The following is a 144,179-nucleotide window of genomic DNA, read 5'->3' as shown; positions in this document are numbered from 1 at the left end:
CCTTCAGTCCCATTCTTGTGTTTAATACACAGCTGCCTTTTATACACCTCATGTGACATAATTGTATACATAATAGTATATAATTATAACTGTTGACTTTACAAGATGGTTCACAGTATATAGTATTCTTAGATTTTCCAACATCGTTCATTTGCAGATGGCATTAAAATTGTATGGTGATCTCGACACTGTCAAATATGTCGTTGCAACGTCGATATAATGTAAATCCTCTGGTGCTTCTGGGAAACATCCCCAGCAAAGACGATGATATGTATATACAGTATTGTTTAAGAAAACTGTCGGGTCTTTTTAAATGACTGTGTGGATGTCCCTGTTGCACGTTTTTCCTATATCAGCAGCAAGGCCAAAGTTTGAACTCTCAACCTCGACATCAGTGGGCGATAGAAATCATCAGTCACGGACTTAAACTGATGAAATACTCCAAAAGGTCAGTAGTGGTAAAGAAAATTCACCAACAATCTTAGTTCAGGGAATTGGTGTCTAGGCTTTGGAGTTGGAGAACAGACCCATGGTGGTTTGCAGTAATGTATGTGCAAAACCCCAAACAGACTATTTGTTCCGCTTTATTGTTTATTCCATGAGGGGGATCTTCGCCGCAGGATTGGCCGACACGCCCGCGTGCGTTGTAGCCTTGTTTAAAACGTGGGGCCGACCCGCGTTTTGGCCCGAGGCTACGGTGGGCGCGTGGCCGTTGGTGTTGGTGCGTTTGAAAATCAAAGCGTGTAAATTCAGGGCTTTCTCAAGGCAGGAGCTGAGAGTCGCCAGGAATGCGGCCTGCAGAGTCAAACTTGACACTGGAATTTTCCATGCATACCAGAACCATTTGCTCGCCAGTATGCCATCTGGTGGATAGTGGGTCAGTTGCTTTTTACAAAACATTACAAAACAGAACATGGTTTTCGGTGCTACCGACCACCGGTCTTACACTATGGTCCTAAAACTGTGTTCTTTCTTTCTCCCTGTCCCTCTCCCTCTCCCTCTCCCTCTCCCTCTCTCTCTCTCTCTCTCTCTCTCTCTCCCTCTCTCTCTCTCTCTCTATCCACACTTGGCGGGAAAGCTGGAGACTTTTCACATTTTGCCAAAAACTTCCGCTGGCACCTGATAGTTTTGGGGGTGGGACCCTCTCCTCAGTCTTTCTATATTTCTGAAATATTTGAGTGTGGAATATGACATTCGAAGCTCAGGATGGGACCGTGGGGATGCATGACGGATAATGAGACAGCGTTCTGGTGGTATTTCATTACACACAGATATAAGTTCATAATAAGTGAAGTAATATGTAACTTAGATCATAGATGTTGATGTACGGGGGGCTGCCCATTGTTCCGATGGTCCATTATTCCGAAACCCCAGTAGTCCGGAAAAGGTCGGGAAAGATTAAAGATTTAAGTTTAGGTATAAGCTTGGAGATGGTTAAGTTTAGGTATAAGGTTAGAGATGGTTTAGTTTAGGTATAAGGTAATAGATTGTTAAGTTTAGGTATAAGGTTAGAGATGGTTAAGTTCAGGTGTAAGGTTAGAGATGGTAAAGTTAGGTATAAGGTTAGAGATGGTTATGTTAGGTATAAGGTCAGAAATTGTTAAGTTTAGGTACAAGGTAAGAGACGGTTAAGTTTAGGTATAAGGTTAAAGATGGCTAGGTTTAGGTATAAGGTTAGAGATGATTCAGTTTAGGTATTAGGTTAGAGAGAAACACATTAAAAGGACACACATTAAAGGACATGCATAAAGTAAAAAAATAGAACACATAGAATGCGTAGTGCAAAAGAAATACATTGTAAACACATTCTAAAGTTAAGAAATGAAATGCATAACATCAGGTAAAAGTGGTTGTGCAGTGCAAGAAATGAATTTTTGGTTCAGTAAAAGACAGCAGCCAACATAAAAGTCTTCAGCCTTGATTTAAAAGAGGTGAGAGTTGCAGCAGACTTGCAGTTTTCTGGGAGTTTGTTCCAGATATGTGGTGCATAAAAACTCGACACTGCTTCCCCATGTTTAGTTTTGACTCTGGGGACGGAAAGAAGACCTGTCTCAGACAACCTGAGAGCTCTGGATGGTTCATAACGTCGCAGAAGATCAGAAAAAATGTATTTTGGCCCTAAACCAATCAGTGCTTTATAGACCAACAGTAGTGTTTTTAAATCAGTTCTTTGATGGACAGGAAGCCAGTGTTAAGATCTGAGAACTGGAGTGATATGATTCATTTTCTTGTTCTTAGTAAGGACTCGAGCGGCAGATTTCTGAATCAACTGCAGCCGTCTGATCCATCTTTTAGCGAGACCTGTAAAGACACTTACAGTAGTCTGGCCTACTAAAGATAAATGCATGGGCAAGTTTTTCCGAATTCTGCTGAGACACAAGTCCTTGATATATTCTCACGGTCATAGTAGGCTGACTTTGTAATTGTTTTGATGTGGCTGTTGAAAATTAGGTCTGAGTCCATGACTACACCAAGATTTCTGGCTTGGTTTGTTTTTTAACATTTTAACATAACATTTCTTCCTGGGCTCCAAAAACAATTATTTCAGTTTTGTTTTTGTTTAATTGGAGAAAATTCTGGCACATCCAATTGTTGTTTGTTCAATGCACTTGCTCAGTGATTGTATTGGACCATAGTCCCCTGGTGATATGGTTATGTAAATTTGTGTGTTGTCTGCGTAATTATGGTAATAAATTTTGTTGTTTTCTATAATCTGAGCCAGTGGGTGCATGTAGATGTTTAACAGAAGAGGCCCCAGAATGGAGCCTTGGGGAGCTCCGCATGTCATTTTTGTCCACTCAGATGTGTAATTACCTATAGACACAAAGTAGTCCCTGTCCTTTCAGTAGGATTCAAACCAGTTTAGTACTGTGCCAGAAAGTCCCAAAGTTTTCCAATCAGTCTAACAATATGTTGTGGTCAATGTGTCAAATGCAGCACTGAGATCCAGTTATACAAATACAGAAATTCTGCCACCATCTGCGTTTAGATGGATGTCATTAAAGACCTTAACAAAAGCAGTCTCAGTGCTGTGGTGTGGTCGAAATCCCGACTGGAATACATCAAAACAGTTGTTTAGTGCTTAGAAATTATTTAGCTGTTGAAAAACAGCTTTTCAATGATTTTACTTAAAAACAGGAGGTTTGATATAGGCCTATAATTGTTCATTAGTGAGGTGTCTAGATTGTTCTTTCTAAGAGTGGCTTGATGACGCCTGTTTTCAGGGCCTGTGTAAAGAAACCTGAGAGAAGAGACATGTCCACCATTTGTAGAAGATAGATTTGTAGATCTGAGACCATGCAATTTGAAACATTTTTGAAAAAGCCTGTTGGGAGAATATCAAGGCAGCAGGAGGACATTTTCAGATGTTGTATAATGTCCTCCACGCTTTGATGATTGATCGGATCAAATCGTGTCATGGTATTTGAATTGATTTTTAGTGGACACAGAGACGGCACATCTCCTGTACCTGGTATGGCGGTACTGACTGCATGTCTAATTTTCTGAATTCTGTCTGTGAAGAAGAAGGCACATTCATTCAATCCAGGCCCTGGTGGATAGAAGCTCAGAGGCTTCTGACATAGGAGGGTTTGTAAGCCTGTCAACAGTAGCGAACAAAGCACGTACATAATTATTGTTTTTGTCGATGATGTCTGAGAAGGAGCACCTTGCATTTCTCAATTTCAAATCATAAATACCTCTCTTTAGAGATGTCATAATGAACGTGAAGATTTGTTTTTCCCCACTTGGTTCAGCTTTTTGACACTCTCTTTTCTCTATTCTTACCAGCCTGCCACTTCTCCATGGAGATCTGTTCTTACCAGAGACCACCTTCACCTTAATGGGTGCAATGGCATCAATAACATTTGTGATTTTTGGAATTGAAATTATTTACAAGCTCATTGACAGAGACCCAAGAGAGGGCAGGTGTGGAAGAGAAAGCCTGAATAAATATTTCACTGGTGTTTTCAGTGACATACCGTTTTGTGATGACCCCTCTTTGAACATTTGTGTGCATGGAGATAGTATTCTCAAAGAAAACACAGGAATGAGCAGAGAGAGCAACATCAGTCACCACCACCGTAGAAATTTTCAGATCCTTGGAGATGATTAAGTGGAGAGTGTGGCCCTTGTTGTGTGTGGACTACGTCACGTGCTGGGTTAGTCCATAGTTATCAAGAACACAACACAGCTCTTTGGTCCCTTTGTCCTGGGGGTCAACATGGATGTTAAAAATCCCCAACAATAACTACACAATCAAAGTCAAAACAGATTAAAGACAGCAGTTCAGCAAGGAAATCAAAAGGTTGCACAGTATTAAGGTGGCCTGTAAATATTTAGGAACATACCTCGAGAGGAGGAATTCAACTGAAGAGCCACATATTCAAAGGAAGCAAAATTTCCGGAAGATATCTGCTTTCCTTTGAGGGAATCATTAAACAGAATGGCAACTCCACCTCCTTTCTTATGCACTCTAGCTTCACTCACAAAACTGAAGTTGGGCTGGGTCGACTCAATAAGAACAGCTGCACTGTTATCTTGGCCTAACCAAGTTTCAGTTAAAAACATAAAATCAAGGTTGTGCTTGATAATAAAATCATTAATTAAAAATGTTTTTCCCACCAAAGACCTAACGTTTAATAAAGATAGATTAAGTGTGTTAAAAGCATTAACTGCCAATTTTTTGGGACAGGCTGTGGCTGACGAGGAATGGATGCTAAATTTGTTAAATTTACTGAATTAGTTGGGTGCTTCCTGTGTCTAAGCAGATTCAAAAAATTTTTTCTATTACTTATCAAGACAGGAATAGAGGAAGCTACCTTCACACAGGGCCCCGGCTTGTTCTGGGAAGGGTCATGAGTGCCATTAGTCTTGCTTCCTAGACCAGCAGATATTTGTTAGAGCGTCCCGTATTTTGTACACAAATAACTGGACGTGCTGTGCTTTTATCAGGATGGGGAGACAGAGGATGATTCTGATGGTGTGGTGGAGGCGCACGCGCGCGCGCGGGGGGGGGGGGTTGTAATTGTGACGATTGTGCCAAAGGTAGAGGTGGACACTGAGGAGGGCTTAGAGGAAAGAAAGAAGTAGGACTAAGGCAGGGGAAGTGCTGAGGGGTTAGTTTGGTCCCAGCAGTGACCTACTCCTTCAACTGGTCAGTGAACTCCAAGAGAGAGGTGGGGGGGGGGGGGGGGGGGCAGTGACTAGAGAGGAGGGTGACCTGGACGGGGTTTGTGGGGGTGAAGAAGGTGTACAGGTGGTTGTTAGTGAGTGGGGTGGAGACTCCTCTTCCTCTTGGCTCTGATGACGCTCATGCTTCAAGCTCTCTTCAGGCGGGGCGGGGTGGGGGGGCTCAGGTGGCTCTCTTTCAAAGCTTCCACTTTGTGTTATGTCTTCGTGTTTTGGATTCGCCTTGTCTGTTGTCCTTGGTAGACGAAGATAGATGATGCAGGACGTAAAATAGGTTAGAGATAAAAAGCAAAGTCCATCTGCCTTAAAAAGATGTCTGCGCTCCCAGACAAGTTGAAATTGGCAATAAATTGCACTGAATGGGCAAGACATGCAGTTGAAAGCCATGTGTTCAGTGGCAACAATCTGCTGAATCTCTCAACTCCTGTTCTGATTGGTGGTAGAGGGCCACTGATAAACACCTCAGCATTCAAGGAGCTGACTGTGTTCAACAGATCAATAAAGTCTCGTTTCAGTACTTCAGAATGTTGTTTCAGATGATGGTTTCCACAGTTGGATATGCAGCCACGATATGCAGGATTCTTTCTTTCATGTCAGAGACCCTATCCTTGGGAAAGCAGAGTATTTTGGTGTTCTTACTGAACATGCTTCTTTTATCTTTTACAGCAAAGTCATCCCACAATCAGATGTTTGGGGCCCAGTCGTCAGCTTTCCCTGTAGCCTTTTACTTTCTGAGTTACACATAGTCATACCTCGCTGTGTGAAATATGAGACGTTGTCCAGGTCGTCAGACGGAGATCCAGGGTCCTGCAACAGTGGATCAAATCTGTTCTAAAGTTGCACACTTTGTTGTTTGGGAGGTTTGTTGCTAGTTCTCCCTTTCGCAACTGTCACGGTTGTGCCCTACCAAGGACAGGGGTTGAATAGGTGCTATGCCTAGATAATGCAGACCAGCCGGTTGTATCACAGATCTCAAGGCGCTGGGCTCTGCCTGTTAGTTGTCCTCTCATCTCCCAGGGTAATGATTTACTCTTAGGCTTAGCACCAATAGAGTCCCAGGGAGGATATTTATTACCTGGTACGCAGCCCTCCTGTTTCTTGGTAATCTTGTCGGTGCTAATCAGCTGCTTGTTAGCATTATCTTGTCCACTGATTTCAGTCCATGGTAAAGTGGTGTCGTTCCCACATTATCCATTCACTTCCATGTTGACTTCTAACTGGTGAATTTTGGTTTCCAGCACTACAATCTTCTGTAGAAGTTTGTGGAAGTCGTCTGTGGAGAAGGGGAGCATCTTGCTGCTAATTATCTTAGCTTAGCTTAGCTTAGCTTATGAAGCAAGGGGAGCCGTGTCCACTGTAGCTGGTGCTGGTAGTAATCCTTTATAAACAGTTGTAAAATAAGTGTCCAGTTGTTAGCTGGAGCCGCTGTTTCTTCTTTGCAGCAGGAAAATGTTGCTGAGATGGTAAAAATAGAAGCAGAGCAGAGAGCGGAGAGCAAAGCAAAACATGTCTGCTCTGCACGAAGGACAGATAAGAAAAAAAATTCTACGTTTAGGTATAAGCTTGGAGATGGTTGAGTTTAGGTATAAGGTTAGACATGTTATAGTTTAGGTATAAGGTTAGAGATGGTTATGTTTAGGTATAAAGTTAGAGATGGTTATGTCTAGGTATAAGATGAGAGATGTTAAGGTTAGGTATAATATTAGAGATGGTTAAGTTTAGGTATAAGGTTATAGATGATTAAGTTTGGGTTTAAGGTTAGAGATGGTTAATTTTAGGGATAAGGCTGGAGGTTAGGTTTAGGTATGAGCTTAGAGATGATTAATGTGATGTGCGGATGGTGTGGTTTGAGCAGCCACACCTGACCTGGATCTAGGCAATTGGTGGATCCAGCATCAGAGTGGCTGCATACCTGTTGCTCGTTGGTTGGTCTGAGGAGCAGCAGGTAAAACCCCCATCCTCACACTCACTCAGGCGAGGAGCCCCTGTCATGACACACCTCCATCTGCTCCTGGGCTAATTCTAACTAGCCTTCTCTCTACAATAAAGTGGTGTGTCTATAACTCCCTGGTCTGTGTCCGTGTGCCGGAGGTCCCTGAAAATGTCACTGGGGTGGCGCGAAGTAGGCGAAACTGCCACAGTTAAGTTTAGGTATAAGGATAGAGATGGCTAAGTTCAGGTATAAGGTTAGAGATGGTTATGTTTAGGTATAAGGTTAGAGATGGTTAAGTTTAGGTATAAGGTTAGAGATGGTTATGTTTAGGTATAAGGTTAGAGATGGTTAAGTTTAGGTATAAGGTTAGAGATGATTCAGTTTAGGTATAAGGTTAGAGATGGTTGAATTTAGGTTTGAGGTTAGAGACGGTTAAATTTATGTATAAGGTTAGAGATGGTTAAGTTTAGGCAAGGCAAGGCAAATTTGTTTGTATAGCACATTTCAACAAAAAGGCAATTCAAAGTGCTTTCCATAAAGCATAAAAAGCGACAAAGTTTAGGTATAAGGTTAGAGATGGATAAGTTTAGGTATAAGGTTAGAGATGGTTAAGTTTAGGTACAAGGTTAGAGATTGTTAAGTTTAGGTATAAAATAAGAGATAGTTAAGCTTATGTATAAGGTTAGAGATGGTTTAGTTTAAGTATGAGGTTAGAGATGGTTAAGTTTTGGTATAAGGTTAGAGATTCTTAAGTTTAGGTATAAGGTGAGAGATGGTTAAGTTAGGGTATAAGGTTAGAGATTGTTAAGTTTAGGTATAAGGTAAGAGATAGTTAAGCTTATGTATAAGGTTAGAGATGGTTAAGTTTAAGTATGAGGTTAGAGATGGTTAAGTTTTGGTATAAGGTTAGAGATTGTTAAGTTTAGGTATAAGGTGAGAGATGGTTAAGTTTGGGTATATGGTTGGAGGTGGTTAAGATTAGGTATAAGCTTGGAGATGGTTAAGTTTTGGTATAAGGTTAGAGATTGTTAAGTTTAGGTATAAGGTGAGAGATGGTTAAGTTTGGGTATAAGGTTGGAGGTGGTTAAGATTAGGTATAAGCTTGGAGATGGTTAAGTTTAGGAATAAGGTTAGAGACGTTTAGGTCTAGGTATAAGCTAAGGGTTAGGTTGTCGTTTAGGTATAAGCTTAGGGTAAGGTTGTTGTCCATATCCAATGGGACTTTTCTCGGACTCTTGGGGTTTTGGAATAATGGCATGGTACAAATATAAGTGATATTTTTTAAAACAGGGCTCTCTGAAAGGTTCAAACCCCAGTGATTAATCTTCCGCCATGGACTTCTGTATTGTTTGCCGATAGTGCTAACCTTTCTGTTTGGATTCTATCGTCCTGGTGGGAAGTATTCTCTGTGAAAAACATATTAATGTTTACCTTAAGGTGACATATCCAGAACTCTGGAGCTGCAAACCAGTTCTTGTTATGTTTGAATATCGAATGGATATCTACACGGTCTTCTTTCCTCATCCCTCAAATACTGTGCTGTTTGGGTTCTCTTTTAATTTGCATCCCATACAGTGTTTATCAAAGCGGACACCTGACTTCCCTGAAACCTCAACCTCTTCATCACACTTCACCAAAAACCTTGCGGAACACTATTGCTCCCTCTATTGAGTCAAAGGAGCATCCCTCCCATGAAACGACTGATAGGATACATATTATGGAGAAGTTGGGATAATGTTTTAAGTTGACTTTTGTTAGTTGAGTTTATTAAAGCTGAGATACAGTAGTAGTTCTATGTCTTGGCTAGTGTATTTCATTTATATGTTTCATGAAAGATGTCCCGATTTGATATATATTTTATATATATATATATATATATATATATATATATATAAACCTGAAAAGAGAAAATGTCATCTGCAATTAAAATTTGAGCAGCATTCATTGGTAAATGGTAAATTTGGGCTTTTTCGGGTTTCCTCCAAGCCAAGCCAGTAAATGGATTGAAATCCAATATAAAAACATGGGATTTGTTAAGGATGACAGTAATCCCACCAAGGCCCAAATATTTAGTTTACCTAAAATACAAATTTTTAAAGTACTCACCAATTTATCATAGGACTTTGATTATCTTATAGATCACAAGAATAGTATTGTTTTTGTCAATGTAAAATATGAAATTTGTTCTTTCCAGACCAGTACAACAGTATTTTCTATAAATCAAACCTTTGCAGACTTTCTATGTCATCAAAGTTGCCCTTTCTTATCATCCATCTCTTGATCCCTCAAGAAAGTAAAATTGTATAATTTTTTCTCATTATTATTATTCACAGTATGAAGTGCATCGATGAACACATAAGTCCTTTCACTGTGTCATGAGTTGGCATCAAATAAAATCAACTGTTTGCATCCATATTTTATTCAGATTGCAAACTAATATATTTAAGACATATATTTAAACATTTGAAAAAGTATTATTATTATTATTATTATTATTATTATAAATAACTGTAAGTATCATCATCCTCATCCTCATCCTCATCATCATCATCATCATCACCATCAATCATAGCAATACCAAAGAATAACATTAACTAGGTTCCACTTTTACTTTTTTACATTCTTTGAACTGAAATATCTTTATATTGTATTTTTGGCGGTCAGATTAGAGAGGCAAACATATTTGTTGGCAGCATATATTTTGCATCTGTAAGTGACCTATTTTTGTCTTATCTTTGGTAATATCTCCAATTAGAAAAAAAAAAGAAAAAAAAAAGATGTCAAGGGCAGAGGCGTACAGGTTCATGGGTCCAAATAGAATATTAATCATAACATTGGTGTGATTATTGTTTCTTTGTAACCCCAAAAATGTACTATCCAACATTGGGAACATCATTTAATTGTTAATTCTTAAATGGTGTTGCATTTGCAATTTCCATTCTGATTTGTCAGAGAGTTTGCATGGTTAATGTGTTATTGTGTTAAATTTCACGATGAGTAGAAATCAATGAAAATTAATTTCTTTACGTTTCTATTTATTAGGCCGACACGATTCTATCTCTCCCTTCAGTTTGCATCTCATGGAAGATAAAATTATGTAAATTGTTGTAATGATTGTGCAGATTGTACTTAGGGGTACAAGACACTAGCAAGTACTTGGGGTAAAAGTCACCAACTACCGTCAACTAAAATGAAATAACTCACTTTAAGGACCTTTGTTGAACTTGAGAAAATAAAATCAATCAACTTTTTTTTATATAAGAAAGTAAAGCAAACAAATTGAGAGAGAGGCTCACCTTTCTTCTGGTGGAAGGAGTGAGGCATTATGAGATGTGACGTCTTCAAGAAGTTCAGAACCCGGAGCCAAGCAAGGTGGCCTGTGCTCTGGTTTGGAATGAATAGGCTACTTTACTTGAAGAATTTGACATCCAGAGGTCTTTACCAGTTGTTAACCAGTAGTGCTTCCGGTAAGTCAATGGATGTTCTGGAATGGAGTCTAAAACCCTTCTCGAGAGGCACGTGAAGCCGGCGAGTCCGAGCTTATCTTCTGTGAAAAGGTCACAACGTGGATCTCTGTCTCTTGGTGGAACGGTGGCTCTGGAGATGCTCTACGACGCGACGGCTGTGGCATCTAGAAGTGAATCTGGGCACGTTCGGTGTGAGCAAAACGGTTCACAGGGCATCGCTGATTCTCTAAGCTGATAGGCTGCCTCCGCTCCAGCGGTCATTGATTGTAGCATTCTGCCGTCCCACTTTCCACGAATGTTAAAACCAAACCGTGGCGGGGCTGGCTGGTTTTGGTTTTGGGAAATGAGAGATTAAACGGCCTTTAAAATAATCCCAGTTTTTACATATAATACACTTGAATGAAAGAGACTCTGAAATCCCATTGAGTCTTGAACTGCAACCATGGACGGTTATTGCCTATAATATGGAGGAGCTCAGGGACTTCGGGCCATCTGCCGGATGAAAGTCTTTTATATACAGAAATGACACATTGTTTTATAAACAGAGCTTTTATACAACAAACATTTCAGTGTCCAAGAGCATTAATCTACCTTAAGCTGATCTCAATCCATGGAACTAGATATTGCTCTTTATAACTTCCCAGCGGAGTGGGTGTTATTACATCACACCAGCTGTCACTTGAACCCCTCACGACCATGGAGCCCAGTAATATTCCCGCTTTGGATCAAATTTGGGAATAAAATTAAAAAATATATATTTTTTCCCAGGTTATTTATCTAGGCTTTCTGCCCCATTTACCATAATAATGGTGAATGTTGACCTTGGGTATTATAGCATAATGGATAATCTCATGTAATCAACTTTTTATATCTTTGCTCTGATATAAAAAGAAGAGGGCTTTAAACGGAACATTCTTAAAATAGTTTTGCTTGCTGTTTTCATTGGACTCTAGAAATTCATGCTGTCAAAGGAAAAAGCAACGTCCCGAATTCTGCGTATTAGCGCGTGATCCTGACACCTGATGGTGAAATCAAACTATGAAGAATGTGCATGATGTCTGTACAGAGCAGATTATCTCAGGGGGGGAGAACTCCCAAAGCTCCTGCTTGTAGCCATGCGTGAGGGTTGACACTGCTTCTTTTTTAGGCAATGAGAGGAATGAGTATCACTGGTCACACAGGCCGTCAACTTTACTAAAAGTGCTTTAGACATTGAGATGTTAACTACATAAAAAAAAAAAAAAAAAAAAGATATGCTGTACACCAGACTATTCGGTATGATGGAAATTCACTCAGTGTGTCCAAATCCACAGTATGCACAACATAACCACAGGATTATCTGATGGATGAGTGGACTAATATGCAGCCAATCCCGCTAAAACCCAAATTAGTCCGTCACTTTATAGAATAAATCAGCCTTGACAATCTGGGATTTTTGGAGAGAGTGATGGCAACCGGCGAGTGAGCCTTCACATCCCCCATGAGCCACAGTTTAAATCTATCTTTGTGCAGATTAAAACCTCTGAATTGACACAGTAATGAAAGTCAACAACAGGTCAGTCCCTCAGAATAAAGTATCGATTATCATGCCGCCAGCACAATGAGGCGTGGACACCAGTGGATACCGATAGAAACATAGATACTGGAAGCAAGTGGAGGGCATGTACTATTTATTTTTGATTTTTTTTTGACAGTGGCTTTTGCAGAGAAGTGCGTGGCTGACCTTAATCATCAGATGGATATTTGGGTTTTTACTCTGCACTGCGTGTAGCCGTCACTCTGTTTAGCGCTATTGCTGGCAAGCACAACAAAGTGAGTGGGGGCAGAGTGTAATCCATATTGTGGCGTTAGATTCTCCACTGCTGCTGGCCACACGCCAAACAGCCCCACACATGGTTGACGTTGATGGAGGAGGATGTTGAATTATGCTGTCATCTAATGTTATTTCGGCTCGCCTCCGATTCACAAAAAAACAAGGTATCAATCACATCGTTTTGAGGGAATAACATTTTGGTTGGAAACTTTATTTGGAATTTTCAATAGTTCATAGACATATGTCTCATTGCCCTAATAATACATCTAATATCTATTTTCTATCTATCTATAATTCTAGGAATCTCTGCCTATCCGTCTGTATGTCCCTCGATTATCTCGACAATCGTTCATCCGATCTACTCACACTTGGCGAGTGTATCACTGGGGACCTAAGCAAACAAGTGAACAGCGAGCCGCTCTGTGCAGCTGGGGCGCTTTGTGACATCATCCAATTCCACTAAGCGGGGCGATTTGTGACATCATCATCCAGTACAGTATGTGAAGCACCAGATGCACGTCTTGGCAAGCAACGCTGCGCATATTGCTGATGTGAAGACAGAGGAAGCGCTGGAGATACGGGCCGAGCGCCGGAAGCGTGACCTCCAACGTCACACAGGCACGTGAGAGGAGGACCCCCCCTGCTCGGCAAGCGGAGCGCCTGGCAGTCCACACAAACACACTTAATCATTGACTGAAGAACCCTTAACCGGACGGACCCTCCTGAAGTTCTAATACACCTATTGTGGCGGACCAAGGGGCGTGGTTAAGCTGCGGCTGCAGACGGCAGCATGGCTTCCGTCCCCACGACCGCCCAGCTGCCCCATGTCGGCTGAATCAGCGGCCAGCGATCAGCGGTGCTGATTGGTCCGATCCGAGGCAGGGAGCTTTCTTAATGTTTGTCTGTCGTGCAGAGAGGGATCGGCGCACATGCTCGTCCGCTGACCAGGAGCCAGATCGGAAATGTCATTCCTCCTGCGCACAACCCATTATTGTTTATCATTTATCCTTTTGGCCAGCGAGCCTTTTGTTAACCAATTTGTAATCAAAACTCTCTCCATGTCGGCAACCTACGGCCACAAAGACTACGTCTCCCTCCCTAAAACCCTACCAGTGGGAGACTCCCACACCTATCGTTTCAAGTTTGGTGCTTATTTTTTATTGCAAAGTTTTCTTGACATTTTGTGTGTCTGTCTGTCTGTCCGTCTGTCTGTGTGTGTGTCTGTCTGTCTGTCTGTCTGTCTGTATGTATGTATGTCCTTTGATTATCTTGTCAACTGTTCATCCTATGTCACACTTGGTGGGTATATCGCTGTGGATCCAAGGGAGTGTAGTGTTGAATTTGGTGCAATTTGGACACGCGACACGTGTCATATTAATAAACTTTGAATAAACAGCGAACAGAGAGCCAGCGGGGGACTGGGCTTCAGGGCTCTGCGATTGAGTCACAGAGAACATCTTTCCCCGGTGTATGACTTTAACCAGAAGTCTCACCTCTGTTTTGGAACACAGGACTGAATCATTGACATTTTGTTAAACTGTGTCATGAAAATGTCTTAGGACCTCTTACATTTAGAACAGGCATGTACTAGCATGAGAAAAAAAGGGAATTTCTGAACTTCCCTCTGGGATAAATAAAGGGTTATCTTATCTTATCTTATATGATAGGAAGGGATTTGGTTTGATGTGTATGGTCCCAAGGTTCTCAATGAAATATTTTAACGCCTGCACCTTTTTGTCCTTGGATCACTGCACTTTTAATTTGGTTCCATGATGTGTGAAAATGCTGCCGAATTCCAGCAATTGTTAGGCTGATTTATCTGAGAGTCCCATATAATTTGTTCAGATATTTTAGACAAACTGTGTCGTATAGATCTTAAAACTTTACATAGAAGTCACCTAATGCAGAGATGTGGGGCCTCTGGTGCAATATCAGTTTGCTTGTGCACACGATAACCTTTTTGAGGCTGCAGGTAATTATCGCGTCAGTAAAGGATAATGCTTCTTTGTCAGTTTTTCTTACCTGTGACGATTGGACTCTGTAATCTAGCTCACAACTGTGACCTCACCCGGCGTCACGTCAGCTGGAAGCTTCCCCTTATCAATAGCGGCTCCTATCAGCTTTAATAAAGGTCAGAAGTGCCTAATCTCACGCTTTGCATTAGCTGGCATTTATAGAATTAAATGAAAACATACTTTTGAGAAACACAAGGAACCTGTGAGAGATAATTGTAATCGAAAGCTCTGCCTGAAGACATTCTAGGATTTTCTTGTTTAATGCATTTGCCCCATAGACTGCTTAATGTATAAATAGATATATAGAATGTGTAAAGTGTGCTTCAAGTAACAAAAACAAAATATATATATAGAACATGTATAATACATCAAGCCAGAACAATTTAAATAAGAACATGTTTCTTAAAAAAGAACAAATACATCCTGCCCCTGCCGGCTGAGGAAGGATGTTTAGCACCAATGCAGTTCCTTAGCAGTGTGCTTTGATATATTTTTAAATATACTCGTGGCAATGCCACAATAAAAATCTTTTGACACTAGATGCCATGTTTGTTGAATGGCATATTCAGCAAGTATAAACATTTTATTTATTTAACTTACATATCCGCCTATGAGCTGAATAAGGAACTGCTTTGGACCACGTCTGGTCAACGGGCCTCACGCAGCCTGGGTTGGGGTTGCACATTGGGGTTGAGCAAAAACACCCTTCAGGGGAGGGATAAGGATGCAGAAAAACGCTCTGCATGACATCGTAGGCATGACTCAGGTATGTGTATGAGCCATTGCAGTGGCATTTCAAATAATTGTGCATTTAAGTCACTAAGTACTTGAAAAACAAGAAAAAGTGGCCTCCAGCAGTACAGAACCAACCCTGTTCACTAAAAATATTATTGTGATGTAGGAAACAGTGTGAGCGAGTGCTTTTGAATGAAATCAGTGATGGTGACAGCGGTTGTTCGAAACATGTCACAAAAAACACAGAAGCTTAAGAATCTCATTGTGAACATCTACATCAGCTTATTCTTTAATTAATCTGTCAATATAAAGCAAAACCAAATATTTATCTTGTTTCCATGCAATTCGGTTAAACTATAGCTCTAACGTAGTTTCAGGACCATGGGCAAGGCCGAGACTGAAACCTTTGGAGACTGTCGAGCTTATTGAGTTCAGTGACTAGTCCAATGAAAGACCGTGCAAATACAAATGGAATTGAATACCGTGACTGAAATTGTGTAACTTTGTCCATTTCTTTTTTTATCTTATATCAGAGAAATTTCACCCATTCATGCTCTTTTATGCTCACTATTCATATAATGCAGATTATACTGAGACACTTATTCTAAAATAAGTAAAATAAAAAACAAAACATTGGGACAAAGTGTTATTCTGTCACTTATCCTGTTTTTTTTCTCCAGCCATTTCAGATTTGGTCTCTCCTCGAGTTCTGCCCCTCCCAATCGGCCTCCCTCCATTCAGCACTGTGACATCAGAGCATTGTGACATGTCTCTCTATGCCTCTATAGTATATACTGGTCCTGTTCATTCACGCTCATATTATCTTCCACCCAGCTTTCCAGTGTCTTATTCTGTATCCTTCTGGATTTACCCCTTGTCTGCCCCTCTCGAATTGTTAGCCTCACGGACTTGGTTTGTGGTGGTTTGACCTCCTCGTCCATCTTTTTCCCTGTTTTCTGGCTGAGCCCTGTTAAAGAGCTGTTTACATCTACTTGATTGTGTCTGTAGTTGTGCTGTTGGGTTCATGTCTGTCTCACCGTTACAGTCGACACTTGAAAGTCCACACGCGATGACTACATCCCTGGGATTGTTTTTCTGACCAGGTTGGATGGATGGATGGATGGATGATGGGTGGATGATGGATGGGTGGATGGATGGATTGATTAATGGATTGTGGATGGATGGATGGATGAAGGATCGGTGAATGGATGGATGGATTAATGGATTATGGATGGATGATTGACAGATCAATGGATGGATGGATGGATAGATTAATGGATGGATGGATGGATTAATGAATTTATAGATAGATAGATAGATAGATAGATAGATAGATAGATAGATAGATGGATGGATAGATAGATAGATAGATAGATAGATAGATAGATAGATAGATAGATAGATAGATAGATAGATAGATAGATAGATAGATAGATAGATAGATAGATAGATAGATAGATAGATAGATAGATAGATAGATAGATAGATGGATAGATAGATAGATAGATAGACAGATAGATAGATAGATAGACAGACAGATAGATAGATAGATAGATAGATAGATAGATAGATAGATAGATAGATAGATAGATGGATAATGGATGGATGGATAGATTCATGGATTATGGATGGATAGATTAATTGATGGATGGTGGATGGATATATTAATGGATTATGGAAGGATGGATAGATTAATTGATGGATGGTGGATGGATATATTAATGGATTATGGATGGATGGATAGAGGAATAGATGGATGATGGTTGGGTTGATGGATGATGGATGCATAGATTAATAGAGTTTGGGTGGATGGATGGATGGATAGATCAATGGGTGGATGGATGGATAGATTAATGGATGGATGGATAGATTCATGGATGAATGGATGGATGGATGGATCGATTAATGGATGATGGATGGATTAATGGACAGATGGGCAGATGAAATGGATGATGGATCAATGGATTATGGATGGATGACGGAAAGATTAATGGATGGATGATGGATGGATGGATAGATTAATGGATGGATGGATGGATTAATGAATTGATAGATGCGTAGATTAATAGATTATGGATGGATGGATAGATAGATAGATTAATGGATGGATGGATGGATGGATGGATAGATTAATGGATGGATGGATGGATTAATGAATTGATAGATGCGTAGATTAATAGATTATGGATGGATGGATAGATAGATAGTTTAATGGATGGATGGATGAATGGATATGTATGTATGGATGGATGGATAGATAGAATAATGGATGGATAGATGGATGGATGGGGAACCAACAGTGGAAAGAGGAGCCATCGTACAGAGATTGTTGTGAAATCAGCTGTGGGTGCTGGGGCTTCCTCTTTGAATGTAATTTGCATTCAGCATGACAGTGAATTTTGGACTGTCCCAACATTAGAATGGGAAATTCAGGGGGTTTAACCGTCCGCCACCGTATTGTAAACGGCTATATAATGGATCTGCTTCTTTTTTTATTTATTTTTTTAATCATCTGACAATCAAAACAAACAAAATGTGACCTTTTTTCTGGAAAATCTTTCAGATGATCAATATTATTACTTTGTTTTTATTCCTCACTGCTTGCTCCGCATGTTTTTGTAATAATATATTACTGGTAGATCTTAGCTGCTTTGTTGGTAATTGCCCAAACTTTGGATTTTGGACTTTTTTTGGAGTTGTTTACAGCCCATGTCACTGAATACAGCGATCATTTCCCAAACAACATAGGTGACTTATACTTTAGCTACTACTTTAGCTCGGTTGATGACGACATAATTCAGCATGTTTTATGCTGAGCTTTCTGTTATATATAAATAGAGAAGGACTATTTTTAAACCATACAATTTCTGAATTTGTACAATACTGTACTATAGTGGTACTAAATATAAACAGCAAACTATTGATACATATTTTATTGTTTTATCACACATAGCAGTCTATATCTCTAACTTCGTTAAATGATAAACTCTAAAATGGATTTCATTAGTTATGTCCACGGATCATTTCTGTCTAAATGCAAAAGGCGTCAAAAGGCGTTGTCTGTCGACCATTTTAACACACGTTAAAGGGCGGCAACAAAAGAATTGGAAATCGCCTCGCCGTTATCACGACTCCACATCGAGATGGAGTTGTTTTATTAGTCGCTTTGGGACATTGTTTTTGTAGTCGGTCCGCCTGTCTCACACTTTTGTTTTTCCTTATCAAGCGTAACGGCTGAGCTTCAAAATTAATCTCTGCCATCTCACTTCTAATTACCACAGCATAAATGTTTCCCAAACTAACATTTTGTTATTTTGTTGTATTTGTGCACTCCACTCGACGCTGTTTATGCACTGCTTTTCCCCATTTTACTGCAGGCGACAGACAACTTATTATATCATTCTACTAATTTGGTTCGGGTGTTAGGGGGAGAAAACAGGAAGATCATTGTGTATACTTATTGCAATGACCAGTGCTCATAGTATTTATTCTCCAGTTTACTGAATCCTCTGCTCTTTAATGCATTGGAAATGTATGTATTTATAGTGCACTTTCTTTGAGGGAATTTGCTTATCTCCTGCTTCGTCTTCCGTTTCAACACACTCTGCCAAAACCCATACTGTCATGTACATGCAGCTGCTCTCTTTCCTGAATGAGGTTTACTGCCTCAGAGGAAGTGGTATGATGAAGAAGGAGAAGAAGATGAAGAAGGCGGCAGCGAGTACAACAGGATATCCGATGCTGGAAAATGTTGAACCAATTTTTATTTTATTTTTTTCTGAAGCTTATGTGTTATGACCATCTTTGTCAGTTGTTTAGTTTGAGTAAAGGCACATCGATCACATCCCCATTTTATTTATGCACATTGTCGGCTGTGCAGGTCGCGTACGGTATATTTCTTCCATATGAATTTGCACATTAAGGACAAAATGGAACTTGTCGTGTTAATGACATGCATGACTACCGTTCCATGGCTACTCCACATCATAGAGCCTGTTCCCTGGGAGAGCATGTTAATTGGCACTTGATTGATAACTTGGGTTTTGAGGCAACAGAAACTGTCTCCTTAACTGTTCCAGGGAGTGTTTCTAAAACGCTCCGAAGAGAAAGAGAGAGGAATCACTGGCGGGCCCATTAAATATTTGCCAGTACAAACACTTGCAAATAAGCTGTCACACGTTACAAATGAGATTACCTTTCCAGTGTGCCCTGGAACTTGTATACATGGGGATCCGTCGGTGAAACATCAAAATAGCTGCAATCGTTTGGCTTATCAGCGTGCTTGATCTCCAAGCCCTGTTTTTATACTTTCTTCATGCATGGAGGGGAGAAAAGAAGTTTATACACTGCTCGCAGCACAATGTAATCAGCTCTAGTAAAATACAAATTATCACAGAATAAACATGGCACATGGCGAGCATAGCTGTTTTTCATCTTTTTCAGCCCCCTAAATAGAATCAAAGCGCTCTAGTATCATATTTTGGGTTTCAAGGCACGGTTTGGGAGACAGGCAATCATATCGTTCTCTAGAGTGACCTCTATACAAAAGGGCAATCCTATTTGCAAGTATCGCAGCAGATATGCATAAAGATAAAGGTGCCGGAGTTGTTTTTGGACTGATGCATCATGCATTACGACTTGGAGCACACAATCACAGCTGAGAGAGCAGTTATCATATTTGCATAACCACGAGCATGCAAACCAGCCGTCTGGTTTGCATGAGAGAGATCAGAGAAACAAGGCCACGCCGACGCAGTGCCGAAGTCGTGTCGGACATCAGATATAGCCGCCGAATATTAGGCGTCAACTCCTGAACTCTGAGGAACATGTAGCAATGTGAAAATTCCAAATCAAAATGTGAGCATAAGCTGCATATGGAAATAACGCTCTTTGATTCTGAGGCACAGTAAGACTTGGGCTACAGTTCTTAATTACACTCTATTCTACTAACTATAAATAACCTTTAGAAAGCATCACCACCAACTAAGGGCAAAGACTAAAGCTGCGTTGCACAAAACCCAGTATTTTAATAGAAAAGTGTATAACAATGTCTTTCAAGTTCAAAATAAATAAGAAACCTCGATTGCACTACCTTGAATTGTGAATCAAACGGTGCAGTTCCAGTGGGGAGCAGCTATGTAAGGAACTAAGGCATTAAAAATAAAAACCTTGGAGTAATTGGGGAGAGAGGCCTACACACAAAATGTATGACCTCATAGATGTCTGAGAAGAGTGTCTGGCAGTGCCTTTGCATAGCGCAGCAGTTTTTAATGTTATGTTATGTCAAAAATATTTTTTTTAATGTAGCTCTGTACTGTCATAGTATATTGTAAGCGTCAAAGTGATGTCCCCCTTTCACATTCAAAAAAATGTTTATTCATTTGCAACACTCTTGACACTATTGGTGCCAATTTATGTGGCCTAGAAACAGATAAACCTTGTAACAGTTTTCCTACTGATGACTGAATGCTATACTTTAGAGCTTTGAATTATTACTCAGTAAATAAAATCTCTTGTGTTGCAATAGTTGCATCTCAGTTTCTCTTGCACAGGTTTGAAGCGTTTATGTATTGATTCAGTTGAGATCCCTCTTTACTTAGACAATACAGCCTTTCATACAGGGAACTAAAGTTTATATTTTTCAATCCAATATGGTTAAAAAATATTTACCAAACACTGATATTCAATAACTTGTCTGTGTTGGGGCTGATTATGCATAATATGCATAATCATACATATATTATATGTATGACTGTATGTCTATGTATCTGACAAATAATCTCTTGAACTTGAACTTGAACTTATACTGTTTTTTTTCCAACATCTGGATCTACCATCTTTGCTATAAAATTGGTGCCATGCCACTCAGAAAAATATTCCAATCCACATGTCCCATTGGACATGGACTACACCCTAACCATGTCTAAGCTTATACCTAAACTTAACCATCTCTAACCTTAAACCTAAACTTAAACATCGCTAACCTTAAGCCTGAACTTAACAATCTTTAAGCTCACACTTAAACGTAAACATCTATAACCTTATACCTCAATTTAACCATCTCCAACCTTATACCTAAACCTAACCATCTTTAAACTTATACCAAAATTTAACTATCTTTAATCTCATACCTAATCTTCACCATCTCTAACCTTATACCTCAACTTAACCATCTCTAACCTTATACTTGAACTTAACCATCTCTAATCTGACATTTTCCGGACTATTGGGGCTGTCAGAATCATGGCATGTCATTTTTTTTCTCTTGGTCACCTGAGGTGGTAGGGATATTTTTTCATTCGAGGGTGCAGTTTTATTTCGTGAATGGTCATCCATATCGACAATTTGCTGATCGCAGCTAGCTATGCTGCTTTATCAAATTAACATGCCTGCCCTTCAGTTCTTGCACATGCCTGTCGTTGCATTCTTGCTGGGAAAGGCGGATCCCGCCACAAGCAATGTGTGCAGCATAATAGAGGAGCACATTTCCAACGTAAAAAAAAAAAAAAAAAAGCATGGTTACTTCCCATAAAGTGCCAGCTAAAAAAAAAAAAAAAAAAAAAGATCAAATATGGGATTTTTTTTTTAACAAAATAATCGTACAGATTAAAAACCAGACTAATAATAGCTGGTTCGCACCGTTGCAAACACACCCAGTTCAGGGTTATTTTAACCAAACCACCAGACAGCACCGATCATTGTTGAGTTGTATATGATGAAGGCAGACGAAGAGAGAGAAGAACATGCACAACACAAATACATCAAATGGCTGTTTCTTATTTGAAAAAAAACAACAACAACAAAAAAAAAAAAAACATCTACGATTAAAGATCAAATACGGTTGTTGTTGTTTTTTTTTTTTTAAACAAAATAATCTTATGGATTACCACTTTAAATGTGTTTGCCTGACACCATAAACAGCCCATGATTCAGCGTGATGCAGCTGGCCTGCTGCCTTACATGGGCAAACACTGCTGGAATTTCAGCCCGTGACGTCACTGCCTACAACTCTCCCACAATTTGGATAAAGAAGTTTTTACTTTTTTTGGTGGGGGATTTGAGTCTCTCTCTCTCTCCCTCTCTCTCTACGTATTCCTAGAAAGCAAAGGTAAGGTCCACCACTCGCACCGCTTTTGCGGATATTTATGAATGGGGGGGAAGAAGCGTGTTTAAGTGAGTTGGTCTTGCAGTGCGAGTCGTTCAAGGCGCTATTCCTTGTCGGGAAATAATACTTTTTACTGCAGTTAAACACCGAGGGCGTAGGCTCGCACCGTAGCACCTTGGCTGCCACTTGAAAACACTGATAAATACACGAGTATGTTCCAATTGCGACCAAGCGACTTCGGTTGTGCGCCGAAACGAATGGAAAAAAATAAAAAATAAAGTTAAAGAGCGAAGTCATGGGCTTTGCGGTAGATGCAGATTTGGCACTCTGAAGCTCCTGTTTTTAGCTCAGGGGTCCGCCGCTCAGCAATGCGGAAGGAACGTCACCAGTGGAGATACAGCGGCGAGTTGGGCTGAATTCTTGATTCACCCAGTCTCGAAATGAAAGTGTCTTTCTCCTGCAATACGGATACGTGTACGTGTACATAGTTGTGTGTGTACATCACATTCAGTCACATTCAGGCACATACAGCTCGCCGCTGCTCCGAGCGCTCTTGTGGTTCGACGTAATGATCTTAAACTGGGTGACGGGCGTGTTTACGACAGTGCGCATCTACGTTAGTCTTTTTTTTTTTTTTTTTTTTTTTTTTTTTTTTTAAAGTGGTAATCCGTGATATTTTTTTTTTTGTTCCAAAAATATCCCATGTTGGATAGTTTCTTTAGTTGGCACATTACAAGAAACAGCCATTCAATGTATTTGTGTTGTGGGTGCTCCTCTATATGCTGTATCCATTGTGGTGGGGTGGCGGGGGCCGCCTTTCCCGGCAAGAAAGCGCTCGTTCGGCATGCGTGAGAACTGAATGGCAGCGGTAGTGAAATGGTGAAGCAGTGTGAGCTGGTTGTGGTCAGTAAACCGACGAGACGGGTGAACGTTCACGCAATATGACAGCACCCTCGAATGGGACGAAAAAACATCCCCGTCCCACCAGGGGACCTAGAGAAAAGTCGAATGGAAGAAGAAAATAATTTGACCATCTCAGAGTGAAGAGTACGGTAACCTGGATGCTGAGTGATTTATTTTTAATTTTTATAGAATTATGAATGGAATACTGGTGCTTGTAGTCAAATCCACCCAACACAGATGCTTTTATGCGTTTGCGCTAAAGTGAATAAGGATGTTTCAGATTCAATTAATCGCTGCGGCCCCTGTATCCTTGTTGTTGCAATGGTGATGGTTGATTGACAACTCCGACCAGATACTTTCTAAAAACCTCAATACCACGCTTCAAATATGCGCAGGCTGATTGTGAGCCCCTAGTGTCCCGGAGGCATTTCAACCACACCTTTAGAAGACGTCTTATGGGTTCCCACCAACCACACCTCAATTCTTACACATGGCATCTCTTCTCTCGGTGAATCCAGACTTAATTAGCATGTTGTAAATTTAATCGATCCAGATATGAATTTATTTTATCTCAAGCTATTGGTTGCCAGAATATGAATTATAATGGTAAATTCCTTATATAAATGCCTCGATAATATAAAGGGTCTCTTCAGTGATGGAATATCCTGTTCATTTACCGTGTATCATTTTTCCTTGTACTGTTAATCAATCACTATACAACAATTACCTTCTCTTAACTCATCTATGCCTTTATGATATGGGTGATTCCTTTAAGAATATATAATATATACAGTATATAAGACATATAACACGTAATAAAGACAGCAAAGCCCTTGCTACCCTGGTTGGGCACAGTATTACAGGCCCAGTTCTTAACCTGGATGGTGTAGACATTTTTTAATATGCTTTGGGCCTAATAAAATTGAATGAGTCATTGAGTTATTATTTGGATCCCTTGCTGTGAAAGGGGGGAAAAGGACCCCTGGTCTACTCGATAGTCATTGTTCTGCCAAAAAGTAGTGAACATGCTCAAATGTTAATCTCTTCTTTCTGTTGAAAAGACTGAATATGAATGCAAACTTTTACTTTGATATGAATTTCAGATCAATAACATCACAAGGTCCCAAGAGCTTCATCATCAAACCGAATATATCTGTCGCTCCCACACACTTTTTACTCAGGCAACATTAAACAGAGCTGTCTTTAAAAGGATACATTTGACAGCCTTGATGATGTTCAAGTTAAAAGCTCGGTCCCTCTTCTGCCTTTGAGCGCAGCCCCCTAGTAGGTTTAAGTCAAGCTGTTCTACTGTACGTGTTTAATGTCATATTTTAATGAGAAAGGGCATGAAGCCTGATTTTCAACTACTCTGACTCTAAACAGACTGATCTTGAACATACCCCCATTGGTGGTTTCAGGACCTTTCAAGGGGGAAACATTTTTAGGTGCTCGTTACAGAATGCATTGTTTATTTTTGTGTTTTTCTCCATTCAGTGAAGTAAAAGTGAGCAATTGGTAGGTTCTCATTGAAAGAAAATTAAAATTTTCTCAAAACTATGCTGTACCTCAGCTATCTCCTTGTATACTGTAAATATGTACTTCACATACAGTCCTGATGAACATAGTATTTTATTAATTCTAATACACTAAAGCACACAAAAATGTTATTGCGGGTGATGTGTGTAGATGCATGTATTTTATTGTGTGCATTTTGATGTCTGCCGTCCTTACAAGGATAAATTCAGCACCAGTTGCACACCGGCTACTTCATTCCGATTATACCCCTTTCCCGCTGCACCAAAAACCCGCTCACATCCGGCATTTGTCATCAGCGGGAAAGGTAAAACCCGAGTTTCAGTTCCGGGTCAAATGACCCTGCAACAGGCACGGGTTTTAATACTCCGCCTCCGATCGCCTCTGATGTGAACAGGACACCTGGGTCGAACCGCAAATTTTGGCCCTTCTACTGGTGCGATGAGCGTTGGAGTTTCCGAACGCTGACGCTTAAATAGACAGAAATATCCGTATATCATACCATCACCATCAGCTCCCCACCTGGCTCCAGCACCGCCCCAAGCCCGTCCCCGCTCACGGGCGCCATGGAGACCCCAGCTGCTTCTACTGTAGTGTTGGGCCGTTCATGAAAGATCTGATCCCCCCCCCCCCCTCCCCCAAGTTTTACAATTTTATGTCATTGTGTGTTTGAGTATCTGTTTCCTCTACTGTTGGGTTCACAATCACACTGGATCCATGACACGCCCCTTTTCCAACGTGTTTGTGGCGTTGAATGTGACACACCGGAACAAAAAACGGAATTTCTCCTGCAAATGGGAAAGGTGTCAATCGCCCAAAAACAAGCGGCAAAAATTTAAATTTTGGTGTGAAAAGGGTTTTACAGGAGCAGGTCTGATGGTCAAGTAGCCTGTAGTACATCATGAAAAGGTGCTTGTGAAGGAGAAGCGTGTATCACACTTAGTGTATCACACCTGTTTAGTGAGACTTTATCAAAGGGCACCAGTACTTTGGATTTAAAAGTTTTATGTACTCAAATGCCCAGGAGCAAATGCTAAGTGGCTTTTATTTTGGAATGATACGACTGCTGACAGGCTGCTTTCGGTTTTCTCATTTGTGGGTGTGTGACTGTACTTTATGTCTGTTGTGTGTTAACGTCATAGAATTCGATTTTTTTTTTTTTGTCTCTGCTAAATTCTACACAAACATAATTCTTCTATCACCTCATAGCCAAATGAGCATATGAACATTTTTCAAAAGTTTATCATACCATTGTAGGAAACCTCATACAATGGGTAGATTAATGGAAAAACAGGGTGGACACAGCAGCTCTATATTTGTCAGTCTGGGTTCCATAAGCAGAAATCCCATTCAGTGTTATGCAAAAGGACATTTTGGAACTATAGTAGAAAAGCACCCAGTTGAACCATTGCTACAAACCCTTCACATTAGCACTAAGAAAATTGTAGATGCATTTAACTACGAGTCGTTAAGAGCATTACTTTAGAGAATCTTCTAATCAATAAGCTTGAAATGTTGTCGTCCACAAGGCTTAAGCTTAGTGTGACTTTGTGGATAAATAACTGATTTCAGTTCAGCATCTCTGTTTCTGTAACCGCCGATCTGTGTGCGTGGATTTACATCGGCTTTGCTGCTTTGCTGTGTCAAATGCATTTAGAATTCCAATTAAGTCTCAAGTTTACAATAAATAACACCACCGAGGCCTCACATTATTGGCTGTTATCTGATGGCTACTCATCACAGCAACTGAGCATACTAGCAAAAATGTTTTTGTGTTGTGTCAATGTCTAGCACCTTATCCATAGTAAGGGCTGATGATGGGCATTCAATACTGAACTGAACACATGATTACTTTTAATATTTCAGATATCAAAGACAGCCAGAAGGCCTACATACACCTAGAGAGAAGAAAAGGTACGTTATGTTCTACTTTTCAATAATAGTTTTATTTTGTTGCTTTTGAGAGCCATGTTTTCCCCTGACATTGTTTAATGCTTAATACAAATATTTATTGTGAATTTGTGTGCGGTTGCCCATTACATCAGGGAATCCAGATTTGGGACTAGGTTACAAATCCAAAAAAGGGACGAGACGTTTGACTCCGTGAAAAAAGATTTGTTCAATTTTCAGACTCTTCGTTCGTTTTGTTCCAGTTGTTGTAACTTGCGCATGCGTGACTCACGATTCATGGACCCTCTTTAGCAGTCCGGTTCAGCCGTCGCTGCCTCCACTAGAGGCCATTGTGTGACTCCCTACTTTCCGATCTTTAGGTGCACGTGTGACTCAATTGAATGACTCAATGTCCATCCTTTCTAATAGGTGTTACTATTTACCACTCTGAGTGTACAAAATGTTACACCCCTCGGTGCCATGTGATCTTGTGTGATTGCGGTCAAAATTGTCATAGTCTCCATTGACCTACCTTGGATTGAATTCGACGTTCTTAATCAATAGAAGACATTCTGTGGGCCAGATGGTCCCCTCACTGTAAATGTGTTATCACCTGTTAATCCCAGTCCAGTGGCTCGATGAACAGAAAAATAATATTCCAGAGCACACTGAATTTTGTGCACTTGTACAAATATATACAAATATTAAAAATTGCTTAAATTCAAACCTACTCTTTGAAAAACATTTTCCTATCATCTGTGCCTTTTGCCTGGAGAGAAGTTTAGTTTGGGGTTTTTTTTGTTGTTGTTTTTTAAGGGCTTAAATTGTATTCGGCCTTAATGAGGCTCTACAGTTGCCTCTCAGGTTCCTGTGTCAACAGATTTGCCCTTTTTTTTTTTTTTCTCAAACTTTCAGAAAGTAGAATGTAGCACATGAGGAAGGCAGATGCTGCTACCCAGTTTAAGTCAGGCCATACCAAAAGTATTTGTGCAGAGTTCTCTGCAATCATCATCATTATTATTATTATTTCTAGTCAAAGGTATGTGCCACAGATTTGACTCTGGAGACTGACTGTGGCTCGCAAAACATGGCATTCCAGGTTAAAGGCAAACCAAATTGATAGTACCCTCAGTCCTTTCTTCATAGTTTCTCCATATTTGGGAATGTTTACCTCCTCATGATGGCTGACAGAGGAGTAAGCGATGTGAGTCATTTCGGTAGCATAAGGGGTTGAGATGTTCTTTTCAAGCAGACTGCTGTTGAATGAAGGTAGCGGTTTGTGCGCCTGTAGCCCGATCTGTAAGTAACGTTTTTGTTGTTAATTTGTCTTTTGAATGTATTCTGACACGATGTCGGTTTCTTCTCACCATGAAAACCTCACTAAATCGCAAAGTTGGAACATATCTGACAGGAATTGTTGTGAAAAATGGAGGCAGCTTCCCAAATTGCTTTGTTCTTTAATTTATTCTTGGCGAAAGATGATTGCTTGTAGTTTATTTTGCCTTATGTGGTGGGACACTAAACAAGAAATCTACAAGACAGTGACCCTTACATGGTTAGGCTTTGTGAAAGACCGGTGTTATAGAAATATGGATCAAGTATAGGGTCTTATCTAACAAATTATACCAAAAAGTATAGAAATAAAAAAAACCCACTTATTTCATGTGCATTCATGGATTGTTTTTTTTTATCCTAACATGCATACATATCAGAAATCATGGAGATAAAAATACCTTATTCCTTGCAGGGGACTTTATTTAGCACGAATAATTTGGAATTAAATGAATTCAAAGTCACATGTAAAAAGAAAAAAAAATGATGCTTGAAGTCTAATAACTTTATTTTTGTATCGAATAACTCAAATTTCTGATGGGAAAATGTGGGCGACCAACTGCACTTTTGATTTAGTTTAATTAAGTGTGTGTGTGTGTGTGTGTGTGTGTGTGTGTGTGTGTGTGTGTGTGTGTGTGTGTGTGTATGTGTATGTGTGTGTGTGTGTGTGTGTGTGTGTGTGTGTGTGTGTGTGAAAGAAATCCATCTTTTTAGAGGAGGTTGATTGATTGGTTGATTGAGGGGCAGTATTTTGGTTTAAAATATTCAGCCTAATAGCCGTAGCTCAATTGCTCTGAACTCCCTTGTAGCTCTCGCCCTCACGCCTCAGTGATAGTTTTATTTTTGGTTTGCTTCACAAATAATAAAATATAACAGTACTTTAACAAGTTGTAAGGGCTGATCTTCCTGACACCAGTCAATCAAATAATATCCTCATCCTCGCCCAAAAATGTATTGGTTATTGAAATATTATCTGTACTGCATCTGAATTATTACAAATATCCAGGAGGGTGAAGGCCCGAAAGGCAAAAGAGAATAAAACAAGTGGCCTTGTATGGGAATGGAGGTTAAAACAAATCGGGAGCAGTTGTGTCTCATGACCGAAGGGAACGCCAACATCCCGAGTTATTCTGTGCAGCTTTAATAAGATGTTTCTGATTTAAAAAGAGAGAGGGGGGGTGGAGCTGTGTCCATACAGACTTATTAACTAGTGCTTTCTCAATTACAGGGTGAGGAAGTGGTGATGATGACACGTTTAGATCATGTTCAAACTATCCATAATCCCCATATTTCTACTAGTTTGGTTTTAGTATTAAAACAATTACTGGTTTAAATAGCGTCGACAAGCACTGATGATGGTATTGCTACTTGTCCTTCTCGATGGCCCCGAAAACTCTTAGAATGGTTTCACCTGTCCTCGCGCTCTCCTCTTCTGTCCTAGATATTTGAGATGTTGGCATCTATGGACGCGAAGAGATTTAATGATTTAAAGTCTGGTAAATAAATCTTGTCAACAAATTAAGGCATGATGAACAGGGGCTATTAGACTGCAGAGCTGACTGAGCTGAGGAGACTTACGTTTAAGAGAAGGCGATTATCTGTCATTAGGGAGAGTTATTTTAAGGATTTGATTACTTTCTGTTTTTGTGTTTTTTTGAGTCTTGATTGCTGTATAACTAATGACACTTTCTTAACAGATTTTATTGAGTACCTATGTTGAGTTACAGGTGGAAAAATAGATGAGATATGGTAGAAATCATGAGTGATTTATTATCTTTCCTGTAAAAAAAAAAAAAAAGATTCTGACACTACACTCATATAGAGGTAAACAAACATGCCAAAGAGCATGACGTGGAGAGCACCAATCCCTGCAGCTTTGCAGAGACATCCAGTCTGCGTGCATTGCTTTTGTTTGTGCGTGTGTGTATGTATATGTGCACATGTGGCAACGCTTCAAGACAATCAGGATTTCTTTACATGTTTCATTATTTTTCCTATTTCATTGCTTTTATAATAATCATTCTATTTCACCATTAAATTAAGGGTTATATTAAAACCTGTTATCCCAGGCATTTGTCTCCCACACTTTTCTTTATTATATAACAATATTTATTTAGTACATTGTAATAATACGCCCTTTTTCCCACTTGCACTGATCGGTGTAAATCGAATGGCAATGTTCTATATTGGCGTCATGCGCGAAAGTCGAAGTCGTGTGATATCGTTCATTTTCCCCACTCTCCACCAAGTATAATTTCCTGCAAATTGCAGGTACGGCTGTGAATGGAAGTATGTTGGAATGATGCAGTAACATTGCTGTAAAGAAGGGTTGAAGCCGAATCTAAATAAAGCACAAATGGTGGGTTTTAACAAATATTGATTTTTGTACAAACATTTTACAGATATATTTGATTTTGGGAAGGGAGAAAAAAACCTTTTGAAAATGGCGAGTCTGATCCGAACCGTGGAGCTCAGCTGCAAAGACGAGAAACTGAAACACGTCCAGTCGCTACAGAGACAGGTCTTTTATATTCTTAAATTTTATTATTTTTCTTCTTAAAAATTCCACTCAGACCTAGAGTTTCCGTTGGAACAAACTGGTGCCATTCCATGAGTCCTGGAAGATTTCAGTTTTCCAGACAAATCGGAGGGATTCCGTGAAAATATTATCTGTGTTTATTTAGCTTAAATACAATTGATGGGCAGGCTGTATAGAGAATGAAATGATGAAGGATTTATAGATTATTATAGATTTATAATATTTTTTTATTGAATAATCAAAAAAAATGTCCTGGCAGTTAAGCCATTTTAAAAATTAATTAATATTAGAAGATATTACTACTTGAAATCAAATAATTTACGTTTGTGAACAATAAGTAACAAGTGTAGCTGCTTTAATTAACACTTCTCTTAAAAACAATTTTGATTAAATTTAAAAAGAAATCGAGTGTGACAACTAAGTCTAAATGAATAATAAAATGCAGTGTTGTCCGTCTTCGCGGGGACGTCTTATATTTTACAACACAATGAATATTTACCGTCTGCTTTGGGTCGGAACTTAAATAAACAACAACAAAAAAATGCCAAACTATGGATGTAGGGATGTGTCCCTGTTGTCAACGATACGTCATCTTTCTGCTTCTCTGAGTTTTGGATGCTGCGCCAGATCCATCTCGCTCCGTGTCTACTATGTTTACAAGCACGACCTGCGGACGGGGCTTATTTCTATATCGACAATGTGATTTGTTAGAGGTAAAAAGTCAGCTTTAGATCGTCCAAACTGATTGGCTTTATGTTGCAAATTGCCGAACATGGAAATGAACAGATCTGTGGATTTTATTTTTATCAAAATGATTGAGTCTATTTTATTTCGACAGAGTAAAAAACTTTTGGCCACTATTATTGCTTTTGTTTTATTGCCCAGCACTAATTAAAATTGTGATTAGAGGGAATTATTTTCACCGGACATTATGACAGGAGAGATTTCAATATGTTGGACAGATTTTCTCGGTCAAAAAACGGCAATTACCGGATAACGGAAACTCTGCTCAGACCCTAGACTCTTTTACAGTTAGGGGAGTGTTGCGGGGAGATCGGGCACAAGCACTTCACTTTCCCGCCGGCTGCAGCACAGCGCTGCAATTCAGGGAGTGAGTGGACAGGGAGAGGGAGAACAGGTGGAGAAAGTTCATTCTCTGGAGGCACAGAGTGCAGGACAGGTTAAAAGGTTCTGCTGCCTGGTCTCATGTGATATTAGACACCTCTCCAGCGAGCATTACGCGATGTACCGTAACAGTCATCTACTGTATGTGGGAACAGACTCCATACGGAACTTTTCCATAATGGAGGCCAATGTGGAAATGACTACCTACTGCCTTTGCCGGATATTTTATATTCAGCAATGTTACGGATTCCATGTGGTAAAGGGGCTATAGTAAGGAATTCTAAAGGTGAAGTGAAGTGACAGTACGACACTAACACCCCCCCCCCGCCCCACCCCCATTGTTGGAAAACAGGGGTCAAATTCAGATTGGGGGAAAAAGCTTCTGGCTCATGGGACACTGGGAACTGTGGCTGCTAGAAATGAATTTTATTTCTTTCTTTTTTCTCAACTATCAAAATATCAACATTAAAATGAGTAAAATCGTATTTAATTGTACTGTAGAGTCGCGCGCAGCACATGGATTGCCTCTTACTCTCTCCGGAACATCGACAATGGACCCATCTGTGAGCCTCTCATCTGTGGGATGTTTTAATCATCCCCTGCAGGGTTGGGTAAGGAAACCCAGGCACTGGTTCCTGTACGATCGGTATTTACCGGACCGAATCGCAACACAGAGTTTGGTCCCTAATTTCAGTGCCATGCCCGAGCTGCCAATTGAATTATCTCCGCGTGTGAAACCACACACGCAACATCGCTAAACATTATAGTTTGGAGCGCGCGCGCGCGGCTTGAAATCCTCTGTATGATGCGCCGCCGCTTTCCTCTCCCGTGCGACCCGAGCCAAACAGCAGTGGCGCTCATCAATGTGACAATGTGATCGCTTACCCAATTTTAATTTTTTTTAATTTTTTTGTTTTTGACAAAAATAAGAATTAAAAAAAAAAAAAAATAAAGCCCCGGATCAATTCATCAATCAAACCGATCAAGCTTTAAAGCCCTCGAAAACATTGTGTCTTTATTTTTGAGGTATTTTATCTTACTCTATTTCCTTATTGAACAAAACAAAAAAAACCACAGTGCATAACGGGGACACACTCTGCCTCACTCTCTTATTTTAGGTCTAGCATCTGGGCTCCCCCAAATGCCAGACCTAAACCTAAATTCCTGTTTAATGTATGAATGTACATTCTTGGGAAAGCATAGATTCATTAGTCTAAAACATGTTTCATACAAAGTGTATGAATTAGAAATTACCCAATGAATGTCCCAGAATATCAGAACATTAGTGCCACAGCATTAAAAAAAAGTGTATTTAATCACGGGTATGGATGCTGTAATAATTATTAAGACAGCAGGGACTATTGTATAAATAAATTGCTAAATGCTGCTTAACCTTGCAAATGATTCTTTCTTCAATTGAACTAAGCAAAATGACAAGAAAAGGTTTTATACACAACCTTTACATACAAGCTATAGCTTAATATGTCCATAGTTAAAGGAGGGCATTGGGTTATTCTGTGCATGTACTGTAACCCTGCATCAACCCTGCATCAAATATTTATTAAAGGAAACTTTATTTTTTCTTTTTCTTCTATTAATTTCAAGGAGTTTAAAAGTTAGCTTATGGCCTTTTGTAAGTCTTAGATTGCTGAATTTATTTGAAAGCCTCTGAAAAGAGTGCACAGGAAATGTTCATGTTGCATAGCACAATAGAGTGTGAAGCGGGGTAGCAATTGACTATAGTTAACTTTAATGGGATATGAGAGCAAAGTGTTACTGGTTCAAAAGAATGTTAATAACCTTTTATGGAGGGTGTTATTTGTCTTCGAAAGTAATTCCGTAGCCATTGTGAGTTTGCCGTTTAACTTTGAAGGGATCGCACTCTTGATCGTAATTATGAAGGAAAGGTATAAAAGGTATACTTGCGACAGAAAAATTAACTTGCCTGGTATCACTAACTCAACTTTGGCTGAATGTTGGAATTCTATACTGATGGCTCAAGTTGGATACTCAGGGATATTTTATTTTAAAGGTGACATTATTTGAGCTTTTTTAGGCTACCTTTGTCAAAGTCAAAATTTTGGTTTGGTCTATTGTTTACTCCTATTTCTTGACAGCTACCACTATTAAAGTGTTTTGGGCTTTTTTTATTTTTTATATTTTCCTTGATATACTGTTATTTTATTAGATTACAGCTGCACTAGTATAAGCTATCTATAGGAGCTGAAACATTACTCTAACCCTTTGACATAGGTACTGTATGTTGACAGATTTGCATTTATCAGTCTACTGGCACACTGAACGTGTGCACATCTCACATGGTTCACTGGAAGGATTAATTGCCAACAAGTCCCCTGTGGTCCAGGAATGCAATTACCCACTGACCTAAATCATCCTCTTGGCATGAAGTCACTATCCTTGCTCTGGCATAGTTACACCCAGGGGTTAAATTGGGCCAGAACGATCCGAAACCGCATTCCATCACCTTCGATCAACAAATAAATTCATATGATCGGCAGGTTAATACATAATAATGTCAGTGCAAGTAATTTTTCGTTTGCATCAGTCCCAGTGTTTGCACTCATGGATTAACTCTCTCAACACAACCAATAGTAAATATATGTAATAATGACCCGTGCTCATACTCACGCTTGGTCCACACACAGACGTACTCACCACTTTAATACAGAGGAACGTAGTTCATTTTTAAAATATATCTTTTATTGTAGTTGTTATTTTATCTGAGAACACATTTTTAAGCCATTAGCAAATTTGTCTACGAGTATATCATTAACGTTTGCAAAAATAGGATCAAGAATTTTGATTGGCAAAACACAGTCGCATCTGAAAACTTGCCTTTTTTAATCGCAAAGTGACATGCTTCGTCATTAGACAAAATCATTTTTGTATAGTTTTAGCTATTTGTTATATTTTGCTATTTGTCATTTATTATGTGTAAATAATGTCACAAATTGGTAATGGTGTTTGTGTTTTAAAACGTGTTCAAGAATACAGACTGTGTGACTGACGACTGCACATCAAATCTACAGCTAATACACATATTAACTTGAAACATAATCTCAAAATGTTTTAGGCAGCTGATGATTGCAAGTCATTGCCCAAAGTCTATGACAATTACTAGTTGTCCTTTGCCGTACTCTGTTGTTTTTTGACTGTTATGTTGCCCCTTGATATTGCCGAAAATGTTGCCCCAATGCCTCATGTCAGCCTTGGGGTTCCCCCAGCTCCCAAATTCCAATTAAACCCCTGGTTTTCCCTAGACTCTCTTTCCATATAACCTCACAATAACTCCTTTCATGTCTAATATCCATTCAACAAGGCTGTCTTATAAAATGTCACTCAGCTTGAGTTTGAGTGAAGTGCGTGCTAACTGTCCAATTAGGGCATTAACACAAATTATGTATTTTTACACACATTTTACATATAAAGAATATTATAACCCATTATATTGTATTTTCAAATTTCCATATTAAAAGGGCTACAAAAAAACACATGGCATTCAAACTTAATATTTTATCTTGTTACGTAGTCTTGGCAGTACCATAATTATTATATCAGCAATTTCAATATTCTTTGGTATAAATTGACAGTGGCGAAAAATGGCAAATACTCTGCCGTGCAGTAGAATGATTGATTCAACAGTAATAAATACCATGACCTAACTATGATCTGTGGTTATGCGACCAATAGGAGGTGTCCAACTTGGTTAACGGTGTTTGAAAATGTCCATAAGAATTTGGTGGTAGAGTCAGTCATTAAAGTCCACTTTTAGGCGTCTATCCTGCATAAGTACTGTATTGGCAGAAATGTTCACCTATATCAAATCTTACTGTGTTTTATTGATTTGATAAGCTAAGAAGAGAAACAGTTAACTTCACTGTAAAGTATTTTACAGGGTTTTATCAAACATTTGGGGCTTGCATTAAGCACGTTTATCTGATCCTACAACTTCTACACATGTTCTCTTTTTTCTTCTGTTGTTAAGTATGTTGTGAAATATGAGTGATAATGCACTTTATTTATTTATTTCTTCTAACCTTTGCTGTCACCATGCGTGGTATTCAACACAGAGTATTTGTATGCCATTCCATCCAAGACAGAGTTAATCTGCAAGTGGGAGTTCAAATTCTCAACCTGCAATGCCACTCTTTATTAATCATCAGGAACTGCTGCAATAACTCTATCCTGTGGACCAACTGTCGGATGACAGGAGCACAGCTTTTTTTGTTATACAAGACTGCCACCAATCCCCCTCTTTGGAGAACGATCTTACCATGTTTTGATCTATAAACAATGAATCATCATTACTTCTCCAAGAGCGGGAGGGAGAATCAACATGGGCGAGACAGACAAACATAGAGACAAACAGCAATATGTACTTGAAAAAACATGAACATAGAAACATCAGACGACAACATGTATTTGACAAAACATGATAATTAATTAAATCGAAGCAAAATTGGAACAGCAATTACGGCACATGGCCTCTTCCTGTGATAGCTAGGGCAGTAAAGGGGAGAGAAAGGGAGAAGGATGTAATCAGAGGTGTATGTGATGTGTGATGTGTCCACGGCTGAATGGGCGAGACTTGTCCCAATTAGTTTGGGTGTCAGAACTATATTGTAGCGCCTCCAAGCAGCGGCAATAGCCCCGCTGCCACCCACAAGTTTCGCAGCCGTATAGACACCCCACCACCTCAAGAAAGCTCTGAGCACAATGCACCTCTGCCACAAAGGAACCCCCAACCCACAGAGAAGCTGGGAACCCGTGGAGCAACACTTACGCATGACCCCGAGGTGCGCAAACCAGTCCTAGAGAGCACGATGTGACCCTGCACCCCCACATACAAACCACCATCACGTGCAGGCGCCCATGAGATGCACCCTGGGCCACGGGCGCCAGGCACAGACCACAGGCCCGGAGCCGGACAGACTGACGACCCGCTAGGACTGACCGCCCGCCCTGTGGACAAGCCGGTGGGGCCCCCACAGCCCCCATGGCGGCCCCTCCACGACCGCCGGCACCCGGGGCACCCGCTGCAGAGAAGTTGTGCAGCGGGAGTAAGGTGGACCACCACCTCCCGCACCGCAACTCACATCCACGACGACAAGCAACCACCACCAAGCACCCGGCGGCGCTTTCTGCAACCCTGCAGGGTCGCAGCAGGCCGGAAACCACCTGGCATCAGGGGCAAGCTGCTAAGACACCGACACAGCCGGGAGGGGGCCCACCTCGTCACCCCTTGGCCAACCACACCCCCACACCAACCAGCCTCCCACCAACCTGGAAACCCCAGTGCTCAATGTGCGCTGTTTGTGTATGCAGTTAAAGTTGCACGGATGGCCGTGCCATCCATGCATATCGAACCCGAGTCACTTGCACCCCTCATGCCCCGCAGACCCTGGTCTGGTGGTGTGTTGTTTGGAGCAAGATTATGACTTGCATGATAATGCACTTTAAATGTACTAATATTTTAATGCGTGAAATAACCAGTTATTGGGTTGTACGTACTGTATAAGCAAGTTCTACTATCCATCCATGAATAAACTATAGAAGAAAATGTCTTAGGATTATGTTGGTTACTTTCTCTATTGAATGATATTTAATTTAATATTTGCCATTTGGGCTTGGACAAATAGTTTATATATTTTGTCTGTATGTAAATAAATGTTGCCTAGGAGTTGCCATTGTCATTATTATCAACCTTTCCCACTGCATCAAAAACCAAGTAACACCCACTAACATCCGGTATTTGTCATCAGTGGGAAAGAGAAATCCCGGGTCTCAGTCCTGGGTCAAATTACCCTGCAGTAGACCCAGGTTTTAATCGCAGATTGCCTCCGATGTAAACAGGACACCCAGGTTGCCCTGCTAATTTTGGCCCCTTTACCTGCGCGATGAAATATCCGGACGATGGCGTAAATAGACAGAAATATCCGTGTTGCATTCCATAATTTCACATCCCATTTTTTAGATTATGTTTTTATTAGGTCTAATCTAATACTAAGATGCTGAAATTTATGAAAATATTTCATAATTGTTAAATTCCTCAACCACCACAACCTTCACTTTGTTATAGAACTAGTGAAAGCAAACAAACAAATGAAAGTTCAGTTTTGCAGCCTTCAAGGGATAGCACTTTGGTAGAACAACGTTAGCCCATGCACAGACAGTAAATCATTGATGAGCATTTGAAATAATTGAGCAGTTATTTGTTATAAGCTAAAAATACTGTATGTCCTTTTAAAATAGCGTTACCCCTTTGGTTATCCCAATTATACCCCGTTATTATTTAATCAAATTGTTGATCGCTATTGAGCCAGCTCCACTGTCGCTGCAGCCCAAGCTCATGAACTGAGAGCCAGTTGAGATTTTGCAAGACAAGCCTGTGGTATTCTATCCTGAGTTATTCACTGTACTCAGCTCCTCCCTCAGGCAGATCTCCTCTAAGCCCATTAGTAGTGCACCTAGTTTAAAAAAGGTTACATGTGCGTTTATTTAATCTGAAGAGGCCTTTCACTTTGCTCTCATGCTGTTAAGAAAAAAGTCATAAATAGACCATGGCGTCCAGAGAGGAGGCCAAGGTGTTTTCAGGGATATGTATTTTTCATTGCTTTACCTTTTGGGCTGTAAAACATAAGGCCCCATCAAATAGTCTATTGAAGAAGCACTTAGGTAGCTGCGTCCGCGAAGGAAAGTGACCCAGCGCTACTTCCTTTTGGGTGATCTGTATTAGATGTTAGATGTAAAAAGAAAACATAAAGTAAACAAAAAAAAACCCCCATAAACGACAAGTTGATGTACACTACAGGGGCAACAAAACTAACCATGGCTGAGAAACATGGTAAGGAGAGTAAAAGAATTAGCGGGTTCAACTAGTCTATATCATATATCATGATATGCACTTACTTTCTATAGACTAGAGAGAAGTTCAACACTTTGTCAAGAAGCGATGCACAGTATGATATTTAACTACCCTCTTGTCTATAAGTGAACTCTTTATAAAAATGTGAATAGCTTAGCTTGATGTATTTGCCCAACAAGGTCCTCCAGTTATTTATCTCCTTACCAGTTTTCTATCTTTATTCCAGTTGGATTCGAGAGGTTTTCAATGCCTAAATTCCATTTCTTTGACCAAGCAGGAGTCTTTAGAATTTTGTCAATGGTTTAAGGTGGTGGGATGAACACGTCTATTGGATAGCAAATTGCTCTTTAGGAGAACGTTTCAAAGAGTTAGCAGACCCTTCTTTTTTCTGGATGAGTATCTTTCATTATTGGTCTAGTGCACTTGCATTGAGGTCATCTAGAACTAGAAAATGATGTCCATGTTATAATGGCACATTTCTAGATCGACTCAAAGCCCCTTATACATTTCAATTATTTTATTACTTAGTAAAGGTTGAACTGATGTTACTTTACAACAAAGTGTACTTCGATGCTTATTCACTATTCACTTACTACTATTCTGAATATTTCGATGTTGGCAGCAAAAAAATAATAATAATTTGGACTGAAAGTAAATGCAATTACTTCACATACTGTATATTCCCTCATAAGCTTAAAGTAACTAGTGCATGCTCCACGTAAGTGTTGCAACTCTAGAGTTTACTATATTATTTGACTCATACATTTCTGTTTATAAATACTTACATCCTTTTATTGTTCCCCATCTTTGGTGCAACATACATAATATAATATATAGTGAGTTTAGAAGCCCTTACTTGCCAGTTACATGTCACAACCCATTGAGGACTGTGAAGGAGGCACCAATAAATGCTTTCACATTGGCGCCGATCAGTAATGATTTTAGTACAGAGATTTACTTTTTTACCATGCTGAGGGGAGAAGGTGAGTGTAGGTGTTTTTAATTCATATTCCCTTCTGCTTCCTAGACTTGGAAGTTTAGATTTGGAACCCCCACCCTTTCTTAAAAAGAAAAAAGAAAAAACAAAAACGAAAACAGGAACTGTCATGTTGACTGACGCCAATTGTACGTAGCATTGGTGTTCCCTATAGTATAAGCTGCATGGTGGCAATGAGGGGAAACTGACAACGTCAATTTATCAGAATAAAGGCATTCCTCAACACGAAGAGCACACATTTCTGGGCCCTTGGGACATAAGACACTCCACCCCCACCCTTACCTGTATTTAAACAGAATGTGGGACATACACAACACCAAAAATAGACATTTCCTGCACAATTATGAGTTTTGACTTTTTCACCAGCAGTCAAAACTTTCTCTTTCGTTTGCATGGAAAACTATTGAACAAATAAATAACTGGGATTACGTTATTGCTACACTTTCAGCGCAATGTCCTTTCTTGCTGTCGATTCTCATCACCAAATTTCATAATGATATTTCCTTGTGATAGTCGTAGTTTAGTCGCAGTAGACATATGCTGTCAATGTGTGTTAACCTGTATCTTCATATTGTTTTTCATTTTTTCTTCAGGTAACTTTTTTTCTTCCTGGCTTCCTGAACATTTTGGTAAGTCCTTGTCCATCTTTTTCTTCTGTCAAAACAGCGTTTCCAGTGGATGTGAATGTCTGAATGTCTGTCTGATTTCGAAGGCAGAAACTACTTAAACTTTCCCACTTAAAAATGAAGTGCCCTCAGTGAAACTCAAGCTGTAGTATATGTGGGCTTATTCTCATTGTTCTTTGGATCTTTTAATTATATTGTCCGCTAACTTCCTCTAAAGATCAGTGAACTAAGATGTGTCATGGTAAACAGCTTAAAAACCATATCATGCTATGCAAATACGCTGTGACACATTGAGGAACAACTGTTTAATAACTGTCTGCTATTTTTGGAGAACCTCCCCCCCTTTCCAATAATGTCAACTAAGTTGACTGATATCTTGACTCCATCTAAGATTCTTATTGCTCTGAAATCTTCCCATACAAGATTCAAGATTCAAGATTTTTTATTTGTCACATACATATACATACTTTCATACATATATGCAGTGAAATGTAATAACACTCACTCTTTACAGAAACTGATATTTGATAAACAATGGAGGCACAACGACAGCAGTGGTGAAGAACATGGACAAATTGTCCTTCTAGGCTGGATGTTGAAAGTCAGTCTTTTTGAATTTTTTTTACTGTTTTATTTAAATTTTTTTTACTGCTAATTGTTGCCCTGGCAACAATCATCAGGTTCTACTCTCAAACACAACTTAAACATTCTTGGTGGAGTGTGTACACCGTAGCCTTCACACCGTGTATAAAATTGGTGTGTGTATATACAGACATCTGTATAAATACATAGTATTTGTACAGATTCTTTATCCATTTTCTTTCAGTAGCATATTGCCATGAACTTGCTCGTTTCATTGAATGTTCATTGCCTCTTCAGATAAACTTGCACAGCGGTTTGAAAAAAAAATTCAAATATAATTAAAAAAAAAAAAATTTTTAATTACAAACACGAAGTATGAACGTCCTGTATTTATGTGTATTGTAGGGTTGCCGCAGTTACCGGTGTTACACGGTGTTCGGACATGCACGATAACATTACTTTCCCATCAGATGCACTTTTTCTAGAAAGGCCTTATAAGGGGAGGCTTACAGTAGCCATGCTGCTAGATCGGGGCATGATGGCACTGTAAACTTTACTTGCCAAGCATCAGTTTGTGTTTTCATCCCAGACTGTTTGGAATCCTGGCTCACATTTAGTGTGTTTAGGCCAGATTCTTGAAGCACACATCAAGTCGAAGAATGACTAGCGAGGCTGGCTGCCAATTGAATTTGAAGAACAGTCTTGCCTCACTGTGGTATTTGGAATACTTAACTCTTTCCTCGTCCCGACTGGGGCTTTTGCCAAAGTCTTTTTCTTGACTTTATTTTTTTAATGTAGGGACTTTATATGAATTTGTACTTATATGTATTATATTATACAGTATGTATGTAACTTAGGTGTATGTATGTAACAGCGTTTTTGAGGAGAAGTGGGAGTGTTTTGGGTCATTGGGGGGAAAAAAAAAAAAAAAAGTACGCATTTCATTATTTACATATGATGCATGAAAATACTAATTGATATGGAAAACATCATCTATAGTAAATATGGCATGTGTGGACAAAGTGGAAATAAGGTTAAAACAATAAAACCTAAAACATGCCAAACAAACGAGTGACATACAGTTTTTAAACATGCCAGACTGACATTTATGGCATGTATAGAACTAGTGACAAAAATACATTTTGTTAATTATCTAATCTGCTTCATATTTTGTGACCTTTTGTATTGACACGAATGGAAAATGAAGTACATCATATTTCATTGCCTACTGGTAAAATAATTTGTTTGGACAATTATTAGCTGTTAGGGTTTATTTTCAAGCTTGTTCATTGCTGCTATTTGCTTCTTGGGTACTTTTCTTTGCAACTATGATTTCTATCACACTGAACAGGATAATCTGGAAAATCTTTTAACATCTTAATCTTAGTTTGAAAATTGTGAGGCAAGTTACTCAACGCTGTAAACCTCATGATGCCTGGCAAGGCTTCTGTAATCATATAGTTGTACACTTAATTTTAATTTTCAAATTGTTAATTATCACCGTATTTGACCGATACAACTTCATGAATTGATGACTGGTTTATCGATACGCCCCTTATACTTTTTATTATTACATTTAAAGTAGATTAGTTGGGGTTGAATATCAACATCGCTGGTATAAGATACAGATGAAACCAAAACCAATGTCATATTTCAAATTTTTTCGTTTCTTTAATTGTCAATGATGTACGGGTCATATACAAGCAATCTCCGATGAGCCTCGGAGGAAATAAAATGGTGACAACAAGTAAATAGGACATGCTTTGGGGCTGAAGATTCCATTAAGGCAAACCCGGAATGATTAAGAGACTCACATTGATACCCTGAGTGAATTTGGCAAACAGATGAGTTGGCGAGTGCGGGTTGGTTTTAAACAGATTATCAAGGACAAGTAAACAGGAATATCTATCAGTCAATTAGAATAAAGAGAAGCAAAAACATCTACGGGTCGAAGTTTGCTTTCCAATTAATCTCCTTTGGGTGTCAACAAGGGTCAGATCACTGCAATGAGACCAGTGGAGAAGTAAAAGATTAGAGCGCTAACAACTGGGCGGTTGGATAAGGACCCACCATCCCATCTGATGCTATGCAAATGTTGTCCATCAAAGAGGATTTGGGCACTTTGTTTTGTTCCTCATACAGTAAGTGAAACGGAGGTTTGACATATTCAAAATAAGTGATCCACGGACGAAATGCTAATTTGCTTTGTCTGATTGTTGGAGTAACACTATCGCCCTTTACTATAGTGCTCTACTGTTGGTCTCCCACATGGTGAAACAAAATATTTCTGATTTATTCTGTGCTTTGCAGCAGTTGTTGAATTGACATTTTTGTAAATCCAACTCTTTCAAACATCGTACAATATAACATTGTTTTTATTAACAGATAAACTCTTGCTTATATCACCAATATTGTTTAAAGTAAGAATATGTAAGTCCGTTAAGTATGTGTGTTTTATTTAATTAAAAAAATAAAAAAATAAATTTAAGAAGGGTATGAGGAAACCTTTAATCTGTATGACATGATAAAGTTCTCGGCCTAGAGCTCCTCATTGTTATGTGTCTGCGATGCTGCAGTCCAGCGCTGAGGAATGCAAAGACGGAAAGGAAAACATTGTTGTGGTTGCCAACCCGTATGGTCTGCGGTTCCTGAGAAAGAGGAGCGTGGAGTTAAAGCTATGCCTGGGAGTAAAGACAAAACACTATTGCAACATGGCTCTTCATCAGCTTCTTATAGGGTTTTTTTTTTTTTTTTTTTCTTATATTGTGGCTCTAGTGTTTAAAAAGCTCAGTTTTAAATTGTCGTGAGATTAGATTTATATTATTTTATTTTTTTAATCCTCTGCTGTACTAAGGGGATTCTTCAGCAAAGTCATTTGTATTTTTCAAACAAAGTGTTATTGATGAGTTGATTCTATCTTGCTCTGCCAGTGAATCAGCCAAAGACGGGATTATGTCCCCAAGCCAAAACCAAGCTAAAGAGTTGCAAGAAAACGGGGGGGGGGGGGGAATTGAAAGATTGTATAGTGCTCATTGTTGTACGAGAGGATAAGCTGCGTTCAACGGTAAAATTGCAGCTCAATACCTGTAATATGAAAAGGACGGGGAATCCTAAGACTCACTTGACTGAGAAATGTCTGAATTCCACCAGTCAAGAACTCTCACTTTTGACTTATCTTAAGGGGAACCACTTACAAATACACTAAAATCAAACATGTTTAACCTTGATGTTTGTGTGTGATAAGGGTATACTAAGGCCCTAATAGAGGGAGATTTTCTGGAGATTTCAAATGAGGTTTCATTTACTTAAGTACTTAGGCTTACCAGCCAGTGAGACAGAAAAGGTGTAGCTACAGCAGAGCATATGGCACAGACAGTGAGAAATCCAGAAATCCTCTTACTCAGTCCTTACAGTAGAGATAATGCCTTCGGTGACTCTTTTTTTTTTTTTTTCACTCCGTGCTTTCGCTGCTTATGTCTGCAATTCCGTTTCAATTACAGTTGTTGCTAAGTTGCGAATGATGTTATTTTGTGCTTGATTTCCACTCGTCGAGCTGATTACAAATGAACATTATGTTTACATCCAGCAAAAACTGAGATCCGCTCATCCACTGTTTAATCTTTGATTTTTGTTTTACTTTTACAGTATTGAAATCTATACTTATATTGTGGCTTATATGTTTTGTTCATCCATATAGCAATAGGTTTTTCACTATCCACCATATGGTACTTGGCTATACGGTATGAGGGAAAATTGAGCATTAAGTGCTACTCTGTGCATGGCTGTTCAACTGTATTTTTATGAACAATCATGATAATTATTTTAGTTTAAATATTGCATGAATGCACAAATACATTTAAAATGCTGTAAGGCAATGTAAGCTTTTGCAAGACAATTTCTGAATGTAAATCTGTTAAGACTATCTAAGTAAGTAATTTAAGAAATGAGGGTTTTATTTATTAGGGTTTTTATTATTATATTTGATTTATTATGAGGGTCTTCCGTCAAACACTCCATTATATGTGCGCACTGTTATAGCTTTATATGCTATTTGATAAGTGTTTGCATGCAGTTGTCGAGAGGAGAATATCCCAATTGAAATTTTGCACACATTCTCTGTCATATGTGACTTCTTACCTCTAAAATGACCTCTAAAAATAGGAAACGTGTTAAGTCTAGTGTTAAATACAAACACACTTAAATTTAAGGAATCTATTTTGGTTTGTTGAGTAACAAGGTGTTTCTCCTGTAACAACATCTGAGTACAGATCTAATTTATAGACAATATTATCATGCTTTAGATTATATTTCTGTTATTTCTTGAACATCCTAAAGATGTTTTTATGGCCATTATTGATGGTAAAACCCAATCACCCCTAAACATTACTCTGTCCTCCCCCCACCACACACACAAATGATATGCTACGGTTGTTTTTATATGCCTAGGGTTTATCGTATTTCATTTTTCAAGATGGCTTCAGTGCAGCCAGTTACAATGATCTGGCCAGACACTTGACATGTTTGCGCTTTCAGGATCATAATTAACTCTCTTCATTGGTAAAATGTATCTCTTTGCAATTCGTAGTTACTTTGGAGACGAGGATTCCGTTATGACCATTCTTTTTCCTAATTACACTTTAGACACTTTTTAGAGAGTCTTTTTGTATTTCAGAGAAACCCCAGTCCATTGAATTGTCGCCTAGACCCGTTCACTGTAGACCGCTGTCCCCAAACCATCTCCACATGTATCACTACAACCCAACAAACCTTCTCTTATTCAATGCTTTGCATGATTATAAATCTGCAAATTGGCTAATGTGAGCTAACTTTTGAAATATTATTGAAAGATGGGGCTTAGCTCAGTTCTTAACCACCAGTAACATTAGTATCACACATTTTAACATCAAGGCTGTACATTTTACTGTTTTTACTGTTGGTACATCTTTCTGTTCAGTTCAAGCAGGTTGTTGAACTGAATTATACTGTATAAGTGTGAACTTTGGTGATAAGAGGCCTAAGGAGAGGCCCGCCAGATGAGGCCAATTAATGATGACTTGGCGTTGGATGTGTTGAAGGCAAGTCCACAGCTTCTCTTTGCTCAGTTTTGTTCGCTTCCAGATGAGCTCTGTATTTTGACTTTGCCTGCATCCATTAGAAAAATCCAAAGGCAACGGAGCTACCTATCCTCGAGTGACACATGCCAAGCTGTAGGCATTCAATTATGGTCCGTCATTGTTACCACTGTAGTTTTTGGACCTTGAGTTTTGAAGTAAACTATAACGGGCATGCCACAGTTGTTTAGCAATTTTAGAGGCTGTGACCAATATTTCCCCTAACCTCCTTGTTTGAAGATTAAGGGCATTTTAGGGCTTGAACCGAAGCCTGACTCACACATTGACAAACCTATTCCCCATCCATAGGGGTATACCCTATATACCCAAATAACAAATGGCAATTAATGAATTATGAACTGCGTGGACATGGATAACAAGTAAATCAAATGTGTTTTTATAAACAGTGAAATGTTGCCCCTAGGCACTGTTTTGAGTTGCAAGTCATAAGGGGTAAAAATCTACTTACTAAACTACAATACAATTGTATGTAGGCCAAAATGAGGTAAAGAATACAGATCTATGCATGGACATACATACAACATCATCCAACACAAAGGAAAATGAAAATTAAAAAAAATAATAAAAAAGCCAGTATCCATTGCACAATTAACTATGAACAATTTTAAAGCATCAGTGGCACAATATGCTTGACTTTTTTTTCCCCCCACATTAATTGTAATGTGTAATCTGTGTTCCTAATTCAAAATAAATAGAGGCATGGAAGCCATTTTGAATAACAGTTAAGTACTTCTAAATATATATTGGGGTTATTCGTTCATAACATTCCCTTTCATAAAAAATACAATGGCAGAGTTTTTAACACTAATACTTGGATCCACTGAGAAAATTACCCACAGAGTCATCAGAAGTTTATCAGACAAGGTCCAGAGAACCACTGATAGCTTATAATGGCAGTGAAAGAGGAAGAGCACAATAGGCTTTTTTCCCACTTTTGAAGCTAGGGACGAATCTCAGATGGACTTTTACATTACATTACATTACATGAAACTAGTCAACTTTGAGGCTAAAAATCACACAGGTGCTCTAGTTTATATGGGAACCCCCATACTATTTGTGAAGATTAGTAAAGATTAGAGGACCACATGGTCTAAGCTCCCAGATAGGACATTCGTTATCTCTTCACAAAAATCCTGCCGTTAAGTTCAAATGAAAAACCATTGCCCTACTGCATTATGCCGAGATACATGGATTCATTCAATAACATTCACTTGTTACCTCACACCTTGAAATATTGAGCAGTGTATTGTAAAAATCTACTTTTGTCAAATGGGTAAAATCACCAATTTGACACATTTTCTACTGTGACCTCATGATCAAATAATTAGAATTATTATAATTAATATATTTGTAAAAATCCTTCTGACACCCTTTCCCTGTTCACCGTCACCTCAGTAATTTGCATAATGTACTTTCTTAAACACCATAACTACTGTATGTAGCTGTTAATGCTTCCATATCACAAGATAAGATCTGGTTATATTATGCTTGATAACATCATGAGCTGTTTGCACTGCATTGTATGCCCAACTGTATCTGCTTTGACTCCTACTTTGTGTGTGTGTCTTTTTTTTTTTTTTTCTTCTTCTAATCTGTTCAGTCCTGCTAGTATCTACACCCCAGTTGCATTTGTTGATGATGTTTGTACTGGCTTAATTTCTGTGGTCTGATCAACTGTTTCCATATCATGATATATTTGTGTCTTATATATTTCAATTAAGTCAGACAATTAAAAAGTAACTAACTATACAAGCAAATGTAATTTTAGTGGAGTAAAAGTTGATGTCTCTTTTGTCATTGTGTTTATTTGCAAAAAAAACCCCAAAAAGCTATAGAGAGCCTATCTTTGTTTATTGTTCATGGGAAAAAAAAAGATATATATATATATATATTTTAAGTCTGTTATTCACCACTGAGGCCTGTTGTTATGTATATGCAGCTGTCAGTCACTAACCTCCTGAGACCCAGATAAGATGAACTCCTGAGACATCACATCTTACCACTTGCAGTATCAAGGAGCAAATACTCCAGTCATGCAAGCCATCCAATTCCATTTGATATACCCCATGCCAATAGAAGCTGTCAGTCAGAATTAAAGTGAGATTCTCATATTTACAAAAAAGTTGCATCTCTGTCATTAGGGAGCAAAGGCCAAACAACTCAAGTAAACTGCCAGAACAGCTACTTAATATCTTTTAAGAAAGTTTTAAGAAGTGACTCTAGCAAACATAGCAATTATGTTGTGAATTAGGTTATGTTTTTCATCCAGAAATCTGTATTTTCACAGCTCGGATTCATTAAAGACATTGCAAATTAGTGATGGTTCCCCAACTATATGTCGGAGACAATTATGGAGTGCGAAAAGTTATCAGAGAACGAAATGTTCCATCAGATTGTGTGTCTATCTGTGCATGTGCAGTTTAAGTGTTAAAAAAAAAACAGGCATTTGCAGCTTTGTTCATATCCCCGGCACTTGTTTCTGATTGAAAGTATAGACCTCAAGTGAAGTCACTTGATTTATAAAGCGCATTTCATACCAAGGTTTTCTCATAATTTCAAATGTATTAGAAGAAAATGACTCACAGACTGAACTGATCCAAACCTTTTAACTGTATTTAATGATGCTGCCATAAATGTTAAAAATAAACATTTTACCTGCATTTAGTCTTGCTATAATTCAGATGAAGTATTCTGAATGTGAATCATCATATCAAAATGACATGCATGACATTTACATAGGAGGATTTTTTTATGCCTTTGAAGCTATGGATGAGTCTCTGATGGGGTTTAAAAATTTAAGTGAAACTAATAAAATAACCTTTTCATTTCTAACCCTATTTTGCAGTTTTTTTTTCCCCCTGCATTGCTTAGGGAGGTGGGGTGGAAGGGATTGTTTCCCTTTGTAGTAGTCACACTTCCAAATCTCATTTGTAATGGTTATCAGCTGGTTGGAGTCTTCACAATAGCTAATGGGGAAAACAAATCGTTATTTGCCATGTTTATCATTTGATTAACCCGCACTTTATCTGTCTAATTAGCCTAATTAGAAGAGGATTTACACCAAAACTGTGATAGCTCCTTGTAAAAAGTAGATGGGGAAACTCTCTGGCTTTCTAAAATGTGGATCAAAGCTGGCAACGTGCCAGATGGCCGTTTCCTGATTAAAACAATGATCACAGCTATTCTGCAGAAGAATAGCGTTCTGTAATGTCTACCTTGTCTCCAATAAGTGATGAAAGCAAAGCGTCAATTTGCAATTTAAAAAAGACCGAGCGACAGTTAAATGTGCTATCTGCGATCTGTCATAATTGCATTACATGATGAAGTGCATTAAACAAATCGGTCAGTGTTGATAGCTTCATTGGGTGGAAAACAAAGAGCCCTCTGTTACAATGATACAGAAATGCGCACGTAACCATTGGTGTCCATTGCTCCAACCCACCTGACAAGTTCACTCCTGTCTCCCAAGGGAGCACTTGCTGCCAGTCCGCTTATGTCAAGCTGGAATCAGCCACCTCTTGTTAGCTTACAGAGCCTGCTGGAGTGGCAGACAGGATTAGTTGTGATCGAAACCCTCTCCTTCAATGAGCCTTCAGCACTTTCAACACTGCTTTGACATAACAAAAAGGTGATTTTCCCTGCTGGCTCTGTCACTCCCGTGGTTATGGCTGGTTTTTTTTTGTTAGAAGCCGGGGGGAACGAGGGTTTCAGGTTAGTGAAGTGGAGAGACAGTTGCCCATGAGGATGAAGTTGGTCTGAGTTAAGAAGAGAGCTGCAAGAGTACAGAGAGGGGGGGGTGTGTGTGTGTGTGTGTCAGATTGACATTCAATTTCTTGGCATTATCATTCGCGCATTAATTTATATATTTAAAAAATAATTGATTTGCAGGCAGTTTTGCAATGCAAAGCACACCATTGAGTCATACAACATTCACCACACAGGATCACCAATCAAACATGAGACATTAGGTCAAATAGATATACTAGTACATGCCTGTTCAAAATTTGACTCTTTTTATTAGACTATTTTAATTGCACAGTTTAACAGAATGTAAGGACAACATTGCAATATCAATTAAGCACCAAATGTGAAAATATAGGTGTATATTAGAACTCAGGAGGGTCAGTCCAGTCCAGTCAGTCAATGATTTAGTGTGTTTGTGTTGACTGCCAGGCACTCCGCTCGCAGCGCAGGGGTGTCCTCTCACGTGCCTGTGTGACGTTGGAGGGCAGACTCCCGGCGCTCGGCCCGCATCTCCAGCGCTTCCTCTGTCTTCATGTTAGCAATATGCGCAGCGTTGCATGCCAGACGTGCATCCTGTGCTTGACATGTTGGATGATGATGTCACAAATCGCCCCCGCTTAGTGGAATTGGATGATGTCACAAAGCGTCCCAGCTGCACAGAGCGGCTCGCTGAACATGACAAGCGTAGCGTGTCCAAATTGCGCCAAGTTCGACACTGCACATATGTACAACATACAGACAGATTCCAAGAATTATAGATGGATATATTTTATCTTAACATTTTCTCTCTATTCAGATTTGCTTCTGTCATTATTTATTGATAAAATACCATGCTTAGGTGCTTCCCAATTAATACATCTAATTCACCCACTATTATATATACACTGACGGCAACAGAAAACCATGTTAGGTGCCCACAAGTTCACGGCTAAGGAAGGGTGGAAGGGTGTCCTGACTTGAGTAAAAATCAATTATGTTCGAAGCAACTATGAAAGAATCAACTCATTAGGGACTAGATCTGGTGGCGGATGATTTGAAGCCCTCGACACTACAAGATAATCCGTCCTGTACGTTATGACCCGTCGGGCTCCATCAGATCGTCCAAATCTGTAGGGACGGGACCCACCAGAACCCGACTGCCATAAAGTGGAACAGCAATTGGGTGAATTAAATTCCTAAATTATGTTTGCGTACAGAGCACTGTTTAGAAGCAGTCCACATGGAGAGTGTGGCTGGGGATCCACTGATTGAGCGGTTTGTCAATGTCCCACTTGGTAAGAAACGGTACCTGTTTTTATGTCCTAGAAAAATGGGGAAATGTATTAACTGTCTTATTGTTGTGACAGTTTCACAATAAAATAGAAAAAATATATATATAACCATTAAGATATTTCTTTCTTCGGTTTACAAAAAGTCAACATGGTCTTCTTGTTTTGGGCACAACATTGCAACTTAATACTCCTTATTGTGCTGTTAGAATTGACATATTCATGTCATGTACCTACTCTGCTGTTTACCATGGCAACATGAACATGGCATTTGATTTGCATTTTGAACATTTTGCTTTTTTCGCTTTTGTTAATATACCAACGCGTGGTATGGGGTCAACCTTCTGGGACCATCGAGTATTTACCCTTTCACACAAAACATTTCAGGATGGGTAATGACCACTTGAACTCTTAGCTGTGCCCTTGTTTTCAAACAGTGGAACGTGGGGAGCGGGCTTTTCGTCTGTGTAATGTCGCATTAGCCTGTTCAGTCATTCAACCAGCTATCGAAGGCAGAGCAAGTCCGGTGCTAGGTACCCTAGGCAGCAACTACTCGCAGATGGGAACCTTTAATTTTTAAAGCGGTTTCATCCGCACGGCTGAACGTCCGCACATTGCGTCACAAGCCACGAGTACTAATCCCATTCACCCGCTGCCAATTTATTCAGTATGAAAAAGCCTGGCCAAAGTAGAACCGGCTCAATCGAAATCTCTCTTCATAAATAGCTGTTTTAATCGGTCGACAAAGAAAGCTAAAGAGTTTTCATGATTTCTCTGTAGGTTGAAGAAATTTGACATCATTTGGTCCCTTACTGAGAACATACAAATATGTATTGTGGTACGGAAGGCGGCATATGTTTTTTCATATGTTCCAAAATCTTTACCTTTTTGCTTATAGCTGTGGTCGGAGTTAGTTGAATACAGCTTTTCCTGGAATAGCAGTTGTTAAGCTAACTTTGGTGTTAAACAGGGCTATTTCTCCTTCAATCCACATACACTAAACTCTATTGTGGGTTTAAAGTTAATGAGTGCAGTTGTTCCCGCTTCAGAGACTGATTAACGGTGATCTTCCATTCAAAGCCCCTCAAATGCAATTTTCCGTTTACAATAGCGGAGGTGCTAATAGTGCTTGTGTCTGAGGAGCATGAAAATTGATTTCCTCAAGTAATGAAAATATCACGTGACTTGACAGGCTCGGCCGCTGTCAAAGTGAGAAGACGAAGACTTCTTCTCCTGGATGTAAAATAGCATCAGCTCTTGATGACTAAAGGGGGCAGCCCAATTAAATGAATTTGTCAAAGTGTCGGATCTTAATGGGCACCTCCGCATTTTCTTTCTCTTACCTACAAATACATGTTAATGAAGCCAGGCACACCAAAACCTCTTGTGCAGCGACATGAAGGCTTGTGTGAGCAGTCCGATTGATCAGCAGTGGATGGTTTTTATGCAAGCCAGTACATTACAGCCACTGCAAATGCTTTATTACATACCAAATTCTGTGAGTGCCGGTGGCGCTAATCAAGTGCACCTCATATGTATGAAGGTATGTATATGTATGTGACAAATAAAGCTCTGAAATCTAGAATCTAAAATCCCACAGGTGTCTTTATACTTCATTGTAGCCATTACCACAATAAAGGCTGTAAAGACAATGTAACACAGTCAATAATAATAATAATAAACTGATATCTTGTTGGGCGTGGCATTTAGACACATGTACTGCTGCGCTCCTATGAATACCAAGTGCTGTATGAGTTGTTTGACCGTTGCTTTTAAGTAGAACAATCTTTTTGTTCCCTCTTTTTAAAGCACTACAGCTGTGGCACGTTGACGTGAGTTACCACGTCACTTAAAAAGCTAGACTCTAGTTTGTATGGCTTCTGTAGCTCTGGGTTAGTCAATGTGTTAAAGGAAAAAACTGTTCCCTTCAGTACCCCGGTTTCCACTGCTATTACTAGAAAGCATATTAGGCACCGCAAAATCTCGGAACTTTTGTTTTGCAGTGCAAGCCTCTCTGCGCCCCTCTTTGGATACCTCGGTCGATAGTCTGCTAGATGGGTATGAAAGATTAATGCAGCAGAAACACCTGCAGCGATTCCTCAATGACAGCTGTAAAAAGTGGAGTAGAACAGCTGTGAAGACAGCCCGGCTGCTCTGCCCCATACGGAAAACTGAAAAAGATGGTGTCACAGCGTCGTGAGTCATCTGTGTTGCCGCCCCACTATTCACACTTGCCTTCCCATTCACGGGCGTGTTTAATGAGTATACAACTTTAGTTTGGACTGCATATGTGCTTTCACTCTGTGCCATATGTCCTGTTTAACAGTGTGTACCGACATACTGTGTGGCTGTGTTCTTGTGTGTGCATGTGTGTTTTTGGAATTTGGTTAAAATACCATTTTGCTTATTTGGTGGCATAGGAGAGTCTGGTTAGGGTGTTGAAAGCCAGAGAGATCTCTTTTGGGCTCGCAATCAAATTAGCACCCAGTGACCTACCAGGGCTTACTCACTGATACTGGGAAAGGACTGGGTGGATTCACAATACAATTTCATTTGAATTTAAATCCTAAAAATAATTGCCGCTTTTGATTCAAACATGATACAGGGAGATAAGAACAAGCATTCTACACACTGACTAGGTCTGGGCAATATATTCTTATCATATTCATGTTGTTATATGAGACTAGATTTTCACTGGGATATTGGATATCTTGCTATCATGTCTAGTTAAATGTTGTCTTTAAGGCTGCATAACAGTAAAATAATGCTAATTTCTGAATTTTATACACTTTCTCACTGTAAACCATGTCTCTACCTGCTTGGTTATAATATCCACATTACTGTTGTTGTTGTTGTTGTTATTATTATTATTATTATTATTATTATTATTATTATTATTATTATTATTATTATTATTATTATTATTATTATTATTATATCCACTATTACTATAATATTTCTTATGTGGAAATATCTTATGAAAGCGGCAATAATCATCCAAAACATATTGTCAATTTATCGATATCAAGGTATTCGCGGCAGCCTGGGTTAGGACGGGAAACCCCAGCTCATCACTGTAGGGTGATGAGCAGGGTGTCATAGTCAAGAACTATGACATTGAAAAAGGAGCCAATGAAGGCTGGCACTCACAGGGCTGGAATGTAAATAAAGGCCTTCATAACAATTATAGCATATCAAAGTATATAGGAACACAAAATGTCAAAGACATGTATGTTAGAGGTAAATACTCCTGTCCATGCCCTTGACCAAGGCACCGACAAAAGAACTGGAGTTGGTCCCGAGGCGCTGCACTGCAGCTGCCCCACTGCTCCTAGGGTTAGGATACAAGGAACTCATTTCCTTGTAGCCTCCTATTCCAATGACAATAAAGAGATATTCTATTCTATATTCTAAAATGGCGACTGGTTTTGATCACACTGGTTCTTCCTCGGGGTGTGGTTGAAAAGGGGATGTCAAACTGTGTGCAAAGCTGTGGTTGTATGTACTGAATTGCACTCTGAGCACAGTGATATATCTGTGAATACACAAATATAAAAAGTAGTTACTCCAAACCTTTTTATTCATCACTTAGAGAACGGTGGGTGCGCCTTATTTACACATACTGAGATCAACTCCACTTTTATTCTTTCCAATTTATTTTCATGCTCAAATGTAGCCATTTGAGCATCAAGAGTAAGAACCGTTGTGCATTGAAAGGACAGGTGGGTGTAAGACACCGAGCGCACGTCTGAATCATAGCATTACAAGCGACAAAATATCAAAAGTAAGAACCATTCAGTGACGGCACGAGGAGTCTGGATTTGCGCAGATATTAAAAGATGATTGTGCGTGGGTTTTTTCTGCTGTGCTCCAGAGAAAGAATGTAAGCCCCTGTATCAGTCAGAGCGGATGATAAACAGCAAAACATCTGAACACGGAGGAACATGCACCGACAGAAAGAAGCAAAGACGTGCTGTATAAACAGTTTGCATTTCAAGAACTGAATTTCAGAACGCGCTGGTGAAATACTAGTTGTTTGTGGCCTCAGCCCGCGCCAGATATTTTACTCCATAAGCAGTCCTATTGAGGACAAACGAGCAAAACGGTGAAATGAGAGGAGGGATCCTTGAAAAACCCCAAAATGAAAACCCTGAAAGACATTCTTCTTAACAAGCTGTCGACTTGAATCTTACCTGGAATGACGTTACTCTATACAGAGGTAGAAACTTAAAACAGAAAACTGATGGAATTAATATCTTATGACACTTGTTTGGTTTTTATACGTACTTTTCCAGGTCATATAATTTTCTTTCACGACCTGCTTTGGCCATGGTTACTGTCAAACTCTTTGTCTAGCATGCAGAGTTTTTAATTATGTCTTAAGGACATACACATTTATAGAGATGGTAAACACATGTTCCGGCTTAAAAAAGGCAAATGAATAAATGCTTGTCAACTCAAAATCCACTCGTGAAAATATTGAATATTGGCCGCAAAATATGAAAATAAAAGTCTTACCAAAAATATCTTAACTTCAGGAAGCAAAGCCCAAGCAAAATAAATCATAACGCTTTTTAAATAAAAAAAAAAATCATACTACATGGACAATGTTTTGTTACACGATCAAGAAATGCATCATTCTGACTTTGTAGAGCATGGTTTATAAAAACACTATCAGTCAACTTGATGTTGGAATCTCTTTGGCTACGTTCACACTGCAAGCCTTAGTGCTCAATCCGGATTCATTGCTCAGATCTGATTTTGGCTTTTCACATTCTTTTTTAAATGTGGCCTATATCAGATACCAGTGTGAACTGGTCACAGTCCTGACGGCCCTAAGCATGGGAGGTAAATGCACCTGGTGGTTGTCAGGCGGCGTGGGACTGTGTACCTCGGCTCAAGCTCGTGGATGAAATCTTTGAATCCAGACAGGGGCACATTGTGAAATAAAAACACAATGTGCGCAAATTGTGCCCTGATTGCTCCCTCAAAGGAGAGAGAGAGAGAGACACACACACACACACACACACACACACACACACACACACACACACTATTTTAGATCTGGTGCTATTCATAAAACGCAGCGAGCATAGGTGCCCCCTCGCCAGGTCGGTCCATTTATCTATTTATCCATCTATTATTTATTTTCCCTCCCCACACTGTATACAGTGGGGCAAAAAGGTATTTAGTCAGCCACCAATTGTGCAAGTTCTCCCACTTAAAAAGATGAGAGGCCTGTTATTTTCATCATAGTTATACCTCAACTATGAGAGACAAAATGACAAAAAAAAAAAATCCAGAAAATCACATTGTCTGATTTTTAAAGAATTTATTTGCAAATATGGTGGAAAATAAGTATTTGGTCAATAACAAAAGTTCATCTCAATACTTTGTTATATACCCTTTGTTTGCAATGACAGAGGTCAAACGTTTTCTGTAAGTCACAAGGTTTTCACACACTGTTGCTGGTATTTTGGCCCATTCCTCCATGCAGATCTCCTCTAGAGCAGTGATGTTTTGGGGCTGTCGCTGGGCAACACAGACTTTCAACTCCCTCCAAAGATTTTCTATGGGGTTGAGATCTGGAGACTGGCTAGGCCACTCCAGGACCTTGAAATGCTTCTTACGAAACCACTCCTTTGTTTCCCGGGCGGTGTGTTTGGGATCATTGTCATGCTGACCAAGCCACGTTTCATCTTCAATGCCCTTGCTGATGGAAGGAGGCTTTCACTCAAAATCTCACGATACATGGCCCCATTCATTCTTTCCTTTACACGGATCAGTCGTCCTGGTCCCTTTGCAGAAAAACTCCCCAAAGCATGATGTTTCCACCCCCATGCTTCACAGTAGGTATGGTGTTCTTTGGATGCAACTCAGCTTTCTTTCTCCTCCAAACACGACAAGTTGAGTTTTTACCAAAAAGTTATATTTTGGTTTCATCTGACCATATGACATTCTCCCAATCCTCTTCTGGATCATCCAAATGCTCTCTAGCAAACTTCAGACGGGCCTGGACATGTACTGGCTTAAGCAGGGGGACACGTCTGGCACTGCAGGATTGGAGTCCCTGGCGGCGTAGTGTGTTACTGATGGTGGCCTTTGTGACTTTGGTCCCAGCTCTCTGCAGGTCATTCACTAGGTCCCCCCGTGGGGTTCTGGGATGTTTGCTCACCTTTCTTGTGATCATTTTGACCCCACGGGGTGAGATTTTGCGTGGAGCCCCAGATCGAGGGAGATTATCAGTGGTCTTGTCTGTCTTCCATTTTCTAATAATTGCTCCCACAGTTGATTTCTTCACAACAAGCTGCTTACCTATTGCAGATTCAGTCTTCCCAGGTCTACAATTGTGTTTCTGGTGTCCTTTGACAGCTCTTTGGTCTTGGCCATAGTGGAGTTTGGAGTGTGACTGTTTGAGGTTGTGGACAGGTGTCTTTTATACTGATAACGAGTTCAAACAGGTGCCATTAATACAGGTAACGAGTGGAGGACAGAGGAGCCTCTTAAAGAAAAAGTTACAGGTCTGTGAAAGCCAGAAATCTTGCTTGTTTGTAGGTGACCAAATACTTATTTCACTGAGGAATTTACCAATTCATTCATTAAAAATCCTACAATGTGATTTCCTGGATTCTTTCCCCCCATTCTGTCTCTCATAGTCGAAGTGTACCTATGATGAAAATTACAGGCCTCTCTCATCTTCTTAAGTGGGAGAACTTGCACAATTGGTGGCTGACTAAATACTTTTTTGCCCCACTGTACACCGGTGGGTGGTCTGCTCGCCAGCCCAGGGGTCTGGGGCGGAATTCCAAGTTTAATCTCGAAACATGTTCTCGAAACGCGTTCCTGGTCCGTAAAAGTCGCATGAATTCCCGATTTGACTGCTCAGATTGAGGTTGCATTGCAAAAAGTCTGATCTGTATCTGATTATGTATCAAAATCCAAATTGAAAAGGTCAGATTCCATGTGATTTGTGCTGTTCACACTGTCATGAAAAAAAACAGAGCTGAGGCACGTATGAGGAAAAAAAAAATGTATTTGTGCCACTGTGGCCTGCAGTGTGAACGTAGCCTATACACATTAGGGGTTTCTACCCCAGTGTCTTTTTAGGCTTTTAGCTTCCTGTTCTCCTGCAATAAGTTTGGATATCAGTTTCACTGAATACTAATAGCTGTTGGTTCTGTATTACAATTCAAATGAATATTATGGTCTGTCCATTCAGTTATCTTTGTTTACATTGCCTTGATCTTACAAGATAAGATATTTTTTTTCCAAAAGGCCTTAACTTCAAATGCCTACAAGCACTTGAATTCCTAAATACAACCCATGCAATCCCTTGCAACTGATGCCCACACAATACAGCAACCTGTGTTTAGTTTACAATGTTTAACTACAATTTTAGTAACGTCACATTTTATTTTTATTTCTTATCAGACTATGTGGAACCCACCAAACAGTAACGCTGAGCAGTTTGGGCAAGTGAGTGCCAGGATGGAGACGACTCCGGCTCTGGGGAGCGCCAGCATCTCCATATCTCAGCAGCAGGCACCTAAGAAATTTGCCCCCATGGTCGCACCCAAACCCAAATTCAACCCTTACAAACAACCAGGGGATCCTGCTCATGCTGACATTGGAGGTAATTAAATATTTTCTCTCATCAATTTCAACTTGTGTCCCCTCTTATTCAGCACAAACTGAAGTGTCAGTTGCTATAAGAGAAAATTTCAAATTTCTGTTGCGTTGTGTTGAGATATTATAGAAAAAGAGCATTTCTTTTGTTGGACATTCAGAATAGTTAGTTGTTGGATACTGCTGTTTAAAGGCGTAATAGACAACTGTTCAACTTCCCCACTTAGCGTTTCTAAGCGGTATTATTGTTTGCACCACTGTCGCAAAGACAATGTTTTCCTCAGTACCAAGTCCTCTGTGCCAAATGCATAGCTGTCAACCCTCCCATTTTTCTCAGGATTTTCCTGCATTTTTTCCCTTTTTCTTCCGCTGTCCTCTTGTTTTTTTATTTTCCCGGAATTGTAACCTAATCACAGTGGTGATGCAGTGACACATTAATTCTCTTACAGTGATGACCTAACAATGATTGTTCTGCATTGCCTTTCAATGTCTTCTGGTAAGAGTATGTGTTTTTGTGCAAATAAGGAGATTTGTAGAGATATAACAATTCAATTGAGAGACATTATGTGTTTGTCCAATCACCACTTTGGAAAGACGTTTAGCTATCAATTGACTACCCTGACACATTTGGATTTGTTTTATAATCACATAATTCTTTCATTTTCTCGTACAGGTACTCCTCACTTAGCGACCTACCTGTTTAACGACCGTTCGGACTTACAACCAGCTCTCTGACCAGTCCGTAGTGTACTCTGTGTACAATACCACGGCGTCTCAGCATCAAGCATCTCATCGCGCATCACCCTTTATACACTATATTCACTATATTTACTGTATACACTATATATACTATATGCACTATACACTATATACACTATATATACTATATACACTGTAAACACTATATATACTATATACACTGTAAACACTATACTTTATACACTATATATACTATATATACTATATACACTGTATACATCTCATCTCATCACCGTTCTCAGTCTCCGTCTCGTTCCTGCAGTCTGTCAGTATTCACCACACTAGCATTCGCAATGGCCACGCCCCCTTACCGTGAGATAACACGGGTCCTCGCTTATCCACCAATTTGCTTAATGGCCTGGTCCTAGGAACAGAACTCGGTCTTTAAGTGAGGAGTACCTGTATAAATAAATGGTACATGAGGCCTCATGTGGCTGTGCTACCAATCAGATATACTTCAGTTTATCCTAATTATCAGGCTGTGCCTAATGGGAGAGAATAGATAAAAATCAGTCTTAATAACATTGGTTTGACACAGCTTGCCATTAAACATAGTATGTTACTACTGTTTCCTCCTTTTGCCTCCACACATTTACATTGACATTTTTTTCATCATCGTCTACATCTACAACATTTTGTTGGTTACATAAAAATTACTGGATTTTTCCAGTATTTTTTATTTCTTTTTAAACAAAACCTGTCTTTCAATCTGGTTAAGTCATGTACTATATAAGCTCTGTCTGCATATGTTTACAAAAACCCTTCATCCGGTAAGAAAAACCTTCTATTGTGTGAATTGTCGTGTGCACAGTTTCGGTTTATAACTAAACAGCCCTCTTCAGGAAACACCAGATGTGAATTAGTGACATGAGAATTCATGCATGCAGTCACCTGGCAACAGTGGTCAACCTGCTTCAACTACATATTTATATTGACTACCGATTCAAACTGTTTAAATTTAGTCACTTGATTTGTGAAACCTTGGCTTTCCATTTGAACATTACAAAAATCAGAAATCTTAACACTGTGTTATTGGACAAACAATGTTGTTTAATTTTTAAACAAGCTAATTTAATGAGATTAAGCTTACACTTTTCCAGAGATCCTTTGCATTGTTGTTTTCTTGTAGCGGGCAGATTAACCTCACTGATCTTTGCAGAAGAATTTTCCTTAACACTTTGCATTTCACATTTTGAAGCAAAATCTCACAAACATGCACAACTGCAAACGTTCATCCTCATCCAAATGCACCTCATAAAAAGATGCAAATCAGAAGAAACCGCTTGACTTAGATGTATGTGCAAAAATAATGTGGTTAATTGAAATGGCTGAAAAATGGGAAGTAGCTTTTTTGTTTGTTTGTTTCTAAAATTACACTGAAAAGCTAAATGGCACCTGCTGTACATCACTTCAGAGCTGCTGTAGTCTTAGTGAAAAGAAAGGTGGTTATTAGATAAGGATATGTTCAAAGTGTCTACAGTGGCAGACAGTTCTTTGGGAAATGATGTAGAGGTGTCAGCACCCGCATCGCAGCTTGTAGCCGCAGACCAGTCATAGTGCCCATGCTGACCCCCGTCTACCGTCGAAAGCGCATGAGTGTTAGAACTTGACCATGGAGCAATGGAAGAAGCCTGGTCTGATGAATCACGTTTTTTCTACATCATGTACACGGGACACCTTCAGAGGTCTTGTGGAGTCCATGCCTCCACGGGTCAGAGCTGTTTTGGCGGCCCCAGGGGGAGCTACATATATTATGTATGAGGATATTATACAATATTAGTCGTTATTAGTTGTGGTTTTATTGTTGTGACTGATCCGTGTACATAATACTGTACTTGCCATCTGTGGAATGGTTCTATCAATTTTTGTCATTTTACAATTTACTAGGTTTTTACAGTCAGACAGATTCACCCAAATATTCAAGTACAGCGATGTATCGTTCCACCAAAATAGAGAGAAGATGCTCCATGGCCTGGAGGTATGGTGTACATGTGGTATTACCCATATCTTTCTACCTAACCCCAACACCCCCTGAGAGCCCTAGAGTTCCAAAACATAGGAAACAGTTAAAATTGAAATTCAGCAAAGCAGAGAGTGCAACTCGGGTCAAAAACATTGTTGTCTACAGGGGGTTGTGGGATATATTTTCGCCATCATTTCTTACTTTTACCTGCCTTTCACTCCAGATGGTAATTTTTCCCTTTTTTTTTCCATCAATTATTAAGTATTTCCTTTTAACTTTTAGTGTCCTTAATCATTGATTGTGTTTTGCCCTCAACCGAAGACTCTAATAACAATAAATAAATAGATATATAAATGTATAGATAAATATACCAGTCACAACAACGAGTGCTGAACTGGTATTCACCTTAACCACCTAATTATTGCAATCTTTAAACAATTTATATAACTTCAATATGTATGTGGAAAAGGAGCTGCTAAAATAGACACCTGCATTCAGTGACCTAGATACCTCAAGTCAAGGCCTTTAGTACAACCTACTCCTGTATTTAATATACTGTATATTGGTTTATATATTTATTTATTAACAGAATGGACAATTAGACATAATAGTAGTTATATTACAGAATATACACTTGTAATGCCTTATCATGAAAGTGGGTGACATGATTTGAAGTAAATTATTATAAGTTACCCAATTTATTTATCACTAAGGGAGAACATCTGCTGCTAATGGGTCCTTTTTTGTACTGGACACTACAAATATCACAAATGCATTGCTCTGGCTCCTTTATGGCCCTTCCTCAATATGACAATACAGTACTTTGTTTTTACAGAAATGATGATTTCACTTTCACCCCTTTTTACTGTGCCTTTTTTTAACTTTTTTTTTTTCATCGCTTGGTGCCATTTGGAAGCCAAGCACCTTGCAGCTTGTATTTTAACAAAATAATATTTTCATACGCAGCCAAACAGTCTCACAAGATTTACTCCATCATTATGGCCTTGTAATCTCCAAAAATTATTTTGCAACATTTAATCCAGACACACCCCTGCTATGTGTTAGTTCTCTTTTGACAAGGCATTAAGAGGATTAAAGAAGACAATAATGTTGGGGTTGAGTGGGGCAGGCGTAGGCTACTAATGCCCAAAATCTTGAAAGAATTTTATTTTATTCCAAATTCTCCTTCTAATTGCATTCATTTCTATCGCAAAACCAAGAACCAATGACAATGACGGTGCGTTATTTAATTTAACTGTTAATGTTCCTCGGGGTATAAGTTACATACTGTGTATTATTTTAAAAGCCGTTTACAATGCTGCCACTTCCTGTGTCAACGATTGCATATAATAAGTCAACTTTCTATGTTGACTTTAAATATTTAGAAACATTAAATTGAGGTCAAGGGGCCTTGTGGAAAGAAAAGTACACGAGTGGGTGGAAACAATGTGAAAACATCTACTTTATCTTTTTTAATGGAGACGGAGCATGTATTCAATAACCTGGTGGCTACCATTGATTATTTTCATAGTAACTGCAGCATTATCATACTCTTTTGCTATGGAACAATTGAATTAATTTAGAATGTATATATTTGTATTAATTTTGAGAGCAGGCTGTAGCATTATCTTTCACTAATGCAACAACTGTCACTCCATTTAGTAGTCACTGTCATTGGTTGCTGTCAGCGAACATAAGGGCAACTCCAGACATCTTATCAGTGGATAAGGCGTATTTATCAACAGATTATCAGGGTTTCCTTTTTTGAAATTTGTTTTATATCAAATGTAAGGACAGTCTGATGTGAAATGAAGGATTAGCATAAAAAAAATTAAGGACAACACAATTTGGCACAGCGCCTCGCCATCCTTTGTCAATCTGGGGCCTGCATCAGGGGCCGAAAAGGCGGCAGAAAGTGTGTTTACAGGACGGACAAAGAGGCCAGTGTGGGGAGGGGGTCAGTGTCAATTCTGTAGTATCCCCTTCAAGACTCTTTGAAGAACCTTCCCTTATTTGAGTCCCAGCAGGAGGTAATAAAAGCGGAAAAGTCTCAGACGGAGACATTTCACTTACAAATCCTTACATAGGATCAGATTGTAGATGCTCTAAGGCTTTAAGATGATCTTATATGTAATAAAAAGGTCAAATATTGCGATGAATTTATGTAAATGTAAAGTGCAATGACAAGGAGCAAATGGTCCATTGATCGTTGACATAGTAAGTCTGTTGCTAAAACCTCCCAAGTTTGTAGTCTTTTGCTAACACATTTGCTCGAAAATATGTTATCAAATATGTTAGTTTTATTGAGAGCAGTTTACAAGGCTCATTCGTCACTCTAGATGTTAAGTCAGGTTGGGAGCATAACTGCCGTCATTGCCCATTCTTCCCATTGCACACTTCAATGGACACTTTGCTAAAAATGTCACCATTTCTGTTTGTTCACCTGTCCCAAGAATTGATAACATTTTTTCATCCTCATTCAAAAAGTGTGGCTATGTTTGCGACGTAAACACATTCACGTTCAACTGGTGAATCGAACATTTCTTGGTCAAACACATGTGGTGAAATGCATCTGAATCTCTGACCTACAAAATGAACACATCAGAGGCAAGCCATATCCTTAAGGTGTTTACACGCCACAGTCAACCGAAAGATGATCACATAACCTAATACAGTGTTCACATGCTATTTACAATATTCAAAATATTGCCTTTGATAAAATAATAAAATCGGAACTTCAGCATGCATGTAAACGCACTGAGTGATATCCCCTGCAAAGCGGATGTTGGATTTCTATGCAGAGATCTAGACAAAAGTCGCCGGCTAATAAGTATGAACACAGTGCTTTCTGGGACATCTGCAGGTTTGTGTAAATTACCTTGAAGAAGAGCGTGAAAACGAATGAACATGATCTAAGTCGTCCTCCCCAGTATTTGGACTGTTTTGTTAATGTGTTTGTTTTACGGTCTTTTTTTGTTTTATGAAATTAAAACAATAAATGTGTGTGTGTGTGTATATATATATATATATATATATATATATATATATTGTTTTTTATTGTTTTATATACATTTATTGTTTTAATATATATATATATTTTACAATATTGCTCCTCATCAAGCTTGCAACACAGTGATTATTTATTATTATTATTATTATTATTTTTATTATTTTTTATTTTTTATTCAGTTAACTGAAACACTAACTAGTTAGGAAGTGTAACAAGTAGCATTGAAGGTTATTAATAACAATAATACAAATAATAACCTTGAATAACTAATTCAAGGTTTTTTTGTTTGGAGATTACAGTATAATTCACATTTGTAATTGATCAACTCTTCAATAATTGAAATTTTAATTCATGCTGGGTTGGTTCTAAGTTTTAGCTAGGTTCAATACATTTTAGAAAAGCTGTGTTTTGAGATTCAACTTTTCACACTATAATATACCAGTAATCCACTTATTGTTTGCTCAGAGCAATATCAAAGTGTAGAACATCTGCATAAGCTGTTTTTATTCCTCCCTGCTTGATTGCCCACAAGTAAACTGACTACCGGTTGTTATGATGGCGTTCCAGCACGGTCGTCACCAGGAGAATTTACAGGAAACCCACCAATGAGAGACTCAGTGTCCCAATAGAAACCACAGGCTTACGCTGTGAGCGCATACAAAGGCCACTTTTATGTAAGTTGAGCAACAGACCGTAACTGGATATTGTACTTTGTGTGTAAATTATACAAGTTCTGATCCTTTAGATATTTTTATTTGTTTTAAAGTGTCTATAGTGCAAGTTTTGAACTAGGGATGGGTCAGAACAAAAATAAACATTAATCGCCAATAATCTTTTTCTTTTTTTTTTGTTTTCCCTTTTAGAGCAATGACTTTTGTAAGGTTGTTTTAACTCAAAGATAAGTCATATTTTATCACGTAAAAAGTATTTTGGCGACAAACAAATACTACATATTACTACTTATACAAATAGTTACATACATATACTTTGTTAGTGAAAATTACTGAGTGGAACCTGTGATGCAGTTTGAGGTTCTGTAGAACTCAGTTTTACCCCATCAATAGGGAAATCGACCACATTCGGCAATTTCTGATCCTATCGGCAAAACCCGAATTAAACCCGAAAACCCGATTATTCACTCATACTGTACCACCCAGCAACTATTCACTCATGAAAAATATTGATGTTTTGCACATCCCTTTGCATATTCAACAATCATTGTATTTTGAGTTGATAATTAAACATGATCATGTACTTCAAATAGAATTTTGTAATTAGTATTTTATTTTGGCAACGGGAGGATAATTTTGTAATCATGGAAAACCGAAGGGTGTCGCCTACGCTGCCCTCTGACCTTCAAAGTTTGGAATAACCACCTCTCCTTATGTTACCGTATATTCCCTACATGCCAGAGGGCATGCCGGCTCGGAGGGTTCCCGTTTTGAAACTCTGCTTTGCTGAGTGCACACGTCAGTGGCGGCCGTCGGTATGATGCTCAAATTCCTGGACTTTCTGCTGAAGAGGCTTCCCTTACATCTTACCGTTTGTCAACGAGAAATGACAGTCATCCTGTCCTTCTGTTTAGCCGGAGATGAATCATCAGTAAACCTTACTTTAGGATTTCCGAGGCACAGATTGGTCATTCGATTTTTCAGAAAGTCGTTTAAATAAAAATCTTATTTAGATTCCTAAACCCTTCGACATTATATATTATTTTCCTTTCCTTCTGCAGGCCCTTTATGCAATAATGTTATCTGTCTTTTATTCTGGTAAATCTTAAACTCCACTTCGTATCCCCCAAGAATGCTACTTAAACCGTCTGAAGCCAATTTGGTCTGCTCCTTTACACTTTAAAACAACTATATCTCCAAAGACCTCAAATCTATCCCTCGCATTTTCAACCGAACAAAGTCATAAATCACTCTTCTATACATATCACTGCTAATTAAGAGCAGGGCTCAGCTGCTCTCCTCCCACGGAAGGTGGAATAAAACTGCTCCATAATTATGTCCATACAATGTGCTCTTAGCTTCTGTGCCGCAGCACATTTGGAATCAGCCCCGTGGTGATAAAACACGCCAAATGACACCGGGGTCTGAGAACACTTTAGTCATATTTTTGTCTGGAAGGGATTATAGGATTTTGCCACTGAATATGAATGAAATATGCAATTATTTTACCCTTTCTCAATAGCATTTCTGTTATGAGCTAAGGGTTTATTTTAACTGCAGACATCCTCATCAGATGACATATTTGAATGAGGTATAAAATCACCTTTGTTGTCAAAAGGACTTTGTTTAATGGGCTGGGTCGTAACATAAGTTGTGTTGCTTGAGGCTCTAACGCTGCCCGAGATAGAGCTGTCAGCGTGGCATGACGTATATGGATTGGGTTCGGGGTTTGTCACATGCACGTGGACCCTACACCTATTTCTGTTTACTGCAGTGAGCAAAGATGCTGTTGGAGATCAGCAACTTATGTTTTAAGTAATGAATCAAGTTTAGATGGGGGGAGTTTCTGTGTGCCATGCATCCAAACACACAGGCAAACAACGTGTTTCTTTTTTATGATGGGAGTGAAGCGAGTCCTTTTGTTTTGAGCTACTTTGTCGTCTCCTTTGCTTTTTATGGTGCTTTCTTTTTGTCTTTTTTGTTTTCTTTCCCCTTTGCTGAACTTTTCCGATGGATGAGATGAAACGGTCGCTTTGTGTGCCAAGCTTCCTGAAGGACAGATGAAATACGCTTTCACGTATTTAGAATTCAGATTATGATGTGCAAATGTAAATAATGTGAACATATGCTTAATACTTGGTGTGCGTGCAATCCTCTTCCCTCCTAAAAATCTTCTAATCTACAGCAATTGCACTATAGAACACGTTTCTTGAGGAACATGCTTTTTTTTAAATTGTGTGATAGATATCTTTTGTCAAACCAATTGTGTTAATCACAGAAGTATAACAAATATTGCCATTATAAACTAAGGTAAAAACAACCATTTTACAACATTAAAGGCCCTATCATAAAAATGCTGGGTGTATATAAATATTCCTTTTTAAAAGCTGTTTAATCCTTCCCAGTTTGATCCATTTATAACCCTTTATCATCCTCCTAACAACATTTTAGTTCCTGATCACTAATTATACTTCTTATGGCCTCTCAAATAACTCAAATTACTGATTAGGATGCCTTGTTCACCGAGCAGCTACTTAAAAGTAATTGCTCAATAAAGACAGGGGAAGTTGTCATGTTAAGTAGATGTTCCTGCTGCTTCTCTCATTACTTCTCACTTGGAGCCTCCGTCTCCCTATCGTTGCAAATGGAGCCGGCTTCATTCACGGCACAGAAGCTGTTCCCACTCAGTTTGGCTCATGATGTTTTAGCCCACCTAAGCGCTGCTCAAAAGATGGAACAAAAAGATCCTGTGCCAGCCATGTTGAAATCGGTGAAATTGTCCCGGCATTTATACTTTTAGTTTTTATTTAAGTAAAAATCTAGGTGCCTCTTCTCGTCTTAATGCTGGCCGGGACAGAAATTGATTACTGGGGTGCTAATTAGGGGCAAGTTTTCCTTGGAAGTGCGATAGTGTGATATTGTGAAACAAATTACAGTTTTATGAGTTCCCTTGGAACACAGCATCACTTCCTGCCGTCTCTCGACCCGATACAAACCTGTAGCGCTTCCAAATCCACCACCAACCAGAGAGCCGTGTCCGTGTCGTCTAGCGTTATACCAGAGAACGAGTTCACTAGTTAAACTTTTGCGGATGGCGTCATTCTCTCGGACAGATAAAAAAAAATTGAAATAAAATGCTAAAATGGGGCACCAAATATACTTGGTCGGCCCCCGCAATGTCTATGTCTATGTGTGGATGATACTATACCTCCAAAGTTACTTGAATCTGTGCGATTGAAATGCACAGCTACTGTAAAGCTCTGCTTGGCCATTTTTTTTCATTCACATTTTCCCCCTCGGTGCATTCAACAAGCTACGTTGCTCAACTCCCCGCCACTCCAGATAACCGTACAGAGCACGCTTTAAATACGGTGATGCTTTCACACCGACGATGAATTAACTCATTGAGACATCCGCGCTCGGATCAAGACCCGCTTCCTATGCTGCTTAAACCTTTTATAGATACTTATTGACCCTTCACCTCCAACTTCCTTCTCGCTGCTCCACATACAGTACATTACTGCACGAGCTCCTCAATAAATCATGCATCTCTGAAACTTTTACGACTTTCGTGTTTCCTGAAATGATGAGTCCAAAACAACTCTGATGTTAGAGAGAGATGTACACAAAATCGAACGTTTTAATTTAGTCTCAGCCGCAACTTACAAGCAACTCGTAATATGGCAAACACGAGGAGGGGGAGGGGGGATGGATGGGGTAGAGTCTTAGGCGAGCTGGTTTTTCTTTTTCTTTTCCCGGAGGTTTAGGAGGAGTTGTTGCTCCGTGTTTCAGCGGAGGTCACAAGGTTATTATATAAACAATTTACACAGTGTCTCCCGGTGCTCCAATAAAATGAGTAATGCCGTATTCCGACGTGTCCTGTTTTAAGGTAACCGCGCTCCGCTGTTGCTTTTTCTCTTTTCTTTTTATTTTTTTCCCCTGATCCTTATTTTTTCTTTTTTATGATGCATCCAAGCAGCCCGTTTAATTAATTTAGTCAACAAACTTGGATAAACTACAATGACGACATCAATTAAATTCTAATGAAAACTGATAAAAGCTGTGGTGGGCAAATAGAATTTCTGAACAGGACTCGTCAAAGTCTCTGCGTTGGAACAAATTCCCATTACGTTTCATAAAAGCCTTTAATTTGCAAAGCTCATGTTTGGTTTGGTGCTTAGAAGTACACGGTCAAATTATTCAATCTTAAGTCCTGTGCTGAGAGAAGCCAAATCAGAATCTAATTTGGCAAGTAACTCCTGATCCTGTCGGAAACATGTGGTTGGATGCAATCCTTGGATTAGTGCGGACTTTAGAACTCCGAATTTGGCTTGATTCTCCTCTCCTGGCGGAACAAACACCCAATCGAACTCATTTGTAACACGACATTTACATTTCCAATCTCAGGGAAAAAAAACAAAACCCACATGCTTAGTCCAGATTAGAACCTTTTAGTTAACCAAATTGCTGCAATTATGTGCATTAATCCATTGGTGTGCAATGATAAGTCTTCATTTGCCCCTCTCTCTCTCTCTCTCTCTCTCTCTCTCCCTTCTCTGTTTGGTGATGGTCTCATGTATTAATTTCACACCCCGTTTTGATTTTACACTTAATAAAAAAGAACATTACCCTTGAACTCACTCTAAATGTAGTAAGTTTATTCTCACAAACAAACAATACTATCGTCAATTTGAATGGTACTTTTGAGAAAAAAAAAAAGAATGCAAATATTTATCTGTGTGTGCGTGCATCTGTGTCTGTATCCATGTAGACTACCCTCCCCCGCCGCCACCAGCGGGAGAGATGAGCGGTCTCCCATCATCCCCTGAATCCTTCCTCCCTCCTCCACCCGTGACCTCCTATGAATATCAGGTGAGACATTAATGTAAAACTGTTTCTTTTTGTTGGGACTCGCGCTCAGTGAAAACAGACAAGTCACGAGAGTCCAGTGAACGAGCAACGCTTTCTGTACATCGAAAACTCGATGACAATGTGACTCGATTCTGCGTCCCCTTGTTTAGTTAAATTCAGGAGCAGCCCTGCTCGAGGGAACGTAGAAGGCTGACACCTTCCGGTAGGCCCCCCTTACTTTCTCTATAGGGCTAGTCATAATTTCCAGTGGCCCCATGGGATATCTGTTAGTGACCTTGTTTGAGTGCCTGACAGTACTTGAGTGCCGGCGTAATAGTCATGTGCACTTTAGATTTCTTTGTTCAGCGCAAACCATTCAAGTGTTGCTTTTTATCCAGCTAGTTTTACAGCCTAGGGATGAACTTTAGAATTGTATTTTTTATTTTTTTTTAATATATAATAGAGGCTGCACAAGTCACAAAATGTCTGCATTTCCAAATTCACCTGCTCTACCCAAAGATGCGTTTAGAACTCATTGGTTGAACGTGTATCCAAGGCTGTCACTTGACAGCGGCTTTAATGAGAACAAAAACATTTATAAAATGGTTGAAACTAGGAATTCACACTGTTAATGGCACATATTAGGTTTCTTCTTACCATTAAAAAAAAAAGATGACTAAAAGTTCTGGCTGGACTTTTGGGGGAATGAAAAGTCTAATACTGAGCGAATTGGACTTCACTCTCTTAACTGTGAAAATTCTCAACATCTTTGATGAATGAAAATACATTGTTAAATCATTTCTGTTTAGATGGAGAAGTAAGAAGAGGAAGGGGTTTGAGTGTGCACGCGAACATGAATAATCACATGAATAATAAAAAACAGACATCTACGTTTCCTGTCGTTGAACATGCCGACGCACTGTAAATAGAGATGCAAATATTAAAAGAGCTTCATAGTTCCCTTTCACACTTTCCTTTAAGTTGCCTTGTTATAGTCTTGACTAATATAAAAAAGCTACGTGACGCGCATCAAAAACTGGCGAGGCTTCAGACATAGACTTATATAAGTCATTACTTTAAAATGTACTTTGGTGTTTCCATCGCCAACTTTTGTCCCCCCTTTTGTGTTGGCTTTAGATCTACCCTGGGAATGGAACTTAATTTCTTAATAAGCCTTCAGTATCTTAATTACGTGTCCTGCGGCCGGTTTAGACCTCTCCAATTGTACTGTAGGCCTTCCAGTGAAATGAACTGATTTCCAATCGAAAATGTCTTTTGTACCTTCGTCCTTGCGCATCAATAGGGAAATGACTCACTTAAGGAATAAATCAATGAAATAAATTGTACTTTCTCTCCCCGATTTCAAGAAAACCCCATTTTTGTCATAACGTGCACGTCAACTGAAGTGGTTGGGGTGAAGCTGTTAGTTTTGTAATCACAGGTTACAGAATTATATTTAAAGCTGTTGTCCAGTTGAGAGCGTGTCACGATGATATGCAGTTCAGTCTCGCTCGTGTTGTGCTTTGTTTACCCCACTCAGGATTGCCTTAGATGTTTTAAGCAGCAGCTCTGCTGAAAATGGAGGCAAACCCTGTCTATAATGGGTTGTGACAGGTAATCCAAACACATAACATTAGAATAAGAAGCAGTCACTGATCCAGCCAGCTCAAAAGCCCCCTCAGGCAGTTGCAAGCAGTCTTCTTGCAGTTGCAGCATAGTTCAGGAGACTTAAAATATATCGGTGTATAGAGAAATTCCCTGCAACTTTAGGCGTAGAAAACGTGTCACCGGTGGTCACGTTATCGATGCTGATATTTCTGTTGTTTTTTGCGAAGGCATTTTTGAGCACTTCAAAATTCTGTAGTCATTTTGGAGGTCAACCCCTCCTCCACATGCATTTGTACCATAAGACAATTAAAATAAATCTACGGATTTCATTACCCATGTCCTATGTTCAATAACCAAAACACAGAAAGCAAATACGTTTTAAGGGGTTCTTTATTTTAAATACTGTCAGAACAGAAACTGATGAATAATGCACGGAGAATAATCTACTTTAAATCCAAATGTGGTGCTTAGCAGGAGGTGAATAGTGCACTGCATTAGGATAGTCAGACAATACGGCTCTCCTTATTTATCACCCTGCACTTTTCGCAGAGTGAGGCTCTGTGCTGGATGTGGGGCTTTCAAGAGAATTGTCTGAGGTCAAAGGGAAACACGCTCTCAGAAATTGTAATATACCTGTAAGTTCTGTGAAAGGAAGGCTCGGATGGAGGGGAGGACTGACTGCATCGGTACAGCACCGTCACTGTCGTCCATCTTCATCGACAAATATCTTGGAACTTGCACGAGTCCACTCACAGATGGTGCACACGTGACGTTGGGTTTCAGATGAAGGGACCGGAGAAGACACTGGAGGAGAGGCGCTCCAGCCTGGACGCCGAGATCGACTCCCTCACCAGCATCCTGGCCGACCTTGAGAGCAGCTCGCCCTACAAGCCCCGCGCCACACAGGTAGCCGTCCACACTAAACCATGGAGCTCCACTCACAACGTCATTCCCAGGCACATTAGTTATTTGAAAAAAAGAACATGGGTTGTTTGGAAAGACTGATGCATCTGCTACGATTGAAACGATTGGGGACAGGCAACGAGCATACGGTATCATTTGTGATGGGTGAAACTCTTGAGAAAATACAGCAAATTGGGTCCCTGCCGCAATCACTACATGTTTTACTTTGTAAAACACACATTAATAACCAAAGAGTCTTGACCTATATCATTAATCGATATTAAGAACAACTTCAAAAAGTCAAAGCCTTGGGCAGTTAACTAAATTGTTTGACACACAATGAATGTAGGACAGGCTTATAAAAAACCTAACCAATTGTGTTTGGAGTAGAATAGCTCTCAGGGACTTTCGGCACCACACAGATTGTGTCTCCTCAGAGATATTAAAGCAATAAAATCGGAGAGAACATTCTATAGGACGACTGTGAATTAAATGTTTCTAAGCATCACTAATGTGCTCAAATTTGAATGCAGAAGAATTCAAATGGTATAATAGACAGAACACAGTGTATGACCGATGAGACAAACTTTGATTTCTTTCTATGACCCGATCTTGGGCATGACCACAAATGAGAATGTGCGGCATGCTTTAATTTCCCAATTGTAGTGGCAATAAATTCCCTAAAAAAATGTACAGTGACCTACAGCCGTCCACTCACCCTTCAATTTTTGATGTTCGATCGACCTAATTTAACTCTTCAAGACATTCTGGAGACTTGTATAAGAGGCATCTGAATGTGAGGGACATACTGTTATTTTATTTTAATTTTTTCTTAAGCCACCCATCTCAGGGTTCCAGACGAACTTTTTTTTATTTTTTGGTACAATATGGTATTAACCTTGCATGCTGATGAATGAAAGCACAGGCAGCGAGAGTGCAGGTAGGGAGAGGCCGGCTGAGTCACTGAAGAAGAAAAATAAGTACTTTCAACCACAATGACTAACACAGAGATTCCTGTGCTGGAGGGGCACCAAAACAGCCTAATAACCACAAAGAAAAATGTTGGCCTTGAAAGCCCAAATTTGGTGGCCTCTGGCAAGTTCTAATGTCTCTATTTCATCATATACACTGATCTTAATTATTGAGTATTTTAATGAGTTTACCTACTTGATCTATGAAACATGTAGAGAATTATTGTAAAGGAGAATTAGGCTTCTTGTGCATTTTATCCCATACAGTCTGTAAATAGCTATTAATATTTCAAACCACGCTTATTCTTGACGGATCAGCACTTTTGTTATTAAGAATCATTAGACCTTATTTATTATTTTTTATTTATTGACACCTTCACTGTAAGGTTTATCAAGAAATGCTTCAACGATAGTTAATGTATTGTTTTACCAGAAACATGAATGCAATTTTATTCAAAATAAATAATCAAGGTTTTTTAAAAGGGAACATGATACGTAATTCATTCATTTGTTGATTCATTTGGCCCATAAATGTCTGTGTGGCGTGTATGGAGAATGCAGCGCTCACGGTAGACGACTCTACGCTCTCTACTCGGCAGGACAGTGGGATACACACACACACACACACACACACACACACACACACACACACACACACACACACACACACACACACACACACACACACACACACACACACACACACACACACACACACACACACACACACACACACACACACACACTCTCACTCACTCATACGGAGAATGTGGGGGCAGGACTGATACAGACAGACAGGGACGTTTCTCTATCCTTATGCTCGCATGGTTTTGAAGCGGAGGCTAGAAGTGGTAAATGTACACGCATCACGAAGCGCAACTTGTTCATCATGTTTTAATGTACAATTTTATTACAGTCAAAAATTAATATACTAAAGTAGATAGCTGTTTGACCGGCAGCTGGCACTTATGGAAAGCTGCTCTCGCACGAATGCAACCACGTTAAATTTTGAACTCACACACTCTCAAAAAATGATTGCGGACTGGAGCCCTGCATCTGTTGCTCTGGCTATGTGCTTTGGTTTTTTTCTGAACTTCCTTCCCAGTATTGCAGCAGTGATTCTTCAGAAATATTTGTCCTTATTTTCCTCGATTCATTCTTTCCCCCGTAACTTGGCCCATGCTCCGGTCCCTGATGAGAAACACCTTTATAGCAGTTGGCTGACGCCACCATGTTTTCCCATTAAAGAGCTGGAATGGGCTTTTGCCAAAAAAATAAAGAGCAACTTTCATATCGCCAAAAAGTTTTGTTTTTTCTTTCATCACACAAAATTATTTTGACTGTTTGTTTTAAAATGTTGTTGTTGTTGTGTCTTTTGTAATTTAAAAGAATATAAATAGAAATCCTTAAAACACATTACTTCTCGTTTGACATATTATGTCAACCAAGAATGAATGTGTTTTAAGGATTTCTTTCCACATTGCCACTCTTAGATGGAGGATTTGGCAAAAACAATAGCATCTGGTTGTACAGAGTAGGCTGGATAGTACATTTGTTTCATCAATAATTGGTTGCCAAACCCATCAAAGCTTACATTGAGTTCTACACATTCTCCTATCATCATGTCATCTTTGCCCTTTAAGTATTAGCTTTGTGTTTTTTTTGTTATCAAATTGAAAATTGCTTTATTTTACTGAGAAACATAAATGTCAAGGTGTACATACTATATTAGTACTGGCGATTGACTTGCTACTACTATGGCTCATCCAAATGAATATCAATTCATGTATATACACTTCTTGGTGTTTGCGGTTTATCCTTCTTAGCACTCAAAACACTGTGAACAAAGGTGCTTATTTTCAAAATACTTGTATGCGCCTCACATACTGTGGTTTGTGATGATCAAGTCTCAGGGTTTGCATGGGGTAACCCCAGCCCCGTGTGGAGTTTTTGTTGTCTACACCCATTGGTTAAGAAATTACAAACTCTTTGGAGAGAAAGCGAGAGGGATGTGGACGTTAATTCACAAAGTAATATATTACACCCTACAGTGGACAGATAGATGTACATGGGAGAAGTGTTAAGGATGTAGCACACAAGGATGGAATAACCAAATTGCATGTGGTATATACAATTTTAAAGATGAATCTAAATACTAATGTTAATATCTATTTTGTTATTTTTAAGATATCTTGTGAAAATGTTGTGTTTATATGTATCATATAAGAAAGATACTGGTGTCTATCAGTCTTAAATATCCCCAAATCACCCAAATGTATTCTCTGTCCATACTTAGGTTCAAGAAAAGCATATACTCGTGCTCAGTGGCAACTGATTTTTAAAGTTTAGGACTCTGAATAGGTATTGGAATTGGAAAAAGTGATATGGTCCAACCCTCCCCTGAGCTTACGCTTGTCTATAGGCACAGAAAATGTTCCGCTCCTATTTAGGACCATGTTGATTTAACTACTGGGGTCATCCCAGATGACCAGGCATCCACTCCATCTTCTGCTGCTCCCATTTCCCTCAGCTTGAGGGTGGCATGATCACTTGGCATAGCTCCGACGTGCTTACCGGGGTCATTGTATTCACTTACACTTCGTCCCTTTAGAGCAGGTACGTGAGTGTGCAGAGTGTGTGATTTAGACTGTCTGAAACCTCTCGGGTTTGTTCAATGCTGTTTCATTAGGCCTCCAGGTGGAATAAAGCCAGAGAGGAGCTCTGGTTACTGTCGCATATACATCTGTTACGGCTACGCTACCATTCATTCTCCGGAGGACCATGTCGGTCTTGATTCAATGTAGTGGCACATCTACATGTGAAAGCAACCGCAAAGCTAGATTTACAGCTCTCTTTAAAAAAAAAAAAAAAAAGAAACAAACAAAAAAAAAATGCAGTAGTCATGCATCTAGAAATTGCCCGTCTGGGATAAAGGAAGCTCAGGATTGTACTGTAGATACTGTACACATACACACTCAGAGACATGCACATATAGGCAAACGTTTTTTTTAGGCGTCATCAACTATGTGCAGGGTCAATTGTCCTAAATAAAATATAGAATAAGTGCACATATCTTTCTAAAAAAAAAATGTAAGAAGGACACATTAGTGAAGGAGTCTGAAAGCTTTTGTCAATATCATTTGAAAAATTAATGTGTACCTGTGCAGCTCTATGGCAGTCCAACCTGCGACTTCACTAGCCAATGTATGGCGATCTCAGTCATTTCTTGTTGGGGTCACTTGGTGTTTATTTATATCACCATTTTACCTGCCACGAGCCATTAGGACTTGTGAGCTTGAGAGTTCTATTTTACTTGCACCACCTGTGTCACCAGAAACTGTTCTTACATTTATTAGCAAGTGTCATTTGTTTCTGTGATGTTCTGTGACAGCTCGTACATTCCTAATTTTGCAGGAAACGCTTTCAGTTTTTTTTGTTTTCTTTTTAAATTTTTTAAATTTCATGCCACAGCAGTATCTTGGTTCTCTGTGGCTCAGCCTTCTGTCGGCTGCCGGTGATACAGTATCTCTCCACATTGAAAAGATTTAGCTCTCTGTTTGTTTACTTTGCAGTGATACCATCCTATTTACACACACACACACACACACACACACACACACACACACACACACACACACACACACACACACACGTATACACACTACAATATTTCTATATATTATTGCACACACACACACGTATATGCACACTATAATATATCTATATATTATTACACACACACACACACACACACACACACACACACACACACACACACACACACACACACAGCTATTGCTTTCTATCTTCCGCTGAGGTTGAATCTATCTGATTTAACTCGGGTTGACCTTTTCCTCATATCCAGCTGCTCCTGTCAGTTGTTTCAGGGCTTCTATCGATGCATTATTCTACAACACAACGCTTGTGTCTGGTGTAATGGGCCAGGTTTCACAGCCCAGCACTGGCACAGCTGCTGCCTTGTAATCTTTCAGTTGTTCAAGCAAAGGGTAACGAGTTGCCTCCATTTACGACTGCCCAAAGTTGCAGAGGTGTCTCTCCGAAATGAATAGGTTACTATCGGGGCTCGCTCTCACAAGCTCCTGTGCGTGGAAGGTCCCCTCTCCTATGTAGCGTTGGAGGGGAAACGGGAGCTTCCATGAGCTCGGGTCCCAGATTAAATCAAGACATTGTTGCTGATTCATTCTCAGTAGCATTCCTGCAAACATTCAGGCAGCACCGATGGTTCACAGACATCAAAACAATTTTGTTTGCTTTAGTTGCTGTTCTTCCTGGCATAGCAGTGGTTTAATCACACGTGATCATTATGTAATTCCCATTTTCTCTCTCCCCAATTCCTCCCTTGGTGCCATTTGTCATTTGACACAGTTAAATGAGTTTGTGTCGCAATTGTTTTAAGTAGTCCTACAACAGCAAATATTAAGTGAACCCTTCTAATGGTGTTACGCACTTTTCTACTAAACTGTGCAACATTAATTCATACCCCCCCGTCCATATTGTCTTCTGCCTTTTTCTTGCCGTTTGGAATATGATTTTAGTTTGCTGTAGCAGGAACAATGGATGCCTCTAATGGTCATGTAATTGTCTTTTTTTTTTTTTTCTTCATTCTTGTTGTTTTTATACTTGGTAAGGGTTTGGGTTAAGTCTAAGATTATGCCACACAGACACAAAAATTCTCCCATTGTTAAATTTTTTTGCGAACCTCATCGTCCCCCGCTGCAAGTCTGTCATGATGATGGGAGAAGAGACAAGAGCGAGATCCATGCCCAACTAGCACCGCTAATGTGCAGTGCAGGCCTGTCCAAGCACATCATATCTGTTGTGGGGAGTTAACAAGATAGCCCAGATACGTGTCAAAACAGAGCACCCGTCAAGCGCCAAGGCAGTGGCACTGCTTTCGCAGAGGACCAAAGGAGAGGGAGACTGTCATGACCTCTCATAACATACTGAACTCTCCTTGCCGTTTTCTAGTAATCGTAACACAGAAGTCATCACCACGGCACCTACAAAGAAGCTCAGCCCACTTTCAACTCTGGCTACATTACAAAAAAAAAAACGAGACTTCCTTTTTCTGTTTAGGTTCAGTAAAATTGTGTCATCGTTTACTACAGACGTAGACCTGTATCACGCTTCTGCTCGAAAGTGGAGAACTGAAATGGCCAATGGTGAATTATAAAAGAAGGCTTTTTGAACCATTTAGAAGAATAAATGTTGAATTAATAGAACATAAATAAAATAATAATAATAATAATAATAATAATAATAATAATAATAGAACATAAATGATTAAAAGAAAATAAATAATAGCATCACATAAGCAGAACATAGTAGAACATAAATAATAATTAATTTTCACACTCTGGGAAGGGTTATATCAGACACTGCTTTGCCTTTCGTACATCCAAATGCCAACTTAAATGACCATTATAGTATTTAACCATTTTTTATTATTTTTGAAAGGAAAAAAACATAATAACATCCATTCGTCTATGTCACACAAAGAGAATGGTTAGTGTGCCAGTCACTGAGCAATCTGTTAAGAGACAGGGGTTGGCCAATTACATAAATGATTTTCTCCCGTATCTTCATTAGAAGGCAGCTTTAGTAACACTTGAAATCCCATATTGAATTGGGCTATGGCTTTATTCGATTTAGGCATTAACGGCCGTCACTATGGTGTAAGTAACTTTTGGAAAACCATGTGTTAGGGAAATGGATGCCAGAGGGGATGCCTTATCTCTTCCTCTCTTTCACACTCTTTCTCCCTCTCTCATCTTAACTCTGTTCATCATAGCAAATATTATACCTTCTTAAGAATAGAGTGCACAGTCCTTGCTTGCGTTCGGGTCGCTGATGTCATCAGTGCTGTCTCTACTCCTTTGAGTCACCGGCAGATTCTTTGCATAGGTTCAGCTGCAGGATTTGCGCATGCTGTACCTCATCACATTTTGTGTGACAGGAATTGTCCACCAGAATAGTTAATGTCCACACCCAGAGCAACCACTTGATAATATACCATTTCAGTATCCAGTAAATACAGCTGCTCTAAAGTTGTACTGGCAGGTAATTGTACTCTGTTTTACATAAAAAAATATGTCACTATAAAAAAAGTTAATTCTACAATGTCTTCCAAAGATTTCATGTTTGGCTCGCCACAAGAAAAAAGTGGCGTGTGAGGTAGTTCCCGAATCCCAAGCCCAATATGCAGGTAGCTGTAGGTGCATCAGCCTCGCATTATTCTCCAGCCAGAGAGGGTTCATCCATCCATTTTATTTATCCACTTTTTGAGTGTCGGGGTGGCTGGAGTCCATTCCAGCTTCCTAAAATTGTCAGACAAAGATACCTGTGAATGAGATGTCGAATCAAGCTTTTATGAAACAATTTTCCACACAACTGCTGCTACATATGACTATGTATCTCTTATTACGTCAGTGAACAAAGCACTTTTTCTCTCCAAGTCTGCACTTAGTTTCATCTGACTCAGTCTGACGTGGTAAGATTCAATTTGGAATTAGTCTTGCTCTGGGAAATGATAATGTGCGTGATAATTAATTTCATATTGAAAGTAACATATAAAACAATTTCAATTTATTATGATGGTGCACTTGGCCATTTGTGCTGAGCTACAATAAAATGAGTATGTTGGGGGTTCTGAGAGGGAGGTTGTGTCTTTACCAAAGGACTTAAGAAAGGAGAACCATTCAGCTGTCACCAGGCTGCCTTCTGGGTATGACTCACTCGTAGTCATAGTTCCACCTCAATTAACAGTCAGTCAGCAGAGTGCATGGAAGAGATTTGCTTCCTTGTATTGAATGAATGTAGGAGCTGAAATACACTTGTTAATGCTGTCTAGAAAGATTACGTAGAAAAGGTTATTGGGCACAGTCATGTGTCTTAAGACAGGGGCAGTGACTGACATATGAACTTTGAGCATAATGTACATTGTTTAACTGAGAATTCAATAAACTCAAGACTATGTTCTTATAGACTTGTATTTATAATCAAACTGAAATGTACATACGTGGACAAATTTGTTGGTACCCTCACAGCTCATTGAAACAATGCTCCATTCCTCCTGAAAATTGATGAATTGAAAAGCAATTTTCTCATGTATACCTGCATGCATTTGGTATGTCATAGAGTAAAGCAAAGAAACTGTGAGGAGAGATACATTATTGCTAAAGAGATCAATTGTATTCTGAAATGGCCTGGACAGATTCGTTGGTACCTTTTGACAAATTTGTTAGTACCCTTCGATGAAAAAAGAAGAACCCACAATTTTCTCTGAAATAACTTAAAACTCACAAAAGTAACTGGCCTCCATCATTGTTTATTCCATATTTAATAGAAATCAGACTTTACTTTTGATTTTTGATTCAACAGAATATTTGACATAATAAAACAAATGAAAATGGCATGGACAAAAATGATGGGACCATTGGGAACCTATTTTGTTGCACAACCTTTAGAGGCAATCACTGCAATCAAGCGATTTCTGTAGTTCTCAGTGAGACTTGTGCACCTGTCAACAGGTAGTTTCGCCCACTCTTCCTGAGCAAACTGCTCCAGCTGTCTCATGTTTGAAGGGTGCCTTCTCCAGACATTCGATAGGATTCAGATCACGGTTCATAGAAGGACACTTCAGAATAGTCCAATGTTTTGATCTTATTAATTCTTGGGTGCTAATAGCTGTGTGTTTTGGGTCACTACCCCGTTGGAGGACCCATGACCTGCGACTGAGACAGAGCTTTCTGACGCTGGGCAGTACGTTCCACTCCAGAATGCCTTGATAGTCTTGAGCTTTCATTGTGCCCTGCACAGATTCATGGCACCCCATGTCAGACGCAGCAGAGCAGCCCCAAAACATAACCAAGCCTCCTCCATGTTTCACAGAAGGTATGGTGTTCCTTTCTTTGAAAGCTTCATTTTTTCGTCTGTGAGCATACAGCTGATGTGACTTGCCAAAAAGCTCCAGTTTTGACTCCTCTGTCTAAAGGACATTCTCCAAGAAGCAGTGTGGCTTGTCAATATGTATTTTAGAAAATTCCAGTCTGGCTTTTTTATGTTTTTCTTTAAAAAGTGCAGTTTTCCTGGGTCTTCTTCCATGGAAGCCACTGTCACTCAAAAAGCAAACACAAACACTGATGTACCTTGACCTTGGAGTTCAGCTTGTACCTCTTGGGAAGTTGTCCATGGCTCTTTTTCTACCATTCGTACTATCCTTCTGTTCAATCTGGGGTAGATTTTACTCTTGTGGCCGTGTCCACGGAGGTTGGCTACAGTCCCATGGATGATAAACTTCTTATTCATATTTGCAACTGTAGTCACAGAAACATCAAGCTGCTTGGAGATGGTCTTAAAGCCTTTCATTTTCTTTCTGATCTCCTCAGACAACTCTCTCCTTTGCTTTCTCTGGTCCATGTTCATCGTGTGGCGCACACGATGATACCAAACAGCCGAGTGACTACCAGTTTCTCCACATAAATAGGCTGAATGACTGATTCAAAGATTGAAGACATGTGTGATACCAATTAAAGAAAACAGTAAGTTTGAAATATCACTATAATCCAATTATTTATAATCTTTTCTAAGGGGTACCAACAAATCTGTCCAGGCAGTTTTAGAATATAATTGATCTCTTTAGTAATAATTTATCTCTTTTCACAGTTTCCTTGCTTTACTCTATGACATACAAAAGGCATACAGGTATACATGAGAAAATTGCTTTTCATTTCATCACTTTTCAGGAGGAATAAAGCATTTTTTCACTGGGCTGTAAGGGTACCAACAAATTTGTCCACATCTCTATATTTTATATTCTGGGATAAATAACAAGACGAAATGTTGATGTGCCCAACATTTGTGCTTTTAAAATGTCTAATAGCCCTGCGTTCAGCCATCAAGGTCTATTCCTTTATACAGTAGTCCTACTGAAGATACCCATATGTCCCTACTGTAAATGCAACAAGAGAATGATGAGATTTAATAGACAGGCACACTATGGTCATGTTCGATTCATTCCAGATGGAATTAAATGGGACACAGCAAGCCAGCACACTGCTGACAAGTTTCTTACGCATGTTGGCTTGTTTGTTAGTACTTTGCAGCTCCTTGATGTTTGTATTATAGGTTTTTCAATCCATACAAAGCAGATGTGCATTACAGAGGTCAAGTGCCACAGTTATGCTGCAGCTTAGTGCCTGAAAGGCTGTTGTGATGGTTTCTTCCACATGAGCAAGCCGAGAAGGACTCGCGATGCACTGCCAGTAAATGCATACAGTGACACTTGCATCGCTCAGCAGCCAGAGAGCCTCTGTGGGGGAGCTTGCTGTCAAATACAGCAAATTTATTGCTGATCATTAGGTCGGTGCAATGATTGGGAAGAATGACTTCCTTCAGGGTATTATTTTCTCCATTGGAAGAGTCCTTACCTTAGACCTCTATTTTCAAGCCTCCAATTTCAAGAAGCAAAATAGGCTTGACCTAATGTTGCCGTGTTTACACAGAAAATATTTGATTTGCGATGGATAAAGTTTTCCCTGAATGAACATAGAATCGCAGGTCTTTTGTTGTTGCACATAAATTGGTTGATTTATTTGCCAGTTATTTTTGAATTTGATAAAGCTTTCTAGATGCAACATAGAGATAAATCTAAAGTTATTTAATATACATCTACTTTAAATACAATATAATATCAAGAATAATAATAAAAATGACAAGACCAAAGAGCAAATTATTTCTTATTTTGGACTACAAAAGCGCCGACAGGAGTAGTTCAGCCTCTCAAACTGTGTGAATCAATATTTATTGATAAAATACAGGGCAACAAGTTGTCTTGACCACTCATTAAAGAACTAATATTTCAGTCATTTATCCCTATTTGACTCATGGTTAATGGTATACTTGATAAACTTATACTTGATAGGAACAAACTTGAAAGCAACAATAGACAGTGAAAGGTAATGGCTGATGGTAGTTATGTTTAGATATTACTGTCCATGTAATTTAGCAAACAAAGTTAAGGTTAAAAAAAAAAAAAAAAGACCAATTAGTCTTAATTCCAAGCCATACTGTATGGCAAAATGTGTTAGATCAAGCATTCTTCCCTGACACAATGCCAAAGCTCACAATCAGCTTGTCATTATGCTGTTCTAGCCTCTATACGTCCTCTCCTCATGCCAAAGGCAGAGGCCAGGCATTCTCGCCAGCGTGATTGATTCCTGACAACAGGTCATGGCCATGGGCAGCTATTTTTTGCATTGAAATGTTGGTCTTCAGGGAACTGTATGTGTGGCTGTATGACCTGCATGACCGTGCACTTATGTGCCCAATTAATAAGGGGTAAGAGAAGTGCTTCAAGATGACACCTCAGCCCTGTAATGATTGGGCAGCATGGAGTTAAACTTTTTTTTTCCCTCCATTGGTTTTGTTTGCTGCAGTTCTAACTGATTGTTGTGCTGCTGCATGGAGCTGCGATGTGCCAGAGTGCCAGTGGCGCCCGTTGACCTTAAGGTCATTCTAGCAGCAGGTTCTAAGTTTTGACAGGGGCAGCCAACTGTGGAGAGCGGAGCATACCCTGAGGCACTCCATGTGTTCCGTCAATGTTCGTTAGCCTAATAAACCGGGTAGTATCATCCCCTTTGTCTTTTATTAACAGGACAAACCAATGACAAATTTTGTTTGAGCCAGAAAGCTGTGACTGTCAACGTAACCTGCCTTTTTACATCCCAGCGTCGGGCCTCCTAGAAACAATGCTAAAAGGCTTCCCATCAACTGCTGTCACCACACATTATCTCCCTTCCCTCTAATGTGTGTGAGCTAGTGCAAACACACACAAACATTCAAAAGGCCTCTGAGAGAAGAGTTACAAATGCCCATCTCAGGGAGTGATGACATTGACATAAGCAAGGGCTCTTTTGAACTATATGTGACCTCCTAGAGCAGGAGGGGGGTCACGAGGGCATGAAAGACTAAGTACGAGGGTAAGTCAGGGTGTTGGGCAGGATAGGCATTTGGTACTGCAGGAGCTGAATGTAGGAGTGATTCTTAGCTGTTTGAAAGCTGCAAAATACAAATTTCAATAATGAAAACAGAGGCAACACAACTATCTAACTATCTGTCTATCTGTTTATCTGTCCATCTATCTATCTATCCCCCCCCCCCCCCCCCGCTAGCCTTGTAATTTAATGTCTGTTTGCCTCAGCGAATGAGCCCGCTCCATATGGTAATACATTGCTCTTGCCATCTACATCTTGTGTTCTGAACCCTAAAATTCAAGAATGTAATTGCATAACTTGTAACATTGAGCATGGACCTCCAGTCAAGGACATGGGTCTAGTATCCATCCATAATCTGGTGCTTTTACATTTGTTTTACAAATGTGCGATTTTTTTTTTTGTGTAAATGGTATATGTTTTATTAAATCAGTCAATCGAGTAGCAGAAGCCATTTTTCTCCAGAGAAAAGCATAAAAAATGACAAAAAATTATTCTTGTCAACACTGATTTCATTACCAAAAATGTCATTGATCATAACTACTTTTCCATCCGTCTGACCATATTCTTTGCCAGCTTAATGGCGTTCATGCTCAAGGGCTTTTTTTTTTAGTTGTTTATTTACTTGATATTGCACAAAATTTTATTTCATTCCATTTGCCATGGTCTGAACTATGTATATCGGAAAACAACCCTTTGTTCTGCAGACTTTGAGCAAGGCTCTAGATAACGGCAGTTGGTATTGTAAAAATGATAATGAAAATATTAATATCCCAGAGTTCACGCCTGTGTCACCAATTGTTGCGGTGCAACAACTTGGTGCAACTACACTTTCCAGAAAATATTTAGTTTAAATTGTAATTCTTGTCATTTATAATTATTATTAGGTGTACATTGAGGGGGGAAAAGGGCTGTAACATCCACAACATGTTTAATGTTATTGGAAAGGTATATTTTGTCACATTCTTTCTGATATTCATTTGCAAAAAGGCATGATATGGCTTTGGTTTCAGAATGCTGTCACTTCGATGAGCAGAACAGATGAAGAGATCTTCATAAGATATAGGGGCAGGGCAAAAAGTTAGAGATAACTGTATAACACACCTTATCTGCAAATAAGAGATGCTGGAGGCATCTTGAGCAGGAGCTGTAGGCAGCTGGAGGTCTCGCCAATTTTTGGAGAGACATCCTTAATCATGTTTAATGTGCCTTATCTGGAACTATTTTTAAATAGAGACCGAAGAGAACCTACCCTCAACTGCACAAGTGTATCAAGGCAAATGGATTGAGTTTGTCTGTATCGTGCCTAATTGTACATTGCCCAAGTGCCAACCAGACTCTCAGCAGTGTGTAGATCAGAGGATCTTTGATTACTTATCAGGGATCTTTCCTTGGCCACCGTTCCTGATATAGGCAGAGACTATACACTCTCACTAACAGCTGTCCGCATCAGCATTGTAAAAACAAACAAACGGGCGAAGGATAAAGTTTAGAGGAGCATATCCAATCTGTGAATAGATGCAGAACTCTCAGTTTTTTCCTGAGATTGATGTATTTAAAAAAAAAAAAAAAAAAACCTTCCCCCCTTGTGGTTTGAAAGTTAACAGTTTTATTCAACCCCCTCAAGGTCTGTATAGTCTCTCCTAATCTTTTTTTAATGTGTCAAAAGTCCTTCTCGATACGAAATTTCACACTCAGGTTGTTTGCAAAGTCAGACCGCATTAAAGAATAAAGAAAACTTTTTTATTTTTAAACTGTGTGTTTTGCTCACATACATACAAAACTTTAGTCTGAGATATGTTTGATTTGAAACGCAGATACAACCTCCCGGGAAGAAGTATCTACAGTGTTTTTCACTGTTTTCCATTTTAGAGGTCAAACACTTAAAAAGAATCAAGACACACAAGTGATTAAACAAATTAAATTTGTTATCTTGATTCTTGTATATTTTATCTGTTGAATTTAAGCAATTCCTCTGTACTTCTCTCAGGATAGTGAACTGTATTTTTACACATTTGCCCTCAGATGTATAAATAATGCAAGCTCACATCACATACATGTCACCACATGCCATTTGGAACAAACAAATGAAGTGCATGGATGATGTGATAAAATGTGCATTAAAAACTACTTCAAATCTGTTGTTTTTTTATAAAGAGTTCCTAAATAACAAAATCGTAATTTATTCTTCGAATTGGTAATTTGTGAGCACAATTGGTGTCATGCATTTCCTGAATAACAGGGACTTATATATTTCAACTTCAACCGCTGAAGTAAAAATTCATTATATGCAAATGCTGACTGAGTGAAAATGTGATCTCGACAAACATCAAAGGTGAAAAATAAATAAATAAAAAGGAGACGCACAGGCGCTGATAGAGAGCCATGTCCCTGGAGCTGATAAGTTCTGAGCATCTTGTTTGCTGAAGCAGGTCTGAGCGTGGTTCTACCATCTGAAGGCCGACAATCTCTCTAATCACAAGGCCACCCTGTAGTCCTAAATTTCATGTAAAGATTTGAAACACTGTCTTGCTGTGATATAGAAGGAAAAAAAAAACAGGTTATTTTGAATAATAAAAAAAATCCACTCTGCTTAGTTTTTTGGGGTTTTTTTTGGAGGTGTCCTTTGCTTAACTATGGAAGGACCAAATTCAAACTCCTAATCTAATTGGCAGAAAATGTACCGTGACTTTGCAATTATTTTGAGGGGTCTATTTGCATTTTCAGTGCTCTGCTAAGTAAATGTTACTGTAGGTTATAAGGCTTTAAAGATAAATTAATAATCTAGGGTATTTAAAAACCATGAAACATTTAAATTGAGTAATTTTACATACTAAAGGGCATAGTGGAGATTTCTCCATATGCAGACACTTTTTCTTTATTAAATAAACAGCGCTAATCACAGAGTTTGAGCATGGAATATTTCAGGCTTCTTTATGGCTCCCTAGGGGCTTTCCCTGACTTAGATTAGATGGGATTTCGACAAAATTTGTTTCGCTATCATGCGGGATTTCATTTATCTAAATGCATAATGGACGCTAACTTAACTTTGCAAGACACTGGTGAAATATTATTAGTTTTCATGATGTGTGCAAGGTGGGACGTACAAGAAAGTTTGGCAAAGCTGCATTTCCGCACATGTTGTGCTGTATCTATTGCAACACACTTTGATAAACCGTCAATTTGAAGAGTATTGCTTTGCCCCAATTTAGGAAGACATCTCATCAAGCCAAGTTGCGAAGGGTCTTAAGACTACAAGTGTTCGTCGTTTTTCCCCTAGTGCTTCAAAATTAGTAATTGACTCCAATTTTTTTCCCTTTGGGCGATAACCTATTAAGACCAACCAAGGTTAATGATAGACCCTTTTTAGACTGGCTGAAAGACTGACACTGATATATAGCTAAAAACAATTATTAGCTGTATAGGAGCGACTCGGGGCCTTAGCCTCTAACATGACAGTTTAACATCGGTTTTGTCTCTTTTCATCTTCTTCATTTGCTACAGTTTGTCCTGGCAATCCCATATAGCGGTGAGACAGAGGAATAAAGTGCTATTGGTGCTCTGATAGGGAGTCCCAGCACGATGGCATGCTTCTGGTCTGCAGCCATCTCTTTCCAGGATACCAACAGCACAAATCTTAGTGATTTAACATCACGCCGGTACAACCAACCCGAGTCAGCACAAATGTCATGTGCCATTGCCAATCTGCTGTCATGCCGTCCTCCTCAAAACAATTTATCCCTTTCCTTCCTGCTTTATTAGCTGTAGTTTATTGCTTGCTGGAGTGAGGACAGTGCAGAGGCTGTGCTGTTGAGGTAGGCTTGTAATTGACTCTGAGGAGGCAGGCTGGGTAATCTCTTGAGTGTAACCACACTATCAATAAAAGCTGTTTTAAATCAAGAGCCTCTCTTTCACCATTTATGGATACTTCTTGTAGCAAGTTTCTTAGTGAAGTATCTAGTATCTATAATCACAAGTACAACGCAAAATAGTGTTTGTTTTTGTTTGTTTGTTTGTCTTTCATATGAAGACTAGCAATAAATAATGGATTTGATTTTTATACATTTTAATGAGATGAACTTGTAAGCTTTTTCTTTGAATTGTTAGATTTTGGACAACTAAGCTATACAGAATAAACACAGAAAAGCTTTGTTTTTGTTTCTCACTAAGGCTTCTTTATTTATTGTTCTTTTCAGAACTCGAGCGCCCCCTCAGTGACCAACCCTAATGCTCCAGTGACCGGCTATAAGCGCATGGTCATTCCCACCCAGCCGCCTCTGACCGCCACCAAAAAGTCCACACCCAAACCCCAAGCTCCGGGAGGTGTCTCTTCCATGCCCTCTTCCTCTGGCAGCCCAGTGGCCAAGCCTCAAAGCCAGATGGCCCCTCAGCCTGTTGCGGCCTCGTACGCTACGGCCTCTACCCCAAGCCAACCCACCTTCAATGTCCAGGTGAGGTCCGCCCAACCGGGCCCACAGCATCAAGCCCCAGGGGGACAGCACTTTGCACCGCAGCCTGTTCGCGGCGCTGCACAGGTCCAGTACATGCCCGCTCAGCCAAAAGGTCCCGACTTCGCCTATGGACCGCCGCAACCGGGCTTCTCCCCCATCGCTCAAGGTGTCTACCAAGACCAGCATTATCCTGGAACAAACCATGGCGTCGGGCCTAGCACCTGGAGACCGGAGCCGACCCCCGCCCAAGGCTATCAGCCGCCAGGTCCCAAGAAGACCTACATCACAGATCCTCCACCAAGCTTGGCTCCCTACAGTTCTGGCCCCATGGTTCCACCAAAGGTAAGAGTGGTTTTCATCATGAGCTAATATAGATATATAAATATGTACAGTATATAAGGGCTGTCAAACCATTTATTTTTGGTTAACATATTAATCACATGTTAACTTTTAATGGAAGAGAGAGAGAGAGAGAGACAGAGAGAGTTTTCTATTTTCGTTGACATACTGTTTAATAAAGCCAGATTGATAATACAATTTAAAAAAAAGCTACTTTAGTTTTTGTACGTTTGAGTGGCTCAGTGCAGTTCACATCACACTGCACCAGTTTTTGCCCCGGCCTAGCCATAGCAATGCAAGAGGGAACTGCTTACTGCCCTTCATTGAAATGCTTAGAATAAACAGTTGTTTTAACCTTTATGAATTTTTAAAAGATCTTTCCTACAGGGGTTTACACTGCCTGATTTCATTTGTTTCATAAAAAGTAGCCTGTTTTTTTGTCAGTATGTTGCATTCTCTGTACTGCATCTTTATCTATTATTTTGTTATGATATTACCATGTTGAAATCTTTCTTTCATTTAATTATTCAAGACTTGATATGAAAGGCTTAAAAAGTACTTTTTGAGACTTGCATCCTTACAAATTGCAATGGAGCATTCACCCATTCTATAGAGGAGTTAAATAAGCAATCAACAGAGGCTACCTTTTGTTATCTGCCGGGGAAAAAAACTACAAATTGGCAAAAAGAAGATTCAATCTAACAGCTAGTCCAAACCTACATTTGTCATCCAAGTTGTTTACAAATGCATGCAGTGATGTTGTTGAGGAGCGCCTGCCTGCACTGCAGTTTGTTAAGATCAGATTGTACAATTTAGTGGAACCCAAGTATTGGTAAGATTAACAAACAACATTTTACATCAGGAGTTTGGCTATAACGCTATTTTAAAAATCGCAAAAAACAAAACCCAGCAACAGAGACAACAACAGAGACCTTCATCTGCCCAGGCTCCTTCAGGAGCGGCACATGACCCTGGATCAAGTAGCAGAGATCTTTTTTAATAGACCATTGAGAAGAATTATAAAATTCTGCTTTCGCTTAGAATATCGTAGGCTATGCTATGGAGACAAACAGCTATTTTAGTCTCAATATACTCAGCCCCCAACAATCTCTGGAAAGTGCAAGGCCCTTGAGTTTTCTTTAATTCAAGGATTTTATGCAGGTTCAAAATACGAACCGTGCTTCCCAGCCTTTGGGAATAACTCATCAAGGACTGTATTTTACTAAATACAAATTAGCTCCAACATTGCAGCATGTATCTTTATGAAAAAAATCTAATTATATTTGTTCAAAACAAAAGTCTACACTTTATTTAAAAATGCCTGCTTCAGTCCCAGTATGATGCATTATTAAAAACAAAAGGTGGCGTTTAATAGATTTGTGAGCATCTCTTTGATTTCAGATAAAAGCGAATTTCTAATTTTGTTGGTCTATTATGTATGGTGTATATTCGTGACTCTTTCCCAAGGATATAGCCGGATAATAGGTCCAGAGCCTTTGCTTTATTTCACTATTTTTAAATCACATTGGTTAAGTCTTGCACGTCATGTGCAGCAATTCTTTCAACTCTATCGTATGCTTTGAATGAATCTATGCTGACCCACATCTAGTTTGACGTTAACCTTGTGCTTTTTAACCAAAAACCTAAACAGTTGTTAGTCCCTTTCCATATTTGAGCTCTAATCTGTTTTCTGTTCATTTGTATTTAGTATATCTTCTGTGCGCTCATGCCAAAACAGAGCAGAGAGACTATTAAAGCCAGATTAGATTGAAAGCAAAATCTGTCAACTTTTCCTTTATTGTCATCAATCTGGTTGACCCCGTGTCGTGACATTTCCATAACCTTTCACATGTCTAAATCGACTTACTAGAAGCAAGTTATGCCACGTTTAATCTGTTGTGCAAATAGGCCAAAACACAGGCAATTAAAAATAACTATTTGCACATTTCTCATCCCGAGAAAAATTATGACCAGTCATTCAGAGTTACTGATGCTTTCATGTCACGCCAAAACTTTCTCTGTTGGAGATCTGTGACTTTGATTGAGGACTTTATTAAAGAGATAATTTTGCGTCATTCACAGTATCCGTTGAAGGGCAGCATCATTAGAAGTCAGTAAAAAAATGTGTATGATCTCGTCTGGTTGCGATTGGTTTCCCAGCTCGGCAAGCTCCCTCTAGCTGGCTTCTCCCTCAGATGTAAAGTGAAGGTGTAATGGGGGCTTTTCACATCAACAGGCTTCAAGGACACTTAATTACCCAAATCCGCCAGTGTTTGATCTCTATTGTAGGGAAAAAAATTAACAGATTTCATGCCTGCCAGTTAATATACTGTAGCAATTTCCACGAGTCTCTCCGTCTTTCCCGAATTTGAAGGAACGCTAAGCTGGATGATGACTTCTGTTATTTCTGAGCTTGAGTGACATTTGACAGGGGGAGATTATTTTGAACTTTTCAATCCCTGCAGCCGGTTAAAGCCCCCTAGAAGGTCAATGATGGCTTCAACCGTCAAACATCTTTAAATAAATGACATCTCTCTCACGTCTTAGTCTGGGCCATTTTTCTTTCTGACTGGTACAATGCGTGCAAATTGGCATACATCCAAAGATGTCCCTTTTTGACCTCGCGTGAACACCAGGAACATTGTTACTCTTGAGTTGAGATATTTTTCAGGGGTTTTTTTGATGCAAAATATATTATTTACATATTTTCCTGTATTTTAACCTACATTTTTATTAGGGATTAAGGAAGATTTCATTGCCATTGACCAGAAAAAATAAGGGGGGGGGGGTCAAACAATGAGGGGGGAGGGGGGCGGGGGGTTGTTGGGGGTGGTCTATATTTACTTGAATGAGCTGTACTTTTAAGTATGCGTTGAAAAATGATCAGGTGTAAACGCCATGCTTGACCCTTCGTTGTCACGGTTACAGTTACATGATGCATATTGCGTTCTCTCCAGGTGAGTGACCCTGGATGCCCCTAGACTTTGGACTGCCTGTCACATCCTTAAAAGAGCACGCTGACCAAGTACACTATTATCAGCCGCGCTATAGATTACCAACAGGAGATTATTTTTCCCATATGTAGATACCGGCTTGGAACAAGTCGATCACATAATCGTTGATGTGGTTTGTTTGGATTTCCTCCAATTTCAGATTATTTTTCTAATTGCAGTGGTTGTATGCCAGCTGTTTTCTGAAGCACATTTATTTATTTTTTTATTATATATATATATATATATTATTATTATTATTTTTTTTTTATTTTTTTTCAAATATGAATATAGATGTTTGGTGTTATACCGTAGTGTGATTATACTCTGAGCAGAGCTGCTCGTTCCCGTTGTTTTTTGGTTTTTTTTCCCTGGCACCCTGACCAAACCCTTCTTTCTGGCAGAAGGGACAGGACATTCTAAGGATTGGCCACTTTAGCCAAAACTCGTAACGCCATCAATTTTAAAAATCATCACGGTAACCTGTATGGTTCCTCAAAATCACTGCCCCCCTCCAACATTTGAATATTTTACATAAACAAAGTATGTTTGTTTACACATACTATAACTCACTCAACCAGTGTGACAACACACTTTTCTGCTCTGCACATCAAGACTGTTTTCCTTTCTCCAAAGGAGTTTACCTATCTGCTGTATCCGTCTGTCAGTCCATCTGTCTACTGTATCTGTCTCTCTCTCTCTCTCTAGCTCTCTATCTAATTGCAAGCGATCGATTTGATCCATTTCAAGTCTATTTCAAATAAATACTCCCAACAGATATCGACCATCTGTGACGCATTGGAATTTATTTATTTTAAATCCAAACTGTGTCACCCCAAAAACAAGCCTCAGGTGATGTTGCTGATAATGTTTTTATTTTTACATTCCACTGCTTTTTAAAATGCCTTTAATTAAAAAAAAAAAAAAAGTCACTCGTGGATGAAATGTGCCATGGAAATACATCTTAGATTTAGAATTTTTATTTTTTATTTTTTTTCTGTTAACCATTATGGGTCATGATCGGCAGTATAATCTTATCACAGTTTATTTTGTGCTTTTTATTACTGTTTGAAGAAATGTGTCCTTATTCACACCTGGTATACTCTAAAATACATCATTGTCTTGTTTTCGATTATATAATTCTGAATTCACACCTTGCGACAGAGATCAGTCGGATTCAACAACATTGCAAACTATAGTTGCTTAGAAGCAAATCGGAGGTGACGGAGGATCAGATCATGCACCAGGTCAATGGATCCACAAGACAGGATCTAGAAAGTGTGTGGTGGTGGAGGAATGGGTCTTGTGTTTCTCTCTCTCTGAAAGCTTCCACATAGTGACTACTATTAGGACCAGACTGTAATAAAAAAAACCTTGAGTTACCTACAAATCAATATGATGGGAAATGATTCAACCTGCCAAATAATGTTTGTTTTTTAGTTAATTTAGTTTTCTTACAGAATGTGATAAGATATTTGAATGTTGAATGTTGTCTCTGCCTAGATTTGGCAAATTTGTCAGTCAAACCTCAGTAGACCAGTGGTATTTGTCAGAGAACCTCTCATAAATAATAAGAGCCTGTCATTCCCTGTTCCTTTGGCTCCTCTGTAAGGGCAGGCACAGCCGGTAAAAAAACAACAAAACAAAAAAAATCTGTTGGGATCGATCCCTGTCATAGTACGTCAATAATCTCAGGTAAACTGAACTACCCAAGCTGTTTATTTATTTATTTATTTATTTGCCTGGTTTTTTTTCAGCCGCCCACAATGTATCTGAAGGAATTCAGATTAATCCCCCAATACTGAGATCTTTACAAAGTTTAACGTTTATCTTGGCTATTTCTAAGCCTTCGGCTTATAAGTAAGGCCGCTTCATTCCGTTAAGGTAATGTTTTTTTTAGTAGTTTGTGTTTTGAGAGAATTCATGCATGGATAGTGTTTACCAACAAATAGGTGGCCAAAAAACTACCTGCATAACAGCAGCCCCTGCTGGTCATGTCTGGTCATAGTCGCCAGTCCATTGCAGCCTGCATGTCACACTTGCTCTGCTGCCTGATGGCTTCTATGTGTGGAATTCTACAACACCGGAATTGTTCTGCGAGTTCCTATAAAGCGGCTTTCCATCCGTGAACGAGGTGCTTCCTATATCGACTGAAAGACTTTCTCTTTTTGTTTTTTTTTACTAAAGAAAGTGTTCCTTGCAGTTTTGTGGGAAGCAGCAGCTTCCCCCGTGGTGGCGTTTGGTCCGGAGGAAACCTTCAGGGTGTCATTCAGATGAACCGTTGTTTGTATGTAGTTGTTTAGAGGGAAGGAGTGAGGATATATCATGGTTTGCTTTCAGGCTAAATTATACAGGAGGTGGACGCCACTGCATATTACAAAAAGGAAGTGTGTGAGGCCAATACATCGATTTTAAGACCTAACCTGTCTGGATCTTCATTATGGTCCCCACATGCATATAAAGATAGTTCTGTTCCACCGCATGAGGAAATGGGAGGGGAGAATTTTCACCTCACCCAAACCAGTAAAACCTGCATCCTGTGTATTATAGTGTTTGCTGCAATTTTATGATTAAAAAGGTCTACAAAGAAACGCCAAATAAGTTCATCCCCGTCCTAGCAATTTGTGCAGTCATTTGTTGTTGTTTTTCTTGTTTGTTTGTTTTTTCTATTTCTTTTTTTTTTTTTAATTTCCTTTTTTTTTTTTCGGGAGATCGCTTGTGGCACCCCTCTCTGCACTCTCAGATTTTCACATATCTGTTTGCAGGGGGATGTGTCAGTTCTAAACAGATGACCTAGTTTTTACACACGCACAATCTTCTAAACATCGAAAAGCCCTTATACGTACATTATATTCCTCTGAACAGCCTAAATTTCACCCCTTTATATGAATTCAATTACCAGCAAAGATTTGGATGGCAGTGGAAAATGTCAATTATGCAATTGCTTAATTTTTAATTATCCTCTTCTGCTCCGTATACAGACAGCTGCTTTACTGTTCGCTGTTTTTTTTTTTCCTCCCCTCTGCATTTAATTGGAGCTGAAACGGCATGACCTATTTTGTTTGGAGGGAATGTATACTTTTTTTTTTTAATCTTCTTCAGTAGCTGGTTTCATGCTAAATTGCAGCAATGCAGTTGTTACTTTCAATACACTACCTTACGGATGACGTGTGTAACTTTTTGACCGCCGACATTGTCCAGTGGACTACTTAGCGGTATCACATGATGCTAGTAAATGTTATCTCCACAATCTAAAAAAAATACATGGGGAAAAAAGTGAAACAGACAATTTCCATTCCCAGGCCATAGAAGGGGTGACGTTATTAATTACTGATGATTAATGATCTATTTGTTAAGCATGTTTCCACATAATGTCAAGTACACACCTCATTTCCTCCTTACCTGTGATGTTATTTCAACAGGGTCACAGATCACAGACACAAGGCAGTGTGAATCCCATATATCATATTGTATTAATGTTTCGAGTAGAGGGAACAGTCCCTGAAGACAATGAGTGCTGTATCCACCAGGAGGGAGTGTCTGGGCCTGATATCTATCTTATAATCTAATATTGTAAAAATGCACATCACCTTATGAAGAAGAACCACCTATTGACATTGAAACATAAAAAACAGACAAAAGTGCAACAAATTTACTTTTATTTGTTGCAACATTTTTAACATCAGCTAAAATTAAATTAAGATTAAATTTAGATGGAAATATGAAGAATTTTACAAAATAATCATGATCAGTTAAAATAATTATGATTATGTAATAATTATAATCAATAAATAAATACACACATATACTGTATACTGTGTGTGTGTGTGTGTGTGTGTGTGTGTGTGTGGCATGGACTCCACAAGACCTCTGAAGGTGTCCTGTGGTATCTGGCACCAAGACGTTAGCAGCAGCTCCTTTAAGTCCTGGAAGTTGTGAGGTGGGGCATCAGGCTTGTTGTTCCAGCACTTCCCACAGATGCTCCATTGGATCGGACCCTAACCCCGCCCATCCACATGATGTAGAAGAAAACTTGATTCATCAGACCTTCTTCCTTTGCTCCATTGTCCAGTTCTGACACTCGCATGCCCATTGTAGGCCCTTTCTGACACCTTTCTATCATAGCCAACATTAACTTTTTCAGCCATTTGTGCTACAGTAGCTCGTCACGGCCCTAGACGTCACGCCTCACGCGGGCGCCCATGGGCACCCATGACCCTGTCACCGGTTGTCCTTCCTTGTCCCACTTTTGGTTTTTGGGAACAGCCCACAAGACCTGTCGTTCTGGAGATTCTCTGACCAAGTCATCTACCCATCACAATTTGGTCCTCGTCAAAGTCGCTCAGATCCTTACACTTGCCCATTTTTCCTGCTTACAACACATCAACTTCAAGAACTGACTGTTAACTTGCTGCCTAACCTGTCAGTGGGTTTAATGTTCTGGCTAATCGGTGTGTGTGTGTGTGTGTGTGTGTGTGTGTGTGTGTGTGATCCCATTGTTTGTATTGTTTTGAAGTACTGATGCATTGGCCCCTCTGGCAGAAGCGACACATGTTCTTATACTGAAGTAAATGGTAAATGGACTGCATTTATATAGCGCTTTTCTAGTCGTACAACCACTCAAATCCGCTCACCGCTCACATTCACCCATTCACACACACATCCATACATCGATGGCAGCGGCAACCGTGCCAGGCGCACATCAGCTCATCGAGAGCAGTTTAGGGTTTAGCGTCTTGCTCAAGGACACTTCGAGGTGCTGCCAGTAGGAGCTGGGTATCGAACCAGGTACCGGCTGATTACTGGACAACCCGCTCTACCTCGTGCACCACGGTACTGACCTGGTATTTTGCACTGAACCGTGTCGTTAAATTGTAGCTGTATTAGCCATAGAAACATTTCCCTTGTCTCTCTAAATTCTCTATTTTAGTTTTAGGAATGATTCACACTAATGATGCGCTCCCAAAACTTTCTCTTTAAATAAGAGCAGTGCTTTATAGTAGTAAACAAAAAAAAGAGAGAATCTTTCTCCAGGACTGTCAGAAGCCAGGAAAAAAAATAGCAAATTGGCAAACTGGATGTTTACAATGTGAAATAAAAATATACTGCAAACTGGTGTCTCGTTTAAAATAACTTTTTGAAAGCCTCTAAAGCCGTAACCATGGACAGACACACACATACACTCATACACACACATACACACACACACACACACACAGGATTGTGTGACTGATCCACAATCCATTCATTGTTCCTGGAAAAAAAAAGAAAAAGAGCTGTTAAGCTGTTATAATCACTCATTTAGTGTTGACAACAAATGCTTTTTTTTTTTTGTTTCCCCTTCATCATCTCAATCCAATAAAACCTCAAAATTCCCACATTTCCCCACACAAATGATATGGTCCATTTGTTTTTTCTTTTGTTATTATTATTATTATTATTATTATTATTTCTGTTATTTAATTAACCCATTTTCCGCCGCAAATGATCTCATGTTTCTTTTTAAACAACGCCATTGTATTCTGTTGAGACAAAAAAAAAAAAAAAAAAAAAAAAGCCTGGAATGTCAGATTGGGAGCTGAGTAAAGCCCTCTTCTCTTCTCGGAGCGCACGCTAAAGCTGTAGTGCTATTGACACTCCGGCAATTGTATTATAAAGTCCATCAGCATTTAATCTGTGGATAATAAAATTTTCCTGTGATAGATTATGGCTTTGTTTGGCTTGTGCTGATCATGCACTAAACAGCAAAGCACTGAAGTAGAAGGGGGGGCAGACAATGGTTTTTGGTTGAAGGTACGATGTTCAGTGCAGACAGAGTGAAGCAGATGCCGTGTGAATCTCCTTGTTGAGTGCAGATTTAGAGGTGCAGATTTTCTCTTTCATAGGGCTCCTGCTGCATTCTGTATGTGAGCACTCCCGTTCGCTTAAGCTTGACAGCTGTTAATGTTGTAGCAGGAACTCCACTTTACATTTTTACACACAATTAGCAATTGTTGTGGGGATTTTTCTTTTATTTTATTGTGATTTTTTTTTTTTTTGTGTGTGTGTGTTTATGATTCCTGAAATTTTCTATGAGCACCTACTGCTACTTTTTTATTTTACACACCTTTCACAATACGGAGCAGCTCCAGTGTTTCTCCTCTACTCCTTAAACACCCCCCCCCGCCCCTCACTTTCAATCACTGCACTTTAAGCAAGGCTCAGACAGAGCCTAAGGTTGGGTCCATTTGCTGGACAGTCTTGTCAGGGCATCAGGTGAGAGCACGCGCTGAGCACGCAGCTCCTCCTTCGCCCCCTCCACCCGTCCGTCCCTCCTCCTCCCCTCCCTAGCTAATCGCAGCTGGCAGAATGTCAATTCCGCAGTGGCTGGTGCGCAGAGTTGTCGGTGTCTGTGTCCATTGCCTCTCACCTTCCCACTGTATGGGATGGCGTGCAGCTGTGGTTAACTTGTTTGAATTGAGGTAGTCTGACAATTAAAAGCACGCTGACAAGTCATTAGGTTCCGTTGGAATCACCTCAGGAAGTGTTCGTACACAAAAGCTTGACATGACGTAGCTCTCAGCACACTGGTGAACCACTGGGGCTTTGGTGTCGCTGTTAACCCTATCACACCTGAACGTTTGGGCAGGCTTTTTCCTGAATGAACTTTAACATAAGTGGAAACTCACTTCACCAACGTACAGTACCATTATGGTTCCATTGTTGCTTCTGAAAAGCCGAACAGGAACTACAGGGCAATCATCAAGCACGCAAGGAAGCAATTTGTCTCTCTCTGTCCCTGTCTCTTTCTCCCACTCGATCTCACTCTAATTCGTGGGAGAAATGATTTCGTAGTGTCACAAAAGATTCTGTATTAGGGTGCTTGAACCTCTCTGGTGGCAGGCTGCGGTAGGGGTCTCACAGAGCGGGTGAGGTATAAATTAAGCTTAAAGTTCTCGTAATGGCGGTGATTTCACTCCCTTTCAACTAAGATTAACAGCGTTATGTTGTCCGCTTCACCGTGTCAGACGAACAACACGGTGAGCAGGATGTTGAATTTCTTTTCTCGAACAAAATAAAATGTAATTATTTTAAATGAACCATTCCGTTGTCATCACTATGGCTTTGTCTCTTAACTCCCTTGTTCCTTTGTTTTGCTGAGCGCTCGCTCGGTCCCTCGCATCGTGTGTTTCGTGATTTTGAATTCAAAAAGTGAGAGGGAAAGACTAAATATCTGCCACTGTTAAGGCCTCTTTGTTGTCGTCTGATCCTCTCTGATGTGATCCTGCTCTTAATGGTGCCGTGGCTTCGGAGGTAGCGGGGATTCCGGGAGTCCGGGCCCGGCCGCTGACTTTGCTGGCGTGAGAGTGAGATTTGCACGTTCAGTGTGTGTGTCGATCCCTCAGAGTTAATGAGGCCTGTGTTTGGACTTCCCTTATCAGCCTGATGCGTTCTGAGCCCGACCGTGCCGAGCACATTCATGCATAAGGTTCTAGACGTGGCTTGATACACTGTGGACAGCATCTTCCACTGTCCATTATAGTGTTCCGGTAGAATGGTAAACACACTTAAAATTAATTTGCATTATCACCCTTAATGTGGAATTTCAGGGATGTTGCGTTATTAATATGTATACTTACAAAATGTTCTTCAACGCTCAGAATTCTTAGTTATTTAATATGTTCATTCAAAACAAGCAGTGAACAACTGCGGCAGAAATGACAGAATCTGTAATTTCTCCAGTTCATTCCAAATAATGAAAACGTCTTTGTGCAACCGCACCGCATCTGTTCCATCAATCTGCTATTGACAACTCTGATTCCTTGGTGTCACGCAGTAATCCTCGGATAAATTAGTACAAAACCAGACAGGTCGCTAACATTCACCCAGCTCCCAATTGTCACAATTAAGGCCCCTCTCAAAGGTCAGATCCAATCTGTGTCCCTATTATCATATTGGAAATCAAACCTACTGTAGCACTCCGCTGGCCCCAGATTTAGGTAAGGTCAGAGGATGTGTTGCAGGGCCTGGAGGTAACAAAAAACAACAAAAAAAACAAGTCAAGCTTCAGCCTCCGGGGCGTGGGCAAAGGACGCTCACCTGTGCGGGGATTGTGCTCGGGGGGGGGGGGATTATGTTCTGGGCCCCTGGTGGTGATTGACAGAAAATGGCAGACGCAGCACGCCAGGCACAGATCAAGCAGGAGTAAGGCAGAGACTACATGATGAGGGCGAGGCCAAACTCGGAGCGAAAGAGCGACCACGGCAATAATATGAAGACACAGTATGATAGAGCTAGGGCTCTGATGAAGTTCTCAGCTCAAGTTCCGCCGTGTACAATGTAAAACGAAGTGATTATCTCATGGCACGTCCAGCACATGCAAAGCATCGAAATGATTTTGAGGAAGTATTCCTCTCACATTTGCCTCACCCCTTCCCGTTTGGCTATCGCTGCCATTTATTTATGTATTTATTTTAAAAGCGCGTATTAATCAGGGTCACAGCATTTTCTCTACACAGCTCTACTGCACAGAAGGACGTTGTTCCACGGCCCGATGGGTTTGTACGCCTCTGTGGCCTGAACCAGGGTCAGATATCCCAGCAGGAAACAGCAAACTGAAGGACCCTCAAATGCATGTTAATTAGATAGAGAACTGTTTGTGCACGCCGTGGAATTGGGTTTTCACACAGATTTAGCAAGTCAAGGTTTTCCTGTATCTTCTTTTTGAACCATTGAGCGGACTTGAGTTTTTGGCACAGCGGCGACTCAGCTATCCGGTCAAAACCAACAGGTATCGACAGAAAATGTATAAATCCTGCTAATCAAATCCCTGCCTGTCAGGCATGAGAGCTAACCGTGTACCCTCTCTGGCTTCCAGGCTGCCACCAATCCCAGCGCCCGCCCTGAAGATGAGCTTGAACGCCTCACCAAAAAGATGTTGTTTGACATGGAGAACCCTCCATCTGAAGAGTACTTCGGTAAAGAAATCTGATATGTTTGTTCCGATTTTACTGCATGCTACTACATCACCTGATGTTTCAGTATTATCTTCACCTGCTGTGTCCCATCCCCATTGGTCACTTCCTACCGCCATAGGTAAATTATTTTTTGGTACCTTTTGTTGGAAGGTTATCAGGATTGAGACAACCTGGTAAATATCCTTGCATGTAACTTTTTTACCTTATTTTTAATTTTGATGGGACACTGACTGCCTTGTAATATGGACATTGGCTCTTCTTTCATTCCCACCCCACCCCCCCAACGCCTGTTCTTGCACTATGTAACGTCTGTGTTCGGGTATAGAACCGCAGAAAAAACGGTTACTACTGCGGCGTATGCTGACTTTCCAAGTGGCCTTATTACAAAGATAAAAATTAGTGACCCACAACTTTACTTTGCATACAGGAAATACTGGAAAGGAGGGTCCCCATGAGAAAGAGTTCAGAGCCTGCATTGCTGAAGCACATTTGGGTCTCCAAAATGAATGTTGTTTGTGAAATAAGTAATACCTAATTATGATAATATGCATATCGGTAGGCTGCTTCATGGCGGTTCTGCTCTGCTGCGATTGTCATGGTAAGTGAAAGAGACACAAGCAGGGCAGCAACCAGCCTGTCAAGGTGCAGGCCCTAGACCACATCACAGTGATCAAAGGACGAGGGCCCGACTCTCGCTCGCAGCGTAATGAGAATGACAAATGAAGGCCCCGGGCTGCCAAAAACGCCACGATCCCACCCTGCACATATTTTGAGATGCCGAAAAACCTCGCATCTTGTGGGAGTAAACAAAAAAAAAAATTTGCGTTTGAATTTCTCAGTGGCGTTTTAAGTGTACGACTCCTCAGCCACCCGTGTCTCAACAAGCTTGTTGGGGTTTTAACGAGCCAGGGAAGTTGACGCGGTAAACAGACCACCTGGGGAAGAATGGCTGCCGGCGTCACGCAGAGGCATTTCATTTTAATCTCATACTACGAAAAATCAGAACTGCCTGGGTGGAACAAAACGGCAATTTTAAAACAATATTAAACATTACGGATAATAGAAAAAGAAAAAGTCTCCCTTAACATTTTATTATTTTGCCCGCTCAGTCTGCCTCCTCTGTCTTCAGCCGACCCCCCCGCCGCTCTCCTCTCTCGAGGTTTTAATCCCCTTTGCCCCTGGATTTACTCCTCGTGGTTACGCCCATTAGACAGCCCAGTCACTGCATCCACTGAGACTTTAAACTGGCTTTGTATCAGGGAGTAATCACACGCCAAACCATGATAGCATGTGTAGGTGCATAATAGTCACAGAGAGATGTATTTAACTGGCATTACGGGGTTTTTAGATTCATGACGGTGCTCTGGTGCTCCGGTGTAAAGACCTTAATTGGTTTCGCATTACACCTAGGTCAAACGGGGGGGGGGGGTCTGCTGGCTGAAGCAGAATGTAGTCATTTTTTAAGAGTAATTGACGCTCTAAGCCTCGTCGCCTTCTTTTTGAGTAGTCTGTGGTAGGCCGTCCTTCCTGTGCAACACTGTACCGTGCGTGCATTTGTTAATTCCTGTTTGCTGACTGTAAGCCCCGGTGGCTGGGAGCCAGTGAAAACATGGACAGAGAGACGATAAATGGGTCACATGTGAGCTGAGGTAGCCGGTCCAAGTTAGGCACAACACATGCCGGCCCATCTGACGGCAGCTAGCTGTTATGGGGGTGGAGGGGGGGGGGGGGAGTCAACGCAGGGTTAAACCAAGCGACGGCCAAATGAACCGACCGATGGAAAGAGGGCGGGAGTTGACTGTTTAAGGTGGCGGGAACGGGGACTCATTATGGAAAGGAGATTTTTAAGCACTCACACACGCTCCAGCGGGTCCCCGCTGAATAATATAAAGTACGGTCCGAGCAGCAGCGTCACAACTTTCTGTTAGCCGGAGGATTTACATATTGTACTGTATGGCCAGAGCCATGGGAGAGTTGGGTCCCAAGCGCACGAGGAGTTTGTAATTGCGATGAGTCTGATGGCGCACGAGCCTGTTCGTCTTCTTTACTGGGGGTATGAGGGGGAGAGGAATAGCATTTGTCAAATCCCTAGGGCTAGTAATTAACCAGATTAATCAAAGTGGGGCTGCGATCCCTGGCTCGCTACTGGACAAGATCTTTGTCTTCCTACAACAAAGTTTTATCGGTGTCGCTAATTTCTTTGATGAGCCTCTAATCTGAGACGGCTATTGTAAGTTTCCCTTGGTCCAGAGGGGGTTAATTGAATTGAATTAACATTGTACTCCTTCTCTGATGTCAATAGAGAAGTTTGCATTAGACTCAATACCCTATGCATGTCTCATGAATCGCCTCGCACTTTCTTTTGGTGTAATGACTGAGATTACATTGAAAAAGTGTCATGAACGTACAGTAGTTTAAATTATACAAATGAAACACCCGTTCTCATAGGCCAAACATTTTGCTGCCGAAAATTTCAAAAAGAGATGTTAAAAACCCCTGAAAATGATAAATTTTGAGGGACGCATTTTATTTTATTTTTTTGAAGAGGAACCCCGTTTGTAACAGCCAGAAGTTCCCCCTCTGATCGAAGCATTTTGGAGAAGCAACTGATTAGGCCTGATTTAGAGTTCCAGATTCGATTTGAGGAATCTGAAAAGAGCCCCTTCTCCAAATGTCGTGATCTGCCATATTTAATCCACTTAGGTGGTGCGTAGGTGTCCTGTGTTTGTGGAAATCTAATAAGACACAGTCACTCAGCTCGCAGTGCCAACGTCTCTGCGTTTGTGCTTCAGAGGAACTTAGAATGTTTTGTCGTCACTATATTTCTGTCAACCAAATCCAGGACATAAAGCTGAATAATTGAAAGGACGATATGCTCTGCATTATTTACAGTTAGTGATGATGATACTTATGCATGTAGCGCATTATGCCTCGGAGATTTTTTTCCTTTAACACGAAGATGACAAGTTGCGAATCCTCGTGCCTTTTCAGTTCCAGCATTCTACGGTATAGAATTAAGAAAGATTTTAAAAATTGAATACCAATCAATATTTATACAAAGTGATTTTCCAGCGAGACCTCTGAACAATCGCGTGGATCTTTTTGTAATGTTAATTTATGTCGGAGCGACGGTTGTTGGAAATTAGACGGCGGATTCATGGGGACGCACTCGGTGCATAACTCCGAACTGATGGGAAATCCTGTCCCCCTGAATTGAGCTCGTCTTTGTTTTAATGATGAGCGCTAAAGAACAAAAGAGCGGCTTTGCCATTTTTTCCTCATAATGTCAGTTGGAGGAGCCCTCATAATTTATAAGACACCTCGCATGAAATGTTTATGGGAAATCTTGGAAGAGTTACAAACGGCCGCGCAGATTCGGTCGCGGTGCAGGCCAGAGTAGTGGGAGCGGATCATCCAAGGTAATTGGGTCGGAAGAAGTTGTGAGGTTCACACAGCGTGCACTGGTGGAGATGCTTCTATTCCTCCAAAAGACAATAGAGCCTCGCAACTTAATATATTAATAGTGTTTCAGTTAAGACAGCTTTGTTCATTGTCCTAGATACTCTGGTTGAATGCATTTGCATATTACACAAGTCGCCCTCAGCAACCTTTTAGGAGTTTGCTTTTAGATGCGCATCTACATGTCATAACAAGTGGATGTGTGTCAGAGTAAAAGGTTTTAACCATTCAGCATTAAAAGAACCCCCCCCCCCCCCCCCACACACACACACACACTCACTAAAACTTCTATGACTTTGCACCTCTGAAGTCATTCCCTTGGAGAGATTAAGTGTTCCCTGGTTTGTAAGTGGAGCAAGCAGACTGTTATAAATGTATTTTTCGACTACAGTGGCATGAGTACAGTGGACAGCTGAGTTGTGGTGCAGCGCTGCAGCGTTCACATGTGTGAACCTAGTGCCTCCACTTTCGGGTCACAGTTGCAAAAGCCCGTGAGTAGGAACCTCATTTACCAATGGAATGTCGTCGATTTTTTTAATTTTTTTCAACTATGTACATTTGTATCTGGCAGACCTCAATATAAGATTGGAGATGGGTGAAGCCTTTGGAAGCAGGTCACACACCAGCCGGCGGCAGAGTACGGGCGTTGAGGCAGAGGGGAGCTCAGTGTCTGAAACATCTACACTGAAGCCCACAGATCTCACTCTACTACCTATGACGATTTACACTGCATGACCCTAATATACTGAGTTATTAAATGGCTTTGGCCTTATGAGGGAGCTTCAGATTGTAGCTGGCTTTTTTCCAACATAATTATGAAAATAGTTTTCCTGCATATTTGGAGGTAGTCATACAGTACTAGTCAATCTGTCCTCTGGCTCATAGCAAACGTTTTTTGGATTCCTTCTTTTTCATATTTTCATGCCAAACCCTCTTGACAAGCATTACATTCGTCTGTTGATGTACAGTGGGAAAAAATTATATAACTCTTTCTGCCAGCTTTCCTCTTTTTAAATATTGAGAGAGAAGTGTCTACAATTTCTCACCTTTTATGAAAATGGTTGTGATATGTTTTTTCCGCCATGTCATCAACTTCCTTGCAGATTCATTAGTGTTTTGAATTCTTAATTATTTGCGTTACTATTTAGAGCGAGAAGGGCTCGTTTCCCCACTCCATAAAGGCATTTCTCGACGTAGTACACAAGGCCTCTTTCGCAGTTTATTTTCTCATTATCTTGGCTGAGCACTCCAGTTGACCTCACGAAGCTGCTTTCTAGTTTCCTGGCCGAGTGTGGCGTGCCAGCGTGAGGCTTCTGTCCTCAGTGACAGAAGCCTGCTTTTTGGCGGTGGTTCACGTGAGGTGACCCCCTCCCTCTTCCTCCCCCGCCAGGCCTGCGCTTGCAATCCTGCCTCGTTGAGACAGCTCCACTGAGGCTTGCAAGATCAGCTGCCGTGCAAGCCCAGCTGAGGCTTCCGGGCACTCACGTTGCTAGATTTCATTTGTGAGTGAGCGTTTGACCTCAGGAACGAGTAGACATCCGCATGCTCACGCACGCAAAACTCAACAAGCACATGTGTGCGTGCACATGCACGCAATCAGAACGTCCACGACATGGCGTGCATGTTGTGCATTGTGTGCAGGCATGTACACAAGCACACCATCCCCCTCACTCCGCGGACGCGCTCACCTCTCCTCCCTCTTTCGCCCCTTCTTCGGTAGCCCTGCTCTCTCTGTGGCACCCACCCAATGTGCTCCTGCCAACCTGTTTCTAAAACATGTAACCTACACTGAGTCCCCCCTCGCGTGGCTCCCCCGGGGCCCTGACAGCCCGAGCGGTAATGCTTAGTGGCGTAGGCTCGCCCCTGATCCTTCCTCCACCACCGCCACAGTAGTTCTGCAGATCGCTGTTTGCTGACATTAGGAATGAGATTAAGGGAGGGTCGGAAAGGGGTTAGCAAAGAGGCATTCAGAGATTGAAACGCAACGATGACAGCAATTTCCCTTGTCATCCCGAGGCAACTGAAGGCCAGAACATTGTCAGACCGCGTGGAGGGCAATCTTGAGCAACAAAGTAGATTAACCTAGAGGGGAGAGAGATGAAGCAGTGAATAAAGCGTGGCTTCTAGCAATGGAGGAGCTGACAGCTACACTTCTAATGCACTCAGATGGACTTATTCCGCTCACTGAGCTATTGTTTACTTGCATTGTTAGGTGTAAACAACTTTATACTAACCCTAACCCATACCTTTTGCTGGGTTGCCTTTTTAACAATACATTTATTTTTCTGTTGCATCTTTTGTCATCCCCGGGTAAAAAAACACCAGTTAAAAAATTGGTGATACAATCCATAGTGATGGAGCTAAATATGTATAGTTTTTTCTTAATTTATTTTGTGTTTGCACAGAAAAACAACATGCACCCTTCAGATGTCTTTGGCTATACCAACATATCTATTGGATATTTTTAATCCGAGCAGGAAACTTTTGTTGAAGTCCCGAAATGGATTTTTGTGGTTCTTTTATTAGTTTTGAATGCAAGCTACAATTGTTGGCTATGCCTTTGGGGTTTGCAAGGGTTGCACCAGCAGAATTGTATTCTTTAGCAACATAGTGTGAAAAGTTTTGTCTCCCACAAAAAAAGTTCCTTGCGATCCTTCTTTACATGCACGATCTTTGATTTCCGACGATGTAAGATCAAATTGAGCCGCAAGTGCGCTCCCTCTCCGCCTTTCATGCCGCTTCAATATCACGCCGCGAAAAAACAAAGAAGGCGAAGACTGAAGGAAATCTGAAGCGTTCTGCCACTCAACATCCCCCATTCCCAAACAACAGCGTCTCACTGCCACTACAAATACATTAGAAATCAATTATTTATGGAACAGAGTCAGGGCCCCTTTAATCTTTTCCTTTTATCCAATTAAATTGTCTAACCATTCTAAGCCTCCTCAGCTCACAGGGAATGTGCTCCTTTTTTCCCCCTTTTTTTTTTTTTTTTTCTTTCTTATAAGATTCTCTCCTCAGTCCTCCTTTTTGACTTTCCATGTAACAGAGAAGAGACACTTCTGAGGATAGGAGAATAAAGGGAAAGAAAAGTGTGTAAAGTGTAAATGAACCCCCTCCCTCCCCCGTGCGCGCGCACACGCGCACACACACACACGCACACACGCACACACACACACACACAAGCACACACACACACACACACACACGCACACGCACACACCCCATCACCATTGCCTTGGTTATATAGGAACTATTTGAAGTTTCGATATTAAGACTCTGGTTCCATTCCCTGCGCAAAGGGACGCTGGGGAACGGTGGGCCCCTTTCATGATTCCTTTATGCCCAGCTGAAATAGTTAGAAAGTATTTGGGATCATCTCCACAGGGGTAAATATGATTTTGCTTCGACTGCTGTACTCTATTATTTAAGAAATCATTTGAAGTAGTGACTGAAAAATGAAAAGCCTTACTTCCGATGCAGGAGCAGGGAATTTTTGATGTAAAGCATTATAAAATGCTTTACATCAATCTGACACTTCTTTCCATTATCACACATTAAGTCTTTGAACAAACAGAAAAAGTAACCTCAAATAATCACAAATCTTATGGGCCTAGTATACATTTTGGTCCTACACTGTAAATACGTGAATGTTGAATGTTCACTTTACATGCATCACGTTATATCACAAATGTTGTTCATTATGTTTAACAAATTGTCATAGCTGTATAGCACAGTTATATATAGTTATATTTGAGTAGTCAGAGAACAACATTTTGGGGGTCACTATTGATGCTTTTATCACACATGAAACATTTGAGAAACAATCTTTAGTAATGTGGGTATTATGATAAAGCCGCGACAACAATCTGAGGTTCAGAAAATTGCATTATTTTACCGTAATGAAGCCTTTAAGACAACATTTAACTATGTCACAGTATTACAATAACCAAAATCCCAGATGATATCTAGTCAGTCTCTATATTACAATATCATATCAATAGATCGCCCAGCCCTGATTTGTCTTAGGTGATCAAACTGATCAAAACCAGCTCTTCAGACAGATAGTCCAACTCTAATATTGTCATTCAATCATGCTCACCAATTGCCCCTCATTTCTTGTGGATTTGAACTCCAGAACCTAAAACGAAGACTCTTGAGGGCCAGCTTGCGCACATTTAGAGGTTGTCTGTAAAGGCTTGTCGCATGATCACATGAATCTCGCGCGTAGGCCGAAGAGGCATGAGGACTGCATCGCACGAGACGTCTGTGGGTGTGCAGAAGTGACACATATGTTCAGGTTGCTATATACTTGTCAACATGTTTTTGGATGTCTGGTGTGAAGGAGAATAGGAGCCGTGCGTGTGCGTGCGCGTGTGTGTGTGTGTGTGTGTGTGTGTGTGTGTGAGAGTGAGAGCATGTGCCAGTGTGCGTGTGTGTGTATAACTGTGTACACATAATCATTTACAAATAGCTCCTGAGGGCCCTTGCGATCACAGACCGCCAAAAGGAAGAGGATTTCCGAGAGGTTTCCTTCTCGCTGTTTAAAGTGGGAGCCCTGTGGGACATGTTTGGCATTCTCATCCACTCACTGAAGATGGCCTGTGATCTGAAGCCACTAACAGGCTCGGGAAGCTCTCTCTTTCTCTTTCTCTCACTCCTTTTCTCTGCCTCTCTTCCTCTGGCTTTCTGAAGTGATTACCCTGCTTGTGATTCCACTGACACCCACGTGCACCCCTGAGACGTACCATCACTAGTTTGTTTAATCTGCCTCCCCGTACAGTAGGTAACACAGCCATAATTGAGGTGTGGATCGAGCTGTGGGAACAGATAAAACCAGATAGCGTTTTTTTGCGTGAACCCGTCTGCACGGTATGTCACCTTGCATGACTTTAAATATCAATATATTGGTTATATCTTTGTTATTTGCAGTCTTCAATCGAACTATGAAAGGAATCTTAAGTTAATTAATAATTTGCATGTGGATTTTAGGTCACATTTATATTTTTATTACTTTATTACATTATTATTTTATTACATCATAGAGCATGGCGAGAGCTCCAAATTGATTATATGGAAATCATACATTTCAAACCGATATTTAACATTTATTTTGCCACGATTATATCAAACAAAGTTGAAAATGTCTGAATTGCACCTAACCGACCACGTCCACGTGACACACAACGGCAGTATCCCGATAATGATTTGAAGACGGGCAAGCCAAGCGAGTGATACCCACGTTCCTTCAGCCACGGGGGGCTGTTGATGAGATAACAACAGTTGGCAAACCAAAAGCCAGTCTCGCAGACAAGCAGATATTTAAACTCAACATCATAATGGATTTCAAAACTACTTCACACTCTGTTTGATTGCAGTATGAAAACAGCCAGTGTAACTGTGGAAAAAGCCCAAATCTGATACGGTATCTTCACAGCCGTGGTCTGGCCTGCGTGTGTAAAACGCTTGAAGTCGTCTTTTTTGGAACGTACGGTGTCAATCATCCCCAAAATGAGACTTGGACGAACCCCGAGCTGAAAAAGAACAAAAACAGGATCCACAAAACTTAAAATTAATTTAATATATCATACTCCCTTTGTGAGATTGTATCTCCCGTCAGATGTGTGAAAAATGAAACATTCTGAGATATCTTTTTAAACCCTATTATTGTAAGATACCACTAATTAAATTGACAGTGTTATTAATTGGGTTGAAGATAACTTGCATTGAGTTAAGGACATCTTAAACTCAATTAAAGATATCTTCAACTCAATTAAAGATATCCAAATGCCATGTCCTGCAATGTGCAATCAGGCTTTTTCTGGCGCAATAGTATCAGTTCACTTGTGCCCCCGACACAAAGACCGAGTTGTGCTCCTAAAGTTTTCTTTTTTATCACAAGACCATTAACTTTTCTCAAAAGATGTCGCCTGTGTCACACTTTTGTGATGTGTGTAGTTTCTTTAATGTGCCATAATTATGCTATTTAATCCGCCCTTAATCCATCCCGTCCGACGCAAGGATTAGGCAGCCCTTTTGACTCAGACGTTTGAAAGCGCAGCGTTTAACCACGACTAACTCGGAGCTCGAGGTGATGGCGTTGGTCATCGCGGTCAACGCCGCCGGTGACGGCCGCACGACTTTTATGATGAAGAAATATGAAACTTAGTTCAGATGTTTAGGTTTAGACTTAAAGTGGGGTGATCCAACAGCCTCCCGATATGAAACTCCTCTGAACGTTTCAGTTGTGGCCTGATGAAACAATTTATTTTTATTGAGTTTCCGTGATTGTTGTTGTTTTTTTTTTATTATTATTATTTGATCTACTTTATCTGCTAATGATTAAAAAAATAAAAAATAAAAATTGTGTCGAAAGTTGAAATGGGGAAAGGAGAGATGTCTTACTGCTGCACATCTCTCGTGTTTGACAAGGCTCATTACCTTTTGAACTCGATTAGTTCTGAGTATTTACGTGTAATCTCGGTGCCAAAAGAGCGTCCCTTTATTTACCTTGATCAAGGCGAGTGGTTTCCCGCCATCCAAGAATCTGGAGCTACACTGGAATGGTGTCCGACGTGATTACTGCAGCCTCTCGCTTCACGCTGACGATTTTACTTCGCGCTTTGAAATGGAAGTGGTTGTGAGCTTGTCAAACCCGTCAATTTGGCTTCTGTTCATAATAAATCTCACCAAACTTGACACCCGCCCGAGAGGTTTGATATTTTGCGTGTGACCCTATCTGCGTGTTTTGGGAATTTGGAACTCACCCCCCCCCCCCCCCCCCCCGTCCCCGTCCCCAGGCCGCTGTGCCAGCTGCGGGGAGAATGTGGTGGGAGAAGGCACCGGCTGCACGGCCATGGATCAGGTCTTCCACGTGGACTGCTTCGTCTGCATGACCTGCAGCACCAAGCTGCGCGGCCGGCCTTTCTACGCTGTGGAGAAGAAGGCGTACTGTGAGCCCTGCTACATAGTAAGTCATAGTACCTGCCATGTTGAATTTGCCGACCCCGTCGCCTGAGGCTCGGGTCCGAGCTCAGGGTCCAAGTTATTTAAACTCTCGTATTTTAAATCTGCATTCCATGCATTTTATCTCCGTCCAGGGTTTGTTTTGTTTGTGGGTAGTTTTTTTTTTTTTTTTTTTTTCTTGTTTTGTTCGCATTCAATTTGTCCCAGCCGTCTGAGAATTAAACAATGATTAGGAAAGCTTTGTCTTCACAGCAAATTCACTGAGCTATATCTGGAGGTACATCTGATAAGTACACAGACACGGCTCAGATGTGACGATGAACTCTGAATAAGTATCCAAATTTTATCGAGGAGATCCACAGTGTTAAATCCGTCTGTTAGCACACAGTAAATAATGGTTTTCTTTTATCTTTCGCAGTCAACGGAAATGTATGAAAATATGTAAAACACTTAATTCTGGCAGACATTAAAGCAGCGGTTCTCAACGTGGGGTCTGGGGACCCTCAGGGGTCCTTCCAGACATTCCAGGGGGTCCCCAGCAAAATTATTAATAGTTAAACTTTATCATTATTTCATTTACAAGATGTTAGCACCATTTGAGGATGTAGTTTCACTGTTAGCTCCCTAACTATAGTATTCGGTTTGTGGAAGTTTGGGCTAAATCATATCTTAAAATGAAAATGTTCTCTCAGGGTTGAGAATCACTGCATTAGAGTGACAGTGAGACACACTGTGGAACTGGTTTTCTTCTTCTTTTGTTAAAGAGACGTGCATCGTTCACGTACTAGTGTATGGATGCACCAGCGTTCATGCAGTACATTGCAAGACCAAGTTGTAACTTCTCCCAAAACTGTTTCATTCAGCTGCATTAAAGATGAATGAATGCGTAAAACATGGAGAATGACATTTTGTAACACTCCAAGACAACTGATTTGAGAAAAACCAAAACAAAACAGATAATAACAGACAGGATAGATTCATACTTTCTTCTTTCAAACGTTAATGCGTTAACTCCAGAAGATGAGATTTCACCGGGCGCATGGGTTCATATCTGTGTCCCACACCTACAGGAAATGCAAATAGCCAGGCTTTTCTGTTGGCCCATAGGAAGCACACCGAAAACAAATGATCTCAGGTTGGTATTTGCCTACTTAACACACGTTCCACTTTCCAGATAGTAGATAAGAGGCTTTTGAAGATAGCATGATTGGGCTTCGGAGGTGTTTACTCATGCGGTGTGCGAGTTAATGAGGGGAGTTCAGGGGCTTCCTATTTTGGAGGATAACCCAGGCAGCCTTAAAAAATAAATAAATAAATAAAAAGTCATACACAAGCGGGGTATATACACAAGATCCTCGGTTGTCACTAGTGGTATACATTTGTAATTGACAGCAATTGATTATGCCGGACGATTAAATTGGCATAAGGGTTAAAAAATATAAAAAGCAAACTTAAAGGAGGGTATTTAAGGTAAATAAATGGATGACAACAAGCAAATATGCCTAGTGCGTGTATATTAACACATGTACTGCATACACTCAAGTTTTCTCTAATGTTATTCGTCAGGAATGTCACGGTGTGCACTTTACTTGTAAAGTCTTAAAGCTGCACTGCATGACATTAAATCAGCGGCAGGCCATCTACTAAATCATTTCTTTTCAGAAGCACTCACAGTGATTGTAGTTGTCTTGTCTGGAAGTTCTCCAACTCTGATACATGCACTAAAGAGGACCGGGATAATTTAAGAACTTTATTTATGCATTTCATCAGCATAAATGTTCTTCTGGCACAAGATCAAAAGGATGGGGGAAATCTGAATTTCTTAATGAAAGTAATTTCTTCATCTTTTATTCCCATCCTCAGGGTCATACGCCTCTGTGCGATTAGCGAATGAACGTGAGACTCAGGAATCTAAAGAGATCGCGATGGGGGGATGAAAAAAAAAGGGAAAACTTCCAAGTTTGGCTCAAAGTCAATCAATCTAGGAATCTCGAACAGCAAATTAAATATTAACAATGCATTATTAATTAGTTTCTTCTTTGTTTTCCTGAGCATTCTCGTAAAAGCTCTTGATGGTACAGTAACGATGCAGGCTGTGACAGCGGTGCGGCCCCGCAGCCCCGCGGCTCGTCACACCTCAAACAAACCGCCAACCACTTCTTCCTCAGACGCCAAGAGGCCCTCTAAACTCTGGGGACATTAAATAAAAATGGTTATTTTGGAAATGTGAACAGAAAGAAACTATTACGTTGACACATTAGAATTAAGATTTATCTTGTTCCTTGTACACCTAGCAGCCTCGGTAGATGCAAATTATATGGGAGTTGCTCAAATGTTCAGATGTCGGCGTCAGAAACAGGTTCTTGCCAAAGACGAAGTTTCATACATGGAAGCGGGCACACGCCTCCACCGACTGACTCTCTGCTGATTTAAGAGTTTCCAGCCCCTTTGAACCATTTGAAGCAGGGCAGATGAATAGCGTGGTACGCAAGAGTCCAGCCCCGGTCCCCCCCATAGCGACTACGGGTGCTCTTCTCACAGAGGCTCTTTTCTAGCCAATGGCCAGCGAGCTGCAGAGTGTGACTGCACAGCGACCCCCCCCCTTGACCACAGCCAAAAAAAGACACGAGTACAGGTCAGCTGACACCCTGACGGTCAGGAACTAACCAAGTTAATCCTCGTTTCAACGCATAAATGGAAAAAAGTCACTGAAGACAGGAAGCCAAAGGGAGACCACGGTAGACAGGAGTTTCTTTATCTTGGTCTCAAAATGATCCCTTTTCTTAACATTTCCAAGATTGCATTATTGCATTATTTCAGGTGGCAGAACCAGTGTTTCATTGTTAAAAAAGATATGGTTGGGCTTCATTAAAAGTATGCATGTCATTTTGTTGACAAAAATATTCCACCACATTATACTAAGTGAGGTGAAGATTTCCAATATTTTCCAAAAGGTGACCATGGTAAGGTGTTTCTCTCAGTTGGTGTATTTCTATTCCATCGTTGCGTGCACAGGACTATATCTCATGAGCTAATGCCGGCATGAGATATCGTTCATTCCTTTCAGTAACATGCAGGAACTCGGTCACATCTGTAATCTTCACCAATCTACTTCCCGACGCTGCACTTTGCAATCTGTCCTCCAACCACAGTCACACCGCTGGCCCACCAATTGCAGGACAGCATTCAGCCTTTGTCTTCTCCACTTCCCTGGGTTGCTGTCCCACAGCCCTTATCACTACCGCTTTGAATACAACGGGATGGAGATAAACTCTACAGATGCTTGATTAATGTCTCGATTTGCATTAAGTGGTTTCTAATCACGTTAACATGACAACAATGTGTGGGATTTTTTTTTTTTTTTCTGAAGGTGGCAGTGAGGGAATTTTATTTGTTTTTTTTGTTTTTCTTTCTGTTTGCTGTTTTAGCTGGGGGGTTTTTCGCCTGTTGGAACAGGTAGCCTGGGGGTGTCCCGGAGCATATCCCAGACCCCTTTCCGGGTGTGCACAACTAATGAAATAAAAAGTCTGCATTTCCACTGTACACACACACAGCCATGATCTAATCATCAGAGTGGATTTGTATTCCGGAGCAGTCGGCCCAGAGTCTGCGTCTCAGCATACTCATCTACTGGTTTCCAAGAAAACGATCAGGGAGCAAATTTGTTCATAGATTTACAATAATCTCCCCTGTAAATTTTGAGGGGATCGGAACAAAATAATCATAATCATAGTTTTTGTTAACAGAGCCATGTGGCCACGGCTAATACCTTTATTAATAACTTGTTAATTCAGTTGTTAGGGTTCATGTCTAAAGTGGAAGCGGGTTCTTTTTTTTTTCTTCTTCTTACGTTCAGGAGAGAAGCACTTCACGACAAAAGCTTCTAGAGGAGCCGGTTGGAGTTGTAAAACATTTAGCCAGAGCACTCCACTCCAGTGGGAAAGGGATTTGATTCACCAGGATGTGAGAACACTCCACATGCACGTAATGCTGGATGCCTGTGCTACTGCAATCAACTCAAAACGTGTGTGTGTGTGTGTGTGTGTGTGTGTGTGCGTGTGCGTGTGCGTGTGCTTGTTCGTTCCATGGGCTGCCAGATGGTGAGTGTCATGTAGTCCTGCATAGATATATTTGGCCAAAGAGAGGAAGCTGTTCAAACCTAAAAAACATAAATGCATTATTTATTTGGTCTAATTTCTCTTGGAAAGCACATGTTTCCATAAAGTAATTCTAACATTTTCTTTTACTTTGGCTTCTATTAAAAATTACATATTTTCTGTATATCATAAAAAATATATTATATTAATTAGATTAATATACAATTTATTATATTATTGTAAATATAGTATTATAATTATGTAATAGAAATTATTATATTATGATATATGATTACATTATAAGTAGATTGACTTTTAGGGTATGAGTAAAAATGAATGCAGGTGAGGTTAGATTGGGTTACATTCTCAGCCTTCTTTTTTGGCTGGCAGCAACTCTGCCTCCTCTCTTATTCCCTCACACACCTGTGTGTTGTGGAGCCGCTGCTTGATTCTGTAATAAGTGATACCTCTCATTTGTCTCCCTCTGCCTCCTTTGGTCGCACTGAGGTACAACCTGGTGAGGGACACACACTATTTCTCTGCTGGAGACACAGATGGAACACAGTATATATTATAATGTACTTTAACTGTCTCGTAGATGACATAAACTGTGTGTGGTTTCTCAGCTTCAAAAGCTTCGACGAGAAGAAAAGACTTGATTCTACAGTAGATCGGCACTTCTTGCCCATTGTCCCATTGTTCAAGCTCCTCGGTCCCTGGCTGGCGAGGAACGAGTGTCAAGTCTAAGGGAGGTCAAGACGGGGATGAGTGCATTGAGCTGGGTTTTTAGTGAGAGAGGACACTTCCAATTCAGAAGAATTTAATTGGAAACAGCAACACATTGAAATTTGTGCTCAGTTTAGCCTTTCTTCCTTCCCTTTGTTCTACGGCACTTTAGATTGTAATGCCCAAAGCGTGATGATTCCTTCTCAAAATATCAATCATAACGGGTGCTTTTCTTGTTTACTTTTGCTGTTGTTAAAATATTGAAATGACCCCCAAACGTTACAAGGACTCTTCCAGAATACATTGCATCTATTGACATGCACCAGACAGCCAAGTATTTATAAGATTCTCATTCTTTACAATGTAATTAAAAGGATGCCAAAGTTCTCAGTTCAAAAAATTCTCACTTCCATGAACAATAGAATGCCATTCTATTTGTTTTTATTCTATTACAGCACTTACGTTTTTCTGCAGTTGAATGTCAATACTTTGTCATTTGTCTGGATAGCAGACTTTCTCATGTGGTAAAAATCTAAATGAATTGTGTTTTGTTTTTTTAGGTTTTGTTTTTTTTATACCAGAATAAAGCATGTTCCCAAGCCACTAGCACGATGCTTATTCAAATAATGACCGAGGACGGCAGGCACCTTCACCATCGTGAGTTATAGGAAAGAATCCTAATTTACAATTTACAACAACACAATTTACAACACAAGGAGTAATCTGCATATCTCTGCTTTCATCTAAAAATCCAAACTGCCCAGATCGTATCTTTATCCGCAGGTGACGGGACTGGTTAGCTCCATCAGCTCCCTGTACCAACACTGAATGACCTAAAATGGAATTAAATGCAGAGGCAGTTCAATGAGGATCACTCTTATCAGTGGAATGTTTAAATCGATTACATTTTTAACATTTCAACTCATGTGTTGATGTCATGTGAACATTTATATTACACTGTGTATTGATATTTAGTATCATTTTCTCTATATGCACTTCTTTTTAGCTTTTCCAGGCAGTGACGGACATATTCCTGACACAGCTTTATTACAGTACCATTTCAGGCTCTTATAATCCCACTGATTTGTTGTTAGTTCATTGTACAATCAGTGATAGACAGACATAGTTAATGGGCTTTACCTTGAAAGTACCTCCGTATTATTTACATTGTAGGACTTACTGTCCCAAGGTCCAAACTATGCCGCCCATATCCGATTTTTTTGGGCCTTAAAAAATTGTTCATTGTTCATTTCAATTGGTTATCCTGAATTGTTTTGCTTTAAGTCTGTTTATATTTAGGTGATTGATAAAGTTGCAGACACTGCTTCCATCTCCATCCAGGATCCCGTGACTAGTTTCCTGCTTATCATACTCCTTCCAATGAAACGTAAATTATAAGAAGTGCGACAGGTTTAAATATAATAAGACCACTCCAAGTAACAAGGTCATGCTATAACCTCTTGTATTTCATTGAAAGAACCACAGTAATAAAAAGAGATAGGGATTTGCCAGCACAAAGACCTTAATCTAAGACTTGACAGAATTTCAGAGAGATTGCCAAGGTCATGGAAGCCAAGTTCCTTCAGTGTAATTATGTTCATTATCTAGTGTTACTCTAGCTCTGCTATTTGAAATAAATGGCTTTCAGTCTCATTGGCAAAGCTTTATGAACTATTTCCCACTCTGGTACTGTGAAGAAAGAGGTGCATATAGCGACGCCTGTGCTGTCACTCAACAGGAGAACATTGTAATTGACAGAAGACTAAGATTTAGCCCTTCTGTCTGTTTGTCTCCCTGTTGAATCATTTTAAAAATAATGGTGTTGCATTGGCTGACACCCAGTCACGTTCTCGTTTATTTTTCCTCATGCTCCTGTACCGGCTATTTTTACTTTTTTATTTTATAATTATTTTTTTTGATGCAGCATTTATGCCAATTGAACCAAATTTATTTGAAAACCATTTCCAAAAGTTAACAGTGCGAAATGACCTCACATCAAGTTCATATTTTAACAATAAAACATTTTAAATGGGGAGATTTTTTTTAATTTAAGTATTGGTATTTATTTATTTATTATTCATTTTTATTTACATTTAATATATTATTTTATATATCAATTTGAGTTCATAACAGCCATTCCTGAGTTACATCAAAGTATGTTTTCTTAATTGTTAATTATAGGAGGATTTTCGATATCTATTGACATGTCTCATTCCATGGTCTCATTTAAATTTAGATACTTTATTATCCATGGAGATGGAAAATTTGAGAGTGCGAACAGCCAACATACACAACACTTCATTCATTCCATAATGCCTTCAACTTTAGAGTCTGATAGCGCATGTGGAATTTCAGTGGTGGTGCAAGTTTGCCTATGCAAGCAGGCACCAAACCCTGACGACCACAGCTAAGCAAAGTTTCCGGGGGTGTCGCAGGCGCCAACAGGGACAGGCGATATGCCAGCAGTACGAGGGGCTCCTGGTGATGGACGTCCTCCATAGATAACGCTCGGCTACTTTACAACTGGGGGGGGAAACCCGGAAGATCTCCTTGGAGCCTTTCCTGTCATTGAGAAAGAGGGCGACTGGTACAATGCATGCGCAGCGTAGCCGGAGTCGTACATCGTCAGCTCTCACAGCGGTGTGTGTGTGTGTGTGTGTGTGTGTGTGTGTGTGTGTGTGTGTGTGTGTGTGTGTGTGTGTGTGTGTGTGTGTGTGTGTGTGTGTGTGTGTGTGTGTGTGTGTGTGTGTGTGTGTGTGTGTGCGTGCGTGCGTGCGTGCGTGCGTGCGTGCGTGCGCGGGAACACTAGAAGATGCAGATTGCAGCGGTACGGTTCTAATTAGAGATGACTGTGAACCACCCACACACCTGTCACATCTGTGTGATGGATATCCAGGTAGTCAGATCCAGAGGCTGGAAGCCAGAGCGCTGAGATCAGGGCCCCCATATGCTCAGTGTTGTGGCGGTGTGTGTGTGTGTGTGTGTGTGTGTGTGTGTGTGTGTGTGTGTGTGTGTGTGTGTGTGTGTGTGTGTGTGTGTGTGTGTGTGTGTGTGTGTGTGTGTGCGTGCGCGCTGCACAGCTGCTGCTCGTGGTGGGAGTGCTACCACGCTCGCGCCATGTGGGAAGCAACAATGAGCGGCGGTGGCAGGTACACCCACCCTCGTTTTACTTGTCGTCTGAAGCGCGTTTATGAACACACAGCGGCTCTGCTTTCTGCTGACTCTGTCATCAAATATTCATGGCTGTCTGCATTAGCTTGCAGAGTTCTAATTGAGTTCTGTATATTCAGACGTGATTAACGCAGTCTAATTCCTCAAAGGAGTGAGCCAATTAGATAGCACTTGCATGAATAGAATTTCACATCTTAGTACTTCTCAAGACTTGCCAAGACAATTATGTATGTGTATGATTATACTATAAAATGGGTGTGAACTACACCCAAGCAGGTCATTATTTCTTATTACAGCACCGCATGCAGCCGTCTTATCCATCGCAAGAAAGTAAATGAATAGCGGGGGCCTTGTTATTAGAATACACTGTTTGGACAAGAGGAAGGGAAAGTGATTCTGAACATGGAGCCCCTCTAAACCCTCCTCATGTTTTTTGTCTGAGCGTATTTCCTCCCCCAAGGAGTAAGACGGGGGGGAAATCGCCCTGACCCAAAGCTGACCCACCACAATGTCACTCTAACTCACGGCATGAGAGGACTACTGCCCGGGTCTTTGTCAGTTTCTCTCTGTAACCGGAGCACGAGACATCGCCCGATGTCCAGAGGGGTCACATTCTGCTGTGGAGCTGAATTTAAAGGCAGGGAGGCTGATGAGCAGGCCAGCCACTCTGCCACAGCCGGGGAGAGATCATGTCCCCCGCTGCCACCTTTTATTGGTAGAAGACACGTAGGCCCGGGAAAGACGTGATCTGGACGTCAGCACCGTCCCTTTACATCGGCTTCAATCTGACGTTATAATGCGACAAGATATCGTGATGCATCTGCGCGAACGCATGCGGCAGCTGCACTTGTCGCACAACCCGGTGCGTCCTTATTTATGGATGTTATCGGACACTGGGGCAATTTTGTGACTTTGTTAAAATGGCATTGACTGTGGAGCTAAAGACAGCTCAGTGTAGGCAGAGCTAGGGGACAGTCAGCGCCAGGAAAAGGGATGGCGGGGACAGTGGCTGAGTCAGGGCCAGGCATGGTCATAAACTGTCTAGGCAAAGATATAAACTAAATGTGAAAAACAAATCAAGATAGGAGGTTCTGGCCAGATGCCATCCCATTCCGGCGCACTCAGGTCATCTATAATCTGGCGTGAATTTATTACACCGGCCGACGGAGCCGAGCTGGGGACCAGCACCTTACACTCGGGGGAAGCAGGGCTGTTCCAGGTCAGAGACACCGAGCCTCGGCACACTCATCCTGGCTGACTGGCATGCACAGAGATGACTGTCACAAACGCTCCGTCTGCGAATTATACAGCTGATACTTTCAAGGTCACTGGTCCTTGGACGGAACAGGCTGAGAGTTACCAAAGCATTAGGAGTCACTTTTCGGTGCACGCCAACACACACACACACACACACACACACACACACACACACACACACACACACAAACACACACACACACTCATGTTCATGCCCATGCATACGTAGAACACAATCCATAATGATCTCTACCTAGGCAGCACCCTTCTGACCCAGAGACACACTGGCAGAAAGTGGATGTGAGTCTCTCACTTGTTATGTAACATTTTAATAAATAAATAAAACAAAGGGTGTCGTACAAGCTGTCAAATATATGCTATTCAAAGTCCTTCTCGCAATGCATATGCTCAGTGTGTAAACAGGTGCACAGAGAGATGGGCAGTGAGAATTCTACATAATTCACATCACTCGGAAGAAATTATTCAAATTAAATTAAAATTTAATCCAAACGTCAAGGACAACGGACGCTTTGTCCCGGGTGCGAGTTTGACTCCAGGGAGGGAAATGTCTAGAGGTTGCTCACTTTTTAACATTCATGGGCAGAGCTGCAGGAGGTCTTATAGTAACTCCCGCACCTCACCGGACCAGACCAGCCTCAGAGATACTCTGCACTTTGCAGACGTGTTTCCGTGCACATGCCTGTGCACATATAGTTGCACTTGCAGACCTCTGTGCCTCTCTGGCCTTAATTACCCAGAGGGGGACGTCTCTCCCACGATCCCTTTGAAAAAGTGCAAATTAATGAGCTCCAAGAGATGATGCACCATAACAGTTGTCATTTTCTATTGTCCAAACTTCAACAATTTAACTTTCAAGTGCAGACTGCGGAAAATGTGGAATTAGGTTTGTTTTTTTCCCCTTAAACCCTGAGACCCGTAGTGTCAAGTATTGGCTTCTCATTGTTAACTACTTAACTACCGTAACTTGTAATTTTCAAAGCAATGTAACTTCATAATGTTTAAATGCGCATTTTATATTTTTATTTCACTGGGTATTTTGTTTTTATATTACTTATTTGAAAGTGTTCTTAATATTGTTGATGTTTAATATAAATATTATTTTATTGTAAATATTTTATATAAACTACTACTACCACCACTATACTTAATACTGGCCATATACTAAATACTACCATCCGAATATGTATGAGCTTAAGGCCAAGCAGGCTATAGCTGCAGGTAAATCTTTCCATGAATATTAAATTAAATAACCCTGCAGGCATGAATTTAGGACACTTTGTTGTATTGAAGATGTGCTTTTCAACTATCGCACTCCAAATATTCCTGAACTTAAAAATAAATTAATTAAATAAATAATAAAGGCCATGCCAGTGAATGGCATGGACGGAAAGTTGAGAATGTTGCCGTAATTCCAAGGTTTACTGAAGTTACACCAGCCGTTACTGTGTTTTTTTTAAGAGTTTCCTTTCCTATTTTTAGTTCCTTTATTTCTATATTATTTCTCATCTCCTGACTAGAGTCACCTAACAATAAAGCTCAGTTCATTCCTTCTCCAACACAACAGCATCTAACGGCTGTACGGTGGTGTGACAACCTACCGATGTGATTGAAGCAGCTTAGCTTTGCATGTCTTGTGTTCTTGATAGCCCAGAATTTAACTTGCGACGCACCTCAATGTTTTATTGCTTTTCCCCATCGTCCGATGGGATGAGTATCGAGGCGGTCCATCCGTGATGCATTACCAACAGCAAGAATAACAAATTTAAGTTATCGAGTTGAAAGCGATTGATGGGTGATTTAACCAATAAAGGCTGCAAAAAGCATCCTGTGATCTTAGGCCTAATGGCAGTTAACCAAACTGAACCGATCCATAAATATTAATTTATTACATATTCTAATCCAAATAATGTCATTTCGCAACATAATATAAATGGTAAGATCTTAAGATGTATCAATTCAAATTAAAATCTCTCAGAGGCTCGGCTATTTGACTTATGGTTCTCGACCCTGCAGTCATTGTTTATTATTGGCGGACGCTACACTGGAAGGAAATGAAATAAAGCGCTACGTATGTGGCTCCCGCGCTCCAGTGAGCGCTTGTTGGAGAGCACTCCATGATGTTGAGTTGGCTAAACCTGATTTAATACAGACAGCGTGGCCCAGGCACCGAAAAGCACATTCTGTCCGAGTCTGGACACAGGCTGTATCGAAATCATCTGCGAAGTTGGCCCCTTCGGAGTTCAGCATGCCGGCACATAAATCGCGTGCGTTCCCACTGAACCCGAGCCACCCTCCTGTCAGGGTGGCTCGGCCGTCTGAAACGAGAAGCTCCTAGGTGTAAAAGTCGTGTGGATGAAAACGGAGCGTAAACAGCTCTAAGTTTGTGATATGCCACCGCACATTTCACACCATTAACCGAACCCTCAGCAGACACCTGCGAGGCTTTGTTTTACTCTCACCTGCGGTCACGGAAAGGACGCTGCAGCAACAACAATGTAAAAGAAAAAAAAATAATGTCCGCGCTCACATGCTCAGCTTTACTCGGCCCCTCTTTAAGCGTCCGTGTTTTTTAATCCTTCAAACGAGCCTAATCTGCATTTAAAAGCGAGCGACACAATCTCACCCCGGATCGGTGGATTTTTCTGTCACAAAAATGAGATTTCAGGATTTCAACTAGGAGACTAAATAACCTGTGTGAGGCTGGATATTTGTAGTGTGACTCTGCGTGTCAGACAGGCAGTCTATTAGACCTGTGTCTCTTGGGAGGAGAGCGGCGCACAGGGGGCCTCTTAACGCGCTGCTCTGTTCTTTGTGTGCCGTCACACTCTTCATTCCAACAGACAGCTGTGTCAAACGTTGTTTGGGGGGCGGCTGCAGAGCTGCGGGGAAGAGGGCCAACTTGTGCAGGCATCCATGTGTTTGCTGTTGGTGAACACACACAAGAGGCCGCGATACGAGGCTGTGTCGGAAATGAACAATACGCACAAGTAGGGAGGAAAGAAAAACAAGGATGGGGGTAAGGTGGCGGCGGCGGTGGTGGGGGGGCAATTTACTTTTAATGCACTCTAATCACCCCCAGTTCAGCAATCGGCTGTCTGACCTAAATTCACTTTACCTCATCTGCTAGACATTTGTTTAGCCTTCTGGGCAAACACTTAGAGAAATGTATGAGGCAGAAAATACATGTGCTTGAATACATCACATTTAGGCCGGGGATGATGGGAAACATAGACATATAGACATGTACAGCCCTCTAGTGGCAGATTGCAAAGGTCCCGGAATTGTATTGGAGGTGGGGAGCTGGGGAGGGGGTTAAGGGGGGTGGGTCGGCAGAGCCAGTGCAGAATCTTCTGTAAAATCCCTCGGTTTGGAAGCCGCGCCCGAACAGGGAGCTTAAGCTGTGGAAATCGCTCTGACAGTTTAAACATCAGACCCGTGTTCTTGTGGCTAATGAGTGCTCATCTTTAAATAAAGGGGAATATTAACGAAATTAGTCACCCAAGCGCCTCAAAATGCACATACATTAATTACGTAATGTACCTTCGACAAAAATCCAGCATTGAAAAATGAATCAAGGTGATTTTTCTTTCGCAAGGAAACGAGACTGATTTTTATCTTGTGAGTTCTGCACTCATTACAATGGCCTGGAGGAACTCTGTGCTGTGGAATCATGTGCTCTAGTTACGCTAAACAGGGGCAAGGTATTCCCACATGAAGAGCAGACAAGAATAAGGAAGGGGAGATGCAGAAAAATGAGTACAGTAACATGCGAGGGGTGCAAAGCACTTTTTTGGCCCAAGCGTCTTCCAGCGATACTTAGTTTGCCAACATACTGTATGCTCAGGCTGCAAACATACATTTTATTTCCTCCTGTCTCTCCCTTTCTGTCTTTCTAGCGCGGGGGAGAAGAGAAGTGAGGCAAACCTTGAGGGCTCAGTGCAGTGAGCTCATTAAGGGCTTTATTCCACTTCCAGAACGGAGCAGGATCGCAATATGGACATTGTTTATACACAAGCGCTGCCCTGGGAATAATGTTTATTTCTATTACCGTCTCAGAGAGGGAGAGAGCAAAAATGAAAAAAGAGAGAAAGTGGGGCTTGTCTGCACGCATTGCTTTTCATGAAATAATGCCTCTCCAGGAGTGCTTTGAAGAAAACGGCCCCTTTTTAATGCCACTTTTTACACCGACTCGCCCTGACTCGTACGTCAGTTGCTCTCGTCTTGCGGCCCCTCGCCCGGCGTGGCCCCGCCGACATGTCCTCTCGTTGTTCCAGATCCGGGAAACAGGGGCCCGACACTTACAAACAGCACCAGGAACCGTGTCGCTACGTTGTCGTCGCCATGAACCCCGGCTTGTGAATGCAATCCTCTCATTAGCATATAGACTACAAATGTCAGCGCCGAAGCTCTGGCAACCACACTGCCGGACAGGGGGATGGTCGGGTGTTTACCTCAGCTGAGCGGTCACACAAGTGCCATTTTAAACGGCAGGACCCCATGGCTCGCCCGGGAGGGAGGGGGGGGCACAGCCCAGTGTTGCTACACTCCCCGAGCCGTGTTTGGAAACACTGTGGCGGCTCACTGCTGCAGCGGGAGCCAATGGGAACATCTCAACCGTGCACTCTTTAGCCCAGCCAAGCGCACGGAGAGAGGGGGAGAGGAAGGGAGGGAGAGAGGGAGAGCAGAGGATCCAGGAAATGCCTGAACAGAAAAGCTACAGAGGGACCCGTGCAGCCGCATCAGGGTTCACATTGATCATGCTTGCATGATATACATGTTCCCCTGTAATTGCATCGCTTTTTAGCAAGGCAATCGTTATTTATGAAATATTGAAATAACAAACAGTGTCTCCGGGCAATATTAAGAAGAGGGATGCTGCAGATAAGTCAGAGGCGGTCGGGCCGCCACGTCCCCTGCGGGCCAGCTGCCCAGTCGCCTGGCTGCGGAAAACCTGCAGTCATCACAAAGTGGAAGTATTTACTGCTTGCTCTCGTGCGCGCGGGGAGATGGAGTGCAGGCGGGGGCAGCTGAAAAATGATTGTGTTTGTGTTTGAGAGAACCGCTAATCAGATTCCTTCAGCTTCCGAGGCATTTGAGGACAGCCCGGCGAAAAGGTCCCCGCTGTCAGTTTATTTCTTGCACAGTCGAACCACATATGGTTGCAGGGCTACTCCGGGGTAAAAAATACTCCCAAGAAAAAAGAGGTTTAAGGAGATATTGGCTGTCCACGGTGCTGAATAATCCTGAAACTGATGTTTTAATTTCCTCTGGTGTTTACTGGTGCACATATTGAACTGGAAAAATAAGTTCCTTACGAAAAACAACAAACATGGAAATTACATGTTATTTTTTTGTGTCTGCAGAACACCCTTGAGACCTGCAACATCTGCAGCAAGCCCATCATGGAGCGCATCCTGCGGGCCACGGGCAAAGCCTACCACCCGCACTGCTTCACCTGCGTGGTGTGCCAGCGCAGCCTGGACGGCATCCCCTTCACCGTGGACGCGGCCAACCACATCCACTGCATCGAGGACTTCCACAGGTAAACACTCCACGGCAGAGGGTCCTCACGGGTCTGCACTCGGTTTCCGGGCAATTGGGTGCGGGCCGTGCCAGGTCGTGTGTCGTGAGTCTTTTTCCAGTTCAACCCGACATTAACAGTTTAGAAAAACGGCATTTCGGCAGCAGTTTTAATGACCTGATCTGATCTAGATCTTTTTCTTTTTTGTTTATTTATGGTTGTTCCAATCTGACCTCTGGGCGAATTTCTCAGGTCCAATAGGGTTTGGATAGGAACTTTGTTTACCCCTGAAGATGTGCACACCCCGCATTCGTTGTGCATGTTTCCTACGTAAGATCCGCCCAGTTCAACTCCAAACCCTGCCAAGGCCTCATCAACTCTTCTGATGGTGTGAGTGGTTTTTGAGTTGGAGCTGTTGCGTTACTCAGTGACCCGGAGGGGAACCAAAGTAGACGCCGCAATGCTGGTGAGTGCAGCGCTTTGTAGGGTGGGTGTAACAAGGATGATGTTTAATTCCACATGACAAGGGCGACCTCAAGAATGCAGCCCTTTGTGTCGAGGAAAAAGCTCGAGCAGTTCCCGAAAAGCCGCCGAGGGCCCCGCTTCCTAAATACTGGCCATTCATTCGGCGAGTCATTAGAAGAAGTGTCCCTGTCACTTCCAGTCACCTGAGGGAACCTGAAACCCGGGCTGCACGCTCTCAGATCCTCTTTCTGTCCCATTGTTAGACAGAGCTCCTCCCGCTGAGGTGTTCCCAAAATGACTGGATTCGAAAGCGTAAAAAAATCCCCACCATGTGAATCAGCTATTGTCTCGTCGGCCTCATAACCGCCGCCACGCTTTGTGAAAGTGTGCAATTTTTCTGCGAGAGGTGAGGACCTGGAACAACGGCGGTGTAGGCCCAGAACATTCTTCAAAATCTGTCCATCATCACAAACAAGAAAAAGGTTTCTTTCCTCTTGAGAGGTTACAATAAGACATGTAAGACGCCTGTAGATAGCACTGGCGTCACTCAAACACACCTCACCACTGGCTTTAATGAATCCAACACCTTATTTCATTTTTCTCTGGGTTTTTTTCCTCACAGGAAGTTTGCCCCTCGCTGCTGCGTGTGCTCGGAGCCCATAATGCCAGCGCCGGGCCAGGAGGAGACTGTCCGTATCGTGGCCCTCGATCGTGACTTCCATGTGCAATGTTACCGCTGTGAGGTACGTAGGTTTCCGCGTGTGCGTCTACGTAGTTGCGGTGTGTCTGAACCCACGCCTGACCAATTAGTCATCTGAGTGGATTTTGGGCTGGACTGTACCTGTAAAGCTGCGTCCATCTTCCCCCCGCGAGAGCCGGCGTGGTGACATTAGGAGCCCGGCTGTGAGGGACATTTCACATTCCAGCGTGAGCTCACTGCTTTTGGCATACGTAAAGGTCAAAGGGAAGCGGCTCCACAAGAGAGGAATCTGTGTGTGTGTGTGTGTGTGTGTGTGTGTGTGTGTGTGTGTGTGTGTGTGTGTGTGTGTGTGTGTGTGTGTGTGTGTGTGTGTGTGTGTGTGTGTGTGTGTGTGTGTGTGTGTGTGTGTGTGTGTGTGTGTGCGCGCGCGCCAATTCCAATGTGAGCCACTGTCACTGATGATAAGCTGGAGACGTCAAACATGTGTCAGTGCTGCTGAGTAAAGCTAGGTTTAAACTTGCCCCAAGCGCAAGGAAGCGTGTGACGCAAACGACGTCATTGGGGGGCGGCGGTGCCCTGGCGCGTGGGGAGATCAGTGTTTTGCTCTTTTATTTCCGATACTTTGGACAACATTGATCCGCAGCACGAGTCAGATGTGAGATTCAAAGTCTACCAATTACCTTTTGACGAAGAGACAAGTAGTATACGCAAACAGCTCACTCAGGTTTGGTGATTTTATTGTAAATGAACGGGGTCGTTGTAAAGTTCACAGTTTACAAAGACAAGGGAGCGTTTTTATTGGTATTTATGTGCAGTTTCTTTTTAGAGAGTCTTGCAATGAGAGAGAATAATTACACATTGTGACGCCGTTCTTGAATGGAACGGTTCAGTGAGTTCCCTTGTAATAAAATGCTGAACTTCAACCCCTCCTCCCCCCCGTCTCTGCATGGAACGCGAGGACAGACCAGCTCCTTTCTCCTTTTTCCGTGCATTTGACGTTTCAGCCACGATAAACAGCAATTCCTCCTCAGCATAAACCAACTCCAATGCTGTGTGTGCAGCCATGTTTGCGTGCCTACTAATGTCTGTCTTGTAATGTCTGTTACTAGTCGACTAGTAACTACCCTTGTCTACTACTAGTCTATTAGTGCTCTTCATTCTTCTTCAGAGAATGTGCAAGCTATAAATGCCCTGCGCTCTCTGTGTCGCGCGGGCCGTGCGTGGCAGGGTTTTTATTCCCAGGGTACAGGGTTCTTACCAGGTCCTTGAGCTGCTCGAAGTGCTCCAATTTCATCCTGAAAAATCTTGTGCTGAAGTGCTTGAAAAGTCATATTGATGTATGTATGTATATGTATGTGTATATATGTATATATATATACTAATACAAATAATAGCCAGTGAAGTTAAGATGATATCATAATTTGATTAATAAAGATCACATTGAAAATGTATTATATTTGTTTTGTGTGAAGCCTTTAAAATGATGCTTAAAAAAGTAAGTAAAAAAGTACTTAAGTCCTTGAATTTCATTTTGTAATGCCAGAATGAACCCGTTCATCAACCCATCCCTGAAACCTTGTCTTGGTGGTTGGTGTCAGTGGGGGTTTTGATGACAGGTCATCATATTCCCAGAAAAAGACAATTGTGTGTTTTTGTTTTGTATTTTTCCACTTAAATGTTTTTATTTTTGTTGTGCAGGACTGCGGCTCTCTGCTCTCTGAGGGCGACAACCAGGGCTGCTACCCTCTGGACGGACACGTGCTCTGCAAAAACTGTAACACCAGTCGCATCCAGACCCTGACTGCCAAGGCCACCACTGACCTCTGAACATGTACTAACCCTGTCTCTCTCTCTCTCTGTCTCTCTCTCTCTCTCTCTCTCTCTCTCTCTCTCTCTCTCTCTCTCTCTCCTCTCTCTCTCTCTCTCTCTCTCTCTCTCTCTCTCGCCTGCCTGCCCGCCCGCCCGCCCATATACCTACACTCATGCACACACTAGCATGTCCTCCTCACAGATCTATATACTTAGCCTAATCAAATACGGCAGCATATTGTATAAATACACAGTGGCAGACAATCAGAGCAGAAGAGCTTTTTGTGTGTGAAACGCGTATATTAACCTCACCAGCATCGTCCGTTTAATAGGAATCTCCAAGTCTGTATCGCTCACAAATCGGCATCAGGGTTATCGCATGGTTTCGGCGTATTGAAAAGGTTTTCCCTGAACACTACACGCTGTGGTCTTACAGTGGAGTTTGGTTTCTGTCAAACTTCTGCTCTTAAAACCAGACATAATACTCATAAAATACATTATGTATATAGGCGGTATGGTATAATTGGGAATTGGTAACAATATATATATTGTTATTAGTATTCATAAATAACTTAATGATGACTTTATAATGTTCATACAGTCTACACAAGAAAAAACAATTTACCTATCTAAATACCTATCTATGTGTGCATATATATATAAGTATATATACGTATGTATGCACGCACACTGAAGCTCTTCTGAGCAGTACCTTGTTACAACCACTGCTCTCTGCTCTTTGACTGAACACCAAAGAATTTTAATTAATAGGCCATTTACAGTATATACCTATCCTATATTTAATCCTGCCATTATTACTTCTGTGAAAGGCAAGCAGCGATGTCCGCAGTCAAGAGACTGGCCCTCTAGACTATAGGGCCATATTTACCATATTAACAGTTGTAATATATGCAATTACATATACGTATAATGCATAAAACCAATCTCTAGTGAAGTACAACATGCCATCCTTTACCACAGTGTAAAGAAAATAATTGTTTTTTCCAATCAGAAAATCTTTTAATGCAATATCCTTTCTAAGATTGCATCCATTTTTATTTTCATCCATTTTTTATTTTTGGTGACTAAATTAAATTGTACTATTTTTCCAGTTTCGCTATTCTAATTGGAAAAACTCTGCTTGATGCGATTTCCTCTGGAGGTCAGAGTGAATCTGTTATAAAATGTTCGCACATATTTGGTAAATATGGCCCTCGACCCTCCAAAAGGTGTTAAACCCTTTTTATTATATGTCCTCTACATTCCAGGAGCCCGCTTGTCATTGATCGCAGCAAGAACAGTGTCATTCTATCCACTTCAAACTGTCGAAAATATAATGAGAAAAATCTATTGAATCAAAAAAATGTTTTAAAGGCAACTGCATCGTTTTATTCAGGTGGTCGAATTGGCTCGATAGTAATTGTTTCACCGTGTGTCTTGCCTTTTCCCTCATATACCGAGATGTAGATTAGATAATTTAATTGTGCTGACTGTCAGAGATAAGAGATGGCTATGCAATTGTGTAATATTAATTGTGACGACACTTTAGTAAGATATGCAGACGTTTTATGCATAAGGAAATATTTAAGCTGTACAGAGCGAAAACACAAGTGTCCTTACGACTTTGAGTCAAGAGAATTGTCACGCTGTCGGTACGTCAGTGTTATGTGTCGGCCCTTTTAGCCACCGACACTCACGTTTTATGTTTTTATGTATCTAGTGTTTGGAATGTTCAGATAAAGGTACGGAGCAGAAGGGACTATACAGTATGTGACTCCCTGGGATTTACAGGTCTGTGTATATTAGAGATTCTAAAAATCATGGACAAATATTTTGGGGACCAATAGATTTTGAGTTTCTAGCTGTTAATCGATCCTTTCTCAAGACCAAAAAGGGTCCTTGTATTGTTTGTAAATGTTACCTTGCACAATACGGTGGACATAAAAGATTGAAATATAATGACTTCGGTGACCTTTATAAAGGGTTTTGCGGTGAACGGTTCACAAAAATGTCTGGTGCGTGTGTTGTGCTCTGTTAAGTGGCCAAACAAAATGACGTTGAACCTTAATGTCACTCAGCTCTGTCCTCCTTAAACATATGTTGCCGTGTCGATATCAAAACAGGATCTGACCGTTGAGAAAATGGGAAGGAAGTATTTAAAATGTGTCTTTGTTTTGTCATCGCAGATAGTTGTTGATATTTTTTCTGTCAATCTTTAGAAAAGCCTGACGGCGCAGATGTGTTCAGAAGCTGTTCAATAGGCATTAGAAAATAAAAATTCAATTTATATTTGAATATAATGTAGATTTCTCAAAATCAATCAAAATGAGGCAATTCACCTAAATCTTTAAGTCACTATTCGCTCCACGCTCGACCATTTTGGCCTGTGAGTGTATTGTTAACCTCAGGAAGTGGCTCCTCCTCAACAGCGTTCTAGTTAAATAGGAATCTCCACCAGACTCGAAACCTATACATGCTTTACTTTGCTAAACTTAACAACTAGCAAAATAAATGCTGAACCGGTTTATCGTATTCCATGTACATGTTAGCATTTGAAAAGTGGTGCAGCGCAGCGTCCACTCTTCGTGGGCTTCAGGCCGCTGCTCCTAGAATTTGGCGTCCAGTGGAAAAATAAAACCACACGCAAACCAAGTTGTGAAAGTGGCGATAAATTCCCATTTGGAAACACCCGTCCTAAACACCCGTCACATTTCCACAGCTGAGGGGCAGAAGGTAGAGAAAAGAGTCTGTGAATAACAGTTGTACAGTAAGGCTCATTTAAAATTCAAATGCAGGTGCTTTCAAAGGCAATTGTCTCCCAAGTTTATTGTTGTGGGGATGGTATACATTATTCAAAACCCCACCTACTGTGCCACGCAGCCTCTTGTTCCCGCTCTGCAGAAAAATATCCACACACTGTACTGGAACTAATATTCCGTGTGCCGTTCCAACTGAATGCACGTGGCAAACCCGCAGTACTATCCTTCCAAAATCACAGTGATCGTTTATTGCTGAGCGCAGACAGTTTGGTTGCGTTCAAAGACACAGTTGAAGTTTAAATCTCTCCACCTTCGACAGTGAATATGCCGTCTATATCAAAGTCACAACATTTAGATTTCTGTCAAATCGGATGTTATCGTAATCTCTCTGTTTTGGAATGATTATCTGCCTTTTAAAGGGCTTAAAACCGTCAAATAAAAAATTGAATCAAATTAAAAAATAAAAATAAATAAAAATGGCTTATTGACACTTGCAACTAAAGCATGAAATCTGGAAGCAATATAAAAATGAACTGTTGAAGCAGACCACCCAATGTATTTTCCTTTTCTTTTTCTTTTTTTTTTTTTTTTTCACATAAATCTGAAGAGCTGCCTTAAGTATAAATAACATTTTAATGATTTGTGTTTTGGTCGGCTCCTGTCTTTGTCTTGCCTGTTTCTGTAAAGTGCCTTTGAGAAATCACTGTGGCCCGCTCAATGTTCCTGCATTGTTTACTTGACTTTAGTGATGGAGACAGCACAGATGCTTCGCTGGTAAACACAAACAAGCCAGATCTGTGCCCGAATTTCAGACGATTCCTTTCAGGTTCGGTACTTTGCCCGGCAGCAGCATCGTCCTAATAGGTGTAAAACACAGAAAACAGCTTCACGTAATCTGCTACTGTCACACCACCTTATCTAACCCGTTCCTGATGTGGGGATGTAAAGGCCACTGTCCTTGTCCCCGTTTATCAATAAAGAGCTTTGCAATGGCACCTTGGCTCCGCTGTCTTGTCTCGGACATTCAATCTCCGGCAATTTAGTCATTAGTTTGTGAGATGGGAGTAAGAGGAGGATGCTACTCCCGTTCCCCACCCCATCACTGTTGCCGCCTGTTAACATCTCCCCTTGGCAGATCGCCAGGTAATGAGCTCCTTCGCTGTCTTCACCCAGCACTCCTGGAGAGGCTCCAGGGAAACTCCTGAGCGGGGTACCTGCACATGAAAGGGATTCTTTAACACGAGTGTGACCCAGACTTTCCTCAATCTCTTCAGGAGTCATTTAAAAGCAGATGTCGGCGGCGAGGAGCTCCATCTACGTTTTTTGCCGAGGGTACGCAGCCGAAATGAACCTCTTCCTGCCTCGCGCCGAGGCTCTTTCGTGCTCCTGGGGACGACTCACAATCTCCTGATTAATAGAAATCCAACCGTTCAACATCATGTGTGGTTATAATTATGGAGAAACAGTGCAAATTTTTAAGGGGTGTTTTTTTTTTTTTTGGAGCCATGTTCAGCAAAAGCACTCAGCTATGAAGTATGCTTACTGCTGGGATTGGTTTGATGGAATTGTTAGAATAATTTAAAGGGCTCCTGAAAGTCCATTTTGCGGTCGCCTTCTAAGACCCGCTTGATTTAATCTTTTCCATTTGTCATTTTTAGTTGTGCCATGCAACTCGGCAGTAAGTCACTGAGTATTTCATTGCCCCTCGACAGAATGCCACTAAATTGAAACGGCAATCCCAAATGCAAAACGGGGAAAGTGATCCGGATAAGAAAAAAAATGCATAAAAAAGGTTCATTAAGAGTGAGGAAGCAGGAATCCGTCGCCTCAGTCACTAGACACTTTGACAATTGGTCTATATTACAACGGAAAATCCAAAATGTTTTTCTGCAAACCCGATCCAATGCCTAATCAAAATTACTCAGAGATGACTTCTCAAGCTTTATCAGACCCCTAAGTTCCCCAAAATTCACTATGATGGTAATATTCTCTAAAATGACACAAAGAAAGAAAAATAAGTGAATGTATGATTGAAAGTCTCAAAAACTGTGATGAAAGATTTTAAAGACTTAATTTCAAAAACCTTTAAGCTTTTGCCATACTATTGCTAGCACTATTCCTTGTTGTCCTGCTCCACTTTGTACAGTCGTGACAATAAAACACTGACATATAAATATAACCGCTCAGTCACCATGGCTGTGCTGACACTCGTGGAGGGCACCGAACACCCTTCCCATCCAAATGAACAGAGTTGACTGATCCTCTGAGCACTGCTGTTAAAGATAGAGATAAAAAAAAGAATAGATAGATAAAAAATAATCTGCACCTTATCTGGTATTTATAGGAAAGTATTATAAAATTAAAAACATTTATTTATATACAGTGGAGAGAGAGAGAGAGAGAGAGAGAGAGAGAGAGAGAGAGAGAGAGAGAGAGAGGAGAGAGAGAGAGAGAGAGAGAGAGAGAGAGAGAGAGAGAGAGAGAGAGAGAGAGAGAGAGAGAGAGAGATGAAGAGAGAGAGGAGAGAGAAGAGAGAGAGAGAGAGAGAGATAACATTTCTGACACCTCCTGTCCCTATATACGGACAGGAGGTGTTTTAGTAATGTAGGTGTTTGCGAGTATCACACTAAACCAGGTTAATCGCCTGGAGTTCCCTGCAACTGACCTGGCGAATGATCAGTGTGGCGCGCGTGCAGCCCCGGTTATCTAAGGGCATCACAGACCTGTTATTCCTCAATCTCGTGTGACTACACCACTTGTCACTCTAAGATGTTTTTGACGCCGACTGTGTAACTATTTAGCCTGTTAGAGTCTTGTTCGTTGTGTGTGTGTGTATATATATATATATATATATATACATACAAAAACACTGACGTGTGAATTGGAGAAGCCAAAGCTCTGCGTGTTTCCCTCACCTATGTGGTGGAAACCTCATGTAGTAGATGAAATGAAAACTTACTCTGCTGCAACATAGATTTCCTCGTATTTATCTTTTCCTAAAGTAAATCCACCAGGGGCGTGCGTGTGTGTGTGTGTGTGTGTGTGAGAGAGATGGGGGGGGGGATAGAAGCAGAGACACCCTGCAGCAGTTCAGCCAGAGACTTGCTTTACTGCACATAAATCTGCTGTTTACCAACAAATTGATGAGTGATGGGCCCTGCGGCCAACACCATGTACTTTCCAATTTCTTGTTGTGCATTAAATTCCAGTGTAAAGGCTCTGGGGGCCCGCTTTGGCATTTTTTGAACGTCTTGTTCTAATACACAGAATTATGGCCTGAATTATTTACCAGGAAGCGGAGCATGAGGAAGTAAAATGGGCCGCTATCGTGCATAATCTTGTGCGTTCCCATTTAAAGGGATCTGTCATATGGTCAGATTTACATAACATTACAATGTGGGTCGGCGTGGCAGAGCTGTGAGCTCACTGTTATTAGCTTTAAAGTGAATTCCTGCTGTGCATTTGCATCAGGAACATTGATTTTTTTTTTTTTTCTTTTTTTTTTTTGCCCGAGTGTGCGTCCTTGAGTCTGTTAAAAGACGGTGATGTAATCGCTGGCAGTGTGTTGTCATGCTGGTTAAACACAGGCGCTCCGAGACGCTTTTCAAAGTTCACATTGCAGTGGACTCCAAAGCGCGATCCAGGATGCGCCGCTCGTCACTGTGAAACGCTCTGTTTTGGCTACTACGGTCCTACATTACTTAACTCTCGGGGAAAAAGAAAAATAAGAAAAAAAAAAAAAAATAAAGCAGCACAGATACACAACCACAACATACTACATAAGAACAACAGGTTAAAAAAAACAAAAAACCTTATTATAGGAATGCAATGCACACAAGTGGTATTATTTAAAAAAAAAAAGCCAATCTAAAAAAGTGGGTTTTTAGGCGAGATTTCAAAGCGTCTGATGTGATCCTTACAACATCTTCAAGGACCTAAAACAAGCAGCTCTGTGTGTGCGCTGCATTATGCCTGACAAACTGAAAAGACTCCATATTTCACAACATGAAAGTGAAGTGAAGAATCTGAAGAAGAAAAAAACTTGACAATTTAAGATAATTTCACGTCTAAATGTCTAAAGTGTCCGAGGTATCGGCGCTGACGGTACATCTATTAGCCACATTACGCTTCCAGTCAGCGAGCAGCGGCACTGACAGGGCAACTTTCCTGTTCATTACTTTCGGCACTTCTCGTCATTATCTTAAGCTTTAAGGGCGCTGTTTCATGCTGACAGCCCACTCATTAAGACTTTTAGCTTCAGAAACTGGGAATTTGAAATGTTACCGATGGTGTTACATAAGGCTTATGCAACATGGAACTTAATTTGTTAAAAAAAAATATATATATATATATATATATATATATAGCAGGTACGATTGGTTTTCAACTGTTCTGTAATTGGTTCATGCAGTAGATGCGAGAGTATGAGCTAAGGATGAGTATAAAGAATATAGTTTTCACTGTCGGAGGAGCAGCGCCATGTGCTGTATAAACTGCGTCTGTATTATGGGATGGAATGAATGGGAGGGGAGGTTCCTGAAATTATTTCTTTGAGGTTTGAAAACTGTAAACGCCATTTTTCTCCTCCAGTAGTGGCAGTCTGCTCACTGCAGACACAGTGGTGTTTCACTTTTAGGGATATACTGTACTTGCAGGTATAAGAGGAACTCAATCAAACCAAATGAGAGACTTAAAACAATCATTTTGTAATATTATCCTGTGGAGAAAAAATATACACTGTCATAACATACATTAAACATACCTTCACTTTCAATTTCAAGTCAAAGATTTTGCCTTGAGTGTGAGTCGTCCATTCACTGCCGTTTGTTCATCGTTCATTACAGAAGAAACTGAAACTATGACTCTAAATCAGCTACTGAACGTTAAGAATACATCTACTTTCTGGACATTTTTAAAACAATATTGAGAAAATAAGCAGATTTAATAGAGAGTATGTTTCCATGTACGCATCTTTCTTAATTATGAACACCACCATCAGCAGTTCAGTATAATATTAGATAATAAATGCCGCAGCCACATCAAGCTCATGATGTATTGTAAAATAAAGTGCACTTTTACCTTTTAAAATGAAGTTACACAAATGCAGAGGTAATGCAGAAAATACATACCAAAAATGTAATGTAACTTTTACGAACACTATTTTCTCATATTCATAACTTGAAATGCAGAGGGTCTTTCGTAACTGTTCATGAGGGAACCCTACATTATTCATTTCCAAATAATTCTTGCGTGCAACTTAACGCGCAGCTCAAGAAAGCCCTCCCCACTCGTGTTGGGTAAATGGTGACATGTCTGCCTGTTCCACTCCCACACACAGGACGATGGATGCCTCGTTCTCAGCGTTTCTCTCTCTCTCTCTCTCTCTCTCACTCTCTCTCTTTCTCTTTCCTTCTCTCTCTTGCGGGAGAATGACGTGAGGATCTCTTCTCCGCAGGCTCCTTCACCCCCTACCAACAAATTTAGCGATAAACACACAAGAGGACGTGCAGTGATTTGGGAGCAGCTGAGAGGCGTCTCGGGGTGCGATACCAAGTAGCAGCACAGTGTTTAGATGTTGAGTTAAATACGTGTTTTTATGAAATAAAAACATAATACAGTATTTAACTTCTGCCCCTCCCCCCCGCCCCCCTTCCCCATTGAAAGCAGCGCTGGCACGATACTAATTAAGCTTCAGTTATTTCCCAAACCACTCTTAGTATGTGGTGGTCAACGGGACCAGGTATGTCTTTTCAGATTCAAGATGAAAGTAATAGTCAAATATTTCATTTTTAAATCACACCAGTGGGTTTGATAAAGAGGAAATGTTAACGTCCCGAAAACGAGCAGAGATCTGGTGGGGCTTCCTCTCACTTGGCCCCCACTCGCCACAGTGGAACTGTCAAACCGGCAGCAGAGCCACGGAGTGGGACCAGATGAGGGCTGATTTAAATGCAACGCGGGGCAAAACTTCCAGATCCGGATAAATCCTCCGACTTTAGCGACTTAGTGTAGGTGCGCGTCTCCAGATGCACTGAAAGGTAAAGCGGTTCTCATGATTTAAAACGCTCTTTGAGATGTCACCTTTTGACCTTAGAGTAAGAGGCAGAGATTCATCAATGGATTTAGCGGAAAACCTTGTCTCTCCACGTGAACTTTTATTCTCACACCGAAGCCCGAAACTGATTAATGCCGTGGGCACACCACACAACTTTCAAAGTCATCGGATCGCTGGACTGTTCACACTACACAACTTTCTGTCTCGTGATCGAGAATCCTGTAGTCGTTGTGGTTTCACGCCACGTGACTAATCGGCGACAGGGTGTCACACATTATTAGGTCTTTCAACGGGAGGAATCCCAGAGGAGTTTGCCAGGTCTCAAATTAGGTTTTGTCACAAAAACACACGCGATTTTATTAGGTTCTTGATCACTGTTAAAAAATAAATAAGTAAAACGAATAAAAGCAGAATTAAAATCCAGTGCACTCCCGTCTCTCCTCGACTCCTCCCCTCCCCCTCACTCTGTGTCTGCTCTGATTGGCTGTGGCTCGTTGCGTCACTCCTGACGCGACCCGATATCAAAACCGCTTGAAATTCCGCCGGCGTCTGCGAGCCGCCAGCGGGCGCTCAGCGAGCGGTGGGATCGCGTTGTGAGCAGTTCACACCACACACCTTCGCTCACGGGAACGCGGCACGATTTGCCTCCGATCGGGGGCGTCACTCGGCTATCTCCAAAAAGCTGTCGGCGAGCGGAAAATCAGTCCAGAATCACGTAGTCCAAACTCTGCATCAGCGAAAATCCATTGGAATAGCTGGTACCTAGGACTCCCCGCCAAATGAAGAATGTCTTCCACCAGACTTCTATAAAACTAATGCAAGGAGGATGGTTTTAGATGGAAACATGTAGCTCTGGCTGACAAGAATATCTCCATTTGCATTTGCATTCTCCTTTCAGCACAATGATTGCAATAAAGACGCCAGAAATACCAAATAATGACTTAGTGACGTTTTTTTGTTTTTTTTTGTGGATTTAGATTTTGATCTAGATGATACGATACAGTATAGGCCTAATTAAAATTTCTCCAATCCATACTTATCATATCGCTCATCATTAAATGTCCTGGCGTCAAACTATTTCATAACTACTCGTGATCCATGAGTACTGGTAGGATTGTATAGATTTCATAGATGATCAGTGATTAACTTTTACTGTGACGTCTGGACAGTGACTGCACCCTCACCGGACCGACTGGATCTGTAGAGACTGCCCGTGGAATAATGTGAACTTTTAAGTAAATGTTTGAAACAATGAATAATTGAACGGTCTTTGCAGAGAGCTCGTGACTGAAACACCCGGGACACGTCGATATATTTGTAATATTAAAATCTGAGAGTGAGGACTAAAAGAAAATGGGCCATACCCATGTGGCCTCAATAACTTAGACTAGCGAAAAAATAAAAGAAGGAAAGAATACTTCTTCTTTTCTAATCCCAGGACTGAGAATTATTTCATCACACATAATAAGTCTAGCCACAAAAGCTTAAAACCCAGATCCTTTGGCTGTGGAACAAAGGCAGCCGAAACATGAGTGATAAATTATTCAGATCAAACTTGTCACCCCCCACCCTTCCCCATTCCCCCCATCGCTGTTTTGCTCAAAGACACTCCGAACCCGTCTGGCTCCTCCTCCCTGGATCGTCGTCCTGGAGTCTCATGGAGAAATTCCTCCATGCCTGGTTCTTCCTCCAGGTCCTCCTGAAGGTCCCTGCATACAGTAGTGACTTTGATACATCACAATCCTAGTAATATATAAAAAAAATCCTGGAAATATTCTGTATGTTGTAATCACTTGTAATTAATTGCCATTATTCCTAAATACACATTATAATATATTATATTAATAATATTAAAAACAATCCATTATTATTATTTTTGTTAGAATAATAATAATAATTATTATAATTATTATTATTATTATTATTATTATTATTTCTATATATTTTTTTAATATAAATAGCTATTATTATTATTATTTATTTTTATTTATTTTTATTGTTATTTTTTCCATATCATTTTTTTATATATATAGCTATACATTAAATATAAAGATATCGATTTATTTACTTTATCCCCGTAGGGAAATTGTCAGTGTCACAGAAGCTCACATCAAAAATAGGCAATAATAATTTAAAAAGAATCAAAGAAAAGGGCAATATGCAAGAAATTTAATAATTAGCTGAAACTTTGGCAATATAATAAACCTAAAAATAGACTTATTGTAGAAAGACAATTTCGGAAATACTATAAACCTAAAAACCTAAAACAAACAAAACAAGAAAAAAAGTAACCAGAGCATGAACCAGAATCCAGAACTTAAAAATACAAAAACTGGCAATATACAGTAAACCCACTGCTCAACAGAATACTTTCAAAGAAATATTCTACCGACTGTGTTATTACTGACAGCGTGGGGGATCGGGGGTCATCTTGGCAGTTTGCCTGGTAATATTAAATATTGAAACTTCTCAGTTATTCACCTGCATCTTTTATCTACAAGTACATCAGTAAATGTGCCAGGCATGACATTATACTCATTAGCTGCATCCTCAGTATTTCAGTGCTCCTTAATTTGGTGACAAATGCGTCCACGGTTCAGAACAACCATTGGTGAAGACACACTGTAAATAAATGTTATATTATTCTATTTGAACGAGTGTTTAGGCCTAATTAAAATTTTCAAACATTTATAGTGTTGTTGAGTCAGTCGATCTCTTTGTCTTTTTTTCCACATTCCTTTTTGGAGAGCGTGGGTTCGCTGAGTTTGCTTTCCAGGTTCATTCAAGGTTTATGCTGCAGGCAAGGTGGCCGCTTTAATAATGGAACACAATCAGTCCCCGGCGTCTAAAAAAAGCTTCAAATATGATTTAAGAGCTTCATGTCAAACATGGGAACGATGTTTGAAAAACAGGGACGCTATTTTATTTGAAAGCGTGTAACATTTGAACGAGAGCATTTTGGAGAACATGTTTTTTATAAGCTTTAAAAAAACAGCCCAAACTTTTTTTTCCATTACCAAGTCCGATTTTATTTCCCTCCTTAATTTCCAAATGTTGTCTGTTGTCTGTCCAGTCAGACGGTCACGGTGCGTCTCAGGAGCAGCAGCTGCTCTCCTTCCCTGAACCTGGGTCCACAGACCGTTAGAAGCTGCAGTCTGGGCTTGTGCTCTTCAGGAGTCTGAGCTGTGTTAGAAAACAAGGTCTGTGTCAGAAACCATGCGAAGCTGATGTTCAGCTCCGGATCCAAACGCCGCCAAATGAAGCTTCCGGCGTCGATAAATGTGTGCGGCCACACTCGTATCAACATTTGTCAGTCTGACGTTGTGCAGTGATTTCGGTTTGCTCAGTCAGTTTGCTGGGATGGAGGGTAAGTCAAGCGTGTACATTTCATAACCAAACCCTTGTCACTTGTAATCCATAATCTGCCTTTGAACCCGCTCCTTCGCCGTTCAGTGTGAATAATACGTGTTTTCAGTCAATAACGGATCAAAACCATTTCAGCTTGTTCAACTCGATTTGCCAAATCCTGTGTGGAGTGGGCTCACGTGAGCGGCTGAACCATGACACACACAATATGTCTCACAACCTTCACTTTCTAAAGTTGTCCTGGTCACTTAAAGGTCACTTTTAATGCGCACTTTCGGCTTGTTTAGCAACAGTCGCTTCGCAACCCTTATTTCTTTGAGTTCTCTTATTTAAGGTAATTATAAGGGAGGATGTCTCGTGTCCATATTATTCCTTTTTGTGGGATCAGAATTTAATATGGAAGGAATTTATGTGAATATAGTCAGACCACTTTCCTGGAGAAGGCACGTTATCATTCAGGGATCGGTCAGAAAAAAATGTCTGTATTTAGTAAACCAGGAATCCTGATGGGAGGGCCTGACTCCACTTTGCCCTTATTGTGGAACATTTCGTGTGGGTGGCGGTAGCTGAGCGCTACTGTACCAATCCCCAACCATGATGTCCGGAGCTGTCGAATCAAAATGGAAAGTGCTTTAAGCTGCAGTTTGTGTGGTGGCCATTAGATGGTGCTTGCGAAATCCTCAGACTCAATGGAAGTCGATGGAAAGAGGAACAAACTTCTCACTAGAAATACGTATCGCAATGTCTGTCGTTTTCGTGGCGCGTTAAGTCGTATGTGGAATGTAAAGCAGAACTCTACATATAAAATACAGAAGTCTTGTTTTGTTGGCCCCAAGACGGCCCAAATTGTTTCCAACCACTCTACCAGATGCTGCAATATTAGAAAAGAACCCTGCTTGTTCTTGCAAGAACAGATTTTCACCTGTGGCACTTTGAGTTTCTATTCTGGAAAGTGGAAATATGTGTTTGCAGTGACATGTCCATAGATGCATGAAAATGTGGTTATTTATGATATTTGTGGTATATTTGTTGTAGCATATTATTTAGTGTTACCACTTACACCAATTGTGCTTGAAATGGGCAGTGGTGTTAGGATTGTCATTCCACTCCAATGCCATAGACACACCTCCATCCCTACAGGGCACAGAGGCCCCCATCCACCCATGCATTTGCTTTGTCCTCTTATTCTAGTTAAGGTTTCCAGGGGACTGTGGCCTATCTCAGCCCACTAGTGCTCACTAGTGCTGCCACGGGAGCCAAATCCATTGCAGGGACAACGGTCAATGGCCTCTGGACGTTCTGGAAACCAGAACACCTGAATTGAACCCACTTAAACACAGGGAGGACATGTAAATCCCATGCAGACAGGAGCTGAGATGCGATGAGATCCCTGGGTTACCGTGAGGCAACCATGCTACATGGTGTCAACAAAACTGTCTAATCCCCATGTCGTTGTGTCTATACCATAAAGAAAATCCACCAAGCATGCTTCGTTGAGATTTACACTCGTCTTGCGGCAATATCAGTCCCTCACGCATCGCTGGATGGCCCATGCATCGTGAACCAGGTTTTTTTCTGTGACAACAAACTCCTTTCGAACAGGATTTAACACTCAGTACACTGGTGCTTGATGCATATGTTTTTTAACTATTCCATTGGTGCATCTAATATAATATGCTAGAGATGATATCTATACTAACATTTAGATATAGATTCAAACATGAGAATCTTTCTTAATTTTCTCACATACTGTATCCCTGATCAGCATCACTTAGATGAACTAGTCGGTGGAGCTTTAAACTCATTCTAAGTTATTTACATGACATCTCATATCAGACGCTTTTGTCCAAAGCAAATTACAATAAGTGCAATTGTCACAGTATCAAACCAACTATGTGTCACAGCCAGCTATACATTTTCTCGAAACAAGATGTACTTGTAGGGTCATAGAGAGTTTTTATTATGTAATGAAAGTATATTAGACAGCCGACGAAAAAGAGATGCTCATGGGGTAGACAGGTCCAGGTGTCATCTGCTTTGAATTTACCGCTGCCGGGCCCTCGAGAGATCTAACCAACACACATGTTTACACAACATATATTTTCTATTTGCGGGACCGATCCCCCAGGAGGCAAAAGGGGCCATGAGTGGTAATTGTTTGGTAATTTATTTTTAGTTTAAAAGAAACCATTAATAGTAATTACTACAAAGTAGTGTCACTGATGAATGTGCCCTTGAAGAGCAGTACTATACAGATAACACATTTCTAAATTAAACATAAATGCATGTATTCTTCACATAAACATACATGTAAATCTTACTACTTTCTAATAGTTTTCAATAGATGCTGCCTGCTCTCGAACTAACCCATCTGGGATTTAATAATGCCACTTCCAGATCACTTGTCCTTGTTGTTCAAAGCAGACTTATATGAATTTCTTGAAGATTGGTTCATTAGTAGGGTGTGTTGTGATATGTGTGTATTCGGTGATTAAAAGCCCCTCCCCCCACCGTCCGCCACGCCCTCTTGAAATTTTAATGGGCCCTTTTGGGAGCAATCTTTGGTTGTGTTTTTTGGCACAAGCCCTTCTCATCTCTCACCGGCCATGCGTGTGTGGTGTTTCTCTGCGTTTGGCTGTAAATGATTCAGAGCTACATGATCAAAGTCATTTGAAGAAGCGTTGTGTGGTTCACGGCTGCATGCTACACGGCACAATCCCGGCCTCGCACAGCAGCCGTGCAGACTGCGCCTCGCAAAAAAACCTCAATTGTGGATTAGCCTCAGATTTACATCTCGGAGCGTGGCACCTTCTGCGAGGGAACGGCGAGAAACACCAGTTTGCATTGGAAGAAATCATGAAGAATTAAGAGGTGGAGTCAG

At 40.6% G+C, this 144,179-nt stretch overlaps 1 protein-coding gene across 1 annotated transcript; it reads left to right on the top strand.

The window, feature by feature from the left end:
* Positions 1-58,249: 58,249 nt before the first annotated feature.
* lpp (LIM domain containing preferred translocation partner in lipoma) lies at positions 58,250-132,872 on the top strand (the record flags this gene model as incomplete). The annotated part of the gene is made up of 9 exons (XM_080009759.1): positions 58,250-58,448; positions 69,616-69,716; positions 72,087-72,209; positions 88,386-88,982; positions 100,827-100,926; positions 111,186-111,355; positions 125,987-126,165; positions 127,232-127,352; positions 129,008-132,872. 9 exons carry the CDS (start codon positions 58,250-58,252, stop codon positions 129,134-129,136), a joined length of 1,719 nt encoding a protein of 572 aa, XP_079865885.1. The 3' UTR covers positions 129,137-132,872.
* Between the last annotated feature and the right edge of the window lie 11,307 nt (positions 132,873-144,179).

Source organism: Zeus faber (assembly GCF_960531495.2).
Source record: "Zeus faber genome assembly, chromosome: 1".
Taxonomy (NCBI): Eukaryota; Metazoa; Chordata; class Actinopteri; order Zeiformes; family Zeidae; genus Zeus; species Zeus faber.
This window is presented reverse-complemented; position numbering and strand designations above follow the sequence as displayed.